This window comes from Camponotus vicinus, unplaced genomic scaffold, assembly GCF_025532165.1.
Source record: "Camponotus vicinus isolate PSW18456_S1 unplaced genomic scaffold, iyCamVici1.0 SCAF_1, whole genome shotgun sequence".
Classification (NCBI taxonomy): domain Eukaryota; kingdom Metazoa; phylum Arthropoda; class Insecta; order Hymenoptera; family Formicidae; genus Camponotus; species Camponotus vicinus.
Genome location: NW_028141945.1, coordinates 14,032,748 through 14,161,603, shown reverse-complemented (window position 1 = coordinate 14,161,603; position 128,856 = coordinate 14,032,748). Strand labels below are relative to the sequence as shown.

Here is a 128,856-nt window from a genome sequence, read left to right as displayed (position 1 = left end):
CCGAGCGACATTGCGAAAGTCGTGTGACTCTCGGTATCGCACATGGAAATTTGTCGCCCCAAAACTTACCCTCGCTCCTGTCGAAGGCGGCGTCGATGGTGTACGCTAAACATATATCACTTAGGTGCTCATGGGGCAAGTGAGAGAGAGAGAGAGAGAGAGAGAGAGAGAGGGAGAGAGAGAGAGAGAGAGGTTCTCTCGGTCCGGGGCACGCAGACCACGGACGATTCTCCTCTCGTTGCCGACTATCGCCGGCATACAACATCGAGGAGCGCACACCGACACTCTCCTCCGACGATCTCGGTTCCGTAACGCTCTCCCCTTCCCCTCTCCTCGCCGTCCAGAGATCTCGGCGAGAGCGCGAATGTGTTGGTCGGGCGTGGTCGCGCGATGGCCATGGAATGCGCTCACTTTCACCGAGGCTCTGACGAGGAACGGAGACGGTCAGGATAGAAACTCGCGGGTGAGGGAGAGCGAAACGGAAGGGGATAGAAAGATGCAGCGCGAGGCAGAAGGAAAGAGAGAGAGAGAGAGAGAGAGAGAGAGAGAGAGAGAAAGAGCATCCAAGGTGCACACACACGTTGCGGCATCGCATGCAATACACTGTGCATAAATTCCTCTCTACAACTGGTCCACCCGAATATCTCTTGAAAAATTCCCGAGAAGATCCACGGGATCTTCTCTTTCAATTAAATTGCACGAGATTCCGAAATTAATGAGTCTTCTGCTCTCAATACAAAGACGAATTCTATACAAGTTTTCAAACGCGAGAAAGCTCGGCGACTCGAAATCATCCTAACAAATAATGACGAAGATGAAACGTTCGGTAATTTGTCTTAATTACAATGTCACGGAATTGACGAGTAAGTAGAGAATAAAATCTATCACGGGTATCCGTCAATCGGCATGTATTAATCCTTCATGCAGGTGACGCATCTCTTTACGTAGCGACGTGCGTCATCTAGTTATCCTATGAATGATGACTACAACAATTGGGAATAATTGATAGGCGTCTTCTTAAGCTTCCGTTACGTAAGAGGCTGCCATTTGCCGACGCCTCTTCCTCGGTTGTGTGTCCTGACTATGCAGCCGCGACTAATCTCGCGAAACCGCAGAGCCTGCAATTCAGAGATGAATACGAGTTATTTGGCGAAAAGTTATACGAGCCGCTCATAAAGGCTCGTGATCTTTATTTAATCTTGTCCAACAAATCGAATTACGATTAATTTTCGGAGGATGTGAATCTCTTCAAATTCCTCTCTTTCTGAGGAACTTGAAAAAATGAATCTTACGTTCCCTGAAGTCAAATTTTACGAATAAATTAATTTCGTGAATTAATTAATTTCTCGAATTAATTAATTCCTATCAATTTCGTTGATCTTTTTAAAAATGTCTTTCTAAGAAAGAATATTATTATATTATTATGTGCATAATATTATTAATTAAGAACGAATCATTTCTTGTGATAAGAATGCGAATTATATGTGCAAAGAAAATTAACTCTCTCGATATAATCATTTTTTTTAAGCTATATCTCTGAGTTTTGTCATATTGAATGGAGAATTTATTTTCTTTTCGCAATTTGTTGTAATCGAACAATACTGGATTGTTATTACTGTCAAAATGTAAAGTGGAAAGTGTCAAGTATGCGGAAAGCGATACGCGCTTATAAAAGCAAACAGATGCATGACGTATGTTTGTTAAATTAAAGAACACCATTTAATTACATTTAAATTCAAAATTCCCTTGCAAAGGAAAAAAAGTTGGTGATTTTAATTAAAAATTAATGAGCAATGCTTTCATAGATTTTACTGTGCTCGAGAATTTCGCGAATTAAATCATTGAAGGTTTATTAAATAATTTTCGATTATGTGTTTGTTCAAACGTAAGAATTTTTCAAATTATTGAATACGAATTTAATATTAAAATTGATAAATTCGGAATCATTGAATCGATGTGACAAAATTTAAAAAATTTTAAAAAATTTTAAAAAATGTTGGAATTCTACATAAATTTATACATGTACAAATTTATGTATGTGTTTTGAACTTATCTATATGACATAGAATTTATACTCGCACAGCTACCTAAAAAATCTTTAACTTCTTATAATCATAATTCAAAATTATAATTCAAAATTATCTGGTATTTTTAATGATTTAATTTGCAATATATTTAATCTTAAAGATTTTATTAGTCATAATTGCTACAATAAAGTCTTTTTAAGAACTGAAAGCCTTAATAACATATTTAACATTAAATGCAATAAAAAATTGTTAATTTCTCTGTTGTCTTTAAAATGCGTCAAATGAATGTGTATTCTGGCAAAAGATCAAATATAAATATATATAATTATATATATTTTTTTTTAAATATATGTTTATATAATTATTAAATATATATAAAATATGTATTACAATATATAAAATATATATTAATATATACATATAAAATATTTTCTTTTTCTTGTATAATTTTTGTATATGTATATAGGAAAGTTAGTGAGAATACATAATAATTGAGAAATAATTAGAAAAATAAAATTTTTGCGCAGTTTTTTTATTATTAAAAAGTGCAACTTGCAAAAAGACAAAAAATCGCCCGCATATAATCGCATATTTTATTTATATATTAGTAGAGATCTTTACTATAGCTCCATACTATATGTACACGTATATATTCCATCGAGAGTGCCAGAAGTTGCGAGGGACTTGATACTACATGCGACGAACGCGCATTCGCCAGGAGACTTTGCGTTTCGCCGATATACCTATAGATCAGCGCGCGATATCTGATGCACGACTAACCAATTGGCATTTTCCTGAAATAATTGCATATTATATGGGAGTAATTTTCACTCGCAGCCATTCAACCGTGAATACACGAGGTGGTCGCTCTCTTAAAATGCGATCGGGAAATAAGACGAAGGGAGAGGAGGAAGGGAGGGGGAGAGGGGGGAAAGAAGAGAGGAAAAAAAGGGGAGACAAGTTGCAACGATACAAGTTGCATCATATCGACTGATAATTATATCGACGCGCCAGCTAGGCCACGTGAATATCAATCTCTCTCTGGACCAGGACGAAGCAGCGTGACGCTTTACGTCACTCTGTCTGCGATAATCGACTTTTTCCGTGCCAACAGGTTATACAACAAACATCTCGTCTTTTCTCTGTTTTTTCTTTTTCTTTTGTTTTTTTATATAGCATGTTAGCGAGCGAACTTTCGTACCTTCTCGTCAGATTGATTGAGTCATTAGCGATAAAATGTGCGCGCGATAATGATTCTGGCACATTGCCGAAATTCCATCCGTTACAGACTAAATTTGCCTCTTTGCGGCGCAAACACAACGATGAATTTAATTCGAGACCTTAAATCGTGAAAGTCGGAGAATCTTGGGAATAATTTATCGTGCATACTTTCGCGTGGGATGGGGATATATACATTCAAATTTTTCGCATAATTTAATACACATATGCGACAATAATAAAGATAACACACTGATTATTATTATTATTATTTTATTAATTATTATTTTATTAATTATTTTATTTTATTATATTTTATTAATTTATATTTTATTAATTATTATTATTATTTTTTAATTATTATTTTATTATATGTTATATTATTATTATATATTTATTATTATATATAATTCATAATTATATATTTATCCTTCGATTATATATACGTTATTATGAAAGATTAAATGATTCAAGTCCTTGTGTAAGATGTAAGTTATATATGTAAGATATAAGCTAAAAGTGTATCATAATAAAAAAACTTTTTCCAAAAAGAGAAGACAATTTTTTGTTAATAATGAAAATTAGAAGAAATAAATCCACCACGAAAGATCGCCTTATCCTTTCCGGAGCGCGGCAATTGCGGCTGCAACCAACCGTGGCCTTCCTCAACGTCATCGGCCGCGGATACTTGCACTTTCCTTGCGGTGCCCCAGTCGGAAAGGCTAATTAAACCGCAACAAAGAGGGAAGGAGCGCCGCGAGCGAGCCTGGCGACCAGCCGGGATTATTTATACGACCCGCTCCCGCGAAACCAGTTTCGTATACATAATTCGGCTTAGTCGTCATGCGGCCCGTTGCACACCCGTTTAATGAGCGGAACGCATACGTATGTATATGCGAACTTGCAGATTCATTCATTTCTTTTTTATCTAAAACGTGTATATATACATATAATTACAATAGTAAAAAAAAGAAATTTTTTCGAGGATGAATCTGTCATGGGACTGTAAGAGGACCGAAGGTATTTCGTATAATTTTCGCACAGCGAAATAATTTATTCCCCATGTAATATTTTATTTATTCGTCGATATGCTCTCGAGTCGCCGAGCGAAATCTCCGAAGCGATATTCTCGAAGGTCATCGCGAAGGCGATGATTCGCGTTTAAAAATTCGCCGGCGCACCGCAAAACCTCTCTCGACGTCTTTCTTAAATTACACGTCCATTACGACGGCATTATTGAATTACTAGATGGACGCGCGGTGTTGTACCGTACACATCACACATACATACACATACACTAGTCGCGCTTCAATTTTGAAAGGCTCGCTCGTATATCGCGGTAACACGCCCGTATACATGGTTGCCGCAACGAAAAAGGGGGTTTGACCGCGATGACCCCCCCCGATTTCGCAAAGAGTGATAAGTTCCCTCTTAATTTTCGCGCGATCTCGCCGGAGGGACCTCCGACGCGATGGGCGTGAAACGTCTGGTAATTGCCGGTCGAATCGAGGCGGGTTTGCATTAATAATAACGGCGTCTCATTACGATTCGCGACGCGCCCGATTATTGGCGCGCGTTAACGATTATTAAGCTTCGAGAGGATGAGAACGCGCGAGCGATTAATTGCGAACCGAGCGAATCTATGCGATGGTAAGATAATTAATTAAGGGCACGATTGAGATACGCATTCCTCCTCGAGCGCGTGCTTGATTTATTTTCGATCGTTGACGAGCACGCTTTAAATATATGAGAGATGTAAAGAGATCTTGTCCGCAACATATATGTGCATGTAACACACATGTGCTTTCTTTTTACAACTTCGAATTGCCATCTAATTAAAATTCTATTCGAGCCAAGCCAGCTTGAAATTTAATTCGATACAGTGTAATAAGTTCTGTTTTGCTCTCTTGGATGCGTTCGAGCTTAATTTATAATAAAGATTCTTTAGATCGCGTATCTTCAATATGTCCGATGCTTTCGCATTTCTCTTGAGGAATAATTAATTTTTCATTAACAAAATTTATATATGAAAGAGATTAAAAATGTATTAATATAACATTATAATTGTTGTATAATGTTCAATAATGTATTATGAAGAATTCATATGTGTAAATACCTTTTTTATATCATTTTAATCTCTTTCACATATAAATTTTGTTCATCACGAATTGATGTTACTAATAATATATTATTGAGAATTTATATATTTACACAACACACACAATATTTATTTATATATATAAATTCTTAATAATATATCATTAAAGCAATATTAATTCTTGATTAACAAAATTTATAAAAAAAATGAAAAAGATTAAAATGTGTATTAAGAGATGACATACTTTATAAACATATTGTTAGCGATATGTATATATTTATTTATTTATTTATTTATTTAATTATTTGTTTAGTTATTTATTTACTTATTTATTTAGTTATTTATTTATGTACTTATTTATGTATTTATGTATTTATTTATTTATGTATTTATTTATGTATTTATTTATGTATTTATTTATTTATTTGTTTGTTTGTTTGTTTATTTATTTATTTATTCACATATACATATATTTCGTCGTGTTCGCAAATTTGTAATGCACTATTAGCAGTATTTATAAAATATATCTTTCATTAATGCATCAATCTCGCTATCTTACACGAATAGATTTTCTTAATTAAGGGTTGATCATATAAAAAAGATTGAGAGAGAGAGAGAAAGAAAGAGAGAGAGAGAGCATGAGAGCATTCTATTAAGGCGTACATTGTATATACCCCGTAATTCTCGAACAACCGATTTAACGAGATATCCGAGCGAACAGTACATTATCGCTCATGCTAAGCCGCCGCTCGTGCTTCGGCCCGTAGTTTAGCCTGAAGAATGGATGAGGTACCGTTATGATTGCGCAAGAAGCCGCGCAATATGCGCTCTCCGCCACAACTACTGTGTCCACTGTTGTAATAATCGCAATAAGAGAATGAGATAAGGATCGCATAGAGGAATTTTGCGCACAGCCCTTGCCCCCGCCCTTTCCCCATCGCGAAGACAAAAGGACATAACCATATCTTCATATCACTACTATGCATTCTCTTTGCTGGATTTACCGAGAGGTCCAATAACAGATATTGAATGATGCCAGAAACGAAGATACGGTTCTTTTGTGCGTTCTCGAGGAACGCTGTGTTCGTCTTGCGAGAATTTATATTTTTATTTAAAGAAAAAATTCTAATTGTAATATATGTTTTTCATATTATATAATTATACAAAAAAATAACTTTTTTTTTCAAACAAGGAAGAAATCATTTCTAGTTTTCTTAATTCTGTCGATACGGTTCCTGGGGCTTCAAATTATTCCGTCATTTCAATTTTATTTATTATTATTATTTATTATTAAACTTGAAAATTTAGATTATTAAATTTTCAATGTTAAAGTTGATAAATTTATACATAAATCGTTGCATGTACAAATATAGTATATATAAATTTTTACAAAAATTCGAAACATTTTTCTTTTTAAATTTTAACATTCGCCACATTAATTCCGTCAATAATAAGCAGCAAAAATATGTATGCACTAGATTGAAATGATCTGTTAAACGATATATTTAAAAAATTATTGTTTTCAAATAAAGACTTATTACAAAAATGAAAGCATAAATATATTGTTTTTGTATTCTAATTTGTTTTTTAAAAGTTACTTATTTAAAAATGAAAGGTTTTATAATCTCATCTTTCGTTAAATCAATTTAAAGCAGGAGATAGTATTCATCTCATCTTCTTCTTTTTTAGATACATTCACACTTCTATTTTTGATACATTACATGTACTTTATTTTATTCTTATTTTACTTTATCTTATTTTCTATTTAATTTAATTTTTTATTTTATTTTGTCTTATTTTTATTTTATTTTATTTTATTTCATTTTTTTCGTTTTTACATAAATTTTATTTTATTTTATCTTTATTCACATGTGTGATTTCGAGATTATCGAAGTGGAACATTGGCTATTGGGAGCATCTGTCATGATGACATCAATTATTTTTCCGCACGTACACTTTTGCTTTTCTTTTTTGTAATTGCCAGATACAGCCTTCGCCCAAGATGATTGCACGGCAATCATGCCATCTCGATAATTATCATGCGAGAGACGAATCGAATATTTGCTGCTCGCATAAACGATATTGCACAATTTGATTCTCTCCGCGCGAAAGATTACAATACCGTACGCGAAAGATTACAATTTCCGACATAAGCTTGTAGCCCGGATCTTTATAGATCGAAACGACATACAATAGTACTCGACAAGCAAGAAAGTATTGAAAGAAAGACATACATATATCGGTTTTCTCATCTTATGTAAAATTGACTATGTAAATTAAAGAAAAATGACGAATATTTGTAAACAAATTATTTCGCATTTATAACAGTTGAATCGTAAAATTCGAGTCATTAAAATTCATTTGTGAACGTAAATTAAAATGATCATTGGTTGGACTGAAGTATCTTCTTCGATTTTCTTTTTATATTTCGAAGTGACATTTTTTGCGGTTAATGAGATAAGGCAGGCTCTCTTAATGAACCTGTTTACTAAAATAAAAAGTAAGACATACGAATGTAAATAACGATTGATTAACGTGTATTTTATTCCACGTAATTATAGCCACTAAATAGAGCGCAATCTCGAAGGAATCTATTCTATGTTGAAGTACTATATGTAAATTATAGCTCTTTAAAAGATTCATGATTGCGTTAGGTTCTTATCTCTAAAAAAAGGAATATTAAGAATGTAAAATAAAATATAAAGTAAAATAAAAAAAAAATAAAGTAAAATATATTGCTCTTAAACAATTATTATATTAATAAATTATATTATTAAATTTTATAAATATTATTATTATTAATAAATTATTATTTAATATAAATTGGGGAGAAAATATCTACATTTAATTGGAAAATGTATAAATTGTAAGTGATAAGGATACTTATTTTTTAATTGTTTCATTTGTTTATAATTTTAGTATTTAAAGAACATCGATTTAATTTAGTAAAAAAATTTATTTAAAAAATTTTAATACCATATGTAATTTTAATATATAAACCAAATATTCATAATAAACCGTTAATGTTCTAATACGGATGTGTAAAGTAAAAGTCAAGAATCTTAGCTACTTTAATCAATGCTTCTTACTCAGGAAATGTTCGCCAATTACTCTCGATCTTTCGTATGTAAGAACGTACTTAAAAGTGCATACGCCTAGACCGGTCGCGCGTCTAATATGAAAGTGCGCCTTGCATTGAAGACACACAAGCGAATCAGCATTCTGCTGATCGAAATGCCTCCTTCGAACGTCGAGACCTGTTTACAACAGGAGCAATACGGCTCAGATTAATGACTTGCATTAATACAGCTCTATTCCGCATAATTACTAGAATAAACTAGATTCATTTGAAAAATATGTACGATCCTTTCGATAAGCTCCCTGAAATTGAATCGCAATTTTTCTACACCTACTCTCTAAAAGTGAATCAGTGAAAATATCACTAATTTAAACAGTAAAATAAGATTTCACTGAGAATCAGTGAGTATTTTACTGATCTTCAGTGGAAACGCTTACTTTTTTGTTATTTTATCTTATATCTCACTGATTATGGTCAGTTAAAATAAAATTCACTGTAAAACCAGTAATCGCTAGTTCGTTCGTTTACCGCTACGATTGCTATCTCTCTCGTATTTAATTTTAGTCATAAGAATTATATAAAGTTTGCAAAGAGCGACATTTAAAATTAGAAGTATTATTTCGATTTAATTTCTGATACAATCTCAATAGAGAGGCTTCAGATATTAAATCGATCTTTATAAGTCGGACAAATAAATGTCTGGCGACTTAATGAAAATTATTCGTTCGTTATCTATTTAAAATAACAAGTTCAATATGCATGTAATATATATATAAATAAAATAAAATTTTTAATATAATAAATATTTAGTAAATATAAATAAAATTTTTAAATTTATATGAAACAGATAGAGAGATGAATTGTAGTTTAATGTTACTGACAATAACGAAAGAAATATTACTAATATTGAGAAATATTACTGATTGAAACAGTCAAAATTATTAACTGATTCTTTCAATAAAATATTACTGATTTACAGTGCTGTACTTATAACTGCTGTAATAAGCGACTATTTACTGTTTTTCAGTAATAATACACTGATTCACTTTTAGAGAGTACATGAGAGAATCAATGAATAAAGTATCACGCACACAATTGTATAGCGCTATATTAAATGTAATATGTAATAAAAATATCAAAAAATTAAAAAAGAAAATGGCATAAGAATCAACGCGCGGTAGTTGGAGCGCAGAGAAGCAACAACACTTCTTTCTTTTTTCAATATTATATTATTAATTTATTAAAAAACTCATATTACAACAACAAAAAGCGAACGTTTCGGATTATCTTTTAATCCTTCCTCAGCGCGATGTTAACAATATATGTATATTACAGATTATGACGCGCTACATTGTACGAATTTGTTTCTCTACGCGTAGGTGACGTTAAATTGCATCCCGCGGAGGTCTAGTAAGCGCCCTGCTTCCAACAATCAATCAAATATATTATAATTATGCTGTGCGAAATCGTAGCAAATCTAACAAATCTGGTAAAAATAATAAAATAAATACCGAAAGAAAAATATCTATTTAAAAGATCAAATTATTATGTTAAATAAAACTTATTTAATATACATATAATATTTAATATAAATATAAATATGCAAATAAATATCTATATAAATATCTAAATATATAGATATATAAATGTATGAATGTATAAATGTATAAATATATAAATATATATAAACATATAAATTAATGAAAATATATAAATATATAAATTAATATATAGCATTTTTAATATTATACATTAAAATAATATTATGTATTAAATAAAAAGATTAAGAGATAACTTGATTTAGATAACTTGTCTTTTTTTATATAGGGAAGTAACGATTAATTATCACTAGTTACTGTGAGAATGATTAGATTATTTATCACAATTTAAATTAATCGCAAGATCGTAAGATGATTGAAAGAATATGTTTATATTTTGTGATTTAATGACTTCTGTCAACGTTCGAGCCTCTTCTGCGTTGCTTTCGTTTCACCTACATTGAGCATAATTATTGAGCGGTACAGCTTTATTTTAGGGAAGCATTACTTATGTTAGTGCATTTTTTTTAATCGTTTTCTCGTCGACGATCGATATATTGCACATAATTGATTCGCCGTCAATGATATAAACTTGAGATAAAATGCCAGAAATGCAAATGAGAATGTATTTTATGTCAGCTTGATTTTAGCGTTCGGTACCGACGAATTACCGGTCATTAAAATATACGACCATGCGCCCCAAATCTTCCGCTTCCTTTCATTCGGTTGTTTATGAAGCGTTTTCAAATTGTCGCCTAAAGATTCGATCGTTTCGTCTCTTTTCAATTATAAGTTTCGAAAGATCGCTCGAGCTGCCGCGATAAAAAACGATGCGTAAATCAAATTATACATCCTTCACTATCAATTTAACTCTCTCGATTATCTTTGCACTCGCGGAATCGTTTTTATAACTTTTTCACTCATGGAAAAAAATATCTCGCATGAAAAAATTCAAATTAAAACAAAATTTACGTATAAAATAAATGAATAAACTATTGTTGCTATTAATATTTGCATGTTGGTAAAATGTTAACTTGAAATCAACATTTTCTCATACCTTCTAGTTAGACTAAACGCGAGAATTTTATTTTTGTGCATAATTATAGATGACACAAGAATAAAAAACGATCGAATTATAATATATAATATTTTTATAATTAAAAAGAAATTAAAATTTGTTTTCTAGGATTTTTCAATTTTTTCATACTTTCCGGAAGGATTGTTATGCAGAGAGTATGAGACATCAAGTAAAAGTATTTATTCGAAATTAATAATTAATTATAAAATAATTTATTCGAAATTAATAATTAATTAAAAATAATTTATTCGAAATTAGAAAAACTACTAAAATGATTAAAAATTTTCATCATTATTTATATATTTTTTAAATTTCACAGTTATTTATAATAATTAATCTTATAATTATTAATATAGTTTGTTTATAATTATAAGTAATTGAAATTTATTCTCTAAATATTCTTCAATTCTTTTATATTATCCTATGGAATATTTATTTGAAATTGAGATCTATGATAAGAGAACTATTATAAAGAGATGAAAAATTTCTTCAAGATTTTCACACCATTCACTATTGTTTTCCAATCTCGCGGCGGTTTCTTTTATCCGCAATTTCTTCCTAGAAACTCTTTTATGCATCCATCGGTTCGCAAGTTGCATCCTATCATGGGGCAAGGAAGATATCGCACGTCCAGTTTGCGTTCCTCTTCTTAGCGGGATTCCTTGTTCTCCCAGCGAAAGAAAGAAAGAGAGAGGAACATGATGATGCGATCATGTCTTGGAATGCGAGACCTCCGAGTATCGAGATGCTTCTGGAAACGTATCCTCTGCTGACCCCGGTCCATGCTATCTTCCATGCTATCTTCCAGGAAGAATCGCGAAGTTTTCTAGAAAGCGACCCGTCCAATAACACGAATACCCATACTCATCTCGCTGGCTAATTGTAACCGGCAATTCTGCACTTTCGACGATTCCAAAAGAATTAAGAGAGATTGTCGAAAAATAAGAAAAAAATAGCAAAACTATTAGTTCTCGATATATCTTAGTGCGAACGTGGGCGTGATGCAAATCGATCTTCAATTAGCCATGCGATTAGATTTGCCTGCCGGAAGCCGGCGGTAGCTCCAGTAGTTTCTCGCGAAGAAAAAGGAAAAAAAAAAAAGGAAAATCGAGCATCGTTGGAGAACCGTCGAAAGCGCAGAGGCGGCATCGTTCCGACTTCCGTGCGGCGCGTATCGCGCTCCGGAATCGGCCGCGAAGTAGCCCCGGAAGCGGACCTCGACTCACCATCACCACCATCGAGTTTGCTTAGCGGGAGGTAAGAGCTTGCCACGTCGGTGCGTGAGCCTTCTTCCTGGCGGCGGACGCGTTAATAATTCAGCGGCTATCTCGAGCGTCGGCGAAAAACGAGATAAAAACATATAACGAGAGAAAGACGAGAACGGGAAGAGAGAGAGAGAGAGAGAGAGAGAGAGAGAGAGAGAGAGAGAGACCAAAGAAATGCGTGACGATGAAGAGGACGGAAGGAGAGAAAGTTCCCTGATGATATATACAACAAAGTATATATCATCAGTATTTGATGATTATCCTAGTCCTTTAACCGTTTTAATAAAGTGATATATTTTTTCTAATATTATTTCCTATGTATAATTGTGTTTTCAATATGGAGGATGTCTTAATCTTAGATTAGATTCCGAAATTGAGGAAAATGACTGACTCGAGACTAATTAGAAACCTTTTTGACTATTTCCAATTGGTTTCGAGTCGACCAGGTGCTTTTCTCTCGGAGAGAAGATTTTTTTATTGTTAGTTTCGTTAGTTCACTTTCTAACCTTAAATGAGATAAAGAATAATATTCTAATTATGATAAAAATTCCCTAGTGTTCTTCTTTACAAAAAAATGATATAAATTATTGTAAAATTCGAATAATATAATAGAAATTATGAAAATAATTGCCTCATTGTGTCAGATTATTTTCTGTAAAATTTTTATCTCGCGTTAAAAAGAGATGACATTTTTTTGTCACTATTTTTGTTACTATGTGATATTTGAAAAATTTCTGCGCCTCTCTCTCTCTCTCTCTTTCTTTTCTTAGAAGCGAACACAATAAACATAAAAAACATTGCTCATGGAGACGAAGTGTAAAACTTCTTCAGAGACAAGAATGTTGACAAAGATCAACGGAATCAACGAGATTGCGAAAAGGGGGAAGGGGCGAAGGAGGAAGAGGAGAGGTGAACGTCGAAAAAACCGAGGTGTAGATGCATAGATAGATACAAATCGGCGCGATTCTATCTTATTCGATCACATATCGATTTCCTGACACGTCGGCCTGTACGTGTATGTACACATGCACACGTGACTGTCCAGCTCATGCGATTCCACCCCCACCGCTCTCTACGCGCGCAAAAATGCTCCTATTCCCCTTCGCCTTCCGATGTATGTCCACTCTCTCGTTCCCCCCATATTCCCGCTCCCCTGCTTCCTCTTGTGTGTGCACACATTATTTAGCTTAGGAGGAGAGAATGCGAGCGGACGGTCTTGGTTGTCTGACGGTGGACGGCGTCTTCAAAAATGTAGGGAGCGGACCAACGTCGACATGTGCTGCGCTCTGCGTCGATTCTAGAGGATCGCAATTTAACGGTCCACCTGCGAACGAAATCTTGAAGAAACATCCTGAAAAGATGAATTACATAATACCATGTGTGTGTTAAATTAAATTTTTTCATATCCAAATAAATTTGCCTTGTTAAATTACAATTCGACAAAAAAAAGGGAAAAATCATTTCTCATAGTCTTTTCAACGCTGTGAATATGATATATTTTTCAGTATATATTTTTTATGTATATATTTTTTATGTATTTTTTATGTATATATTTTTCAGCATATCCAGGATATTCTATTATATCACAATTTTTAAATGATTAAAGTTAGAAATGAGTTATTTTAATTTGAAATTAAATATATGTTATCAAGCTTTTTAAAAAGAATTTGTTACGTCGATAGCCAATTCGATCACTTAGGATTTATCAAACAATTTTGAATTTCTTCAAATTATTGATTTCGAATCTTAGAAATGAAAGTTAATAATAAGTTTGTTAATAAATTATGCTATATTCATCTTTAGATACCTTGAGAAGGAAAAAGTATTAAAGAAAGGCGGGGTCGCGATGAGAACCGCTGCTCGGGAAGCGGACTCTCGGAGCACTTTATCTCCGGAGTCCGGGATGTGGGTCGCGACTGCCGCCCGCCACGCGAGCCATTACTATCTTAAGCCCGGTCCACATCTGGTTCGCACTCGTGAGTCTCTCTTGCTCGAACACGTCCCACGTAATATTGCGATCTTACCGAACCACGAGCGATTGTCATCTCCGCTGTCAAGATTGATAGCAATTATTGTGTTATCAATGCCACCGAGTTGCGTATTCATATCTCGAAGTTTACAATCTTTGTAAGATTGAAAATTCGATACAAATTCTTCTCACTCATCTCATGCATATTCGATTTTTATAAGGTATCCCTATCGGCAATAATCGAATGGATTAGATCAGAATATTATTATAGGATCGTTTGCATCATTTCAAGGAGAAGATAGAAACGGAATGATACACAGTTATACCTAAGTCTTCAAAAGTTTATTTTTGTCCTCTCTCATTTGTAATACTATGCGAAATTAAATCAAATCCCCTGAAAGAATTAAAATATAAATCTCAGGATAATAAAAAAATCAGAATGGATTAATAAAGAATTGTATCTCTTGAAGAGTCAAAGAACGAAATATATTAAACTTTTTTTCGGAAATAGTTAAATCTATTAGAAAATAGTTAAATCTATTGAAGATTATAAAAATATTAGGAAGGGTGAATTGTCATTAATAATCATTAATAAAATCAATTAGGAAAAAAAAGAAAATTAGAGGATAGTAAAAGTAAAAATCTTATATTATTCATACATGGATATGTATCATATCAAGGGAATATCAAGTATTAAAGGAAGAAGAAAATTTTTCAATTCTTCCAATTATTATACAAAGGACGTAAAATTATTACTATTAAAAAATTATAATAAATGCATAACAGATACTAAATTACGCGCTGAAATTTACAAAAATACTTTTTTTATTCGATTTATTTATTTTCTCTTTATTTAATCATATTTTATTTCCACCTACATCCGATATTTATATCATAGTATGATCGTTGGCTGCTTTCGCGAAGATAATGGGTATGCGTGGCGCGTGTTACGCTTCTGATGGGAGAAATTCACGGCGTGGCCTCCATATATTTTCCATCCTCAAAACGAGACTGCAGAAAACTAATGATCGACGATTCATCGACCGCCGGGCTGGTGGTGCAATTCCCGCAGAAAATGCGCAACTTCCTTTAACGCAATTCACGATCGGCGGCTTTGCTGATTTATGGATGAAACGCCCCATCTTTCGAATTATGAGGTCCACTTTAGAAACGCCACGAGATTTCCAGGAATTTCCATCGGCCGTTTCTTGTTCTACAGTCTTTACCATGCAATTTGTTAATCATCGAAAACGAATAAAATAATTGTGATTAAATATTTATAAAAGTCAATTCGATTAATTTCTTTTTATATCAATTATAAATTGTAAGTTTATTATGTAGATTTTAAAATATTTAAATTATGTGAATTAGATGTATATGAAAATGATGATAGCGGATTATATTAATGTTTTTTTAAATTATTCAAATTGTAAAAAAGCGCGATTACAACGCAATTTCTAATCATTGAGGAATAATATAATAATCATGAATAAATATTTGTAAAACTTAATTCAATTCTAATATCAATTCAATTATAATATCAATTATAAATTAATTATACAAGTTTTCAATTATTTATTGTTGATATATATATTAAAATGAAGATAGTGAATTAAATTGATTAATTAAAACTAAATTATTCAAATTGTAATAAAAAAATATGAATATAAAAAATGTGAAAGTGTAGAAAAAAATTGACTGAAAAATGTGAAAATATAAAATAATCGAGTTATGTGGCTATAATTGATAAAATTCTTGCGTTCATATAACGTAAGTTATATACGATGTGTAAAAGCGGTACCGTACACAAAATTATCTAGAATCATGAATTTTTTTTCTTGGCATGCCATAAATTTTAAATTCGCGAATACACCTATAATAACTAGAGTTTAGTTGTTTAATGACTGGAACAGCTACAAATTGCCGGATAGTTTGTTAGATGATAGCCCAGTAATGATTATCTCCGATATCGCCCGATTTATATCGATTGAACTCTCGCTTATGTCTTAATGGACAATTATATTATAGGAAAGGTTCTTTTTAAAAATGAGAAAATTATCAGCAACAAGCGCGGAGAGTTGTATTTTTAAATAAAAAATAAAGGTTGTGTGTGTCAAAATAACTTGGAAATAAAATATCATCAACAAAAATATGACTCGTAAAATTTAACGCAATGTAACTATCATATATTCTCGTGTGCGAAAAGTCATTCCTGGACACGGCTATTCAGTACGATAGATCAGTATTAAAGTTTCATGATTAAATAGCAATTATTGCGCGCGGATTCAATCTCGATTTTATCGGAAACTGTCGAATCCGGTTAGTGAGTGCTGGCGATGACGCTTTCAAGAATACTGTCTGTAATAAAACGATCGCGAATAACGGACGGAGTACTTTTTGTTACGCGATCGTCGGCAACTTCACTTTCGATATTACTTTCGTGCCCAACGATGTATCTAATATCATTCGATCTTACCGCGAGAACCGAACACGATGAGAGAGTCTCTTCGCTTTCATCGCACGGATGTAAGAGTCGTGAAACTAGATCGAGCTACACTTTTCCGCACGCAAATGCGTATCTTTACGACACTATATCGCGAGATAAAATCTCTCTATGGGGAATTTTACAATATAATATTTTACTTTCTCTTTTTATCTTTTTTACAAAATCTTTATCTTGCAAAGAATATACAGATCAAATAAAATGGATGGAAAAGATTAAACGTGGTTCCTTGTACAAGTCATAATTCTTTCATCGAAAATATATAACGTTGTATATTGTTATAATAATAACAATATATTAATTAACAATATTAAAAAATTAATTAACAAATTAGCAATTTTAATTATAATAATAAAGTATATAATTTTATAATAATATAATATATAAATATAATTATGTAATATAATATAATATATATAATATAATATAAATATATAATATAATATAATATAAATATATAATTATAAAATAATAATATTATTTTTTAAAGATTATCTGCCGAAAATATATAATATATAAATATTTATTATTAATATTACTTATTTATTTGTAAGAGAATATTAATAAAGAAGACATACTTTTTTGTAAAATTTAATTTATTTGCTTCTTATTTATTTAATCTTTATTTGCTTTTATTTTATTTATTTATTATAAAAATATGTAGTTTCAATGCTGTTTTATTTGATTTGAACAACACCTTATGTACCTTCTGGAGTCGAATTTCTAAAAGAACAAAATTGCATAAATGCTTGGTAAATCAATATTGTGATTTTCTCGTATCGCCATTTTCGAGAGACATTCCTTTTGAAGTGATCTGCAGCAAAAGAGTATAATGACATTTAATTCTCTTGCAAACTGATGTCTCCCTAAGAAAAATAGAAAGATAGGGAAAAAGAAAAAGAAAAAAAAAGTTATTTTTTTATTCTGCTGGAAAAAAATGAAGAATCCGCATTTTAACCTTTGTTAATATACTCAATCAACTGGAGAATGATTGTCTTTTATTAATTCGTTTCACAAGATGTGTGAATATACAAATAATTAAGATATGATATTCAATAATCAAGGATCTTTAAACATTTATGCAAAAAATTAATATAAAAATATCTCCAATATTTTAAATCTTCTGTTTTGTATTTAAATAAAAAGTGTTCCGGAATTCTGGTATTTCTTCGGAAATCTTGTTGCGTTTTTTTTATATTTGAATCCCTAAAGTGAAATATTCAAGAGGGCCCTACTTTAGAGTGTCAAAAAATCGACTCTTTTCTTTTTTTAAATTCCTCTGAAGGTATATCAGTTTTAAAAAACTTAATATAAAAGAACATCTCAAAGATTTTAGATTTTCCACTTCGTAGACGTAAACGCTTCGATAAGTCAAAAGCCATGATAACTCAAGTAGAAACAATATTTCATCTATATACGTTTAGTTTTTATTAAAATAAAGGCGATTTATGACAACCGATTCTTAAATTTTAGGAACGATGCAAAAATGGTAGACGATAGACCACAGAATTCTCCAATCCTCATCGCGCCCAAGTTAATTCCTTCCTCAGCGGTATCAGCCGAGCAATTAATCTTGCCGTATTCCGACCGCGCGTTCACTCTTTGTACATTCCGTCCACGTGTTTATCTACATACATATACACGCATTTACACGAGAGAGTGACTTCTCTCTCGACATCCCCATCTACGACGTTAAGTGAGTGAAGCCGAGAGCGGCGATTCCTACGCTTAAAAATTAAAAAAAAAAAAAGAAAAAACGGCACACGCCTTGCGGTGGCATGGACGTGTACGTGTGTATGTGAGTGTGTGTGTATATTTATTTCCCGTGTCGAGAGTGCGGACCGCTTGCTCTGCGCGTGCGAGGCTTTCTCTGGATCACCCCGCCCACATGAGCGCGCGCTCTATCTCACGGTTACGCTTGTGTGATCGTGTGTGGATCTCGCTCTCGATTCTCGATATAGTCGATTCTTGAAGTCCCGCCAAACCAGCTCCCGGACGGCGGCTCTCGATAATTAAACGTGCCGGTATTGCGATCGCTTCGATTTGGATCGAACGGCGAATGATCTCTCGGACTCGTATTTGTGATCCTTGATCACTGATGGATTTGGATTAAAATTTTGCGAATTTCGAATTACGTAATTTTTAACAAAAAGAAAGAAAGAGAAATTTTCCCATTTTTCATGGCGTTAATTTCAGATTTTAAATTGTTATCATGCCACAATTTTGAGAAATATGAGATTGAAAAATTGCAAAATTGGGCTTTTAATATATTTTAATATATATTTAATATATTTTAATTAATATATTTTTTTAATTAATATATTTTAATATATTTTATTGTATTTTAATATTTATTTTAATATATTTTATTAATGTATGTTGTAGGTATGTAATATTAGAGAAATATTTTACATTTAAAGGATGTTATTAGGACTTTTTCAATTTTTCAAAGAAATTTGTTGCGTTAATTAAGACTAACAAAGTATTCATTATTAAATATAGAGCTCTTGCGGAAAAGTCCCGAATTAAGACATTGAATATCTACGAAATAATTTTTGGTATTGTGTATTCAAAGAAACTGAACAATCTTTTGAATTGTTGAATTGTATATGAATTTCATGTCAAAATTAATAAATTCAAATTTTTTTTTTTGGAAATGATATTTATCCTTTTATTATTTTACATTTATTTTTTCACATTTTAGATTTTCTGTATTAATTATACAGTTTCATACAGAAGAATTGCTCATCAATATTTATGCAAACAAAGGACATTCAGAGAAAACTGCAAAAATACTTTTCGAAAGGATATGGCTGACTCTTCGTGTCGCATCTACTACAGATTTGGCGATTGTTACCAATTTGACACTTTGGATAGCGAAATACTTACTAATTAGAGTCTCGCGTGATATCAAGGTATATTTCTTGAGGATGAAAATCTCGCGCGCGTGTTCTCGTTTTCCATATAAAGAAACTTCACGAGTGCGCTTACCTTCCGGCAAAACTAGCCATCTTTCTTTTCTTGCTTCGCTGAAGAATTCTAATCATCTGCCAAGACACCCGATCTCGCTAACGATTGAATTCCATCTCCGAATCGGATAGCATTCGCGTCAATCTTACGACATTGGATTTTCAAGGAGCGTCTTGAAGTCTATTTCTGTTGAGACTTTCCGCCTGATTTCTCAGCGATCTATAAAATTAAGATTTCTTTAAAAATAAAAATTAAAATAAGTGAAATTCTATAAAAAACATAAAAATTAAAAATTAAAATTAAAATAAGTGAAATTCTATAAAGATAAAAATTAAAATCATGAAAAATGGAAAGGAAAGATTATATTGGACGCATTTATTTTTACATGAGCTTTAATCATTAATTAATCATTACACAACTGCAATATTTAGACCAAGAATTTTCGTAAAATACATAAATAATTTAAAAAAAGATAATCTGATTAATTAAAGTAGATATCAGATTGAAAATGGAGATCAAAAAAGTAAAAAATTTTCGATTAGGGTAGTCACTTCTGATGAAATTATTTTATTGAGTATCACTAATGCCTTTCTATCTGAAAATATCTGTTTCTTCCCAATAATAGATAGATGCATTGCGTTTAATTATTTGCACATCATAATTGTTTAAGAAATATTTATATACATAATTAATATGTTTATACATGCTCATAAATGTACGTACGTAAATATATATTACACACACTTGACAAAAAGAGAGAGAGAGAGAAGAAACAAAGTAAAAAACTAGCGGATGAAAGGTAAACCAACTGCTACGTTTCCGCAGTGGCTGCAGCTGCGGTTCGCTCGAAAGGAAGAGTAAAATGGCAATTAAGATTAGATCACGGGACGAGGTAAGGGAGAATTCCACGCCGACGACGACGGCATGGGGGGGAGGAAGGGCGAGGGGGTGAGCAACGAGAACCCCGCGACCAGGGGAGCTGCCGAGAGATGAGAAGCGAGCAAGATCCGAGTGAAAGTATAAACGAGCCGGTCAGCTGGCCGGCCACGCGCCCTGCCCGCGCATAGACAGATACGCGCGCAACGCGGGTCTATGCCTGCCGCGCCCGCAACGTGCGTGCGCGCGTGGTGCGTCATTAGAAGTGTAACGGCGCGGACTCTTGGAGAGTAAAAAGATCCCCTGGACACTGGCGACTTTTTGCTGATTGATCAAAAGATTTAAAAAAAATTGCGAAAATGGTGACACCAATAAAAAAGTTATATTTATTTAATAAGTTATTTTTGTAACATTAATAATTAGTAAAGAGTTGCATTAGTAAAGAGTAAAAATATTTTGTATATTTAAGAAATTTTTACACATTTCTCTTCAAATTTTCGTAAGGTTAAATTTTTTTTTAAATAAAAATATTAATATAACAAAAAGAAAATCTGAACAATTTAATAATAAATCTTCAGAAATATTTAAATTTAAAATTTGTTAGGAAATTAAAAATCTTTTCTGTTCATTTTCTGCTTTTTTTTGTTTGATTAAATAAACTAAACAAATTTCTCAGAAATATGGAAAATTACCCAAATTTTCACAGATTTTTAATAATTGTATAAAGTAATTTTACAATTATATAAATTTATAAAGATTATAAAGAAATATTTCTACATATAAACTTTCAAAGTTATATGAATTAACAATTGAATTTAATAAATACAAAATTAATCTCATTTGAAAAATAATAGTGGTAGGAAATTTAACCGCCGTTTTCGATTTAGACTTTTATTACCAGATCTCTATTTGAGAAAAATGAAGAAATCAAAAGTGCAACAAGGAAAATTTAAAAAAATATCAATTTTATGATATAGATTGTAGAATAATGATATATTATGATATGATTTTAGAATTAATATTTGATTAATATTTGATGAGATTTAAAAATTTTTTAAAATATTTATAAAATTATTTGTCGAGAGAGCAATTTTAAAAATTCACAAAATCTGTACAAATTTCTTAAATTTTAAATTTATTGTTTGTAAAACTTTGTGTTTAACTAAAAATCAGAGACCCAATTATGAAAAATTGATAGCTTTTAGAAATTTTTTTGAGGAATTGATTCTTTGTATTTTATCTAGATTTGGAAAAGGACAAATGAGAAATATAACAATTGTGTTTCCAAAACGGTCAGTGACATGTGATGCGGATCGAACGAACTGTAAGGTTCGTAAAACAGGTAGAGGGTCGTTATTACTCTGTTTATTCAAATATTCGTTTGATGATCTTTTTTCGATAAAAGAATCTCTTTTGCGGAACGGAATCTTTTGACTGGGAATGAAAACGGGTTAATAAATATTAAATATTTATTGAAAAAACTTAAATTTATTCATTAAAAGAAATAATTTTAATTTTTATACATGATTTTGACAGCAATTCGATTATTAATGCATGTATGTGTATTTCATTTTGCGGATATTACAGATAATTCAGAGGTCATCAGTCAGAACGAGATGACAATAAGGCTAACGTTAATTTTATGTTTTTTAACTGATAGTTAATATTAAATTCTACTTGAATAGATTAATTTGAGCCAATTGCGATATATGCTTTGTGTGTGTTTTGAAGAGAAAATATTTTAAGAGATTGAAGTCATGTGAGAAATGTATCCTCCCTCTTATTAGAGAAGAAAATTATTCGTAGTTATCAATAGACAACGAATATTTAGATAATTATGTAGCGCGAAAGTTTCTATTTAATGAACGATTTTGTTTATTACCAGTCAAACGATCGTTGACGCAATTTCATGAAAGAAAAGGAATCGGCAGAACGTAATAGATGTTTTATATGTTTTCACTAATAATAATTTTTCTATTAAACAATACATTAATATTTTTAAATCTTGAATAATTAGATTTTTCTCTTATTTAATACGGCCCTCTGTGAAAAAACTCAATCTAACTTTATTCTAGATATTTATAAGATACTGAAATAGCTCTCTTTTTTCTTCTTTTTTCTATTTCTTTCGGACAGACAGCAGCGTGCGAGAGAACCCAATTAAATGTCATTATATTTTTTTGCTGTAGATCGCTTTAAAAAGAATGTCTCTCAAAGAGAGCGACATGAGAAAGTAATAAAATATTAATACCAATTTACGCAAATTCTTTTTATTAATATTTCGCTACAATTCTGTTTATTCAATTCGCGACGAACAGATGTTTTGCTGAGTTTTCTACTCTGTATAATTATGAAATTTTCGAAGAGTACACGTGCTTCTCGAGAAACTGTTCGTGTCAAGGAAAATCAGATTGATCAGAGCCATCGGCATATCGAGATATCTTGTAACTCGTCACACTCGTCGATCGGACATGATACCAACTCTCGATTGGTGTAACACTCTTGCCCTCGTCGATTCGCAACGCCACACCGGAACGAATGGACGGTGATCTAGTTTCTACTGATCCGAATCGGGCAATCCGCGCAAACGAGTTCGTCGACTTTCCGTGATACGAGCGACGCTTTGACACACTCGGACAATAGCGCGAAAGAAGCGTTTCCGCCGTTGCACAATGGCGTAATCAAGACAATTGCACAGTTGATGGTCGATTTCTTCTTATTTCCGTGAATTTTTTTACGCGAGCGATGTCTCCTTGTAGATCTATTTTCGAATTCTGCGCGGCGCGCTTCAGGGAGATTCAAATTATGATACCATTGAATTATACTAATATCGATAATTATAATAAAATCGCGTGTTGAAATCTTAAGTCTTATCCGGGTTGAGAAATCTGGCTCTATAAATTTTTAATACTACATTATAGTGTATAGAACAGCAATAGAATGTATAAAATAGCAAAATAGCAAGATAGGTTAAATTGTGCAACGATATGATTTAGTTCTATATTGATTCTAACATCTTTTTTAAATTTCCATCTCGTTGTTTACCGTTAAACCAGATTATTTCACAATAGCAATTAAGATAGCAATGTAGAGATCTAGTTGCAAGATTCTTATTGAAGCTGTACCTTTTATCCAGAACATATTTCATTTATAAAGTTATTGATAAAAATATAATGATGAAGAAAAAGATATGTCAAATCATACAAAATGTAAATTTTATTTAATAGAAACTTGCTATAACTTACTATAAATAATTGTGAAGAATAATACCGTATAATTATAATTAAAATATTAATTACATATATAATTAATATTTATTATATATTATATATTATATATATTTTTTTAATATTTATTATTATATATAAATAAAATATTAAAAGCATGTGATTGCAAGGCATAATTTATTGAAATACATTTTATTGATGATAAATATCTTGAAAAATCTCTTGATAAATCTCTTGAATTTATACATACATATATACATACATACATATAACATATATATTAATAATATACAGGGTGTATCAGACCACTCATGCCAGCCAAATATCTCGAAAACCGAGAACAGCAGACAAAAATATTTCAGACAAAAGTTGTAGGGTTTCAAGTAACGCATTACATAGTAATATTGGTACGACCTCGAATAGCGTTGTCAAAGTCACGTGAAGGTCATCTTAAGTTTCTTAAGTGAAACCCCCTATTTTTCATTACATATTCTTGTAGCTCATCTCGAGGGCTTTTCAAAACATTATAATAAAATGTTTTTTCGTTAAGTATTTTTCGAGTTATGAGGCTTGAAATAATTTCTTAATTTTACATAAACCATAAAATATCTAATAAAATATTCATTTTTTGATTATCTTACCTTAATACTTTTATGTACAAAATAATGAGACGAATCAATTGGTGTAAAGAAAATACTTAGCTGTTTCTAAGAAAAAATATGTAATTTGCAATTAACAATTACATATTTTTTTTTAAAAACGCTACTTGAAACCCTACAACTTTTGTCTGAAATATTTTTGTCTGCCGTTCTCGGTTTCCGAGATATTTGGCTGGCACAGGTAATCTGATACACCCTGTATATAAATATATGTAGGGAAGGACTTGCCACGATCGCGTTAAATCGTTATTTTCGAATTATGTTTGCGCTGTGACCTTATTATTGTAATGCCTCGCTTTTGTGTTTTGATCTCGAATGTTCGCGACGGTTGATCGTTCTTTGGATATAGCCGAGCGTGTCGTGAGTTGATTGGGCCACGTATGAGACCCAAAAGACGGGGTAGGAATTGCGAACCGAGAAGACTCAGTCGTGGCCGAGGAATCATACCTCTGTAATAGAAGCCATAATAAAAGTTTCTTTTTTCTATAATATCCCGCATATTTCCTACATATATAATATTTAATATATAATTATTCATACATAATCTATAAATTATAATCACGAAAACAATAATGTTCGAAAGGAATTTGTTATATGTAAAGTTAATACACTCGTCGACAAAATTATCGCATAGATAATGTTACGTGTCCGGTAGACATCGCGATTCTTTTCTTTCTTCGAAACTGTACAAAACTATACTATACTGTATAAACACATGCGGGTAACCCTTGCAGATATTTGTACCAAGGAAATGAAGAATAATAAATAAGTCTACACTACGCGGATAGTTAGTCGCTATAAACTATAAATTTCTACTAAAATAAAAGCTGTCATAAAATCGAACTGCCGCATATGTTTATAATTGGCACGTCCGGTAGAATAGAAGACCGTTCAAAACTCTAGAAAAAAAACGGATAATTATTTACTTATACGGATCACCTCCCGATTTCAATAATTCTCACATATGTTATCAAGATCATCATTCTGAGTAATGTTGTGAAGGATGTTTTAGTCGGCGGTCATTGTTTATTAAAAAGATATAAGCAAAAGAAGTTTATAAGTTTTATAAGTTCATTAATACATTTATCGAAAGAAAGGTCAATTGTTGCATAATTTCACATAGATTTGTAACTTTCTATGCAAAGTGAAGTGTATCCCGCATCACAAACACGGGTTGGGTTAGGTTATATCTTCCGAAAGTGGAGCCCCCCACAGGGGGGCGGAACATACTGTACCTACTTCCTAAGATGAAGCAAAATTTACTCTTAATGGAGGTCACGATTAAGTGAATTTTGCTTCATCTTGTAAAGTACATGCCTGGACAGTGTGTTCCGCCCCCCTGCGGGAGGCCCCACTTTCAGAAGATATAACCTAACCCAATCCGTGTTTGTGATGCGGGATACACTTCACTTTGCATAGAAAGTTACAAATGTAACATTTTTCGCGCACAAATAGTTTAATAACTCATCATATTTTGTTGTTAAAGCAAGAAACTCGTAGAACTTCACGTTAACTGTACAACAATCTGTCTTGTACTAACTCACCTTTTCTTAAATATTTTCAAAGTCATAAGAAATATCAAAAACATAGAAGCCTATCATTGTTCCACTACCTGATTTCAATATAAGAAAGGTAAACAATGTCAAACGACAACATATTTATATACGGTGTCATAAAATTACATATTATTCATTAGACATTTTTTGTTTATAACTTTTTAATAAACAATGACCGCCGACTAAAATATTCACAATTACTCAGAGTGATGATCTTGATAACATATGTGAGAATTATTGAAATCGGAAGATGGTCCGTATAAGTAAATAATTACCAAAAAGCGATCCTTCTTAGGAATCGCGCCAACGATAAACATATGTACATCTAATCCTTGTAGCAGATATCTGAAACCAAGAGATAGGAAGCAATAAGTAAATAAGAAAAACTAGAGCTAAGGATGGCCAGTCGTCATAACTCAGAATCTCTAAACAAAGATCGCAATCGGAGCCGTCATAAAAAATCTTACGGGTTGATGTTATAGTGCTATATGTGAAGCTACGAAATCGGAAACCCTTCTATTGAAACAAAGGGCCCTAGGCAGACTATCAAAAAAAAAGGGGAAACTAAACAATTTCTCAGACTTTGATAGGCCACCCTTAAGTGCTATCTGAAGCGCGAGAAAACTTTGGCGAGTCATAAATTTGTCAACTAGCTCCCACTCTCTGCTGGATAGAGCTAAGTCTCGAGTCGAAGGGCTCAACCAATTAAAAATCTTAAGAAACGCCTTTCCTCCCAAAAGGCAGCCTCCTTATCCTTAAGAAGGGAGTAATGAAAAACTGTCTTATTCGTCAAAATAGAATCCTACTATCCAGCCAGGAGAAGGAGTTATACACTAGAAACTCGTGAGCTGAAGTCGCGCACATACAGTTTTTTCTCAAACCATTTCGTAGTTAACACGAAAAGTTCGTCAGTTGCCAGTCAAATTTTCTTAAGTGTTAATTAATTCGCCAAATCCGCGAAGTGTAAGTGAGTGAAGTGCTACACTCCGGATCAACCGAGCCATCACTTCTCCAGCTGCGGAACCAGCCATCTGTGCAACTACCGAAGTGCAAGCCCTGTTCCGGTCGATCTCGTTCAACTTTACATTTCAACGTACCCCATAAGTAGTAAGTCTAATCTCGCTATTATTTCTATCGTCCGTTGATTGTCATTTGCGAGACGATCCTTAGATGATTGAAAATCATTAATTCATAGATCTCTAACGTAGTAAGAATGTGCAGAATAATAATAATAATATCGAAGTATTAAGATCTCACAACAATTCAAAATTATCAATAATACATAATATTCCGACATCCTCCTTATAATTCATTCCTCCCTATAATCTTCTTCATTTGCTCTGGATTGTTGTACCTCAATCCGTGAATACTTTATTCACTTTGGATTATCGTACTGAAATCCGCGAATATTCTTCTTCATTTGCTCTGGATTATTGTACTTCAATTCGTGAGTACTTTATTCACTTTGGATTATCATACTGGAATCCGCGAATATTCTTCTTCATTTGCTCTGGATTATTGTACCTCAATTCGTGAGTACTTTATTCACTTTGGATTATCATACTGAAATCCGCAAATACTCTTCTCCGATCACTCGGAGAAATCTAAAGAGCAATCTATTCCCTTAACTTCCCCTCCTTCTATATCTAAATGTCTATTAATGCTTCAATAAGATATGTTTGTAAATGAAAAATCAAATAATACAATAAGGAAAATTCTAAGGATTGTTTCTCAATAGAACTCAATTGATCATCCATCCTCATATTTAAACCGCGAATATTTATTTTTATTAGTGCCGCGTTATAAGTCGAGAGCAACCATTAAAAGTAGGCGGAATCGTCGAAACAGACGGTTAAGGAAGCAGTTGGTTCGGTCTATTTATTTTAGCGAATTTTAGCGATAACCATAGATAATACTGTCTTATCAATACCGATTTAAGCGTTGATAATTCAAAAACGAACAACGTCACACATCCTTTTACCCACTCTCCCCCCAGTCCATATACCTAACTACTCCCCTATCTCCTCCCCAGGGCATTTTTCTTCTTCTCCACTTACATCTGCTCTTAGCTCCGTCCCGTCGCCTCCTCCAACCCCCCCCCCGATTTCCTATCGCGATTTCCTTGGAACAACTTCCTCCCTCTGCTTCCCCATCTATCTTGCCTTTCGAACCCTCTCTTTCATCTCCCCTTGCATCCTCGTGGAAATCTCCCTCTCCTTCCCCATACCTGTTATTATCCTTGACTCAGATCCTTCCTCCCCTTCAGACCACGGTGATTTCTCAGATTCTTCCGAGTTTGGCGAGGCTCTCGAAGATTTCGCAAGAGACCTCCCCGATCTTGAAGGAGATTCGCGCGACTTCGAGTCTCCCGTTGATTCTGCGGAACAGCTTAACAATAATGAAACTCCTGAACCCTCCAATCCCGATCCATTAAACTATTTCCTATCCCAATTTCCTCTGCTCGACTTCCCAATACCGGAGGGAGCATTTTCGTGGGCCCAGGTCCCGTGGACCACGAAGAATTATTTAACTTCCTGACTACCCCTTCCGATGCCATCATTCTGTGGTACCTGCCGGATTCTCGACTTCCATTAGGAGTTCCTATTCAAGCCTTTTGCGTAAAAAGGATAAGATTTCCTTACCGAAAAGGAATCATCGAGCGAATTGACCTAGAAACGCAGCGTTAAAGAAACCCCGTCAGTCACTGACCTATGTCAGGCCCTTCACAGTTCGTTCGACCCGATCCATATACACGCCCGTATAAAGTATAAAGTCACGGGGTAAGTAAGTTACGTTCTTCCATACGCCTCATCCATTCCAGGGTCTGGACGTAACAGTAATTTCATGTCAAATTTTCGCATAACTTCAAATAAGTATAACTCCGTAAAAAATAGTCGTATTTGAATTTTTTTTTCATTTTCAAGTTTATAGCCTCTATTTTAAAAATCATTTGTCAGATTTAGAATTTATCCTCTCTCCCTCTCGTTATCACCTTAAACGTAAGGACGTGTTACGTCTCCAAAAATTGCATAATTTGACACATTCCACGGGATGGAATAAATTTTTTTCGCAAATTTCGTGATAATCATCGTAAAATATGGACTTTTATGTGTGAATTAAAAAAAAATGAAGTTTGTACGATTTTTTTCGCGAAGTTATGACATATCAAAGTTATACATTTTTGTTCACTTACTGTCAGTATTATCCGAAATTTGCAAAAAAAAAATTTATTCCACCCCATGGAATGCGTCAAATTATGCAATTTTTTGGAGATACAACACGTCCTTTTAAGGAGATGGGGGGGGGGGCAGGATAAATTCTAAATCTGACAAATGATTTTTAAAATGGAGGCTTTAAACTTGAGAATGAAAAAAAAATTTTCAAATCGACCATTTTTGACGGAGTTATACTTATTTGAAGTTATGCGAAAATTTGACATGAAATTACCTATGCGATAATTTTGTTGATGAGTGTAATATATCACAACAACGTGTTTGTGTAAAAAATTTTTGAAATAAATTATGTAATATAAACGTTTCGATTAGTAGATTCGACATCATGACAATCTGCCATTATCTTGCTGTATCATCATTTTTAATTTTATTGTTTGATAAAACGTTTTTATTCTTGATATCACTATATTTGTGTAAAACGTCTATATTATATAATTTATTATAATTCAAAAGTTCTTGATATGACATCTTGTTGCCTTGACGTTCTTTTGCAGTGATTGCAATTATATTGATATTATTTGTGGCATATATAGTTTTGTACATATATCATTAAAAACGTATAATGAAAAGGAATAAATGGCGCGCATGAAGCGCCCGCTTTGTATTGTTCTAGTATTTTAATTAACAATTAATTTTGATTGGTAATCTGCACAGAGATTTATAAGAATTTTATACATTATATTAGACTGCTAAGAGCTGAAGCCAGGATAATCATTTACAATTGGGCAGGATATTGTACATATATAGATTAGATAAATGTACATTGCGTCGTTTTTCAATCTGTATGTGCCGCCACTTATTAAAATAAATAGAAACTGCTACATGATAATGATTAAAATAAATATAAGCAATATCAGCAATTATTAAAATAAATATATAAACAATAATCATATAAATTACAATTGCATCTTATCGAGTAACAGTGTTACATTAAATAAAAGTTTGGCATGCCCATAAAGATCTAACAGTTCATGGCCGATAAATCATTAAACATCAGAGATGATTCCCGTTCACTCCTATTAATTATCGCTTTGTGAAGTAATGATCCGACGCCTCAAATTAATTCTCCCCATTAGACTGCTAATAGACTTAATTGTCCCAAGCATAGAGATACTGAATCATTAGACAAAGCGGTGAAACGTGTAATTAATAGATATTACCCTCACTCACAATATATATCTATGGATATTATATTCTACTGCACACGAACTCGTCAAATGGACCCTTCGATTGTATTTCTTCATCATTCATCATCAACGATATTTCTTAATTTATGTCATTCTTAATCGAATCGAAGCTACGTCAAGTTCCTTAATGAAAGTTGTAAATTATGGAATTACCATTTCGTTGAATTATTTTTATAGCTTCACATTTGCATTTTATGAATTAGATATCGATCTATAACTTATAAATTAAGCATTCGTTAATTCGTACGCGAGTACGAAGAGATCGCGCTTCAACGTTGCAAGTATTTAATTTCTCCAACGATTAATTAAGAACTAATCGTGATATCGCAATTTCGTCTAGTGTGCAACAGCAGAATCATAGGTCAACTCGGAGCTATTCTAAATAGCACATAGCTACTTTGAGCTACGGAATATAAATAGAAGAAACTATGGCATTTTCTTGCAATAGGGAGCAATTACTCCGGATAATTTCGCGTGCTTTTACTCTAATACAAACAAGGTAGAGATTGGATTAGCATGTGTATATTACGCATTTTTTGTATAATAATATATAACTGCACTTACAAGGGTAATATCAATTTTCCTTCGATTGTGTATGTATAATTACAATACAGGTAGTAATTTTGAGAAAAGAACATATAATAAGCAGTTTTTTTTACATTCTTTCTTTCATCTTAATATATCTTCCACATTCCTAAAGTAAACAATATTAACTTTGTGAATTCGTTGCTTGTTTCATGTTATTAATCTATATTAGAAATTATTACTATAACCCAATTATATATAAATATAAAATGTCTTAATATCGCTAGTCAATTAATCAAAGGATCAATTAAAATAAAGTATTCGACCAAACTTCTTGACGAAGTCTCACATGGACACATCAATTTGTCTCTAAAGTTCAAAATCTAGTTAACGTTTTTTTTTCGCAAATGTGACTTGTGTAGTTCACAAAATTATCGTCTATGCCTGTCTCCTTATCGTATATACTTGATAAGGACCACAACCATATGGTCGAAACGTCGTATCAATAAAACAAAAATTTCTGGCTAGTTTGGTCGAATACTTTATTTTAATTGATCCTCCAATTATATATATATATATATATATATATATATATATATATATATATATATACATAATGTAATATTTATAATATATAATGTATATGATGCATATAACAATTGTAAATATATATGCATATATGTATATGTGCTATAAAATGCCACCAGTGCGTGATATTCAAGATCTTCATGACCGTATCACTGCAGGTTGCGAGACAATCCGCTGTACGCCAGACATTTTTGAACGTGTCCGTGAATCGATGCGTCGACGTGTCACTGCTTGTATTCAGGAAAATGGTGAACATTTTCAACATTTATTGTAACATACTCAAGGTCACATTAAAACCAAATGTAAATAAGCCTAATTAAACGATTGTCGTCTACAATAATTAATCCTAAATTTTTCCTTGTGTAAGTAATACAGCTAACAGTATTTTCAACATAACTCCTGAAATAAGCATTTCCACACCTATGTACATATAACATTTTTTCATCCTTCAGGAGTGAGGAATATCTCCTTAAATTTTTGACATACCTTTTTAGAACATCCTGTATATTTATACAATTATTCTATACAACATTAAATGTGAAATACTTAATGTAGGGGAAAGATACGAGACATGAATTTACGACATTATTAGTAAAATTTTGTGACAAAAAATGTACTAAGAATTATTTAATAAATAAATTATTTTCGATTAGTTCATTAATTTTAATTTTAATTAGAAAGATTTAAATAATTAAATATCTGAATAAAAGAATATTTTATTAAATCATCAAATATTTGAATAATTCAACTTCTTTTAAGACTTTCTTTGACTTTGGTGGTGAAAAAAAGTTAAAGCGACAAAAGTACCAAAAGCTGGTTTCGTTTATAGAGCGAGTTGCAAAATAATGTGATTTCTCGATTGTTGATCGTAGCCTTAAATTCTCGACCTTATGTACTAGAAGTACAGCATACCAGCGTTCATTCCTCAAATTCTTCTAAAATACCGAAGCCGTGCCGAGAATGCGAAGCTAGGCAATCGGAGACATGGTGTGTAAATCTCGTAATGTCAGGCGAGAAACATTTCTCACAAACGATCTCATTAGAATACACGCGAATATTTTTATATCAGTAGGAGAGATATCCATTAGAAACAGAAATGATTTTTAATCCGCGCAATTATTTGCCTCTGAATCGATTAACGGGATTGATTCGCGCGAGATTTGTACGATTGTACGATAAAATACTGCGTGTTATGTTATTTCCGGCAGACGATACGGCAAGTGATAAATTTAATAATTCACGACGCGAATCAGATTATCATGATATTTGAAAACCAAACTGAATGCCGAGTACGAAAGTAAAAGTGAAATATTAACACGTTATCCGCTTCATCGAACGATTAGAATCGAACAATAGAATCGAACGTTACGTTACATTTGATGTTATAATCTTGAGGAAAAAGAAAATTCTCAGGAAGGCAATACGAGTATGAGCGAATCTCTATTACATGATTTGAATCTTCCTTTAATTTTCCAAGTCAAAATTTTTGCTTTATTTTTTATGTCAATTTTCAATCTCATATCTATTTTGACGTTTTAATCAGATCACTCTCTTTTGAAACTATTTAATCTATTTCTTTACTATCTTAGTTTTGCTCTTTTTTAAATTTCTATGAGATATAAATTGTTTATGTAAATTAAACCTGTTGAAATTTTATAAAATCTATAAACTAGAGAAAATTAAAGAGAAGAATTTTGCTTTAAATTAGATCATCAAAATTCGAATTTTTAGTCTGATCCTTTTTGGTAATCAATCTCCAAGATAGTATGTAGATATGTAGAGCGCTCCGTAATTATGCAAAAACGTCTGAATATTGTGTGGAATTATTTTATGAGAAATCGGAAGATGTGTTTCGTCACGCCGGCTACATTTAATTAATTTACGACGAGTAAATTACGAAACTTGGTTCCGCGTCGAGAAAAAAGATCCGACATCGTGATCGGTTATGAAGCGTCTTTATGTCTCCCGGGAATCACGATATGAAGCGGCGTATAATATAATATTTTGAGCATGACGCAAAGCGAAGTCACGATAAAACGTACGGATAATGATTGGTACGCTAATGTCTGTCCGGAGTTAAAACCAATTAAGGATCCAGAAGAAGAAATCCAGACTGCCGCTATTTTCGTTTCCACCAACGGAGAGATATAATCGAGTTTTGCAACATCCGAAGAGATATTCGCGAATGCACACAATATAGTACGAGCGTGTATTATTATCTTTAGGACCGCGAGGACCTTACCTCGAGAGAGTATCCAATCATTTCCTTTTTGCTCACACGACATACTAAATTAAACGTTTTATTAAAAGTCGACGTGAGAATAATGAATTGTACTTGAATTGTTCTCTTTGGCTCGGAAAAGATACGTACTATTGGATAATGATGTATGTATTTTAACGCATAATATACAGAGTGTATGAATCAATCTCGAGCTATCAAGAAATTGGATTCGCGATAAAGATTGGGAGAAGCTCGTGCGAGTGCCATACTTTTACGAAGACGTCACAAGCAGGGCAAGAAAGAGAGGACGAAAGGGTGGAAATTGGCTGATTTATTCGTCGATTTATCCCTCACACAGAGAGAATCGACGTCGTGTACATGGTGCTATGTTAGTTGCGACGGAAGCCCGTAAGTCGATCCTTACCTAGAGAGATCCTATCGTCTTTTCTCCCACGCGATGCGCTTTCCAAGAGCGTAGCAGAGAGATTTCCGCTCCCTCTTTCGTTCTTCCCTGGGACACATTACGACTCTGCGATACCGATAGCCGAGGTCTTCTGCCTACACAATGCGACACTTAGATTGGTCGAGACGGGCCTTTTTTTCTTCTTTCTTAACTGTATTCGAGATTATCGCCCTGGCGTGTCATCCGACAGTTTCTGTCGCAGTTTCTCGATTAAAATATAAAATATCTCGTAAATCGTTCAGTTTTTAACTATTTCGCTCTAATTTTTCATGCAGAGAATGTTACAAGGAATTTATTTACATAAAATGATTACGATAGTTTTATTTAAAAAAATCAAATTGCCCTTCAAATTCACGTGTTTATCTAGAAAAATTTTGTTTGGCCCATTTTATGTTTCCTTTGAAATTTTATAACTTTAGTCTAAAACATTTTTTTTAAATCAAAAATCAAAACTTAAAGGAATGATCGATTGAAATATATATATTTCTGATGCTGTTATTCGTTTTACGAGTTTACTTGCGTATACTTCTCGAACAATGATTTTATCTCACAATGAAATAATAAATATTCAAGCGACGCGGTAGCGTCGCGATGCCAAGTACATAAAAAACAGGATCCGAGCATTGAGAGTCACTGTTCTCGACGCAGCGCTACCAAGTAGCTTATCCGGAATTTTGGGTCTAGTAAACTTTCGATTAAGATATTTAATAAACTAAAGCTGTAATCAAAAATCTAACGACATTTTATTATATAATGTGAATATAAGCTTTCGATTGCGATCAGTTTGAATAAAATCGGTGCAGTCAATCCTGAGAAATGATGATCGAATATCAGAATTGTGACATTTTTCGTTCTTCTCCTTCAGGTTCAAACTCACGTACATATGCTCGCACGCACACACGCAAAGCGATTTTGTCCCTCAAGCGGCGTTCACACAGTGCATATACGATTATTGCTTCGATGAACAAATTTACTTGGTAAAATTAAATTTATTTGATTAAGTTTACTTGATACTTAAATTTACTTGATCAACTTTTGTCGTTTAATAGAGTACATCTCCGAAACCTACTAGTCAAAAAATAAAATTGAAGTTATTATGTTGTTATTTTATTAATCTGTGTCTGTTGTTTCATTGCAATTTGAAACTGCTTCTGATGTTACAATTTAATAGATTTTAATAAAAAATTAAAATTGAAAACAATCTACAAAAAAGGTCCTGATGATCAAATCACAAATTTAAATACGTTTAAAAGGCTTAAGACCTACGCCAGTTATTAATGCGTGAAAATATTACAAAAACATAATAAATTATATAATAAAATATCAGAAAGATACAAAATACATTAAAACGAACATGACAAACGCTCGCGTTTCGACTCAATTCGAGTCCTTTTCAATGTCAAAATTAAATATAAATTAAAACCGTTGAAGAATAGACTCTGTGAATATAAAACCGTAACGCATAAAGGTCGGTAAATATAAGCGCACGGAAATATGGAAAAACGCATGATAAATCGCTCGAAGATCGCCAATACATATGAAAATCGCAAATCATGATCGACTAATTACAAACATTCGGCAAATGCAACGCAAATCCGCGAATTATTCGAAAATATATTATTATTTGTCCGCCTCCGGGGCATTCCATGAAAGAGCCGTTCACCTGTTATCACAGCCATCCAAAAAAGCCAGGAATAAAGCAATCCACAGCTAATACCATCCTTCTGTAGTCATCCCAAAAATTAATAATTAGATCCAAAATTAAAAAGCTCCTGCAGTGCAAAAAATTCCATGATAGAGGATAAAATACTGCGATCAAGCGGTTTATTACATAGTTTGCATCTCTTAATTATGTTGTTCTCTTGGTTTGTTCCTTGAAAGAAATACTCTGTGCTTTTTTATAAAACTTTCAGGCCTCCTTGGTACGTCATACCGCTTGATCGCAGTATTTTATCCTCTATCATGGAATTTTTTGCACTGCAGGAGCTTTTTAATTTTGGATCTAATTATTAATTTTTGAGTCGAAACGCGAGCGTTTGTCATGTTCGTTTTAATGTATTTTGTATCTTTCTGATATTTTATTATATAATTTATTATGTTTTTGTAATATTTTCACGCATTAATAACTGGCGTAGGTCTTAAGCTTTTTAAACGTATTTAAATTTGTGAATTAAAATTGAGTAATGTCGATACCTTCATTTGCCTGAAAGCTCGAACGAATCATAATAACCATCGTCAATAAATTCCAAATTGTGCACCATTTGATAAAGATAGTTTAGTATTAATCATAGATATAGTGTATTGTTTTCATAAATTATAATTTCAACCTTTCTTTACTTAGGTTTCGTTACTAAATTATGAGTATAAAAATTATTCTGTTTCTTATTATTATCTTTGGTTATTGCTTCCTTAAAAATATGGTAAACCTTCATAAAAGGGGACCCCGCTCATATAACTTTGACCTTGACATATGTTGTCAAGATCATCCTCTTGAGTGACATTCAAAAAGTTTTATAGCCATCGATCGTTATTTATTAATAGAATAAATTAAAAAAATAAAATCTTTTAAAATCTATAAATGAATAAAATATTTGTTGTATTTGTACGTAAAAAAATAAAGTTGCTTTCTCTTATCAATATTGAAAAGAAAAACGATAAAAGATAATCGAAAATAGAGTTCAGTGTTTGAATATATTCCTGAATTAAAGTTGAACATTTTTCTTGTAGGATTTACTGCAAAGCTGCAATACTTACATTCGTCTACTTCTACGGTTTCTCCTAGTTCCTTGTGTATTTCATATGATTATATTGATTCATTTATTAATTTTATAATTTTCCTCAAATAACTAATTATACAATGAAATATATATTAATACTAAAATTAAGCGATAGAAGTTTTTATTAAGGTCAAAATTCGAATAAAATAAAGATTTATGAGAAATCTAAGATTTGCTTATATTTAAAAAAAATATTAAAAAATAAAAAAATTATTCAATTGAACTTACTTCAATTTGACGAAACTATATATGCGAACAACAGTAAAACAGCTGTGGCGAATGCCACTTTTTGCAATCATGTGAAAAACATACACATAAATACGTGCAAAAAGTTTAAATAGTTATCAACCTACAATAAATAATTAAATTTTCGAAATATTTTCATAAATAACATAAATTATAGATTAACAGCGTGATCATATGAGACAAATAAGTATCTTTACGTCCGAGTATGTATTAAATAAGTCTAATAGACACTCAGCGTGAAAATATATGTGAATATATCGGTATAATTTCAGACGGAATTCTCTTTTTTCAATAAGGATTCTTACTTATATCCCCTTTTTTAACTTGTGTCTTCCGTTGATAATAATAGGCTAATTAGAGAAATATAATGCGAAACAAAAATTTACTAAACATTTCCTATGACTCAGAAGGAGCCCTTTAAAAAAATGAGAGATTTTGGAATTTATTATGTCTAAGAAGACGTTTATTTGATACTGATTATGATTTATGGAAAATTCGAAGCGCTAATGTAATTGATTTGGTAATTATTTACTTATACGGACCACCTCCCGATTTCAATAATTCTCACATATGTTATCAAGATCATCATTCTGAGTAATGTTGTGAAGATTTTAGTCGGCGGTCATTGTTTATTAAAAAGATATAAACAAAAGAAGTTTCATAAGTTCAGTAATACATTTATCGAAAGAAAAGTCAATTATTGCATAATTTTATATAGATTTGTAACTTTTTATGCAAAGTGAAATGTATCCCGCATCACAAACACGGGTTGGGTTAGGTTATATCTTCCGAAAGTGGAGCCCCCACAGGGGGGGCGGAACATACTGTACCTACTTCCTAAGATGAAGCAAAATTTACTTTTAATGGAGAATTAAGTGAATTTTGCTTCATCTTGGCTGCGGTCAAGGGGACGCTGAAGATGCTTTGAAGCGTTTGATTGACCAATCAGGGTAAAAGGAGTAAAGATTTCTTTAACCTGATTGGTCAATCAAACGCTTCAAAGTATCCTCAGCGTCACTTTGACCGCAGTCCTTGTAAAGTACATGCCTGGACAGTGCAACAAATCTATAATATCAAGTGTTAAGAACTTGGTTAAGAACAGTTAAAAAGGATAGGCTAGAAATTTTTTTCTAAGAATTGTAATATTTGTCTCTAGTCTCTAGTCTAGTTACTGATTTTACTGACCAATCAAAACAGAGATATCTATGTTCATTTTATCCCCATTCTAGATATTTCGAAACATTTCTAGTATTAAGAAAAGTGCATTTCTAGTCTTATTCACATCGAAGAAAGTGCATGTTACAGATGCATCCGATGCTAAAAGACCTAACCTTTGTACGGTCGCATTTATGATTTGTTACACATATAAGTACATAAACGAAATTAGTGGTGCAAAAATAAATAACATCCATTGCGAGGTTTTCGTGAATTAAACTTTTTAAGATGACTAGAATAATACATTTGCCAGACGAAATACTTGCTATCATTCTGGAAAGCAAAAGCATCAGCATAAAGGATATTGTGAGTTTTGAATCCACGTGTAAAAGATTACAGCGGGTAATGCTGAGCAACAAGTTTTGGGAAAAGAAATTTTATCAGAGGTATTTTTCATTTATGTTTCTTATATTAATTTTTTATATTTATTTCACACTTAATCAATATTCATCGCTTAATTCCTTTTAAAAAAATGATCGAAATATCGATTGTTTTATTGCATATTGAACTCGTTTCCTATTACAATTGAATAGTGAAATCAAAATCTAGTAAAGCTGTAATTTTAATACCATACTCTAAATCAGGCCTGGCCGCGTAAAGCACGTGGAGAGCAGAACGTATCATCTCTCCGCACGGCTGTCTCTTCGCGTTTTTCCTCTCTGGTCCCTCGAACCCGTTATCGAAATCTTATTATTAATTTATGAATATAAAAATTGTGTTTTTTATTCGTATCTTTCGTTAAAACTGTTAAGAATTTGTTCTTCTTATATAAATTATTTTAAATTATTTAAAATATTCTAAAAAATTTTTTCTTGCTGTTGCATTACTATCCACACAGCACATTATACTAAAAGATACCGAAAAGATGTCTTTTTTAAGTTATCTTTTTGACAAAACGAAAAGATATCTATAAAGACATTTTTTCGCTTTGTCGAAAAAGATATAATAGTATGTGACACGTGTTTCTTCGATTGCCGCTACGCAGCGAGCCACTCTTAATTATCTCGTATTTAATATTTATCACGAAATGTATATAAAGAACTAGTAATTAACATAAGATCTGAAGCATATTTTTTCCTTTACGAGCAGTAATGCCAGAAAGAGGATACTGCTCACACGCATCAATCAGAGAGAGTTACATACATATGCTACGCAGAGGGATTGCATGCGTGCACTGAAAAAAAGGCTTGGTTATAATAATCCAAACTTGATAAATGTTACCCACCGCTGTGGTGAAATAGTTTCAATTAAACGTATAGGTGATTAAGATGAAATTATTTAATTATTTTTAATATTTAGTGAACTTAATTAAACGTAAAATATTTATAACTATTTTTGGAAAATGTTTATAACTATTACTAAATATTTTGTTATTATTATCATACTTGATGATAAAAACTAAATATTTCAAAAAATGCATTACTAAATGCATCTCATAGATTTACCCAGAATTTTTTTTTCAGTGTGTGAGCCGTATGCTTTTCCTGACATCACTGTTTATCAGTTTAATTTCTGACAAATTGAATTTAAAATAATTTACTTGATAATCTTCTCGTTGGATTTCTTGTTAGAATTCAGAATATTAAACAACAGATCATTAGAAATTTATTAGAAGATCATTAGAAGATGGGTAAATGGGGGAAATAGGAATAGATTTATTGTGTATTAAAGTATTCCTATTGCCGATTGTCTATAATCTATATAGAATGAATCAAGTCATCTTTTAGTCATCATATGAACAAGACTAAAAAGTTACTCAATTCGAGTCATGAAACGGCTTTTAGTCATCTTTCCGTCGACTTAACGATATTAGTAAAAGATGTCTGTGATAAAAATATGTCTAGTTTTAGTAGTACTTTTAGATGACTTGATGCTGTGTGGGTAGCTTTTCATTTTTATCATTTCGATTTTGTGACTGAAAAGAAGTATATTTTATAGTGTAAAACTTATAATGATATAAATGTTTTGTTTTCAATATTTCAACTTCCAAATATGCAATAATATATGATTATGTATAAATATTTATTTATAAAATAATATTTAAATAAGAACATTTATATATATATATATATATATATATATATATATATTTCAATATTTACTTACATAATATTCTTGTTATTTTTCATAAATAATTATATCTTCCGGGGGAATATAAGATATAATTCTATTATATTTTCTTAAAATTTTTTATTCATATTTGATAATTTTTAAAAATTTATAAAGTGTTATGTGCAATCAAATTTATCTCTATTTGAAGATAGTAAAGATAAAAGATCGTAATTAGATAAAAGATTGTAAAATTAGAAGATCGTAAAAATAAAAAAATTTCTTTAATCAATATCAAAATCTTTTAGTTTTTATTTTAACAGCATGTATAAGTTCAAAATAACCATACATATTTAATTTTCTCATATGATTTTTTATTTAAATACGATTTGGAATAATAAACTCAAATACATGTAATTATATTGCAGCAGATTTGGTATTACAATGTGTATATGTGTACAAATTGCGATGCATTATTATATATTAATTTGTATGTAATTAAAAAATTTATATATATTTAGAAGAAAATATATTATTTAAGCTTTATTACTGATATTATGACGTTGTTTATAATATAATTCTTAAGAATTTTCTATCTGAATTTTAGATGTTCTATCGCTACGAAAAGATATACAACGAAGCCGAAGAAAACTTTTGATGATTTAAATTTCAAAGAAATAATAGAAAAAGGAATACAGTCTATCAAAAAGCTACAATATTATGTATCATTGATGTCTGACAATAACTTTTCAGAAACTAACAAAACAGAATTAGAACATCTTCTATATTCCATAGTTGAAAATTGTATGACTTATTATTTTGTTTGGGATGAGCTAAATGAAATTATTTCTGCAGAATCATTATCTTGGTAAAATTCAACAAAATTGTTATTAACGTTATAAATTAATATAATTATTGTATAGTTAATATGTAAATTTTTTCAGTCTACTCGGCTCCAATTTGGCAATTAAATATAACTTTGACCAAATTTTCCTGTGTCTAAAACAATTTCGATTTCTATACAAGTATATAAAATTTCTAAGTAAGCCGAAGAAAAAGCAGCTTTTCGAACGACAACTTGTCATTGTAGTTCAATATTTTCTACCACATGTATCTTATTCGGTTATAAATACATTGTTAGATTATATTGTACAAGAAGTACAATACCGCATTAAGAGTAAATATCCTAAGCATTCAATATTCTCGACCCTGGAACATTTTTCTTTTTGGAGAGATAACAATATCTATGACAATTTCTGGGATCCAACAGAAGAAAAACAAATTATGCTTGTACTTGAAGAATATGTATTTTCTCATTTTCATAAATTATATCAATCATTAATGATATCATATCCTGAAGTGAAATATTTAAATTCTGTAAGCAACTTTATATTATGTTGAATTACAATAATAATTTATCGTTTTATGCACAAGAACTACTATAACTTTTATATTTTATAAATATTTAATATATAATTTTTTAACATAATTTATTACATAGATTTCAGAATTATTTCAAAAATATTTCTTAACTATTGTATATCACATCGTGGCCAGAAGACTCGGCATACGCTGCATCCTGATGGAAGTAGAGTCTAATGAAAGAGATGCAGGCACGTATAATTTTAACAATATTAAAATCGTATGGAAACCAAAATAGTAAGTATAATTTTAGTTTACAGCTCTTTCAAATTTTCTGTATTTTGTTTATATATACAGTTTCATATATATTGTTACGCCCCCGCGTCCCGTCCCTGCGGATGTATTCGCCACTCGTTATCCTGTCGGCGGGAAGTTCGTCGACGGAAGAAAATCGTCTCCGTGCGCGTTGTCAAGACATTGGCTGCGTTCAGCAGGAAAAGCTGCTTTGCAACTGTTGTAAAATTCGTGAATCTGATTGGTGTATACTCTTAAATTCAGCCAAAATTAAGAGCATACACCAATCAGCCATTGTTTTTAACAAACGACTGTCAGAGAGTCTGAGCCCAGCTGTCAAGCTGAGCGGTCGCGCGTTAACCTGTGTTTCGTTAATTCTGTGTTATTCTAGTTCTTGTATGTTTCTCGTGTTTCGCATTAAAACTCTTGTTTTTCAAAGAACTGTGTTATTCCTGCGCGAGTGCGGGAGTGTGAGCGTGTAGCCGATAGTTGTGCCGCGCGCGTTTCGATATGCAGGGTGATTCAGAACTCATGGTACAAACTTTAAGGGGTGGTAGAGCACACTCTAACAATAATTTTTTTGTATAAGAATGTATGGGCGCAAGTGACGCGTTGAGGCACAAACACAGGAAATAGACATGAAAGAAAAGAATAAATTGTTTACTTACAGCGTCGGTGACAAGTGCTTTTTTTATAGCAATGTTTACAATAATTGCTCAAAATTGCGTCCATCAACAGTAATACATGCTTGGCAGCGTCAATGGAGTGATTGGCGTACAATTTCAAAGATGCCAGGTATTTCTCGCACACGCATTCAAAATAACCCATTGTCCTTAAAATGATAATGGGTTATTTTGAATCACCCTCCTTATTCCTGACTCATTCCGAGACGATTTTTTCTTTTTCACAATTTTGTCCGAAGCTTAATTTTTGAATTATAAAAAGAAATAATTAACTTATTACGAGCATAAGAGGCAGGCAAGAGCAGCACGATTCACTGCCAGACACGGGGGCGTGCGTTTATTAATTATAATAAATATATTCTTTTATATTGTTGCATCCTCGCCATTACACGGTATTGCGCTCGATGTCAGCTAACAAGCATATCGATCAGCCGCTTAAACAGAAGAACGTGGTGGAGATTTAAAAAAGAAAGAATAGTTGTTGAGATTGAGATTTGAATTCGAATTGATCGTGCACGTTTATTAATGTACTGTGTATTCTTATATATTGTCATTGTGTTGTGCATAAAGTTATTTCTGTTCTTAAAAAAGTGTCTGTTTATCGCGTGTGCGCGAGTGTAAGAGAATTACGGGTGCGAGGGTAGATTGCGACGCGAGAATGCAACAATTTATATCTCAATATAAGCGAAGCGTGGCACAGTAGACAGCGCACTAGTCTACAAAGGCCCCAGGTTCGATTCCCAGTAGAACCGAAAAATTATAGACGCCCGCTCCTCTTTCAGAAGGCAATGACAAATCACCGAGAAATCTTGTCAAGAACATCTCTCTAATGTAATTAAACTGTAGATCCCATATATGTGTGAATCTGGTGCGCAACACAGATATATGAAAGAGACAGAAATAGATCACCATGTTCGAAATCGAACAATGGATTAAGAAGATATTTCAATGTACAGTAGGCGCCAATAATGCCTTAACATATGAAATTGATCGCATTCGAGACTAATAATAACTTAGTAATAACTAGTCATTATTAATCCCGAATGCGACCAATTTCATATGTTAAGGCATTATTGGCGCCTACTGTACATACATGTATATATACATAGATAAATTATTTTATTATATTTAGTAATACAAGAGATTGGGATAATGCAGAATATTTTTATATCCAATTGAATTCACTTCAGTATGAGATATGCAATTTAATTTATCCGTCAAATATTATCAGAGGAACATACTACAATGAAAATTCAACGCATATATATAATGACGATCAATGGCAAAAACTGGTAACATTTTATATTAATTTTAACGATAGTTAATAAAATAACATTCAATTTTATAAATTTGGATAATACGTTAAGTCAATAAGTCAATACATTTTATAATCCACGAATAAAAGTAATAAACGTTATTTTTATTTTCTTGTCTGCAACTTTGTTTACAATAATTGTTCTTTTTAGATAACAAACCGGATAATGAAATATCTTTTGTGTGAACTAAGAGATAATCATAATATAAATTACTTTTGGAAGTGCTATATGTTATCTAATATCCTACTTCACACTTTAACATATGATGATTTTGAATATAATGCTTACTACAAAGAAATTACACAGATAATAGAAGTATGTTATTACACATTGTATAATGTTCATATATCAATGTATGAAAAAATTATATTAATTATAATTATTTACATGTAAAATTATATCATTATATTATTTTAGAAATCACTTGAGATAATGTAGAATATTTTTATACAAGATTATTTTTGAATGCTGCTATTATATTTTTACAGATTAAATCTGATGTAATAGAAAAACAATTGAGAGAAAAGGAGGACAAAGTAAAATTTGCAATCGGAATGATCGTATCGCATTTACAAAAAGAATATTCCTTTCAAAATGAAGAAAAGAAATATCACTATGGTGTGATAATTGGTTGGCATTATAAATTCAATCTGATCTTTCTAAAAGAATTAATGAAATCTCTTAAGTTTCCATATCATTTCCGATGCGTAGATATTTATTTGAGCTCAGATGATATAAATATAGATAATGATATAGATATTGATCAACCGCATTACATAATTCTCTCCGAAAATAATAGAATATGTTATTGGCAACAAGGTACGAAAATTTATAGCATTAATTTCACATATACTACGAGTATGATCTTTCATCTTTACAATATGTATATTTTTTATTTTAGATCTTGTATCGATATGTTCACCAATATGGATCGATAATATTGAAATAGGACGATATTTTTCTAAATTTGAAGGCACGCATTATGTACCAAAAAAAAACCTGGCAGAAAAGTATCCAACCGATGTCGATCGTATTCTCGAAATATTTTCTCGAAAAAATAGCTGTTTACATCATAAAATTTACAATTAATTAACTTTTGATAAACGACATGAAATTGTATCGCAACAATGGTACATAAAAGGGATAAAAGAATTAATTTTGTTATGATCTTTTGATTATTGATGCTTATTATAATAATTTCCCTAACGATACTTATTAGAATTAAATTTCGACACTTCTTTAAATTTAATTCGTAATATAAATACAGAATGGTAAATCTTTACTTTAACTTACCCACCTCTAATGACTTTGACCTTGACCTATGTTGTCAAGGTCCCTGAGTGACCTCCAAAAAGTTTTAGCCGTCGGTCATTGTTTATTAAAAAGTTATAAACAAATAAAGTTTGACGAATTATATGGATACAATGGATACATCGCTTAGCATAGAAAATTACAAACCCATGAGAGGTCCATCAGAAATGTATATGTACACATACACACACGCACGCACACGCACACACGCGCGCGCGCGCGCGCGGGGTACGAATTACTTAAACGAGAATTTTTCCGGACGCTGGATGGGTCGGTACGACCCGATACGTTGGCCTGCAAGATCTCCGGATCTCAATCCTCTAGATTTTTTCTTATGGGGATACTGCAAGGAAGTAATTTATAAAACGCTTCCCGAAGATATTGAAGATCTGGAGACAAGATTACGATTCGCTATTTGGAATATTGACAAAGAAATAATGGAAAACGTCGAAAGAAACTTATTAAAACGCATGAGAGCTTGCATTAGGATGGATGGCGGGCATTTTGAGCATCTGCTTTAAAATTTTTTTTAGTCAATCCGCTCTTTTCAGAGCGACCAATACATTTTCACGTTGGAACATTTCATTGTGAGCAGAATAAAAATAAATTTTTCCAAATGTAATTTTAATTACATTATTCTTGCGATTGACTTAAATCTTCGCATCGTGAATGCAATAATTTCGAAAACGTAATAACGTATAACACATGCTTCTTAAAATAATAATTATTTATTATAATTAGAAATAGTTATTATTTATAATAAATAATTAATTTTTTAAGTATGTCATTAGGTGCTTTCCATTTACATCAAAACTCAGATAAATCTCACTTCTGTCTTTCTTTAACATGAATGTTGATCACCCGTCGGGCGATCAGCTGCGCCCGCGCTCGCAGCACGCCGCGCCGCTCCTGCCTGCCTTCCGTACCCGACGCGTGATTTACTAACTATTTTTGCTCATAATTCAAAAACTACGCTTCAAATCAAATTTTGGTAAAGGAAAAATTGTCTTAGAATGATGTCAGGAATACGTCATTTTACAGACGGAAGGTTTTTCGCCCTGTATATGTATGTTATTTGTATGTTATTATATATATATGTTATTTGTATGTTATTTTATTAAAAATCAGAAATGTATATTTATTTATGTCATATAACTTGCAATTATTTGATAGAATGCTACCTAGACACTGCTAAGCAATATACGTAATTTCCCGCACTTTATGAGAATTCAAATAACGTTTCAGCCGTACTACCTCTCTGGCTGGAGCATTGGAAATGGAGGGCGATATCGTTTCAATGACGTTATTTATACTGTTGAAATATTTCCAAATGTTAAATCGATCGTATTCGAAATACTTCGAAGCATCTCTAACATCTCTCCGATCGCACCCTATGAATGTATATGTGTGCGTGTGTTTCTTTGTTTCATGGGTGTTATATTAATATATAGGTCATCAATCAGAGGAGACAGAATTTAATATTAGAATCTTTAAGTTCTGAGAGAGATTGGTAATTATAATTTTCCTTTTGCTCTTTAATTAAAAGATTAATGCCCGTTTGATCACAGTTTAATCTTTGGTCAACTTGTTTTGCTTTCTTTTAACTGCACTTTCCTTTCGAGCAACTAAACATACGTTTTAGGGCTCCTGCACACAGGATGTGGCAACGCGTTAAGCCTCTTGCACAATGCTAGGCAACAGGCAATAAGAACAGAAATAGTATCTATTCTCTGCTCCTATTGGCGAATATTTTCTGTTCTGCGTATTTATTGGTGAATAGTTTCTATTCCTTATTTCTATTGCCTGTTGCCTAGCATTGTGCAAAGGACTTTATTCGCGGTGGAAGACGACGCGGTAAGCCAATACAAAAGTTGGATTGAGTTCAACTTTGACGCGTGGTGGATGTTATGTATCTGCTGATTGGCTATTGCGTCGCCTTCCGCCGCGCGTAACATGTTGCCGCGTCCTGTGTGTAGAAGTCCTTATGCTTGGTCTACAACCTTGCTTTAAGTGACGGAGTCGTAAGAAATTAACCAACCATAGTTGAATGTGAGAAGAATGATTAAATACGATTGGTTAGTTTCTTACGACTCCGTCACTTAAAGCAAGGTTGTAGACCAAGCATTATGCGTGCTAACTCCAACTATATTTGTAACGTATGATGCGATTGGTACATAGTTAAGCTGCGTTCCGAAATTTACTGCCAGTGCTCTTCAGTGAATTTCGAAACGCAGCTTCACATTTTATCTAGCATATGTATTTACAACTGTTTTGGATATCACTCTGTGTTCTATCTATAATAATCATAATAAAAAATAATAATATAACATAATGCGAGAGAATCTTATGTAGCCACATAATTATAATTATATAGTATTTCTGCAATCATAAAAGTTTATATATTTGCTGTGAAGCAAAGAATGATTGCAGAAATACCATATAATCATAATTATACACAGAAGGTTATTTTCTCTTACATTATGTTATTGTTGTATTATTCATTATGACTATGTTGCAAATATAAATTTGTACATAGATAATGTATATATTATTGTATTTTGGCTATTATTGTATATATATAAAATAAATAATATATAACATTTATAATATTATATATTATTGTATATATTATTAAATAAATGTAATTAGGCAAATAAATGTAAAATATGACTACATATATATAATTAATAATAATAATAATAAATAAAACAGAAAAAAGCTTTTTGTAAAACTTTTTGAAAAACTTCTTCACAATATATTATTAACATATAATAATTTGACATATAAGGTTATATCTATTATTATTCTCACTACCACTTCGAGATGTCTTAACTCCAATTCAAGTTATTATAATTATATATACGGATGCTTATATAGAACGAATCTTAGGCTGCGTTCGAAAATGTCACTCGGATGTACTCTCTCTCCCGTTTTACGTTCGAAAACGTTTGAGAAGCACCAATCGGGTGAAATTTCCTTACTTTTTCGTAGGGTGAACTGGGTGATGATGATCATATGGCGCTAAAGATAAAAATGACAAAGATGAAAAAGTTCAATACAATTTATGAACTACCACAGAAAACGAAATAATAAAAAAAAGATAAGGAACAATTAGCTATTTGGGACACAAAAAATAAATAAACAAAATTCCTTTATATGTAGAAAGAACGAATAAAAATAAATTAGTGACAACATATATAATAAACATATCAAGCGATGCGGTAGCGTCGCGACGCCAAGTACATAAAAAACTGATAAAAAATTGGATTCGAGCATTGAGAGTCACTGTTCTCGACGCGGCGCTACCAAGGCTGTGTTCCAAAATTCACTGCCAGTACTGAAAATCTATAGTGTACGTCACGTAAACTATAGATTTTCAGTACTGGCAGTGAATTTTGGAACGCAGCCCAAGTAGCTCATCCGGAATTTTACGTTAAATGACGTCACATAAACTTTCGATTGAAATATTTCAGAAACTAAAGCCGTAATTAAAAATCTAACGGCATTTTTCTTATATAATGTGAATATAAGCTTTCGATTGTGACCAGTTTGAATAAAATCGGTGCAGTCAATCCCGAGAAATGATAATCGCATGTCAGAATTGTGACATTTTTCATTTTCCGTCATAAGATTCAGACTCATGAATGTATCTTCGCACGCACATATTCAAAGCGATTTTGTCCCTCAAGCTGCGTTCATACCGCGTATATATGATTATTCGCTTTAGTGTGCAAAAATGTTTTAAAAAACAAAACCATTTATGTACATGTGTGTGCATACGTGTGATATGTGTATATGTGTGTGTATACGTGTGAGAGATTAATTTATCGCATAACAATTTTCAAAAACCTCTTGGGGGTAAAATTTAATCTATCTCGAAAATCACAAAAATTAAAACTGTGCCGTTAGATAAGACTTCTAAGGAGACTAATTTATCGTATTATAACAATATTCAAATACCACCCCTTGGAAGTAAAAAATATCTAGAAAAATATCTATAATAATATCTAGAAAGTGAAACCTTGTAAAAATACGCGACTTACCCTTAGTAAAGATTTTTAAAAATGCGTATATATTTTTTGCAGAAATAATATAAATTTTTACAAAAAGGTGGTGATATCCCTCTAGAAACAACCTTATAACGGTAAAATAAAATACTTCAAGTATATAAAAAAATATCTTTAAAAAATCTAACATATTATATATTTTCTGTAGAAATAATATTTTTTACAAAAAGCAGTGAGATGCCCTAAAAAAACCTTATAAAGGTAAAAAAATACGCCAAGTACATAAAAAAAATAAAAAAATCTAAAAGAGTGATAAAAATAAAATATTTAAAAACCGATATGAGATCAATACTATTAGCCAAGTACAATAAATTATGTGATATTAATTCGTAATCGATATTAAATGAGTTAAGATTACTTTAATTCCTAAAACATTTTTTATATGATGTATATAATTTAAAAAAATTTTACACAAATTCTAAATCGCATAAATGACCTTCAGGTTGAAGTAAGATATGAAAACTTGGCGTGCCCCCTATCCCGCTCCGTCATTTACATATCTTGAATAAAATAAAAAATTTGATTATACAATATACATATATACAATATATATTTGTTAATCCTTTCATTTAGTAAGTACAATTTACATTTTTATAAAATAAGCTTTAGACTACGAATGTGCAACAGGCAACCTGTGGGTCAGAAACGACCTGCGAAGCTTTTCAATCTGACTTACAACAATTAAACTTTACTTGCAGAGAAAATAAAAAAACTCATAAAAAAAGAGATTTCACTTTGCCTAATCTCTATATGATGATTTCCAGGTAATACAGAGGAGACAAGATATACACACTTTTGGTAAACCCTGTATAAGTTCGAAATTTAGCTACGCGCGTGCGCGGCCCGTAGTGTAATTTTAAATTTTACATTGGGCCCATCAAAAATCTAGCTTTTTTCTGTTTTAAACTATATGATTTAAATACGGGGCACACCAAGTTTTCATATCTTACTTCAACCTGAAGGTCATTTATGCGATTTAGAATTTGTGTAAAACTTTTTTAAATTATATACATCATATAAAAAATGCTTTAGGAATTAAAGTAATCTTAACTCATTTAGTATCGATTACAAATTAATATCACATAATTTATTGTACTTGGCTAATAGTATTGATCTCATATCGGTTTTTAAATATTTTATTTTTAACACTCTTTTAGATTTTTTGATTTTCTTTATATACTTGGCGTATTTTTTTACCTTTATAAGGTTTTTTTAGGGGATAAAATATAAAATATAATCATATAAAATATTTGTAAAAAATTTGAAAAAAAATTTGATGTGAAAATAAGTAAAAAACTAGAAATATAAATTAATAATTAATATGAAAAATATATATAAAATATATATAAAAATAAAATATATATAAAAAGAATATATAAATGAACATTAAATAACATCTTCTCCATTTTTTCATCTCGATAAAAATAATATTTTAACTTAATTTAATAAATAACGTACATTAGAGAGCGTTTTTTTTAAATACATAATCTTATTTCAATTACGTTGCTCTCATTAGTCGTTCGGAAATGTAGCATACAGAGAGTCACTCTACTATCTCTTCCCTAGTTTTTTCCATCACCCACCCGGGAATGTTTTCGAACGTAGTCTTATTGATGAATTATTTTGCTTCTTATGGCGTTTTCGAGTGGTCGGTTTAGTCGCTACGGAGTAGTTTACTAGACATTATTGACCAATCACAGCTATTTTTCTGAAGAATATATGGTTACATTCTTCTGAAGAATGGCTATGATTAGTCAATGACGTCTAGTAAACTACCTCGGAGCGATTAAACCCGACCACTTGGAAACGCCATTAGATTCACTCGCAGCCAATGAGAAAACGAATAGACGAAATAATATTACTTTTCTGCTTTTTATTAATAGAATAAATAATGATAATTATATTGTTCCGTCCGCGAACCAGTTTCCCGATATCTCGAAGAACGCGTCGCGTCACGCAGCACTCACACACGTGCCGAGAAATAATTAAACAAAGGTTCAGAAAGAACACGAATAGAACTTTAATAAATAACGGAACAAGAACAGACAAAATGTAACGATAATATTCGGAATCGGCAGCTATACGTCCGCACCCGATGACAGCAGAACCCAGACTCATGACGGCCACTGTCAACAACAACAACTCCTTGACGAGATCCTCCTCAATTTCCAAAACAGACTCGACCGCGAATTAAACCAGGGACGTAACAATATACTAGAAACCTTCCTTAGTTAAAAAGAAACTAATGTGCAAAAGATGATATCGAAGTACGTTATAGTTATCGAAAATACCCGGCAATCAATTCAAGCTCGGTAAAACGCATACTCCCTCCGTCTTTTGCCAACGTAGATTGGCAGCAGTCGGGAATAATAAAATTAATAATATATTATAAATTTAACAAATATTTAATAATAAAAATAAAGTTTAGAAAAGTTTGAAATAATATCTATTTGTAAATATTAATAAAGTAACATCAAATTATTATAAAATATTATATTTAAAAAATTATACATATATATATGAGAAATTATTATTATTATATCGATTTATTCTTATTTGAATTTACTTTCTTCACATATTTAGCACTATGTGATTTACAAATATTTAAGATTTTAGAATTAAATAGTACTAATAAATTACTTTGTAATTACATTACATTATTAATTCCACGTTTTACAAGAGCAGTCGTGAGACATTGCATTCATTATTTACATGTTAGAATAAACAGCAAAAATGCTATTTATATACAAGATGTCTTAAAACTATTGTATTCCTTCTTAATAGCAGATTCCTTAAGACTTAGGATATTTCAAGAAGAAATTTCAATAATATCTTCATAATTATAGTGAGAATAAAAACAGAAAGTTGTCTAACGTTAAAAATTTAAATCCTAATTGATTATTATAATATATAATATATAATACAATAAAATCATTTATAATCTATATACAAGGTGTCCGATAATTTTTTGCACATTCGAAGTGTGAAGGTTTTTGATTGGCTCAAATTAAGAAGGAAAGTCCTCTATTGTTTTGTGATCTTCGCAATAATTAGTGAGAAATTAATTAAAGAAGATCGGCCAGTCTGTGTGAGTAGAAGCGCGCGACGAGAAAAGCAAATACAATCTAATCCATCATGATAGCTACATGTTGACGTTCGATATGAATTACAAGCGATCCGACTATCTCGCTCACTGACTAGCCCTAAGCGGAGAGATAGATAGATAGATAGGTAAATAGATAGATAGATAGAGAGGGGGGGGAGAGAGGAGAGAGAGAGATAGAGAGAGAGTCGGCTTAAAACAAAGTTGAACTTTCGGTAAAGCGTGATTTTCCCTGACGTGCGCCGAGAATGCAGATTAGCATACAGACGGACCACCCATGATATGACCCTGTCCGTTCTTCAAGGCGCATAATAAGCGGCCGCTCATGTTGGATCCATCGGCGTACAAGCACCGTCCATGTAGCCGATCCGTACATTTCGATTTATATCGTTATCGATCCTTTATTGGCGTCGATATACGCCGCCTCGCGAGTTCGTAACACATCGAGAGTCCTTTCCACTCTCTATCTAAGGCGTTGACACGCCAATGCTATCACATCGGCGCGAATTCATTGTCCGAGAGAGATTCTTTCTTTCGTCAGCCCTCGTAGTACACGACTCGGTAATCCGGCTGTGATAACGGACTGCGTATATCCTCGTATACGCAGGCGGATCAGCTGATTGACGATGGATTCTTCGATGTACTTTGAACACTCGATATCGGCGTCGAAATTTTTTCTCCTTTTAATCTCGATTTTCAATCTACTTTGATAATTGTTAATTGCAAATTACATATTTCTTCTTAAAAACAACTATGTATTTTCTTTACACCAATTGATCTCTCACATTATTTTGTGCATAAAAATATTGAGGTAAGACAATCGAAAAATGAATATTTTACTAAATATATTTTATGGTTTATATAAAATTAAGAAATTATTTCAAACCTCATAACTCGACAAGTACTTAACAAAAAGATACTTTATTATGGTGTTTTGGAAAGCTCTCGAGATAAGTTACAAGAATGTAATGAAAAATAGGATGTTCCATTTAAGAAAACAAAGTTGAACTCCATATAACCTTGACATCTCAAGGTTAAACGGATATGACCATTCAATAGAATTTTTAAAATCTTACAACTTTTGTCTGAAACATTTCTTCCTAAAAAGCTTTCCTGAAGAGATATTCTAGTGGAAAATTGCAAATAAATCCCAGCATTGATATACGTGATTTATGCATAAATGCACGAAAATCATTCTTTGATAACGATGAAGGAGATATAAAAATGTATCCTTCGCTTCCTACTTCGTCAATCACCGTGACTAACGCGAGCCACTATTGTCAATGCTTCCTCCGCGTGACCGTATTTTTGTGCATCGAACGCTCGTGAATCGCTCTCGATTGTTGTATGTGTACCGCGCACGTATCTCTCCACTTGGTTTATTCAACCGAGTAAAACGGGGTCGATGTGATAGATGCATTTGAAGAAAAAGACATCCGCCAACGAGATGACGTAGATTTTGCTGCCTCGTAGTGTCGCAGTATTTGCGATAAAATTAGCGATATGCTTTTATTATAAAATTTTCAATGTCCTTCATCAGCATTTTGTTCGATGATTAGTAAAAAGATTTTCTCTTGATTCGCTTATCGTCGGATTAAAATCTTATTTTATGCCTATAAATAAACAATAAACAAACTATTTTATTTAAAAGCTTAGAGTGAAGATTAAATAATATCAAAAGAGAATAACTTAACTTTATATATATATACAATTGAAATAATTTTATTTTGGAGAATTTTAATTTTCTTTTAAAGAATTTTTATTTTATTTTAGAGAATTTATAATTATAGAATTTGGCAATTAATTGTTTAATTGTCTAATTATCAATAAATTATAAATTCTCTAAAATAAAATTAGAACTTTTTAAAATAAAAAATTAAAATTCTCTAAAATCAAATTATTATAATATGCATAAATAATATTAATTCGATCTTACTTTTAAGTATTGCGTGATTATTGTGCAATTATTAATTATCATATTATCAATTATCAATCATATTATCAGCAATCAGTTACTTATAATTATCAATTATAAATTCTTTAAAATAAAATTAAATTAAATCCCATTATGTAAAATCACGTTACTCTCTTTTGAAATTATTTTCCACATGGCATGCATATCCAAAAGATGTTCAGAAGGTATCTTTGGGCGATTGGACATCTTCAAGATGTCCTGTGAATGTCTTTTGGGCATAGATGCTGTGTGGGTTAAACTCGATTTGCTTTTTAAATCTCTAAATAAAACTATTTATTATATATCTAATTATAAGGCACAAAATAGAAGCTTAATTTCTAAAAAGCACAATAGTAATTTTAATAATAATAATTTCTAAATAATAATTTATTTAAATTCAACTTGTCTAAATTTGGTAGAATTTATACATGTGAAAAAATCGAGATTAAAAACAGAAGCAAAATTGCGATTCGTGTCGATCGCTGCGGCTATGAATTATTGTTAATATTAAGAGACTATGACACTTTCTCGATGTTTCCATAATACTGATAAAAAAATAATGGGAATGTTTGCAAAAACGAGTTCAATTATCATTAGCGACGAAATCCGATCTGGCGAATGATCGGTCAAAATATTAGGTGACTGTTGTAAAATATTCATAATCCTGCGATAAAATCGTAATCGTGCGGAAACAGTATTTCGTGCGACAATATTAAACGGCATAATATTTAATATGAAATACAATAATTGAAATGAAGTTACACAGTTGCTTTTTTTGCATTCGATTCAATAACGTTATATTACAAATACGAGAATACTGCTGTTTTATACGCAATATCCAGAAATCAGTGAAGTTTACGATTCATAAAACGAGGAGAGAAACGTTTCGCTTTTTACTTTAGAGAATCAATATCATCGGCAATTTTAATTATGTACTTTGTATGTGTAACATAAGGAACATCTCGAAAGACAGAATTAAAAAATACTCATTTACTGTAAACCTTATAGCGGTCCTTTTTAAAGCGTTGTATTCATTAAAATAGTCGACTTTTTCTAGACAATACTTCGCTGCAATTTTCACAAAAGTTTAACAGCGAAAATACATATCTGAGTTCCATAAATACAAACAGTTTTCTCAATCGAGTGTCCTTAAGCTCGATTTCTAAAATTGCAAAAAGATATGCCATGTTCGATTATTGTTCGATCATTGTTTAAGATGATGCAACTAGCAGATATTTGCACATAGTAGAAAAAATATAATTGAAAACAATATTTTATATTAATACATTGCGTCTTTTTATAAAACTTTTAAAATGCTTTGCCACATATTTTTTAATTGTGTTAAAAAAATTTTACAAAAATATATTTATTAAAAACAGAAATATTCTTTCTTTAATTCGTCCGTTCAAAATTAAATTTTTAATCATATACCAAAAATATTAATTAATAATAAAAAATATAACTTTGAATAATACAATTATGAATAATAATAATATTACATATTAATACTAATAATAAAATAATATATAATAATATAGTATAATAATATAATATAATAATAATATTATAATTATAATTTACATCTTTCTCCTGCAATAACAATAATTTCGATAAATGTATTGTAGAACTTTTGCCGTTGATAAAATAATTATTGATCATTTACAGTAAGAGAATATCGAGGTTCTCTTCCCGGGAAAAATACCAAAGTATTGTTCCAATAAATACATAGTTATTGATATAAAATTTTAAATCTATTATACAGTGGAGTGAAAACACGACGTTGACAGGTGCTGCTACTAAAGATCGTTCAATGTTTCCGATTGCGTTCAGAGTAAGAACACCTTCTCTTTTTTTACACCGCTATCGAGCATGCTCAAGAATCATGAAACCGAGATCGCTCGTAAAGACGAAATTACCTGAAGTCATCGACTTTGTTGTATATTAAATGCAATGGCGCACGTAAGCGAAATTTTCATTAATCGAACAGATCGGAATGGAAATTGATGATAAAAATACGAGATTTTTCTGCGACTTGAAAATAGAAAGAAACTCCTTGCAGATATTACACTAATGTCAGGTGTTACTATTATTTTGTCATCGTCTGTTGCAATTCTTAAATCAGTATTATGTAATCGAAAATATATAATTATCCATTTATTTTATCTAATTTTTATGTCTTTTTGCTTCTGTTAGACACTTTAAATGTGTACGTTGAAAATATTACATCTTGTAACGTGGTTTTCAATGAATTTTCTAAAGAAACTCAGATTTTCTTCTAAAAAAGAAAATATGCAGCTACGCCACTGGTTTAAATACGCTTCAACGGAAAAACATGAAACGCCGTCGACCTCGTTGCATCAATAAGTTGTTTTTCAATATAGTAAGATACGAAAGATCGCGATTTAAATATATTATTAAATATAATATATAGCTTTTACGTGAAAAATAATAATGAACGCAATAAGTAGTACATTGATTTCCATGTTGCCGCGCCGATCTATCGATTATTCCTATTAAAAGCTCCTAATCGTTTAATTGTTAATTTACATTGTTTATATTACAACGAATAGTGCATTCTGCTCGTAATATAAATAATATAAATAGTATAAATAATATAAATAATTGTAATATAAATAATATAAATGTTTTTTAATTCACTTGACGATTAGATTGACTCAATGTTATTTTATTATCGAGATTTCCTAATATTTTTTTAAATCCTCGTCAGTGTTCATCGTATCATTGATGCGAAACGAAATTACATCAAAGTCGCTTTGTCTTTATTAGTATCATCGCTCACAGCTGAAGCGATAAAAAGCAAGAGAAAGAAAATTGCTCCGCTTCCAATGAATTATGAATTATTACAAAATTATGAAATTATTAAAAACTAATTAAATTATAAAATTACGAGATTATTAAAAATTACGGAAATTATGGATGCGGAGAGGTCGCAAGTAGGTATACAAGGCGGGTTCTAACGCAGGTCCTCTCAGGGGGGGTGAGGCGCGAGGGGATCTCAGCGGCGCGGGGGAATGACGTCACGCAGGATGGAGGGGGTTTTCGGCGGCGCGGGGGAATGACGTCACGCGGGACGGAGGGGATTTCGTAGGCGCGGGGGCTGCGGGGCAGGGCGGGGGACGCTTGTGTTGGATGTTTTATGACAAGTATAAACAATCATAAACCGATTGATAAACAGCGGTATTTGAAGAGGATTGGGTCTTCGGGCCGAGACTAACGTGTCGGGACATGTTTTTCGCAAACAAAATGGCTCTCGCGGTACCCTCCCCCTCTCCCCACAATATAAGTAATTCTAGATTTTTTTCGAATTAAACAATATAAGCGGTATTCCTTTGAAGAGGATTGGGTCTTAAGGCTGACTAACGCGTCGGGACATGTTTTCGCAAACAAAATAGTTTTGTGCTGTTGTGATACACCCCCTCTCCCACAATATAAGTAATTCTAGATTTTTTTTCGAATTAAACAATATAAGCGGTATTCCTTTGAAGAGGATTGGGTGGATGGAAATGCGTGCGAAGAAATTACGTCATGATTTAGACTTAAAACTTTATTTATGTTTTATGTATATATATATATATATATTTTTTTTTTTCTTACGTATTATGAACTAAAAACTAAAGCTGCCAGCTCACAATCGACGAGCTGATGCTTGTTGAAAGCGTCACTCGCGCGTATTACATTAGATATTTCTTTTGGATTTATTACAGTAGACGCGATATTGGAGAATTGCGTAAACTTGACATCAACTGTTTCGATAATTTTACCCAATCGATCAAAAGTTACATCTATGCATTGATCGAGATCGAACATACGATGTAATGTCGATTCGACCATCATCAAGCATACGTTTGAAGATTCGAGACTTATGAGTTTGACGTCGTTAATCGTACGAACTCTCACTGTTAGCGGTCCAACGCTTATGAAATTGTAGTCATCTTTAGAGTTGTTCCAAAGTAATTTTTGAATATTGCGACGTTGCTCGTAGAGTCCCTTCCACGTTTCGAGAGATAATATCAGTTCCTTTCCTCGATGATCTCCTATGGCAATCTCCACGTAACTCGGTGGACCCACGTTGATACCAATTTCGAGGAATTTGAATTCCGTAGCTGTCAATGCGTATCGTCTACCTAGTATACGAACCGCACGACGTTCCAACGAAATGCTACAGAAAAATTAAAATTAAAATAATAGTAATAATACAATTTGTAAAAAAAAAAAATATATAAAAAATAGAAAGAAGTTAAATGAAACTTACTCGTCACATTTGTTCTCAAACGATGGAGTTTTATCACGACTCGGTACGTAATTATTCACACGTCCTCCGATGCCGCTGTTTCCGTTTCTTTCGACGTAATACATTTCTCTGGGAGTTATGAAAAGTGAACCACGAGAGCGGTGTTAACGCGACACTGATCGTATAAGAAATAACCGAGTATACATGACGCTCATCTTCCAAAAGTATAATGTGGTGGGGGGATCAATGCTTTGAATTTTAGGAGAAGGGGGGATAACGCTCAGACAAAAAATTCTTAGAAACGCATGGAAAGGTCTAGGAAGGGGAAATAAGAGATAAAACATATTAATGTTTACATATTTTATTTTCTTGCAATTCTTTCTGGCGTTGCGACCACCAGTTAAATATTTTGAATACATTTTGTAATGCGCAATTCTTAACATGTTTTCCACATCGCATACTATTGGTAATATCTAATTTATTTAGAGAATCAATATCTTCATAGTCTGCATCCAAGGTTTCAATAATATAGCCGTTTCCCGCATCGTCTAGTATATCGGTCAGCCATTTTCGCTTTTCAAGTCCTTTAACGTACACGACAGACGATTCTTCTTCTTCTTCTTCGTGTATCGTACCATCGACAGCTGTTGTAATTACACGCTGAGCCAAGCCATACGGAACGTTTCCGTCTTCCCATTGTAATCCATGATGATTTCTAATCACCCATGAGACTTGACATCGCTCAGATTTTGTAAGCACGCTCCACGGTACGGGACTTGCGAAAAAGTAATGCGAGAGAACATATCCCTTTCTCAGAACCGCAGCTTCCTTCACGACAAAATTTCTCCCGACAATAAATCCTTGCAAATCCACAAACGTTGGTACGGACATGACGAGATCTCTCTCTCTCTCTCTCTCTCCCTCCCCGATGCATCAGTCAAGAGGAATGGGAAACTCTAAAATCATCTCGCAGCACTTTGATTTATATCCTGCTTCTCCTCCCCTCTCTCTCTTGTGTCGATGTTATCGCTTAGGTGATTTTGCGTACAACGTTGGTCAACGGATTGTACTGGATCACACGATCGTGTATGATGAGACAGTACGCAGTGGTATTCGCCGGCACGTTCTCCTTACATTCGAATTCCAATCTCACATCCACGGTTGCGCTCTTGACCGATTCGTTTTGTCGAGAACAATCGATAATCACGAACGGACCATGACGTTGAAACTGTAAGATGGAGAGACTCGGCTCGAGATACTCGTATCCGTAATAGATCTTGCAGAAGCGCGCGTACGTGTCGTAGAGAATGGCACATCTGCCTTTTTCGAAATCCAGATTCATATCGTCGTACGGATAACATTCCGAATTCAGATAGAGTTTCACGTTGATTAATTTGCAGTGGTCGAATCGACTCGTATCCTCAGACATGATATTTTTCCGGTTTGTCTGCAGAGCGAAGACAACGTATCGTGGTTTCTCCAGTTGAGTCGCGGTCTTAATGGCCCACGAATGCTTGGTTGTAAGCTGCAATAGCGGAAACTCGTATAGATCCCACGAGCGAAAACCCATGCTGAGATATCGTCCGCTTTCCAGAGCACGCAGCATCGACAGTTTTTCGATCTCGCTCAACAGCACGTGTGGCATTCGCCATTGTATCTTGAATATGTTGATCACAGGTTCCAGTGTCGAATCTCCAAACAGACAATTATTATTGTTGCGCGATCGTATTAAGATCAATTCGTGACGAGCGTTAATCACCACTCGTTTATAATCCTCGCAAAATCCCAATAACATGTGGAGCGGTACGCAAAAATTGAAATGTCCATTCTCATAGGTCCACGGATCCCAGCCAGCGTTTTTCATAATCACGTTTCTATCGGATGATACCGTTACATAGTTTTTGAGCGTAGTAGTTATTCCTACGTTTCTATTGCGATCAATCTCAACACCATCGAGTTCGTATCGAATCTCATCGAACATGAATGCGGCGCAATTATTTGCCAGTTCCACATCACTTCCTTCAGCTGGTTTGGTTTTCGTTAGTTGTCCCTCGATGTATAGGAAACTCTCATACGGCAATGTATACAGATCCTGTTGTTGTATGGGTATTCTTATTTCATCACTGTGTCCGAACGTTGTATTGGCGAACGGGTTGTACGTGTGAGTCTCGATCTTGATGATACGATTGTCAAAGATCGGTTCATCACCGATGTTGAGAATGTCGGTCATCGTTCAGCTGTTTCGCACCGCAAATCCCAAAGATTGTAAAAACGCAACGTTCGATGCGCTGAGTTTCTTTTTCTTGGATGATTTGATATTAGCGAACGTCGACGTTGTTGTTGTTGTTGTTGTCGGTGGTGTTGCTGGTCTCGTAAAGATTGCGTTATCTCTCACGTCTTTCGATCCGTTCAATACGAGCATCTCATACGTCGCATACGTACGTGCAATCTTACGGTGATCTCTTCTCCTCGAAAATCGAGCAATCGTCCGTTCTGGTCGACAACGCGTAACGTTAAATCCGTAATGCTCCGCGCGATGATCGGCAGGTAAATGATCTGTGCAGGCGTTTCCGATATCTTATATCCCGGTGGTACCCTCGGTGAAAATTCATGTATCGTATGAACGAGTATGCCGTTGTTGTACGCACCCGCGGTCACGTTACACTCTATACGGATAATATTCACGTTGAGAATGTTAATCGGCATGTTTGATTCGTACCATTTTCGCGGCTCGAGAATACGATTCGAAAATCCTAGCAGCGATCCAATGTTGTCGGGTTTGGTAAAGTTTATTCTGTAGGCACATTTGATCTCGCTCCTCATTGTATTGTAATTAGCACGGAGCACTATCGGATATTCATCATCTTCATAGTCAATGTGTTTCTTATCGCGATGTTTCCGTGAAATTGCTTGTTTCAAAAATTCATGTATATTTTGCAACTCATACGATCCCTCGGGAATCGTAATTTCCTCGTCGTCTTTGCCAAAGTAAAATTTATTATTCGAGGAATTCACATTCGGTATCGTGTGATAAGTCTCAAAATCCGTTAGACCGAGCTCGTATTCGCCGTCGCTCAAATCTATGGTGGGAAAGAAGTTTGCCGTGAGAACGCTACTCTTCCCAGTCAATGTGAACGTCATAGACATGTCGACGAAACTGTTTAACGAATACTGAGTTAAATAGCGCAATATCTGTCTTTAAATTCACATGCATCGACCGTTCGAAGAAACTGCAAGCACAATTGTCCGCAGATGCTCTGATCATAAGTTTGAACAGGTGTGTAATTGTACTGTATCTTCGTTACGTTTCGTCCGAGATATCGCACCAATTCATTCGGTGGTCGAAGATTGCCGAAACTGTCGAAATATATAGCGCGATTCCCCCTCTTTGCATACGCTACCCAATGAGTACCTGGTCCTTCGACGCTATCCAAATTTACAATGCCGCTCTCGTTTTGATATATACCACCGATCGGTAACGAGTTGCGCATGAAAACACCTCTAAAATATGGAATGTGCATACGTTTTGCCAGTTGTAGCAATTGTATGTTGGTAGTTGCGCCCTGCGGCATTTTTAGCGTCTCTTTGACGTTTTTTTTTTCTCGTTGAGGCTCCTCGTCCGTATTTGTAAGGAGCGAGATATAATCCGTGACCTTCCATAGCGCGATTGTGACGTAGCATCTCTTGCAACTGACGTTGCGCGGCTTTTCCGTCGTTCACCACCTTCGCTACACCAGCCGCTCCACCGATCAGGGATCCGAGCGCACCCAACATTGGTAGAATCGGCAATACACCGCCGCATTTCGCTACCGGAAGTATCCGTTTCTTCGCCGTTTTTTTCTTCGTCTTCGTCTTCAGACCCATACCGAGCTTCGTCTTGGCTTTCATCGCTGTCCAGACAGCTGTGGCGGCGGCTCTCTCACCGAGAGTCGAATCTCTCGCAACGATGCGATTCCGCGCTTTCTCAGCGAGTATCTTATCCGCCGCGTGTCTCTCGGTGAGATCGTTGCTCCGAGAGTATGCTATATCGTGTTCGCGACACGCCGCGTCCAATGGATTTATACCTCGATCGCCTCTGACTAATCGCTTCTCCAACCGTGTGCCTGGCCCGCAAAACTGATAGCCGGGAATATGGAATTCGATCGGAAGTGTGTTTATCGCGTGATTTAATAGGCCTCTACCTATTTTCGTTGACATTCGCTGCAATTCTTTATCAATGGTGCCGGACCGTCGATGTGTGTTTTCTGCCACGGCTGATTGTAGTGTTCGTAACAGCGACGATACGTCTGAACCTCCGGATCCGCTTTTATGTGTTCCGGAAGTTTGTCCCACACGTAGTGGACGTGATCACCGCACATTCGCAACAGAACAGCTTTTGACACAAATTGTAGTTGTTCGACGCTCAAATCGCGAATGTCGGAAGGACTTGATAGCAGAACGAACATTTTTTCTCTACTGAGCGACTCGTGATTTCGCGCACCTATAAATAGGCAGGCGTTCGATCCAATCGGTAGTGTTGAAAAAATGAGATTCGTGCGACAACCTTTGACGATACGCGTGACGAATTGCGACGACAGATTACGATCAATGGAGGACAACGCAGAGATGCGCAGACACGGTACGATGCTACCGACTACTATACGCGCGATCGTTTGCGGCCCCTCGAATTGTGGTAAAACCAACGTTCTGATAAGTCTACTGGAAAGCCCGCACGGTGTACGTTTCGAGAACGTGTACGTGTACTCGAAGTCGCTGCAACAGCCGAAATATCGATATCTGGAGAATTTGTTGACGCCGATTGACGAAATCGGCTATTTTACGTTCTCCAATAACAGTGACGTCATTCCACCGAGCGAGGCACGTCCAAACTCGATTTTCGTCTTCGATGACGTGGCGTGCGACAAGCAAAATACGATAAGAGAGTACTTCTCAATGGGTCGTCACTCGAACGTCGACTGCTTCTATCTTTGTCAGACGTACGCGAGAATACCAAAACATCTTATACGCGACAACGCGAACCTGCTGATCTTGTTTAAACAGGACGGTACCAACTTGAAACACGTGTACAACGATCACGTGAATACCGACATGTCGTACGGGGATTTCAGTGAATTATGTCGTACTTGTTGGCAACAAAAGTATGGATTTCTAGTGATAGATAAGGACAGCTCATTTACGAACGGGCGATACAGAAAAGGATTTAACGTGTTCGCGATACCGCAAAACGATTAGTCGCTGCCGACACTCTGTCGACATGGCTGAAAGCGATAATATTCGCGAGCGTGAAAAGATTGCGAGGGAGATTGAGAAAACGAGCGAATCGATCCGCAAGAAACATCGCGCTTTGAAGACCGGTAAGATCGACGACGATATCGCGGTCAAGACTCATTTTAGACCTATTATCGAGCCACTACAAAAAATCGTCGACCACTCTAGCTTAATCGCGGTGAAAAACGAGCCGGAGAGTAACGCTATAATTAAAACGTTACCCATCAAGCGGTACAAGGAAGAAGAGGAGAAGGAGGAGGAGGATGAGCATACGACACCGAAAAAAAGACAACGATTGAAGGCGAATCGTTTATCGACATCGGATGAACCGCTGATAACCTCCACACCGTCCGCGACAACGAGAATCGTACTCTCTAAATTTCTTAGAGTGAAAATGCACTCGAAAAATTGAGTGACTGGTCAAGTCACTCTAGTTAGAGTGATTTTTCACTCATAGGAGTGAATTCTTCTCACTTTTTGTTGTAGAGTAAAAAATTCACTCTGCAAAATAGAGTAAATATGTATACTCTATTTTGTAGAGTGAATATTTTCACTCTATGTAGCATTTTCACTCTATATAGAGTGAAAATTTTCACTCATGAAGAGTGAATAAAGCGCATGTGAAACGCGCATGAGTCCGCCATTAGCAACACTGTCGTATCGTTGTCTCGCGACGTTACCAACTCGTCGCACGTGTACTTGGTATACAAGACATATTAAAGTAACTTCTTAGGGATATATCTTTTTATTTTAACATATTTCGAAATGTAAACATATTTTTGTGTGTGTAACGTTAAATATATTTATATAGCTGTGACAAGAAAAAAGGAGGTTAATCGGCTTTTACACCGACAATGAGATAACATGCTGTGTGCGATGTTCAGCTTCGATTAATTCAAGTAAAAAGCAATGATTGCTTCTCATTTCAACTAATCAAAGCTTCACGTCATATACGTAACGTGTTATCTTATTATTAGTAAAAGACGGCTTAGAATCTCACTTCCTAAGAGTGAATCTGTTCACTTGTAATTGAGTGAAAAATAACTTGACGAAAGTGATGACTCCACTCTGATTGAGTGAATTATTCACTTCAAACCGAGTGACACATTCACTTTACGTTCAGAGTTAAACAGTTCACTTTTGTGAAAAGTGAATGTTCACTAATTACGAGTGGCAGTATTTTCACTATCACTTGGAGTGAATATTCACTCGTTTGGAGTTAGATTTCACTCTAAGAAATTTAGAGAGTACAACCCACGATACCCGAATCACTCGCAATCGAAAATGTTTTCGAAACCACGGGCAACCCGCTCGAATCACCATCTGTTCGAAACATGTTACAAACGTTGGAAGGTCAAAAAATGTTACGAGAGTACTTCGGGCCACTGCCACAAAAGTACATGAGCGCTTTCCTTAGTGGCGACGAAAAAAATCAGATCGATCACGTGTACGGTGTCTATTTCAACGAGAATGAAATGTGGCTCGGTAACAAACGATTCGACATCGACGCAGATGACTCTATAATCATAGACAAAGTGAGGTACATTGGTACACCTGGATTATACGAGTTGATCTTCAAGAGAATTCCCGATGATGACATATACACTGAGGAGGATATGCAAAAATATAAGAGCATATTAATGGCGACGAGTGCGCATAAACGCCAATATGATGCGCAAGGTCAATTAAAGAGCAACAGGGGATACAAGTATAAACACATAATTGCACCGTTGATGTCGATCGAATCGAAAAAGAAAAAATGCGGTACGGGAGTATCCATGCCTCGCGCGATGACGCTAACCGACAATAAGATCGATTACGTGCACTGGGACGATCCCAACGAGCTAGTGGATCGTCTACGATTGCTCGATGCTTCGCGCCGAGCTGGCCACAACGCTCACGACAACGAGATCCTGTCGATTATAGAGGAACTTCGCGAAGTCGGCCTTATTATAAATTAAACGGTGTCTCAACGAAACTGATCAGTCGATCGACGTCACTCGCATCGAGAAAAAAAAATGCCCATCAACAAATTTGGATTATTCGAACAGAGAAATGAAGCAATTAGAACAAGCGATCATTGGGATAAATCGGTGACAAGTTACTTGCGTCAAAACGCTCTGTGTCGCGTCGCTACGTACTATGACGCGAGGTCGCGCAAGATTCGCCGTGTAGCGCAACCTGAGGCTGATACCGATGCAGTCAACAAACTGTACGTGGAACAATGCGTTAAAACGTTGAAGAATCAGCAGAAAGAATCAGACGAGAAGCTGACTGCGTTCGAGAAGGATGTGCGAGCTTTGCAGACTGCGATAAACGAGCTTCAGCGTGCGATTAACACTAATTCAGAAACAGCTACGAGCGGCTAAACAGCGGCTATTGAACATCTACAAAGGCTTATCGAACTACAATGAGTGGCAGTGATCGAAGAGGAAACGGCTGTGAACGAGGCTACGAACAATTCAAGAACAGTTGCGAACGAGGTTATGAACACCTCAGGAACGGCTGCGAACAAGGCTATGAACACGTCAGGAACGGCTACATACGAGGCGGCATACAACTCTGGAACGGCTACGAACGAGTCAGAAACGATTGCCAACGAGGCTGCGAACGGGTCAGAAACGACTGTGAACGAGGCTACGGACTACTTAGAAGCGACTACCAACAGGGTCAATCACGGCAACAAACGGGTCAAGAACGGCAGTGAACGGCTCAGAAACGACTATCAAACGTGTAAGGAACGACTATCGAACGGGTCAGAAACGGCTAACGAACGGCTATCGAACGGATCAGAAACGGCTATCGAACGGGGCAGGAACGACAACTAACGGGGTAGGAACGGTAACGAATGGCTATTGAACGGGTCAGAAACGGCTATCGAACGGGTCAGAAACGGCTAACGAACGGCTATCGAACGGGTCAGAAACGGCTATCGAACGGGGCAGGAACGACAACTAACGGGATAGGAACGGTAACGAACGGCTATTGAACGGGTCAGAAACGGCTATCGAACGGGTCAGAAACGGCTAACGAATGGCTATCGAACGGGTCAGAAACGGCTATCGAACGGCTATCGAACGACAACTAACGGGGTAGGAACGGTAACGAACGGCTATTGAACGGGTCAGAAACGGCTATCGAACGGGGCAGGAACGGTTATCGAACAGTAACGAATGATAAAACGCACGGTGATACTCGGGGCACACATCGTTTGATCGACGAATCGAAACAACGATGGATCGGCGATCGGGAATAACTGAGGAAGCGAAGAAACAACATAGTTTAGAGAAACAGCAGTTGGTGAACGAATTGCACGCGCCGGCGAGAAAAAATTTTCCCCGAAGACATGTCATAGTGCGGGGATACGATGACTTGTGGCAAGCTGACATTGTCGAGATGCGTCCGTACTCTCGTTTCAACAGAGGTTACCACTACATACTCACAGTCATCGATGCGTTGAGCAAGCACGCGTGGGCCGCACCACTCAAGAGTAAAGGCGGAAGCGAGACAGCTGACGCTATCGCTGAGATAATTCGAAATAGCAAAAGATGTCCGAAAAACTTACAGACTGATATGGGGAAGGAATTTTATAACGCTGACGTGCAACGGCTCATGCGGAAACATGACATCAATCATTATTCTACATATTCAGTATTGAAGGCATCGATCGTTGAGCGATTCAATCGCACGCTGAAAAACGACATGTGGAAGATGTTTACGCTGAACGGATCTTACAAGTGGATCAGCGCGTTGCCGCGACTCGTATCGGATTACAACGCGCGCAAGCATCGAACGATCGGTATGCGACCCGTCGACGTTACCCCCGCGGTCGCTGAAAGACTCTTGGCTACTGTGTATAATCGTGTAAATATCGCGGGTCCGGCAAAATTCAAAGTAGGTGACTCGGTACGCGTTAGCAAGTACAAGACAATTTTTGAGAAAGGTTACACGCCAAATTGGACAACCGAAGTGTTTAAAATTGTAAAAGTGCAGCATACTAATCCCGTAAGCTATCTACTTGAGGATTATCGTAAAAAACCTATCGCTGGAGCGTTCTACGAGCACGAGTTGCATCGCGCGAATTATCCGGACGTGTATCTCGTGGAGAAAGTACTGCGTAGGAGGGGTGACGAGGTTTACGTGAAATGGTTGGGATTTGACAATTCGCACAATTCTTGGATACATAAAGACAATGTGATTTAATTCATACAGTGTTTATTTTTAATTTTCTGGAAAAAATATATGTGTATAACATATATAATATTTGAAAAATGAAAATATACATAAAAATCCTTATCAATATTCCTTGCGATAGTACATGTATTTTTTAATATAAGATGTATGAGATATGCATTACAAAAATATATGAAATATAAAAATACAAAAATCTTTATTAATATTTCTTTCACACACACACACACACACTTTACAATGGTATCTTATAATGCCCCCACGGTAGCGTATCGGTGGTTTCGGGTACGATATACCGCTTGTCGTCGTACGGACTCAGAGCAATTTTTGTCTCGCGGATTGTGTATACTTGGTGCAATTTCGATCGTATACACGACTGCTGGCGCGTCATTTCAATTTCTTCTTTCAAACACCGTGTGTAATCGTCAAACGTTATCGTTCTCGCGACAACGTTGCTCTTGACGCCTTTAACTTTCTTCGTATCCTTTTTCCCATCGACTCGTAATGCGTACATTTTTGCTCTGAGCCCGGCAAATTCGGTCATTATGGCACCGTTATTTTCATCCTTCATTAGACCCGGTACCTTTTTATTTACGAGCGGCATACCGTACGCATTGTTTGCAGCATAATCGCTAGTGTCGAATCTGCTGACGTCGCGCTTCATATTTTTGTACATGTCTTCGCACTCAATGTGATATATGAGACTATCGGTATCGGTGTACATGACCTTACATTTGTCGCGATACAGGGGAGACATATACTCATGATGAAACTCGTACAAACATGTCTTGGATATGTCGAGTATACACATACCCACGTAGATTGGTTTGTAGAATTTCACCTCGAGTTTGCGCAATTCCACAGCTATTAAATTTTCCGAAAAGACGCTTCTGCTGTGGAAATTTGGTTTAGCGATCATTGCCTCTGCGCCGTATCGTCCGTCCCACTTTGTTAATAATTTTACGTCGACACGATTACGCACATTTTCCATCGTCTTGCCAAATACCGCGTTATTCATAAGTTTATATAAATTTTTTTCAAAATCATTTTTCGCGAGTGTTCTAAACTGTGTATTTAATTCGATATAACTGCGAAGCCACGGAGATTGTGAAAACTGTAAAATTCGATGTATTTTTGTAACGCGAAGGCCGTGTCGCGTACATTGCTGTAGATTACGGTAGTGTATCACGTAACGCTTCTTATCGTATAATGTTGCGAGGAGTTTGTCTTGCCGCTTGCCGGGCGGCTTGTCGCGTGTCGGACAAAACGGAAGGTCAGTGTGCGTATCGTGAAGATGTTGCGGGTACTCGAGATCGACTTCGAGGATATAACCCGTAGGCGAATCTAACGCGATCGATGCTACGTCAAAATTCGACACGTCATCGACCCATCGAAAATCGGCATAGGGCAACGGTTGACACATTGCCCATCCGTATAAATTATTTACATCGAAATACATCAAATACGACGATGGTTTCGATGGATCGTACGATTGTTGCATGTACTTGTTATTAGCGCGCGCGTATCTGTTGGAACACTGACTCAGACCACCGCGTATACCGCGTTCGATAAACATGACCATGTCGATGTCGGTAAGCAATTCGAACGTAATCTTTGTATGCTTCAACATGGCGTCCCACGTGTATCCGGGAAGAGTATAATAATACGCAGGGTCGAGTCCGTAACTTTCGATACATTTCTCGCGAAAGTTTTCAAAAATATCGGCTAATAACAAGACATCGATTTTAAGATATAAATCGCTATACTCGCCTAGCGTTCGAATGGAGAATCGCGTCCAGATGTTCTCGGCGTGCGCGTAATCGCTCTCGGATATAGTTTCACCGGTTAAGGAACTGTAAAATGATTCGCGCGGTGGTAAACATGTATCTTGCAACTTGTCAACGGAATCGATGTATTCGTATGGAAACACACCTTTTCGTGTTAATAATTTGAAATTTTCACTCGATAAATTTTGAAATTCTGATTTTAAAATATCCAGTTTATCTTTATCTAGATAAGATGCTAATTTGTCGAGACTTGCCGTAAGAAATTTGAATGAATCGATGAAGCGTAATTTTACTTGATTTTTTGGTTTTTCTTCCTTAAGATCGACGTTTTTGGTAAACGATATATATTTCTCTTTCGTTATTGGAAGTAACTCGACTCTCCCTTCGAACGCTGTGGCTATTTCCTCGATAATGAAATGCGAATCATAACCGGATAAATTATGAAACACTATCGGAATACAGAAAGACTCTTTATAATTTAAATTACAATTTGAATGCGCGGGACCTCTGTACCGTCCAGTCAAATGGCAATGATCGCGTACGCGTGTATCGTCTTGCGCGAACGGTTTTTCGCATATATGACATTGAGTAGCGTTATTAAATTTTTCACACTCTTCAAATGTTAAATCTACCATAGGGACATTAGTAGTTAAAATATTTTTTACACGAAATGCTAACATTTTAAGTTGCTCGACGAACCATGCTATACAATCGGTACTGCGACGCGAATGATATGCGGATAATGAGTCGTTGTACGAGCAATGTATATAATATGCTATGCTAAATACTTGATGGTGCTGGCACATATTCTTCTCTTCCTCCATCTTGGTCAGAACGCATTCCAAGTCGGCGTACACGATGAATGGAAGCTGCTCTTTCCTGTTGTAATTGTTGAACGATAACCACTTGTCCTTATCGCTCGGTAACCGGATAGCGCAGTCATTTATTTTTCCGCAGTCTACCGTATGTAACTGCAACTTGTCGTCCGAACCAAAGTAATGCATGCATCTATAAAAGAAAATAAAAATTTTTAAAAAATTAAAGATTTATGCAATGCATTATATTTTATAATTACATAAATTATTCAAATTATACACACCGATCGCAGATATATTTTTGATTCTTGTGTTTGCTCAGTTGCGAGCTCACGAGCCGGGATAAGTTCTTGATCCATGCGAAATGTCCGACATTGTTGTCGTCTTCCACGTACAACAAGTTGACATGCTTGTCCCGCTTCTGCTGCGAAAGACGTATCGGAACAATGCTGTTCTTCTCTTCGATGCTGTAGACGTTGATCGAAATATCGTTGACAAGTTCAAACTTTTTTAGTTGGTTCAACGTCATCGGAAACTCAATATTTTGTACATTTAACACCGTCGTATAGTGGGGATATGAAGATTCCCGATTCGTGTCTCTTTCAGCGGGATATAGAGCGGCGACCACTGCCCACGCGAAACACGCATTGTCTTTTGATTGTACGTTAATCACTGCTCTCTTCATCATAATCTCCCGCGACAATTTTATATGGCATCCCGCGCGCATAGGATTATACTTATTTATATTTACAGTTAAATTCTGTATTCGTGACAATGCCCAGCCACTATCGCGTTCCTGAAATTCTTCCAGCGATGCTAGAGTGGGTTCGATAACGCGACGCTCGTACCACTCGTGTAAATCGGATGTGTGAAAGAGTTCACAGTTTCTCGTATTGGTACTTTTATTTGCGTGCTTATCACCCGACACAAATTCACCATTGAATATAGTGTTCACTTTTACACTGTTGTGTCTTCTTATAACGTCCTGCACATGTTCTATCACAATGTCTTTGGCGTCATCGAGAAATTGACGAGGTTCGATATGGTTTGCGTTAATCACAGCACCGGTCAGAATACGGTTATCGAACACGGTATCAATCTCGCGCCACACAAGTTCATTTTGATGCGCGCTACATCCGGCACCCGCGTTATTGTCGCCACTGTAATTACCACCACTGGGCATAAACTGTCTCTGCAATCGAGTCTTTGCACCTTCGAGTCGCGCGATCCGAGCAATCAATGATTGTTGATTCCCGATCGATAATCGTAGTCGTTTGATCCGACTTTGCTCTTCCAGCGACTCGATGTACTCGTTGCATCGTTGTAGCCATGCAAAATATTCGCCCAAGGTGGCAATTTGGTTGGATCGCTCCACCAGGTCGCGTTCAGTCTGTTCGATATTTTCCATTTTTTTTTCACTAAGTGCAAATTGGGCACATATTGCATGGAAATCTTATATACAACGGCTCGCTACACCTTGAACAAAATCGGCCATCCATCGCATTAAGTGTCTCAATTTTATGTTTTCTAATAGCATACATCATTTGGCTATCCACGCCTTGCAATGCAATCATACACGAAGGACATACAGCTAGAGCACCACCCGTGGAATAATAACTGTATATGATACAAAATTTTGTACTACGTGCGTTTAAAGCATTAATTTCCGCAACAGACACTATTTTCTCTCTGAATTCCGTGGAGTTCTCACTGCAGTCACTAATGCAGTCACTGTCAGATGACAACGCGTGATCTTCGTCTTCCATTTTTTTTTTATATATATATATATATATTATCACACAACACTGACAGAACACTATACTTTTTGACTATACTTTTACTATACCGACGCGACGTGTCGATGCGCGTTCAAATCATGTACTGTGACTTGATGCGCTTCAATCCTCCCTGTATTTCGTCTAAACCTTTTCATCTTTGTGTAAAATAAATAAGTGGTGTATCATAATAATCATTTATTTACATCTCAGAAAGAATTCGTTCTCTCTCACGCGCGACAAGGGCACAAAGCAGCCGAATATCGGCGCTGATACGTTGCAATTCTTCCTAGAAAAAATATGGAAAATAATTCTGGCCCTAATATTCAATCCTCTTCAAATACCGCTGTTTACCATCTGGACATCGGTTTATGATTGTTTATACTCGTCATAAAACATCCAACACATCCCCAAGCGTCCCCCGCCCCGCCCCGCAGCCCCCGCGCCTACGAAATCCCCTCCGCCCCGCGTGACGTCATTCCCCCGCGTTTATATTGTTTATGTTAAAAAATATATATAATGAAGAGGAGTCTGCTGCACTAGAGTGTCATTTCTTTCGTTGCTCTTCTGTGTTTCGGTGGTCTTGTGCAATGGCTGAAGAAAACGTAATTATCATCGACGACGATACGGATGATGATTACGATGATTGGATGGATCCAGCTGTGGCGGAGAGGATGGAGATAGAGAGAGAGGAGAGAGAGAGGAGAGAGATGGAAGATGATGAATCTGATATAGAACCCTTGGCGAAGGACAGTGATTATGATAGTGACAATAGTGTCGATATTCTTGATGAACGGTTACAAAAGAAACAGCGAGATTTAAGCATACCTGAAATAATGACATACAACGAAGCAACAAAGATATGTTGCATTTCCTATTACTACATGGAAAATGGATCGAAATATTGTATCGAATGCTTTCTAAGTGTACCGTATCAGTTTGAAGAAACTAGTGCTGTTCGAGAACATAGAACCATAGCTTATGTTCATTTGGAAAATTCGAGTATGTCATGCACAGGGTGCAGAAAATGTTTGAATCAAATATTGGCCTGCAACATGTGCCCTATTTGCACAAATTAAATAAATGGATCATGGATAACATTGTAAGTAACTTACAATTTATTATATATCAAAAGTATCTTAAAATAAATTTTTTTTTTTTTATTTTAATTAAGATAAAATTAATCTAGCGTTTTTCCTGTTTCAGGAGCTGCCTCTCCCTTACAGCCCGGCGCACCGTCCGCATTATTTTATATTCATCTTTTTTTTTCCTCCTATATTTTATTAATTTTTAAATTTTATATAATTTTAATATTAAGTACACACACACACACACACACATACACACACACACACACACACACAATTTGTAATACTCATACACACATTTAAATAAATTATATATATTTTTAATTGTAACAAAAAAAAATTGTAATTATTTACACGCCTTTCCCTTGCGCTCCAATCCTTTGCATGCTCTCGCATTAATTATAAGTCTCGCTATCGTTTTCTCTCGTACGCATTCTTTTCGCACGCGATATTATCGTTCTCTCTCACACGCGCGGCAAGGGTACAAAGCAGCCGAACATCAGTGCTGATACGTTACAATTCTTCATTAAAAAAATAAGATAAAATAAAATAAGATAAAATAAAATAAAAAAAAGGGGAAAATGATTTTGGGTTAGGCCCGAAGACCCAATCCTCTTCAAATACCGCTGTTTATCAATCGGTTTATGATTGTTTATACTTGTCATAAAACATCCAACACAAGCGTCCCCCGCCCCGCCCCGCAGCCCCCGCGCCTACGAAATCCCCTCCGTCCCGCGTGACGTCATTCCCCCGCGCCGCTGAGATCCCCTCGCGCCTCACCCCCCCTGAGAGGACATGCGTTAGAACCCGCCTTGTATACCTACTGTCGCATCTTGGAAAAACTGGATATGGTGATTGTACACATGCGAATAGAAAGCAAACCTTGCTCGCAAAAGGATGATTTCATTTAGTCGCTGTTAATAACGCGATAATGGCATTCAGATATCTGAATGATAATTCGCGTCGACCGGTATAATGATATTAAGAAATTTGATTTTGACGCATCGCATCTATTTACTTATCCATTATGACTGTTAGTTCAAGAAATATTTATATAATATATAATATATATAATTAATATATATAATATATATAATATAAAATATATAATATAATATAATGAATATGTCCGTATAAGTTCATATTAATATATATACAGGGTGTCCTAGACTTAACGAATCAGCCATTAATGGTAGATTCCTGAGATCATTTGGAGACGAAAATTCTAATACCAAAATATTGAGGAAGACTTTATAAAAATGTCCAAACTACTGACTACTGTCGCATGGAAAACATAATCGCGATCACTGCAGAATCCTATTTTTTATTTTTTATTCATCCCTCTATCAATATCGATATTATCGTATATTATATATATATTATGTGAATATTTCTTGAATCAACAGTCACGAAAAATAACTAGACGCGATGCATTATTATTGACCCCGGAAGCGGCCATCTTCAGGCGACAGAGCATTGAAGACGTCGAATGTATCTTGCATAAGGAGAGAAAACGTAACGAAGTATCTCTATTATGGTATCACGTGCAACCGCGAATAAGAAAAAATAATGTACCATGAGTGCGCGCGCGCGCGCGCGTCCTATAAATCGTCCTGTAAATGCATAATATCGTATTATTATTTGCGGATCGAGTAATCGCGAGTCAAAGCCGCAAGCGAGGTAACAAAAGGAGAGGAGGGAGGGGGGAAGAAATGGGAAGAAGAGCGTGGTTTTTCAGGTCAGGAACGTTTTTTACCCTCTCGGAACACGGAATCCGAAGGTCCTATCCTTCCCTCCAGCCCCACCCTCTCACCGTCTTCACGCATCTTCGATTCAAGTGGAGCTGTGACGACTGGTTTTTGTTATTGCGAGCCGACCAGATGTAACCTCGCGAGTGAGCGCGCGCGCGCGTGTGTGTATATACGTGTGTCCTCGCGGATGTCGGTTAGCAGTTTCCTGGGAGAGCCGGAGCGCGCGTCCTTGGAGCCGTTACACTCCCTTGCATTGCGGTTCTTGCCTGAGATCAGAGAGAGTTCACCTCGTATCGTCGACACGCCTTTACATCGACACGCAAGTCCACGATTGCGAATCTCGTCTCGTCGCACTTCTTGAGATATCTTGTGATGAAGAGCAGAGAATATATAAAATAATGAAATTATCTATTTTCCTTTTTTGCATAAATATACTATTTTAAAATGTGAAAAATTATGAAAATTATTGTTATTAATTCTAATTGATTCAATGATATAAAGCAACAATTTTTAAATTATTAATGTATTAATTAAATTTCTTACAAGTCTTGATATAAATGTTATAAAAATTGTAAAATTGTAAAATAATAATTTATCTGTTATATATTATGGATATAATAAATTAATTAAATAGGATTATTGTGTGTGTGAATCATCGTATCAATGAATGAATCTCTGCAATTATTAATGTAGCTGAATGGATAAAAGCAGAAACAAATATTCAAGCTAAGTAATTAAGTAAAAGAAGGAATTTGAGCTCTTTTAATAATTAAAATCAATTCATTATTATTATTAAATATGTATATAGCTCAACTCTGATATATAAATATTATCCCAATTCTTGTGCGATGCCTCAAGATGAATCGATTAATTAAGAGAAACAGTATCTTGTTTAGAAGGTTCGTAAAATTTACTTTTGAGAAATAAAAAAATAATTTCAATTATTTTGAAGAAGAATTATCTTATTTATCAAATATTTTAAATATACATCAATTACAGTTACACAAGACTCAATATTTGTAAAAATATTGTATTGGTACTGAAAATTTTCAAAAACTTAAATGTTGTTCCGATCTTGAATGAATTTTTGTGGCAGAATCTCTTTTTGTATTGTTTTGTTTCGATTTTATTGACAATTTTTATCTAATACTGAACAATTTTATCTAATACTGAACATTTTTATGTAATGCTGAACAATTATTTAAAATAATGTATAATATAATCTTTATAATATATCTTAATAATTTATAAAATAATTATTATTATTTATATCATGCGAATTTACCACCCAAGAAAGACATTATATTCATTATCTTTATGAAAAGACAGTTACATACTACTAATACTAGAATGCAGCTATGGTTTATATACAAAATCAGAGCATTGCGTACAAACATGCAAAGTTTTGCATAGTTAAATAATTGTGTAAAATTTTATATTGTTTATTTTGTTTATATGTTGTATTAATTGTTTCTAAATGTATTAATATTTGTAGATATTTTTACTTATTAAATAGAATTTTTTAAGTTTGTATAATATAGTGATTTTTTTTCTCATCTAACTTACTAATATACATATTTTAGCTTTTTTTAACAAATCAATAATCTTCATGTCCAAGGATTTTGATAATTGTAGTCTTAGTGTTGCCATGATAACTAATTAAAAATTTTGTCTTAACCTTGTTTATAACTTTGAGATAATATTAAGATAATATTAAGATCTCGTCTTGATCTCGTTATTATCTACTGCGCTGTTTATATACATATATCAGCTCATTTACTAAACTTCAAATATATACGAAACGAATTGAGATAGTAGATGAATAAAAAATTATTCAGCGATATTTTCTTTCAGACCTTCTAGACGTATATCGATATACATATACATATATAACAAATGTGATTTTTTAAAAATTACCTCTAGCCGCCTGCGCAACTTCTTCAGTGAAAGCACTAGAAAGCAAAAGAATAAAGTTAAGATTAACCATTAGTATCGGAGAATATAAAGAAAATGTACCATCCCCGAGGTTTCTAATGGCGAGCGAGCTCAACACAATACGCGACGAGAAAGAAGAACAGAAATGATTAGTATCGGATTTGTATCGGATTATTAGACGAGCCAAGATAAATAGATAATTGGGCAATCCAGAAACGACGATCACGAGTTCGACACTACATATGGGAGGATCACGATCCGTAACGAAGAAATGGAATTCTCGGGATAACTATATAATGGATCGTAGAAAAATAAAAGGAGAATTACACAAAGCAATCTCTATCATATATTATTCTATTATATATTACACTTTAACAGTGATATTATAGACATCGCAAATGAGATTAATGATATGTCAAATAAACGTCATATATAGAAATTCAATTATAATATCAATTACTTAACAATTTTTTTATTAATAAATGATACCTTTACAAATTCATAAATAACTATATAATCAAGTATGTAGAAACTAATATTTTTTTATACGAGATATTTATATGTAATGATATTATTAAATATATTGATAAATTTTTGCATTAGTTAATTAAACCCGTATAAGATATTTTTTATAATTCATAAAAAATAAAATAAAAAGATAAAATTTGAAACAGAATTCTATATATTTCATATCTAATTCGATGTCATTAATACTCATCTAAAATCAACCTCTTCCAAGTTGAAGAGCTATAAATACGTCGCGTTTAATTATTTATACATCATAACTGTTGGTTCAAGAAATATATTTATATAAATCGAACAAAAGGACAGAGAAGAAGGCATATATATATATATATATACAGGATGTCCGATTCGTGAGGGACCAAACGAAAAGTGATGATAGATTTGGTCAAACTAAGAAGAAAAGTCCTCTACCATTTTGCAAAATTCGCAATAATTATTAAGTAATAAGCAAAAATGTCACATGAAGGTTTAATTTTTTAAATGGAACCCCCTATTTTTTATTATGTATTCTTATAGCTTATCTCGAGAGCTTTCCAAAACACTATAATAAAGTATTTCTTCATTGTACTTTTCGAGTTATGAGGCTTGAAATAATTTCTTAATTTTACATAAACCATAAAATATCTAGTAAAATATTCATTTTTCGATTATCTTACCTTAATACTTTTATATGCAAAATAATGAGAGGAATCAATTGGTGTAAAGAAAAAACATAGTTGTTTTTAAAAAAAATATGTAATTTGTAATTAACAATTACATTTTTTTTTTTTAAACAACTATGTTTTTTCTTTACACCAAGAGGACTTTTCTTCTTAGTTTGACCCAATCTAACATCACTTTTCGTTTGGTCCCTCACGAGTCGGACACCCTGTATATATATATACAGGGTGATTCTAAATAACTTTATGTTTTTGCAAAAACATAATCTTGACCGAATTCTAAGACGATTTTTCCTTTGGCAAAATTTCGTGCAAAGCATAGTTTTTGAATTATTAAGAGAAATATTTCACTTATTACGGGTCGGATACAAGAGGCAGGCAAGGGCGGCGCAACTGACCGTCAGACGCGGGCGCTCACGCGGAGCGCCTTCGGCGATCAGCTGGTCGCTATATTATGCACGGACATACATGCGAATACATACATTCTCTCTCTCTCTCTCTCCCCCCCTCTCTCTCTCATTCGCTCACTTACCCGTGTTTTTTTTTTTTTACGAGGGGAAAATGCATTTTATGCATACTCACCGGTCGGTCCGGTGAGTTATGTGGGACTCGAGTACCAAGTCTAATTACCAACTCGGTACTCCCTACCCACTAAAAACCCCTCTCTTTTTACGAATTTCCTCTGGGACACTATCTGACTTCCCAAGATCTGTTTTGACACAACGCCAAAGAATAATTATTGTTACCTTGTTCGATGACTTCTGCTAATTATTGCTGTAGTTTCTTGAGAAATAAATATTCCGATAGATTGCACTTTCACTCAAATTTAACGTAGATATCACACGTTACAAAAGACAGAGACATCCACACTAAATAATTAATCGAAAGTTTTTCTTTTTATAAACTGTACTCTTTTGTAAACTTCAACGTAACCACATTTGTTCACTCACTCGATAAAACGAGAATTTACTAAACTATCACTATCTCTATCACTAATCACTATCAATCACTGCCGAATAATCACCGTTAGCAATTAAAAATCCCTCGATGAAAGAAATACATGCGGACACACACGTTATTACACGACGCGACGACGCAACAACGCGACAACGCGACGATATTTTAACGCACGGTCTTACATACAGGTCTGGAAACTCCGGTGGTGGGGGAGGTCTCACTTAGTGTGTCCGTTTTTCGGAAGTTCACGGCTTGCCTGCTAGGTTCGCTGCGATCTAGAAGTCATTTTAGACATATGTTAGAGAGAGAACGACTACTGCCGTCTATCTCTGTCTCTCTCGCTCGTATTGCGACTTCTAGTCGAAAAACGGACACACTAAGTGAGACCTCCCCCACCACTAAAAAAGGCCTGAGTTTCCAGACCTGTATGTAAGACCGTGGGTTACGGTAGGTAGTGTTCCGATTAGGGATTCCCTCTACGCGCATGTGCGGCAATACGCTGTTAGTGAAATACCTTATACTAATAAAAAAGGGCACCGTTACCCAGCTATATAAAAACGTATGAAAAAATTATAGATAAAAATATGTATGTGTGTATAAAGACACGTTATATATATATATATATATATGGGGAATTCTTTTTTAAATCAGCCACCCCCCCTGCCCATTTCAATTTTGGGGAAAAAAATTTTTTTAGCACACGAAAAAATTTGTCAAGAAGTCTAGTTTTTGATGCCGTTAGGTGTTTTAAAAAAAAAAAATTTTCTAACCTCAAAAAAACTGTCTAAAGTGAGGCATCTCGCAAAAAAATGCCATTTTTTAGTCAAAAATGATCGAAAAAATTATAATTCGTCAATAATTTTGACCAAATTACTCATTAAAAGTATTTTGGGGGTCGCTGAACAAGAATCCGATGTCAGATTTCAAATTCAAGATGGCGGACAGTATTTTTCTTACTGTTGACCGATTTCTACTAAATTCTGTATGTAGGGGTTTTTGGGATCGCTGATTACGATTCCGAATTCGAATTTCAAATTCAAGATGTCTGATCCAAGATGGCGGACCTTAATTTCAAATTCCAGATTGCGGATCCAAAATGGTGGACAGATATTTTCTTATTATTGGCTGATTTCTACAAAATTTTGTAAACGGAAGTTTTTGAGGTCTCTGATAACGAATTTGAGCTCAGGTTCCAAATTCAAGATGGCGGATCCAAGACGGCGGACATTACTTTTTTAAAAACAGACATTTATGTCCACCATCTTGGGTCCGCCATCTTGAATTTGGAACCTGAGCTCAAATTCGTTATCAGAGACCTCAAAAACTTCCGTTTACAAAATTTTGTAGAAATCAGCCAATAATAAGAAAATATCTGTCCACCATTTTGGATCCGCAATCTGGAATTTGAAATTAAGGTCCGCCATCTTGGATCAGACATCTTGAATTTGAAATTCGAATTCGGAATCGTAATCAGCGATCCCAAAAACCCCTACATACAGAATTTAGTAGAAATCGGTCAACAGTAAGAAAAATACTGTCCGCCATCTTGAATTTGAAATCTGACATCGGATTCTTGTTCAGCGACCCCCAAAATACTTTTAATGAGTAATTTGGTCAAAATTATTGACGAATTATAATTTTTTCGATCATTTTTGACTAAAAAATGGCATTTTTTGCGAGATGCCTCACTTTAGACAGTTTTTTTGAGGTTAGAAAATTTTTTTTTTTAAAAACACCTAACGGCATCAAAAACTAGACTTCTTGACAAATTTTTTCGTGTGCTAAAAAAATTTTTTTCCCCAAAATTGAAATGGGCAGGGGGGGTGGCTGATTTAAAAAAGAATTCCCCATATATATATATATATATATATATATATAACGTGTCTTTATACACACATACATATTTTTATCTATAATTTTTTCATACGTTTTTATATAGCTGGGTAACGGTGCCCTTTTTTATTAGTATAAGGTACTTCACTAACAGCGTATTGCCGCACATGCGCGTAGAGGGAATCCCTAATCGGAACACTACCTACCGTAACCCACGGTCTTACATACAGGTCTGGAAACTCAGGCCTTTTTTAGTGGTGGGGGAGGTCTCACTTAGTGTGTCCGTTTTTCGACTAGAAGTCGCAATACGAGCGAGAGAGACAGAGATAGACGGCAGTAGTCGTTCTCTCTCTAACATATGTCTAAAATGACTTCTAGATCGCAGCGAACCTAGCAGGCAAGCCGTGAACTTCCGAAAAACGGACACACTAAGTGAGACCTCCCCCACCACCGGAATTTCCAGACCTGTATGTAAGACCGTGCGTTAAAATATCGTCGCGTTGTCGCGTTGTTGCGTCGTCGCGTCGTGTAATAACGTGTGTGTCCGCATGTATTTCTTTCATCGAGGGATTTTTAATTGCTAACGGTGATTATTCGGCAGTGATTGATAGTGATTAGTGATAGAGATAGTGATAGTTTAGTAAATTCTCGTTTTATCGAGTGAGTGAACAAATGTGGTTACGTTGAAGTTTACAAAAGAGTACAGTTTATAAAAAGAAAAACTTTCGATTAATTATTTAGTGTGGATGTCTCTGTCTTTTGTAACGTGTGATATCTACGTTAAATTTGAGTGAAAGTGCGATCTATCGGAATATTTATTTCTCAAGAAACTACAGCAATAATTAGCAGAAGTCATCGAACAAGGTAACAATAATTATTCTTTGGCGTTGTGTCAAAACAGATCTTGGGAAGTCAGATAGTGTCCCAGAGGAAATTCGTAAAAAGAGAGGGGTTTTTAGTGGGTAGGGAGTACCGAGTTGGTAATTAGACTTGGTACTCGAGTCCCACATAACTCACCGGACCGACCGGTGAGTATGCATAAAATGCATTTTCCCCTCGTAAAAAAAAAAAACACGGGTAAGTGAGCGAATGAGAGAGAGAGGGGGGGAGAGAGAGAGAGAGAATGTATGTATTCGCATGTATGTCCGTGCATAATATAGCGACCAGCTGATCGCCGAAGGCGCTCCGCGTGAGCGCCCGCGTCTGACGGTCAGTTGCGCCGCCCTTGCCTGCCTCTTGTATCCGACCCGTAATAAGTGAAATATTTCTCTTAATAATTCAAAAACTATGCTTTGCACGAAATTTTGCCAAAGAAAAAATCGTCTTAGAATTCGGTCAAGATTATGTTTTTGCAAAAACATAAAGTTATTTAGAATCATCCTGTATATATATACACTCAATTCCAAAAAAAGCGGTACACTTGAAATTTGGAAAAAAATCACCAAATTTCAAATGACGATAACTTTGTAAATAATAAAGATAGAAAGATCTATAAAAAATGAAAATAAAGCTTGAAATCTCTACTTTAAAACTAGGTTCTCCGAAATGTTGCGAGATAACATTTTTAAAAATGACGAATGACGAAAAACGAGAACATGCAAAATTGAAAAATAATTGTTTGAGTTTGCTATGACACGTGGCGAGAATCAAATGTCGCAGGTCAATGGGGTCAAAAGCATATGATAGTACAGAGATTCCTGTTTAAAAAGCTTTTTTATTCATCTCGATACGATGATTTTTCACCGAGTTATACGCATTTGAAGGAAAAAGCGGCTTTTTGAGTTGCCACAGCCGCATAGCGTAAGCTCTTTCACGTAAGACGGACGAGTGAGAGATTTATGCCGCTGCGTGTACGCTAGCAAATTTGAGATTGTTTCTTTTGTATGTAATAAAAAGAGCATTGATACTAACATTGTTTCAATTGTAACTGAGCAGTCATCAATCTTTTATCATTGACATTCTTGATTAATTACAATGTAACCTTGTGGTATGCAAACACACACACATACACACACACACACACACACACAGACACCACAAGGAGAGTTTGGAGTCTTAAAATACTGTGGAGTTGACGAACCACGGGGTCCTTATCCTTGTGGTATACAAACACACACACACACACACACACCACAAGGAGGGTTTGGAGTCTTAAAATACTGTGGAGCAAGGTTACCAGATTGCATACGCTGCGTCCAGTGGCGGCACGATTTGTATCCTCACCACTTTCGGACACAAAGGCATCTAGCGCTCAACGAGCGCTTTTTGTTCATTCTCGATACGATGATTTTTCGCCGAGTTATACGCATTTGGAGTAAATAGCCGCTTTTTTTTTAAGCTAATTAAGTTAGTTGTCATTAAGTACTTTCCGAGTTATGAGGCTTGAAATAATTTCTTAATTTTACATAAACCGTAAAATATCTTGTAAAATATTCATTTTTCAATTATTTTTCCTTAATACTTTTATGTACAAAATAATGAGAGGAATCAATTGGTGTAAAGAAAACACATACTTATTTTTAAGAAAAAATATGTAATTGTTAATTGCAATTTACATATTTTTTTTCGAAATAATTATGTGTTTTCTTTACACCAATTGATTCCTCTCATTATTTTGTGCATAAAAGCATTAAGGTAAAATAATCGAAAAATGAATATTTTACAAGATATTTTACGGTTTATGTAAAATTAAGAAATTATTTCAAGCCTCATAACTCGAAAAGTACTTAATGACAAAACACTTCATTATAATGTTTTGGAAAGCTCTCGAGATGAGCTGCAAGATTATGTAATAAAAAGTAGGCAGTTCCGTTTAAAAAATTGAAGGTGACCTTCACGTGGCCCTTCAAGTAACTATTCAAGGTCAAATTAATGACACCATCTTATGTCACCCTTGAAACCATACAACTTTTGTCTGAGACATTTTTCTCTAAAATGTTTCGTTTCTGAGATATAAATCTGTAACACTTTATGTGGGCCACCCTGTATATGAACATATTAAATTTAAATATTTTTTGAACCAACCTCGTCATAATGTATAAATAACTAACCACGATAAGTGTAGCTATTAATTAACCCGAAAGAGGCTAATTTCAGGCATTAATGATGTTTTCTGTATTTATTATCTAACACATTTGAAAAAATAAAATATACAAAATATCTTACACGTAAAATTATAAATAGACTTTTGTTTTAAATTTTGAACAATAAATCATTTAAAATGGGCTTTGCTTTTGAAAAGAATTAAAAAGTATTATTTATTTAATATAAAAAATAGTTTTCATCTGCAACGTGTTTATATTGATGAGTAATGCGGATCAACGACCTGTGTAAAAGATGCAATATCCTTCCAATAAAATCTTGTATTCTTACATAATGGGACGCGATGTCGAATTTGCTGCTTATTCTTTCCTTCCTCATGTTCGAGATCTGATTTCCTCCATGCAAATGCACGGCGGGTATCGCGTTACAACAATGCCGTATTCATCGAGGCGCGTTTATTCGTCGCGGTTTACGTCCATTTGATGAGCGTCAAATGACTTGTTCGTGTAATATCGTGCAAACATTGGGAATTATACGGCATCCTTTAATGACTACACTTGACTACAAAGTCCAACGTAATCTCTCGCATATCTCTCCTATAAAGACGCGCAATTTCGTTGCCGTTGAGTATAACGTGCGATAAAATTAACTTGGGAAGATTATTCACGTATTGAGAGTTAAAGACTCTTTTAACTTTCAAAGGAAAATTGCGAGCATTGAAACTCGATCGTTATAATCTGGGTCGAGTATTTAATTTTTATTAATGTTATAACGTTGTATTAAAATTCTTTGAAAATAATTAAAACGCAAATGAAGAGAAAATATACGTACTTTTATAGAAATAAATATAATATAAGTGATCTGCCTGTAGAAATTAGATATATAAAATTAATATTGTTTTATTTGTTAAATTATTATTATATATAAATATAATGTTAAAATATTATAAAAACAAGCTAGAAAATAATAAAATTAAAATAGAAGGGTATTTTCATACAAGTAATGCAAATATGTTCGTAAGAGACATTTCAGATAAATATTAGGTATGAAACTTGAGTATATTTCTATGAAATTTTATTTATTTTAAGGTTAGGAACTAAAATATTATTCAATATAATTTTTTCTATACATTTTAAATTATTTTTAATTTTTATATAATTATTATTTTATAAAAAAAATTTAATACTACAATAAAATCTTTAAAATTATAATCATCTTAAATTTTTAAGAATTTTTACATCTTATATATTTAATTTTGTCTATATAAATAAAATGTAAATAAAGTATATATAAAATATATTGTCTTCAGTAAAAAAATAAATAGGAATTGAAGAGAATTTAAAGGGATTTATATAAGAAATAAAAGGAGGTGAGAATTTGGTGATATTTACAATAGATAAAAAATATTATTTAATCCGAAACTAGCATCTCTAATTCACATCTAATTTTCTTCATATATTTTACATTTCGTTCTGTGTGATAGTAAAAATGTATTTCCAATTTTTTCCTTCTGATTAGTAAGCTGGAGTGATATTAATAAGATCCGAAAAAATGAATGCGGAGTTTATCGCACCCGGGTCCGTGAAATCTTTCATGCAAGAAAAGAAAGTGCCGTAAAACGCGATGCGGAAAGCCTCTTTTTCCCCTTCCTCTCTCACTCCTTTCCCGAAGAGTGCGGAAAATGATCGTCATTCTCGCATGGCAATTAGCCATCGATGAAGAAACTAAACTTCCGATTCACGTTTGCGTGTAATTGCAACGTTATATCAAAGTAAAACTGCATCACGAAAAAAAAGAAAGAAAGAAACGCAAAATACATCGGCGAAATATGTGCGTTTTACGAGCAGGAGGATCGTTCTATCGCAAAGGAGATTTTCACTTCTACGACTGCAAGAAGCTGCGAGATCGGTCCTCTATCTATATACATGTACTTCCATTTCCTCCGATCGAGATCGATTATGTCGTCAATTACATTCCGTTTACGTTCTCAATTTTCAATTTGCAAAAATATATTCTCATTTCAATTTGTAAAAATATATTAATTATCGCAGAGATAAATATAACTATTACTCTTTCTAAATTAAATAATTAGATAATTCGAGAACTATTAAGATATATTCTTTATAAATCCATACATATCTAAAGTATGAAATAAATATAAATTAATCTGCACATTAATAATTTAATTTTCATAATTAAAGAGGTAATATCTTTGCTTTCTAAAAAAACAAATCTGTAAAATGTTATGTTAAATGTTAATTCATGCGTATAATATATAGGAGAAAAAAAGAAGAGAGTGCGCGGTTAAAAATATATAAATAATTTAATATAAAAATAATTAACTCTCTTCTGCAAAATATAAATATTTAAAAAATGCATTCTAAGAATATAATTTATTCTTCCTATTTTTCTATTCCTGCAAATTATATTTCGCTTAGATTTATCATTATCTTGCGACATGCGTTCAAACGTTTTCAGGAATATGTCTTCGTTAAAATGCGATAGATGATAGGAAAGAACTGGTAATTATAAATTCATTTGCTTCGTGAAATCTCAATTACAAAAGATCTTCGTGCCACGATTGCTAATTACAAATTATTGCTCGATCTCATCACCGACGCGTGTTATCTTCAACGTGTCTGTTTTTCTCTCTTTCTCTCTTTTACACACACATTCGATTATTACAGCGTTCACTTGAAAAATCTGGCAATAGTAATTATAAATACTTGATTGAATAGACGATAGATTTATCATATTAATATATTCATAAGAGAAGTCAGAATATTATAAATTAACAATGTCAGAAATTGTGAGATATCTGTGTTTGGATATATATTTTTATGAAAAAATCAAAGCTATTTTTTCTTTTAAAGATTCTTCTTTCAATTAACCTTATAAATTTTTTTTAACTAAATAAATTTTTTTTAAATACTGCTTCATGCGTTTCATCAAAATAAAGCCTTAGGATCTATTCTATGTTCTACCTACAATAAAATACAGAAAATTATTTTAAACTGTCTCATATATCAAACTTTGAAATTCGATTTAGGAGCAAACGTTGTGGAAATCACATTCATAAAAAATACAAACGGGAATATGATGCATATAAATTATCTTCAACGCTACTCAAATTCATATAGATTCATATGTGTGATAATATAAGAAAAAAATTATAACATATGCGGGCTAAAAAAACACATAAATTAAACGTTTACATTCATAATTTGTATTTTAATATAAAAAAATGTTAATAAATAATCTTAAAAATGTTAATAGATAATCTTATAAGAAAGATATACAAAGATTGAAATAAAAGAAATATATTCCCCTTTTAACAGAAAATGAATTGTAAGATAGATAATTTTAATAACAAAATTCATTAACTTATTTGATCTATTAATTGTCATCTGTCAATTGCGCGCAATATTATTTTGATCGTTATTATTGATCGAACATTATATGCTTGATTATTTCCTTTCTATGAAAAATAACTCTGGTCTACAATAAGACCGTCACTGCCAAATATCTCGTATATATCTTACAAATCAGCTTCATTTCTTTTATACGGAACTAGACTGACAGATGATGAATTTCCATCGGCAGATCATATCGAGCGTCTTTTGCTGCGCTTAAAGAAACCATTAATTAGCCACATTTAATTTGATGGACGTCGCCGCAGCAGCATCACGATTAAATGGACTAATCGTCGCGTGTTCTCATTTCGTTTCTTATTCCGATGGATCTTTTATTCCTACTCCATTTTTCCGTTTAATGGACTTTGATTAGAATACTACCGTATATCGCGGTGAACGTAGACTCGACATGCTGAAGAAATTGATGCGAATTGAGATATGTTAATGAACCCGGTGCGATAAACCATCTTATTGATCCCTCTCTCTCTCTCTCTTTCTCTCTCTCTCATCCTTGTTATAAAAGTCTTAAAATATCTCAAAGCTCGTCACGACGAAGAAAGAAGCATCGTAAACTCAATAGATTATTTGTTATTATATATTTTATTTTTTATTATTTTATTTCATATTATTAATAGATTATTATTATTTTTTATTGTTATATTCGAATAAGAAAACAAATCGTGTTTCTTTCTTTCTTTGCACTATCGGACGGTAATTAATATTATCAATTAATATATATTAATAATAATAATAATATTTATTATTAATATTAATATTTTAATGTAACAATAATAATAATAAAATATAATAATATTAATATGAATATATAATAATACTTATTATTAATATCATTGATATTAATATTATCAAAATGAAATTAGAAATATGTACGTTTTATTTCCACTCTGTAAATTAATCTGTATCAATTGATGCTTTTCTTTCAAAATATAAATATTATACTTGTTGAACGCACATAAAATTACTAAAGTTTAAGCATTTTTTACAAAAGAAATCGCATTTTTACTTTTCTTTCCTGCACATATGATAATCACGTGGAAATGTTAAACCTTAATAACATAGTAGAATTTCATGAATAAATCTTATACAAATCATGGCACAAATCTAGAGCTGAACTCTTCGAGCAAAAGGACGAGGATAAAAATGGACCTTTCTCTCCTCCTCTCTCCTCTCTCCTCTCTTTATCTCTTTTTCTCCCCCTCTTTCTCTCTCTGTCTCTCTTTCTCTTTTCTAGTGAGTTTTGGATTGAAAGCTAGAGGAAGACGACGATGAAAGGAGATCAATAGAGTCGGCGTGTTCACCTACTCGGAGGGTGCGTACCAAGGCGTGTGCGGAGTCCGCGGCAATGAAGAATTCGCTGTACACGGGACAGCAGGCCTATCTTGTGCAATAGTGAATGTATAGCGGATGTCAAACGATCGGTGCATGTATCTCACACCCCTGCACACTTTTGCGCCGAGCAACCGCCGAGCATCGCACATACATGCATATACAACTTTTGCCTGTGCGAGTTGACAACTCGCGTGCACAACTTGCGTCCACTCTCGCCACAAGTCGATCTGTGCATGTAGGAAGTAAAAACTAGGTATTGCCTCTCTCTCTCTTAATTCCAATTGTATCTCAATGTTGGCGCAGATCGACGGCGAATGACCGCTCGCAGATTGGAAGCTAGTCGAATTTTATGATATTATGCTCACTGACGTTTGAGAGGAAATGCAGACACTCAACACTTTGAGTATTGAACACATTATTTGAATAAATATTTATTTTTTCGACTATATTATTTTTTAAAACTTCATTTCTTATTTTGTATATACTCATTATTAAAATTATTCGCATTATTTATTATTCATATTATTTATTTTTGTAATATTAATATACTCGAGATTTGAAATTTTTTTTTATTAAAATAAATACATTGATAATGTAATTTGAGTCTACTTTTAATTCTGTGTTTGGTTAATTAAATTTTCTCTGCAATGTATCTTTTAAAAATAAAATATCTCTCTAATTAACATAGAAAAAATATAATAGAAGAAAATTGTTGTTAAGTGGTTAAATATAACCACTTAAAATGGTTGCTAAGTATATATATATATATATATATATATATATATATATAATAATTATAGCTAAATTATGAATTATTCCTTTTATTTGTCATTCTCATTATTTGAATATCTTCCATTCTGATAAAGAGTAATAACGTGTTAAAAATCATGAAAAATTGAACCGAGTATCTCATTAAATTGCTTAAATTATTCTATCATTTGTTGCACAGTCATTTCACGCCCTACAATGGATGGAACTTCAAAGCGTTCGTGCTAAATTGTGTCGTTTTTTATAATTACGCCTTTGCACAATCGATTTGCGATTTAATGATACTTGCTTCTCGCCTCTTATAATGCACATAAAATCATGTATACATATATGCGCGGGGAGAAGTCGAAGGATGTTCGGAAAGGAAAAAATAATCCGCACAATAGGATAATATATATTTCACTGATGCAGATCACGAGATCGACCTTGATCGGGCCGATCAAGCACGATCGACATACCGATCTCACAGTTATGCACGTGGTATTATCGCGAATGAACTATCAACACGCGGCGCCGTTGTATTTACAAATGTTATTACAAGTAAATCCCCTCCTTCCCCTTCCATCCTGGCAAACGGACTTATTGTCGGACTCATTATCGAAATGACTTGCGCTTTATCGAAATTTTTTATACGCCGCGAAGACTACATTCTCACGACCGGAATTTCATGAGAAATCTGATACGCAATAATCCGAGTAAAAATTTTGTTAGGCATATCTGCTGTCACATAAGATCCGAATTAGGTTTATCTTTAAATAGAGCTAAGTTAATAGGCCGTAAAATTATCTTATCAAGACTGCATAAGGCAAGTAAATATAGCACTTATATGAATAACTAACTTAACCGTAACTTTATCTGATTAGGTTCGTATCAGATCTAGATACGGACACCCATTATAAATATGCTAAAATTTTACCTGATTGGATTCATAAGGTTTGCGTACATGATTTTTTAGGGCCCTGGCACACAAAAATACGTACGCAGTGGAACGTAGTCAGTAAGGAAATCAACCAATCGGAATTCTTACGTTTTCTTACGTTTTAATATGGCTGGCCTTATTGGTCAATCGTGATTGGTCAATTTGCTTACTGACTACGTTTCACTACTTACGTATTTTTGTGTGCCCAGGTTTGTTATATGAATACTACCGTTATATGAATGCTCCCATATTGTTATAAGGGGATGAAACTATCAACCCGTATTCAATTTTTTATTAGAACTTTATAATGGGCCGGAATATGATCATTTAAATATATGCATTAAAAAGTTTGATTTATTTAGAAACTTTTTTATTTCTTTTATTTTTTTCAGAAAATCAGTAGTTTTCAAGAAAAAAAATACATTATCATGCACAGCACGATGCTAAATAGCATAGGTTTCGAATTGCGAGAAGTTAAATCTTAAAATAAAAATAAAATTAGAGTAAATGTTGAAAAAATTGAAACAAAAACAAAATAATAAAAACCTAAAAAATAAAAACCTAATTTTTACCTCGATTTTTGGAGGAGTGTAACTCCACAGGAAGGAATGTAGGAGTATGTTTATATATGTTTATATGAAAAACTCCCTTAATTTTCGACAAAGAATCATCTCCTAAAATTTTTCGCACTTATTAAGAAATTCATTGGAATCTACATACCTTAGACTATTTCTCCACATAGTTCTCACCCTTATTAAGGCACTTGTGATACGGGGCGTCAATTTCTGAATCCCTTTGTCAGGAAACGATGCTGTCTGTGATGAAAGCCATGTCTGTATTTCTTCTTTGAGATCATCTTCTTTATCAAAATGCTTGCTACTAAGGAACTTCTTCAAATGAAAATCACTTGGTGCCAAGCAACGAGATTGTGAACCGTCTGTCCTCGCGAATTTTCGACATTTTCGCCAAATCATTTGTGACCACAGGCCGCTCCGTGGCTCATCATGAATACAAATGGCGAGCCTATGAAAAAAAGAAGTCATTGCGCATGCGCAAATTTACCTAACCAAAGCGCTGCGGTGGACAACGGTACTAAAAAATACGCCTCGTATATAAAGTTCAATATGCATATAAACTTAAATAAAATTTTTAATTCTATATGAAATATATAGATAAATTATATTATTATTAGTTATGTTGGGTCAAATGTTTTATATATTATAAAGGATGTATAATGCGATCTGATTATATACATATTATATTTTTAACATATCATTTAATATTATATTTATATTATTAGATATTAAAATAACTAACATTCAAAGTGTATAAATATTTAGAGATAAAAAATACGCGCGTCATATGTAATGTGCAACAATTCAGAAAAGATTAACAAAGCAATCTCTGCATTATAATAATGAAATAATATACATTGTCATCCGAGTGATTAATAAATTCCGTGACATATTAATTAAGTTTAAAATCACTGTCATAGTCACAGTCTTCGAAAAGTTCTGTAACACTACTGTTATGCCGAAAATCGGCATATAAAATAAATATTTTAAACATTAAATTTCTTTTGATGTCGGCTCTCGAATATAAAATATGTGATATTAATATTCGGGTAATAAGAGCCTATCGCGGATGTAATTGCGTAATGGTCAAAACTTAACTTGGAATAATCTCTTGGTTTGAGATTTAATTCCAACAAATTCCCCTCTAACCCCCCTAGATGGAAGTAGGCGAGAAAAATATCGGTCCGAAAGTCGCTGAATCGGGAATCGAACCCGAGTCTTTCGCTTGCCGGGCGACTGCTCTTACCACTGAGCTATTCAGACCCTTTCAATCCGATACTTCTCTCATTGCCTAAAAACACTAAGTGTAAAGATGCTTCTTTTTCACCCTACAGCGTAAATAAACATTAAATTTCTTTTGATGTCGGCTCTCGAATATAAAATATGTGATATTAATATTCGGGTAATAAGAGCCTATCGCGGATGTAATTGCGTAATGGTCAAAACTTAACTTGGAATAATCTCTTGGTTTGAGATTTAATTCCAACAAATTCCCCTCTAACCCCCCTAGATGGAAGTAGGCGAGAAAAATATCGGTCCGAAAGTCGCTGAATCGGGAATCGAACCCGAGTCTTTCGCTTGCCGGGCGACTGCTCTTACCACTGAGCTATTCAGACCCTTTCAATCCGATACTTCTCTCATTGCCTAAAAACACTAAGTGTAAAGATGCTTCTTTTTCACCCTACAGCGTAAATAAACATTAAATTTCTTTTGATGTCGGCTCTCGAATATAAAATATGTGATATTAATATTCGGGTAATAATATCACATATTTTATATGTGATATTATTACCCGAATATTAATATCACATATTTTATATTCGAGAGCCGACATCAAAAGAAATTTAATGTTTATTTACGCTGTAGGGTGAAAAAGAAGCATCTTTACACTTAGTGTTTTTAGGCAATGAGAGAAGTATCGGATTGAAAGGGTCTGAATAGCTCAGTGGTAAGAGCAGTCGCCCGGCAAGCGAAAGACTCGGGTTCGATTCCCGATTCAGCGACTTTCGGACCGATATTTTTCTCGCCTACTTCCATCTAGGGGGGTTAGAGGGGAATTTGTTGGAATTAAATCTCAAACCAAGAGATTATTCCAAGTTAAGTTTTGACCATTACGCAATTACATCCGCGATAGGCTCTTATTACCCGAATATTAATATCACATATTTTATATTCGAGAGCCGACATCAAAAGAAATTTAATGTTTATTTACGCTGTAGGGTGAAAAAGAAGCATCTTTACACTTAGTGTTTTTAGGCAATGAGAGAAGTATCGGATTGAAAGGGTCTGAATAGCTCAGTGGTAAGAGCAGTCGCCCGGCAAGCGAAAGACTCGGGTTCGATTCCCGATTCAGCGACTTTCGGACCGATATTTTTCTCGCCTACTTCCATCTAGGGGGGTTAGAGGGGAATTTGTTGGAATTAAATCTCAAACCAAGAGATTATTCCAAGTTAAGTTTTGACCATTACGCAATTACATCCGCGATAGGCTCTTATTACCCGAATATTAATATCACATAAATATTTTAAATTTATATTCACTTATTCACTTATAGCCATTCTTTATTTTTCTTTCTCTCTAAATTTTTCGTTTGCATATAATTTCTTCCTTATATAAAACAATTTTCAAGACATCTTCTACATACCTTTCTGCAAGTATGAGAGGTCTTGAAAGTTAATATTTATATTCTTGAAATATTGTATTTTAATTTTACTTCCTTCAAATATTCTACAGAACGATATATTTTTTCTAAACGTAATTTTCAATTATTTGACAATTAAATTTTTTTATATTGTATATATATTTATATTGATATATTTCCTAATTTTAAGATAAAAATAGAATTATAAAACCTCTACGGTTATAATTACTTTTATTTATGAGAAAAAATTTTTCCAAGTTTTCATGTAAACAGATTATTTATTTACAACAGAAATCATTTATTTACAATAATCTTTTCAGAATCTTGCATTCTTTTAAATTTCAAGTTTTAAAAATTATACACAACTTCTTTTACTATAAGCCTCTATTTATTTAAACGTATTTGAAACGTATTTGAAACAAAAATATTTTATTTATTATTTATTTCACGACTATTCGAGTGAAAAAGTTATGAGATACATAAAATACGTATGTATAATTCTATATTTTAATGTATAATATTTTTTATATTAGTAACGTAATATTGACTTTGAAATTTTCAAATTAAATCATGTCACTCAATGTCTTTATAAAAAAATTAAAACATTTATTATGCAGAATTCTAATATATTTTTGTCACAAATTATACATTATATTTATATATATATGTATTTTTTTTTTCATTTACAAATTATATATTATTTATTAATATAAAAAAACTACCACTTGAAGCAATTTTTAATAATTAAAGCGGTGTCGCTTAAATTACTTTTTACTAAGCTTTTATTTGGCACATAATGCGTGCCTTCAAATTTGGAAAAATATCTTCCTATTTCAATATTATTGATCCTTTCTGGTGATGAACATATCGATATATGATCTGAAATTAAAAGGATATATATATATATATATATATATATATATATATATATATATATTAGAGATGAGAGATATCATAGAATATATGTAATTTATAATTATAAAAATGCTATTAATATTCGTACCTTCTTGCACATAACATATCCTATTACCATCAGTTAGAATTATGTAGTGCGGTTGATTAATAGTATCTGAAGACTTTTTACATTTGCAAATATGGTAATTGTTATAGCATTGTCGTAAATATGGGAATAAAGGAGTATCTCCTATTTCATCTGCAAATGTTCGGTCACATTTATCATGCCATGCAATTATTACGCCATGATGATTTGTATTTTCAGCATCTTGAGGTTGATATAATTCCCATAAATGTGTTACAATCATTCCAATGTTAAATTTAACTTTTGTTTCTCTCTTTTTTAACTGTTCTTTTATTATATTTTCACATTTAACCTTTAATAACAAATTTCAAACAAAATCTTGTCAAATAATTTTTAAAATAATAATAATAATGGTATAAGTTATAAATATAATTATAATTAATATACATATAATATATTCATATATTCATTGTATATGTGAATAAATTATATATTAATTATATATTAATAAATATATTAATAAAATGAATTTAATTAATTAATAATATTAATAATATATAAATAATAAAATAATATTAATAATAATATATTAATTGATATATTAAAATACGTTTATATACCTACCTCTATTGTCTGCATAATATATTTGTATTTTTTTATTATATGTATATCTGTATTTTCAATACTTATGCCTGCAATATTATCTATTATAAAAATGCAATCGTTTAGGAGATTAAAGAAGATGTTGAAAATCCATTTGTATCGTCTTTGATTGTCTGGATATCTTAATTTTCGGAAACAATATATCATTATCCCTCGTGTTGTCTAAAACAAAACAGACATGTAAATAAAATTTTAATTACAGATAAGAAAATAAGAGAAGAGATTTGTTACTTTCTTTCATTGAGTATAACATTAACTTATTGACCTAACGTAATATTTGCAAAATTTATAATGCATTGATTGTTATATATATATTCTTTTATTAACTACTAACTAAAATAATATGAAAAACTATTTACCCGAATATTATCAATTGGGTCCCATAATAATGTTCCTTCGTATGAACACCTAATATATCTTCCTCTGACCATATTGGATGGATAAGTTAGATTGGATTGCTCTCTCATGTAAAAATAGTCTACATTATACCAATCAGTATTTGAGTTACTGAAAATAATAAAAAAAGATACAATATATATATATATATATATATATATATATATATATATATGTAAACACTCCCCAGATAAATTAAAAGAATTTTAAGAATTTTCAAATTGTACTTACTATTTCGATTTCCATACGATTCTATAGTTGACCTTTCTGTCAATTTCATCATTTATATATCTCAGAATGCAATATATGCCAAGTCTTCTAGCGACGATGTAATATGTAAAAATTAATAGATCCGTTTGAAGAAATTCTGAAATCTATATTGTAAATTATATTAGAGAAATTATAATTGAATTTTTATAAGATATATAAAAATTGTAGTTTACTTTGCACGGTGCATATTATTATTAGAATTATTACTATAATTTAATATAATCTAAAATAACTTACATAATTTATATACTCGGCTGCGGAATCTGGTATTGCCAGTAATTCATATAATTTATAGAGATTTAAATCAGTATATATAAATTCCTCAAGTATACGCATAATTTGCTTTAGTTCTTGTTCATTCCAATAATTGTCATTAATATTGTTTTCTCTCCAAAAAGAAAATTGTTCCAACGAAATCGAAAATATTGAATGCGCAGGAAATTTATTTTTAAGGCGGAATAATACTTCCTGTGCAATACTATCTATCCATGTATTTATAACTGAATAGGAAACATGTGGTAGAAAATATTGGACGACAATTATAAATTGCCGTTCTAAAAGGTGCTTTTCCTTTGGCTGGCTTATGAATTTGATTTGTTTATATGTAAAGCGGTATTGTTTTAAGTAATTAAAAATTAATCCCAAATTATATTTATCTGTCAAATTATAATCGATTGAGCTGAAAGAAACTTAAAAATTAACTACATAATAATTAAATTAGTTTAAAACATTAATAATAATTTAGTTTATTGAATATTACCATGAAAATTGCGTAGAAATAATTTTATTTAAATCATCTAAAACGAAATAATATGTCATGGAGTTTTCAGCTACGAAACGCAAAAGACATTTTAATTGTTTTCTTTTAGTTTTTGATAACTTATTTTTAGACATCAAGGACACATAATACTGTAGGTTTCTGACACATTTTATTCCCTTTCCTATTTCTTCTCTATAATTTAAATGTTTAAAATTTTTCTCCCTTTCTTTTGTATTATATATTTTCTTCGCTGTAGGACTCCTAAAAGTAAAACATAATTTTTAAGAATTATGCATTAAACAATGTCACAATATCAGCAATATATTTTAAACGATATGTTTTATAAAATACATATAAATTTTGTAATTATATACACATTAATTAACCCTTACTAAGTAGTCAAGACGACAAAACGTAAATTTTACGAAATAACTATCGTCAATAAGCGATTTTAAGATATGCTGTGATGCGGAAGGTCGCTTATTGACAATTTCATTGGTTCTGATTACTTTCTCTTTTACACTTTATTTAATAGCGGTTACCGAAATATTTTTCTTGTGTTTAGAGAGCCATAATATCCTTTGGTAATTATTTACTTTAGGGTAGTCATCTCGGATAATCTTGACCTTGAGATATGTTGTCAAGGTGATGACCCTGAGTAACATTCAAAAGTCAGCGTTCATTGTTTATAAAAAGTTATAAACAAAAGAAATTTCATAAGTTCATTAATACATTTATCAAAAGAGAAAAGTCAATTGTTGCATAATTCCACATGGGTTTGTAATTTTCTATGGAAAACGGAATGTATTCTACATCATGGACATGGGTTGGGTTAGGTTATATTTTCTGGGGGGAGACGGGACACCCTGTAACCACGCATGGACTTCCCAACTCCACTTCCAGAAAATATAACCCAACCCAACAAATGTCCGTGATGTAGAATACATTCCGTTTTCCATAGAAAATTACAAACCCGTTATCGGGATTATCGGGAGATGGGACACCCTGTATCCACGCATGAACTTCCCAAATAAACGCATAGAATTCCACATGGGTTTATAACTTTCTATGCTAAGAGATATTTTCTAAGATAAAGCAAAATTCACTCTTAGAATTCAAGGGTCAAGATTAAACATAAATAAATTTTGCTTCATCTTGAAAAGTACTTCTTAGCATAGAAAGTTATATAAACCCATGTGGAATTCTATGCGTTTATTTTATATTATAGTACGTTTTTTGTTAATAACTTTTGAGTAAACAACGAGCGCCGATTAAAACCTTTAAATATTACTTAGTCATCATCTTGACCTTGACAACATAAGTCAAGGTCAAGGTTATCTGAACTGGCTCCTCTAAAATAAATAATTACCTAACTTTTTATACACATACACAAAATGTGTTAACGAGATGCATTTATTGTGATAATTTCGCGCTATTTAAATATATTTTAAATTTTAAATTATTTGAATTTAATTATTTTAATCAATCACAAAACGAACAAAGACTTCGTCCTTGTTCTTCTGTCAATATGAATAATATGGTTGTAGGCCTGATAAATTCTTGGAAAATACTTTCTAAATTATCGCTTTCATTGTTTTTGAAATTTATGTAAATGAAAAATCGAGTAAAAATTAAATAGAAAGTGTATTTTGATTCTGCACATTCCATTAAAAGTTGAAAGGAAATTTTAGAATAAATAAAATATTTAATTTTTACATTCTTTCTTCAAATAGATAAAATTGATTGCATTTAATATTTTGTAAAATTGTAGAAATCATAAAGATATAACAAAAAGTTTTAAAAAAGAAATACAATTACATCATTAATTATTATTTATAAAAGGTACAATATATTATTTATAAAAGATGAAAAAAATAATATATAGGGTGTATGAAAAGTTTGAAAACGGTCGAATATTTCATAAACTATTATTCATTTTAGAAAGAAATGTTTCAGACAAAACTTATAAGATTCTAAAATATCTATTTATTAGTTATAAGATTCTAAAATATCTATTTACTAGTCTTATCAACATGACCACAGGTAACGTTGCTAAGGTTACATAAAGGTCACCTTGAATTTTTTAAATGGATTATTATATTAGTATTATTATATTATATTTAGTTATACATCCTGTATAACTTAATCTTGAAACAAAATAAATATAAGAAAAGTGTTCTTATTTGAATATTATTATATGGATGAACATTTATATATAATTATATATTGTCAATTTTTTAAAATTAAAATATGAAAAATCGTAACTGTACATTAATTTAATATTCTCTTTTTTTATGTTTTATGTTATAAAATAAACCTTCTTCTAAAACAAATTCAAAATAATTTAAAAATGAAAAAGACTATCATAATAGAAATAATACATACAAAAATGAATTTTTTTGGACTTTACATTTTTTATTATTTAAAATAATTTACGTTTATTTATTTAAAAATCGACACATTCTTAAATATTCAATAACGAAAGAGAATATTTAAAACAAATACTTTTATTTTATATATATATATATATATATATATATATATATATATAAAATATATTCAGTCAATCTGAAGCCCAGTATATCAGATCAATTTTCGAATGTGCGAAAAGTTATCAGACATCTTGTATACATATACAGGATGTCCCAGCTATCATGTGCCAAAAAAAATAACCATAAGTAGATCTCATTAAACTGAACTAAAAAGTTTCATACCATTATGCAAACAATCACGTAAAATTTCGAGATATTAATTAAAGAAGATCGATCCAATTCGTAAGCGCAGCGACAAGATCCGGCTTACTGTAATCTGATTTTAGGCGAAGCTGTGAGTGAGGAGGAAACGATGAGTGTGTATAGGATTTTTTAATTCTTTTTATTTCGATTTAACGAGATCTATTTATGGTTTTTTTGACATACGATAGCTGAAATACTTTGTATACTCATGATTTAATAAAACCTAGATAAAGAAAAGTTAAAATTATAGTCTAAAACAATGAGTAACCAGCTACGAGAAATAGCGAATTATTTTTATCAAACAATGCATATAATTTGGAATTAATCGACATAGATTCTTTGTTCTTCAAATTTTTAGATGCATTTTGATCTTATTAAATCTTGATTTTTTTACTAAAATCATATTAAATTATATCATTAGAAGCAATTTCAATATACAATAAAGCAACAGATATAATTTAAATTAATAAAGTGTCTAATGACATAACAACTTTAACTTCACTTTTTGATCAGTATTCGCGAAAATTGAACGATGAAAATTAACCAAGTTCATATAAAATTAATATAAAATTTCTTTTTTTTATAATACCTCTGATAAAATTTCTTCTCACACAACTTGTTGTCTTGTATCAACTGTTTAAATCTTGTGCAAGTACATCCAAAATTCATTAAATCTTCGATACTGATGCTCTCACGTTCCAAAATACGAATAAATATTTCGTTAGGCAATGTTATTCCAGCCATTTTTTTGGAAGAAATTAAACGATGCACTAAGGGGATGCACTATAACGAATGTTATTTATTGATTTTTTATCACAAATTTTGTTTATATATTTATATATATGAATATGAGACGAAAGTTCACTCTAACTTCTACTGTGATGCGTCTAGGACGACCACTGCCTTCAAAGTGAGACTACAGTTGTTCAACGTAAACGTGGTAATTTCCGAATTCCAAAAGTTTAACTGACCAATCAGAGAACAACAAGAAGAGCCAACAAAAAGAAATGTCTTTCTCTTTGTTCCTCTGTCTATATGAAATAAAGATAAAAGAAAAGATAGAAGAAAGATAGAAGAAAGAATAAAGATAGAAGAAAATTCTTCGAAAAAGATATTCTAAACTATCGCTTTTCATTTTCTTTGATGATTTATGATTCACTTTCAATTTTGTTTCAATGATTTAAAACAGATTTGTCCGACAAAGCAATTAACTGTCATTGAAAAGAGCAGATGTTCTTCTATCTATCTGTAAAAGATTCCAGCAGATAATACTGAGCAACAAATTCTGGAAAAAGAAATTTTATCAAAAGTAAATTTTTATTAATAAGACTTTGTATTATTTTTTGTATAATTTTTTTTTATACACTAGATCGATAATCATCATTCTATAGAATACAAGCAAAAACAAAAGGCCAAGTAAAAATTATCACGTTAAAATTATGCTTGTTGCTTTATTGAGTTCTGCATGTCATAATTTAATACGTCATAGTAAAATATTAAAATCCAGCAAAGCCGAAATAATGAGTCTAAAGACTCGTTGAGTCATAATAAGTTTCACTGATCAATATCAAGTTATTTGATAAAGATAGCTTACTATTACTCGATGATGTCATCGGACATAATTTATTGTTATTATACAGGGTGACCCATTTTAACTTAGGCAGCCAAATAACTCGAAAAATAAGCAAGATAGAGAAAAATGTTTTAGACAAAAGTTGTATGGTTTCGAGGGGGCCATAAGATGGTATCATTGGTTTGACCTTGAAGAGTCATTTGAAGGTCACGTGAAGGTCACTTCAATTTTTTTAAATGGAACATCCTATATATTTTTGTACATTCTTGTAGCTCATCTCGAGAGCTTTCCAAAACACTATAATTAAGTACATTTTCGTTAAGTACTTTTTGAGTTATGAGGCTTGAAATAATTTCTTAATTTTACATAAACCGTAAAATATCTTGTAAAATATTCATTTTTCGATTACCTTACCTTAATAGTTTTATGTACAAAATAATGAGAGGAATCAATTGGTGTAAAGAAAACACATAGTTGTTTCGAAGAAAAAATATGTAATTTGCAATTAACAATTCCATATTTTTTCTTAAAAACAACTATGTGTTTTCTTTACACCAATTGATTCCTCTCATTATTTTGTACATAAAAGTATTAAAGTAAGATAATCGAAAAATGAATATTTTACAAGATATTTTACGGTTTATGTAAAATTAAGAAATTATTTCAAGCATCATAACTCAAAAAGTACTTAACGGAAAAGTACTTAATTATAGTGTTTTGGAAAGCTCTCGAAATAAGCTACAAGAATGTACAAAAATATATAGGGTATTCCATTTAAAAAAATTGAAGTGACCTTCACGTGACCTTCAAATGACTCTTCAAGGTCAAACCAATGATACCATCTTATGGCCCCCTCGAAACCATACAACTTTTGTCTAAAACATTTTTCTCTATCTTGCTTATTTTTCGAGTTATTTGGCTGCCTAAGTTAAAATGGGTCACCCTGTAGATTATAATTTCTTTTTTTGCCTAGGCTTTATTATTAAATTATAAATATAAAAATTATCCTGTTTTTTATCTGCTATTTTTAGTTATTGCATGTTTAGAAATGTGTTATTTTTTTTACATAAATTATTTTAAGTTATTAAAAATATAGAATTAAAAATAATTTTTGCTTTTTCATTTTTTTAAATTATCTTAATTTTGTAATTTATATTAAAGAACTCGGCACTAATTTAATGGGAAGTGGTTTTCCGTCGAATTGGCTGAAATTTTGATATGTTTTAGGTTAAGACATTCTGAAGACATTCTTTAGTTTAAGACATTCTGAAGACATTCTTAAGACATTCAAAAGTTTCAATGGGCATAGCTTTCAACAATGGACAATTTTGATGCTATTGTCCTTAGAACCTAATCCTCGGACATATATGCTGGCAAATCAGCCGCGTTGCAGTACGCTCCCCTTACCCATCTAGCGCTCAACGAGCGCTCGATCTACAAATCGTGCCGCCGCTAGACGCAGCGTATACAATTTGGTAGCCTTGCCCCGCCTAGGAAAAAATCGTTATCGCTTATTGTACACATGTGATAAAAATATTTGATCCAAGATAATTTTATAATTTTGTAAATAATTTTTATAAATAACAAAATAATTATATATATATATATATATATATATATATATATATATATATATATATATATATATACACTGAGCAACAAAATTAGCGCAACAAAAATTTTTATCAAAATTTCACTCAATTTTAAATAATCATAACTCCGCGAAAAATGGTCGTATCAGAAAAATTTTTTTTTTTATTTTAAAGTTTGAAGTCTCTACTTTAAAGAGAATTTGTCATATTTTGACTTCCTCCTTTCCTCCCTCCCGCCATCTCCTTAAAAGTGAGGTCATGTTTTATTTTAAAAAGTTTGCATATTTTGACGCGCTCCACGGGGTGCAATGAATTTTTCTCGCAAACGTTATAAAAATTACCGTAGAATATAAACTTTTCCGCACAAATTAAAAAAAAATTGAAGTCTGTACGATTTTTTTTGGCGGAGTTATGAATGTTGACATGTCAAAGTTACCCATGCATTTTAGTCTGTTTATGCCTGTTACCGCCAGCATTAGCGTTACCCGATGCACACCACGAGGAGGTTGCTGGTCGGATTTTGTGCATCGTGTGTGTGTGTGTGTGTGTTGGACGGAAGAAATGAGACATATTGCACGGAAGAAATGTGTATGTTATTGCATTTAATAATGTGTATTCCCGCCTCGTCTTTGAATAACTTCCTGAAGACGTTCGTGCATATTGATGCAGGATCTTATTGCATCTTGAGGAATTTCGTGCCATATGCATTGTAGTGTTAACTCCAGTTGTTGAAGAGTAGTTGGCGGTCTCTCGAAACACACACACACACACACACACACACACACACACACACGATGCACAAAATCCGACCAGCAACCTCCTCGTGGTGTGCATCGGGTAACGCTAATGCTGGCGGTAACAGGCATAAACAGACTAAAATGCATGGGTAACTTTGACATGTTAACATTCATAACTCCGCCAAAAAAAATTGTACAGACTTCAATTTTTTTTTAATTTGTGCGGAAAAGTTTATATTCTACGGTAATTTTTATAACGTTTGCGAGAAAAATTCATTGCACCCCGTGGAGCGCGTCAAAATATGCAAACTTTTTAAAATAAAACATGACCTCACTTTTAAGGAGATGGCGGGAGGGAGGAAAGGAGGAAGTCAAAATATGACAAATTCTCTTTAAAGTAGAGACTTCAAACTTTAAAATAAAAAAAAATTTTTCTGATACGACCATTTTTCGCGGAGTTATGATTATTTAAAATTGAGTGAAATTTTGATAAAAATTTTTGTTGCTCAGTGTATATATATATATATATATATATATATATATATATATATATATATTAATAAAGGAGAAATAAGATTAGTAGAATAGTTTAAAAAATTGGAATAGAATATTCTCTCTTTCTCTCTTACTCGCTGAGTGGACACATGAAGAAAGATGAAGAACTATACATGAAGAAATATACATATAGATGATAGAGAGAATATAATAATTAATTATATATTGAAAAATAAGAAGACACACACACACAAGGAAGAAGTGAAGAGATTGGAGCAAATTCGAATTATTATTCAATTCGATAAAAAAAATACAAAGAAAAGGGAGGAAAGAGAAAGCAAGTTGAAGCATGAGAAAATATTTTAAATCTGCTCTGCTTGTACATAAAACAAGATCGCTTGAATTATCAGAAAATTGTAACCAAAATAATATTCCACAAATTGCAACTAAATTTTTTGAAAAATTTCTATAAAAAATTTCTATCTCTCGTAACAAAACCTTAAATCATATACTTTACGATAGAATGCAAAAGTAAATGTAATTCTTTTATTAAGATCTTATCGTCCGATATCAGAAATACATCATATTGTAAATTTTTTATATATTTTACACTTGCTTCTATTTGTTCTTTAAAATTTAAATAGTGAAAAGATTTCCTTTACTCCTTCGTGTGTTATATATTTTTATGCACGACATATCTAAAATTAAGACGGAAAATACTTTAATTCTCGAAAGTCATATTTTAAATAATGTTATAGAATTCTTCTCAATATCATCATCATCTACTGGCTCTGCAGCTTAAATTTGTATAAAATACTAATTTAAAATACTTATATAAAATTTTTAATTATTTTTATTAATTTATGATTTTATATCTGTTCCAATTTTGTCTGAATGTCTTGATGGCTGCTATAGTTATCAGAAACCGGAAAATTTAAAAGAAATGATGTCATACGGTCGACAGCTCTGGAAAATTCCTTAAATCTTTTAATATACCTGAGCGTTAGAATCGCATAGGAACAATAATACATAACACATAAATTTAAATTTATTACCAACCATTATTTTATAACCTTTCTTTACTTTCTATTGTTCTCTAAACTTTTTGTTTAGCACATAATATATATTTCTCCTTCTTCTTTAGGTATATAAAAGAGTTTCCTACATGTACGAGATCCCACATAATTCAAAAGACGTCCAGAAGACTCCTTTAAGTGATTAGACACTTTCAGGATGTTTTTTTTCTGAATGTTTCTTGAACATGCTATGTCTTGAAAGTTAATGTATTAAATTTCTTGAAATATCATTTCAAGAACAAAAGTCACGCTATAATATCGCCGCCAAAGAAGCTACTGAAGAAACAATCTCACCGTCTTGATGTTACATTTATAAAGAAATGACATGAGAAATATTGAAAAAGAAAAAAAAAGAAATGTTTCACTAGTGTTTAGAGCGGAACAAGAAGGGAAGAAGGCGAACAGGGCAAGAGATTTGCAAGAAAAGAAACGTGGACTTAAACTCCGACAAGGGATTTTAGAGAAACGGTTGCAGAATCCGTCCCGATCCACGATGAGGCAACGGCTGTGTCATTCGTCTACGTCAATTGAATTGTGTGAGGCTCATATAACAGAGGATTGAGAAACGCCGTTTTTCACGCGCTCGCGCCTGATTACTCCGCGCTTAACAAGATCGCGAACGATGAAGAGATGTCCAGAGGAGGCGAGTTTCTCGCGTCGAAATTGCGCGCTCGTCCCAATTTGTGTCCATTCAGACGCGTCTTAATCTTCTCCTCGATCCTTTTCTTCCTGGACAAAGGAACCTTGAATGCGTCTTCATTGTATTAACCGTTTAAGGAGCCGCGCGTCATTGCTACACTAATGATGACTGCCGAATTGAATTAATGAAAGGCGATCAATCTCTTTTATTCGAGGATTTTTTTTACTCAAGGATATTTTTTATTCGATGCTAAAATGAAATAATATTCTTCCGAATTCTCTACCTATATTTTCTCTCGATATTAAATATAATATTATCTACTATAAAAAAAATCATAAAACGTATTTATTTAGATATTAATAAATGATATTTATTTATTATATTAATAAATTTATTTAAAGTAAATGATATATATTATGAATAATTTTATTATAAAATTTATTTATAATAAAATTATAAATATAAAAATAAATAAATATATAAAAATACAAATATATAATATGTACATATATATATATATATATATATATATATATATATATATATATATATATACATATATATATTGTCCGCGGAACGATATCTATCGAATCGCGCGACACAACGAACGGCACTCGCGCACACGCCCGCGCACACGGAAATAAACACTCGTGTTTGAACAAGAACACAAGAACTTTAATAACATTAGAGAACACAGAATGTAGATATAACGATAATATAAACTCGGGAAAATCAAGACACGTCCGTATAGCTTGACAGCTATTTTCCGACTCATTGTCAGCTGACTCTCATTGTTTATAAACAATTGACCATGGGATCCGGACAACGGCAGGGCCGCAACGACTCGGACGCGCGCGTAACAATATTAATATATAAATTATAGAATTAAGAATTTATTTATAATAAAATTATTTATAATAAGTTTATAATAAATTTGAGTAATAAAAATAGACATTAAATTAAAAAAGCTGCTTGTTCGGACTGGCATTCGGCTCAGAAAGCGAGATGCGCTCCGAGAGAATTAATTATATCTCCCAGAAGCTTCCGACGTTTCGCCAAGACTCGTTACATCCATCGCGACCCACCAGCTTTCGCGATTCGCATTAGCCCTGTAAAAAGCGGATAAGTATTATGATAACCGGCCTGATATATTGCGAATCATACATCGCGCGCGCAGCTACTCTTCGTCCTCCCTCTTTTTTCCTCCTCTCGCTGCCGCAAAAAATCTCGACTATGAAATATCGCAATTAATTTCACTCACCTCCGCGTGCGCGATTTCCTGTGATTTATCTCCCAAGGCTTCCCCGAGGCTCGACTCCGACTCTGATATGCGAAGTCTGTGAAAACAGTCGTAAAACATCGCGATAATGGAACTATATCTCGAATATTACTTATTATAAAAAGAAGATCCTTTTTTTCTCCTTTTGCCTCGTCAGAGGAAAATCATTAAATCAACGATGTATTATTTCGAGAGCTGGATAACATGTAGATAGTAATGTACTCGCAAGTATTCTTCCTGTCCTTTCTTTTTGAAAGAAGCTCTATTTTAAGGAGAATAGATAAAATGGATTTTTATGTAAATATGTACATGTAATTTTATATTCTTTTTAGCTATAACATTCTTATCGATAGAGGTTTTCTTAGTTCTCGATGAAAAGTGTTAAGAATAAACAGTGATATAAATAATTAATTTTAAATCATTGTTATTTATCATACACTCGCGTTCAAAAAATAGGGAACGCTTTTCAGAGGCCGAAAAAATGGTCATTTTCAACTGACTGTAACTCGGCGAAAAATAATCACAAAAAAAAAACTAAAAAAGCATTTTGAAGCTTAAACCTTCGTCTTTAAGATGCTTTAGGCGATTTTTCAGAAGATCAATTTTTTTAAATTCTGTACTTCAAAGTACGAGGCAAAAAATTTTATCAAAAAATTATACAAGTTTGACGCTTTCCAGCTCGATAAGAAATTTTTTTTCTAAAACGTTATTCAAATAGTAATAAACTACTACAACATATTCTCTATAGTTTGCTTTTTTAAAAATCGCCGTATGTTTTTTTTTCACCGAGTTATCGGACTTTGAAAAAAGAACGTGTTTTTCAGGAGAATTATCGTAGCTCGCTGAAAAATGCCGTTACGGAATAGTTTAAAAAAGCATTTTGTAGAAAAAAGTGTATACCTTAACGTCTTGTAGATTATTTTTTGCAATTTTCTTCATTCGCTGTTTTGCAGCTGTGTGAAAAAACCATTGTTTTGTTCCTGAAGCGCTGTTTTTTGACACTGCAGTTCCGTGGAAAATTTTTTTTCGAAACTTTTCGCTCCAGAACTACAAACTGCGTTATTTCCCCTGCAAAGTGCTTTTTTTAAAATTGTTCTACGATTTTTTTTGACCAAGTCACATTACTTTGAATAATCTATTGACACGATACATTTTTTAGACGAATAACGTTTACCGTCGGCATTAGCATTACCCAATGTGCACCACGTGGAGGTTGCCGATCGGATTTTGCACATCGTGTGTGTGTGTGTGTGTGTGTGTGTGTGTACGCGCGCGCGCGCGTGTGCCCGTGTGCATTCAAAATCGCGTATTGCCTCCTCTCTGCTCTATCACGGCTTGTAATCGCTCTCGCATGTTTATGCATCTCTCGATGCTGGGGAATTTCGCGCCAAATTTGCTGCAAATTTTCTTCCAACTCTTCCAAATTACGCGGCGGTACATCGCGATCTCTCAATCGACGCCCCATTTCATCCCACACGTGCTCGATAGGATTTAAATCCGGGCTGCAGGCGGGATGATGCAGCAGCGTGATGTTATGCCGCTCAAAGAACCGCTGAGCCAGATTCGAGACATGTGGACGGGCATTGTCTTGCATGAAAATAAAGTTTCTTCGTCTCTGACTTAGTGGCAAAACCTGTCGTTGGAGGATCGCGCTTATGTATCGCGCACTTGTCATAGGTGGGGGGTGGTACGATCACTAAATCACTACGATCTCTCGCGGAAATACAGCCCCAAACCATCACAGAATCACCGTTGTAGGCCTGCATCGGCATAACGCAACGATGATCGAATCGTTCGTTCCGTCTTCTCCACGTGCGTATGCGAGCATCGTTGCTAAATAAACAGAAACGAGATTCATCCGAAAAATAGACTGAACTCCACTGTCTTGCAGTCCAATTCACGTGTTCTCGTGCATACTCCAAGCGCCGTAAACGATGTCCGAATGTGAGCCGTGGTACTCGAGCGCACGCATGAGATCGTAGCCCAGCTTCCCTCAAACGTCTACGAATTGTTTGCTGGCTAACGTTGTTCAGATTTTGATTCTCACTTATAATCTGTCTCGCCGTTACTGTGCGCTTCTGCAAAGTATATCGAACAATTGCTCTATCATCCCGAGATGTTGTCAATCGATGACGGCCACTGCCCTCACGTCTCTCAAAATTTCCGCTTTCGAGATATCAGTTCCAAGCTCTGCTTACTACGAAAATCGAAACATCGAATCTTTGTGCTATAAATCATGTACTTATACCCGTTTCTAAAAGTGCAATTATTTGGGCGACTTGCGCAATGTCTTCGCAACATTTCGAAAAATTTTCACTCGATTACGCGAGAAAGATCGTCGAAATACTGAATGTTTGACTTTGTTGCTCAAAACGCGTACTTCAGAGGAGTTGGAAGAAAATTTGCAGCAAATTTGGCGCGAAATTCCCCAGCACTTCATCGAGAGATGAATAAACATGCGAGAGCGATTACAAGCCGTGATAGAGCAGAGAGGAGGCAATACGCGATTTTGAATGCACACGGGCACACACGCGCGCGCGCGTACACACACACACACACACGATGTGCAAAATCCGATCGGCAACCTCCACGTGGTGCACATTGGGTAATGCTGATGCCGACGGTAAACATTATTCGTCTGAAAAATGTATCGTGTCAATAGATTATTTCAAAGTAATGTGACTTGGTCAAAAAAAATCGTAGAACAATTTTAAAAAAAGCACTTTGCAGGGGAAATAACGCAGTTTGTAGTTCTGGAGCGAAAAGTTTCGAAAAAAAATTTTCCACGGAACTGCAGTGTCAAAAAGCAGCGCTTCAGGAACAAAACAATGGTTTTTTCACACAGCTGCAGAACAGCGAATGAAGAAAATTGCAAAAAATAATCTACAAGACGTTAAGGTATACACTTTTTTCTACAAAATGCTTTTTTAAACTATTCCGTAACGGCATTTTTCAGCGAGCTACGATAATTCTCCTGAAAAACACGTTTTTTTTTTCAAAGTCCGATAACTCGGTGAAAAAAAATCATACAGCAATTTTTAAAAAAGTAAACTATAGAGAATATGTTGTAGTTTATTACTATTTGAATAACGTTTTAGAAAAAAAATTTCTTATCGAGCTGGAAAGCGTCAAACTTGTATAATTTTTTGATAAAATTTTTTGCCTCGTACTTTGAAGTACAGAATTTAAAAAAATTGATCTTCTGAAAAATCGCCTAAAGCATCTTAAAGACGAAGGTTTAAGCTTCAAAATGCTTTTTTAGTTTTTTTCTGTGATTATTTTTCGCCGAGTTACAGTCAATTGAAAATGACCATTTTTTCGGCCTCTGAAAAGCGTTCCCTATTTTTTGGACGCGAGTGTATTATTATTAAAATTTATTTCAATTTTTCAAAATGAGTTTTAATTACTTTCTATCATAATTTTGAACAAAAATCAAAACAAAATATAACATTATTATCGGTAGATATTTTCTAATTCTCGATAAAAAATATTAAGAAGAAACTGTAATACAAATAATTAATTAAACAATTGTCATAATATTACTAAAACGAATTTATTTTGATCTCCTTAAAACGAAATTTTGATCTTTTTATCGCAATGTTAGACAAAAATCAAGACGAATTAGATAAATACATAATTTATATTATATCCTTTTTAAACAGAAATCAATCTTTCCATCAATTTTATTTATTTTATCTATTTTATTCATTCTTTAATTCTCAACTAAGGGTGCATTAATTTTACACGAATGCAAATTTATTTCCATATATATATATATATATATATATATATATATATATATATATATATATATACAGGGTGTCCGTCGTATCATCTGCCAAAGAAAAAATCAGAAATAGATCTCGATATTAGCCATATGACTGTAAATATCATCATATACTCATCTGAAACACAAATTCCTTGATTTATTATCCTCTGAGCTTTTACTTTATCGCGTGCTCTCCGGAAGCTGAACACTTTCTAGAGCTTTCCTCATCATGTTCGCGTGTTATGAACTACATTTATGAACATCATACTTCTGCACTTTTCAGCACGTATAGGTCACTTGAGTAAGGCATCCAGTAAACTCCCGCGAAGTAGAACTTACAATGAAGCAAAACCTACAACACGTCAGCGCTGCTAATCTCATCCTTTGGCTATCAACCACCGTTTATCCATAGAGATGTAAATTCCTCTTACAGCACACGCATCTTATTAATATTCATGATATTCAAACGCGCTCGCTGGCGACGATTTTCGTCCCCTCGTTGATTAACCCGTTAGCGCCGCGTGAATCCGTTAAGTCATCTCGACGATGCAGCAACGAGCGACTGGTTCTTCGCCGATCGATTCGTGAGATGCTTTCGTGATGCTCTCGCAATAAATCACTCGTCTAGCAATGGATTATAGAGCCTTGACTCTCCGATGGCGTTGATGTCTTCGATCGATAGCTAAAAGCAGAAATCATATATACGGGACATCGAATCGAGGCAGCAAATCAATTGCTTGGAACAATGATGCGTAGATAATTCTAAGCCAAAAATGTAAATTTCGCATGACATCGGATGCTCTTTCAAATAACTGAGAAATCGAGAATAATAATCGAGAAACTTGTATTGAAAAATTGAAAATATAAAATTAATTTCAAATAATATATTTAATTTGAACGACGCATTTTTTCAGTTAGTATAAAGTCAATAATATAAATAATAAGGCTCTGAATATAACAATATAAAAAGTTATAATATTAAAATGGTGCGTTTATTTTATAAATAAAAATATTTCTCATTTTATTGGAAATTTCTTTTTTTTTGCGCTCTCAATCTTGCGTTTATTAGAACATTTTAATTAATTTTTAATATTCATATAAAATTTGTAATCGCATAGATTGAAATTAATTTGAAAACTAGACTTTATAAAATGCTGAGGAGTGTTTTATTAATGGAATAATTTTCCCTTTATATTCCTGTAAAATATCGAAAAATCGAGATATATTTATGAAATGTTGAGAAGTTATTTATTGACGGAATAATTTTCTTTAAATCTCTCCAAAATATCGAATAATTGAGAGAAGCCTATTAAAATTCTGCCGACGTTACGTAAAACTATTGATTTCGTTGTGCAAATCTGTTTCGTCGATTTCGCGCCCACGTTTGACGAGCTGTCATTCGGGAATGTTTTTCCTTTTCTTATTACACATGAAAAATCATTAGAAATCGGACACGATCGATTACCATCCAGTATTTCAATCGTACCCCATCAATGCACGCTAATCGATCCCCGCGGCTTGCGTCGAATACGCTTTCGTGAATCTAATCCATCAAAGCCGAATACTTGACGGATCCTTTCGTCGCTGCGGTACATAATTATGGAGGATATGTATGTATCCGTGCCAACGCGCGGACGGACGCGCTCATAAATAGTTTTATTTATGATCATACGCGAAAAATCTTCGGACCCTCGGGCACGCATTTCGCTTCATAATTACGCCGTGCCTTCTTTGTTCTGTCTTTTTTTTAGCGTTTCTAATTCGATGGTTGATGTATCAATATGTCATGCTTGGTTCAAAGTCCTTCCGTTTTAAGGACTTTCTTTATATATATCTTGTAGTAGAAATTATGTATCAATCGAAAGTATTTTATATGAAATAAAATTTTATATAAAGTGTATTTATCATATCACATAAAATTTATTCTTTTTATTAAAATTTATATATATATATATATAAATTTCCTCCACCTGAACAAACATACTTATCGCCATTTATTTGTCTCCACCTGAACAAACATACTTATCGCCATATGGTAGCCAGCCCTTCATACCATACAATTTTGGTTTCAAACATTTTCCTCTACACCATATAGATTCGAAAATATTTAAAGTGGTAGTAGTTATTGCCCCACCCTGTATATATATACAGGGTGTCCCGGAAAAACTTTGGGAGCTTATTCTACAAGTTGAAATAAGAAAAAAATGTTATATGAAGATGGTTTGGAAACGCTTTATTACGAGGTTATTACAAATAACATGATACCAAACAACACTCTTGGTGTTTACTCAAGATTACCTACTTCATAAATGGATTTTTAAAGGATTTTCAATTATGGGGAACTTTAAAAGATAAGATTTACCGTACAGAGAAAGAGACTTCACTTGAAGAACTAGAATACAACGAATTACAAACTCAGTTGCAAAAATTCGACGAAACGCTCAGGAAATTTGTGATATAATAATTTCCATAAGATTTACATTGATGTGAAGCTTGTATCAACGTACAAGGACAACTCTTCGAAATGAGAGGATAAACACGTTGGACTCATTAATTTTGGTTTGTGAACATTTTTTTCATAACTTCGAATTCGTAATAAAGCGTTTCCAAACAAACTTCATATAACATTTTTTTCTTCTTTCAACTTGTAGAATAAGTTCCAAAAATTTGTCCGGAAAAACCCGGGACACCTTGTATATATATATACACACACACACACCCACACACCCACACACACACACACACACACACACACAAAAGGTGTCCCGGGTTTTTCCGGACAAATTTTTGGAATTTTTCTTTATATATATATATATATATAAAGAAAAAAATGAAAAAGAAGAAAAGAAAAGAAAAGAAAACAAGGCAATTTATTAAAAATATAACAAAAGAGAGAAAGCACAACCATATCAACGTTACAATGATTAATGAATTTTTTATGAACGCTCTCTCGTTTTTCAACATAATGTTCATCCTACAATGTTAAAATTATATTGGTGAAGACCAATGCCAACCGTAATCATTTCGGATCCTCGATGTGTTTTTTGTTCAGTTTGAAATGTTTAAAATTATGTAGAGTTGTACGAATGGTTGTACGTATATGATTATATATTATCATTTACTGAAGATGAAATGTTTAATTAATCCTTTTGGACCTTCGGCTTTTCCAAAAGAGATGGGTATCATATGAAGTTTTATAAGTGTTTTTGAGGGTACTGATTCCAAATTTACTATCAAAATTTAAATTCAAGATGGCGGTCATGAAAAGAATGTCTGCGACAGACAGGGAAAGGGAAATAGAAAGATAGACAGAAAAAGAGAGAGAGAGAGAATTACATAAAAGAAATCTTGGAAATATTTGCTGTGTTTATCAAACACGTTTGTGTAATAGAATAGTTTTAAAATTTTCGATTCGTTATAACAAGCGTTTACTGCTCTTGTTACTATAATACAATACTATGAAAAGAAACAATGGAGAAAGAGAAAGTGACATAAAAGAAATAGTGTATAAAAAACATGCAAACAACAACGTTTGACAAAAAGAATTGTCTTGAAGTCCTCGATTTATTGCAAGCGTTCATTGTTCTTGTTACTATTGTTATAATACAGTATAACAGTATTATGAAAAAAAAAACAATGACCTCTCTATCCTAGCGATTGTCCGTCATTAAAAGATTATGTAAAATTCTTAGGAATAGCGAAGAGCGTTTTCTAGAAACACAAATGTCATTTTTCCCTTCTCTCGGGTTTAACGCGAACGGGTGTTCTGCCTCTACCTGACAATAACGCATTATAAAACCGGATTACAAAACCGAGATGCGTAACTCTGACCCTCTACGTACGTACCGCCGTACAATCATCGCGATATAATGAGACCGGGGAATGAGTAAGTTTCCGGTCGTCTCTCTCCGCGCGCATATAATTCAAACTTCTTTCCTACGTTAAGTTTGAAAGACACACTACCCGAGTGGATGTGTATCACGCAATCTCGGAAAATTGATTTTCCAATTATATAGGTGCATAATGCGTGCGAACGATATTGTGGAAACGCGATCTCACTGCAATACACACAATTCCGCGAGGGGCAAAAAAATACACGCTACTCGTAAAATGCGATAGTCGTGCGGGATATATAAATTACATGTTGCATGCATTCTAATGCAACGATAGCAGTATCTTTCTGTGACGTGCAGTATCTTTAAGAAAAATAAATCTCGAAGGAAAAAAGATTTTATATAGTCTTGCCCTCCTCACGTCACAAAATTTAATTCTGTTCTTTGATATTTAATCACGAAATATAGACTTAACTCATAATTCAATAATTCGACAATTCGATAATTCTATAATTTAACAATTCAATAATTTAATTCGTTAATTCAATAATTCAATAATTTCAATAATTCAATTTAATAAATGAAAGTAATTTAATCGACCACACCGGCAATATTTATTGATGAAAAATTCACAACGTTTCGACCATGGGTTTTGGTCCTTATCAAGTGAACTGAAATTATTACATATAATATAAACAATAAATGAATTACAATAAAATGTGACCAAAAAAAAATGGAGAACGAAGAAAAAAAAATCATATACATACATTATCTTAGGTAACTAATACGTGGTGAGAAATAAAGAAATCACTGTGTCAAGTCATGTCGACCTCTCGATCCAACACAAAGAGAAAGACTAAACCACCTTTATTAGTCTATCATAAATATCGTTTAAACTTTCAGTGTCCTTTTGTAAGTTAACAGTGTTGTCAGACTTTTTGATGAAAAACATTTCAGCAATTTCTCTCTTTCTCACATGTCTCTCATTATGCAGAATAACCGGTGTTGACCAATCGAAGTCATGATTAAGTTCCAATTTATGTTTGCTAACCACAGAAAGATTGCTTTCGTGCAATTTAATGTTGTTGCAATGTTCTTTGATACGAGTGCCTAAATGTCTTTTTGTTTGGCCAATATATGACATATTACAATTTTTACAGTTTAACTTGTAAACAACCTCAGTCCTGTTATTAATAGGCAATCTATCTTTTCCACGTTTAATTAATGAATTCAGTTTATTAGGTACATTATAGACAACCTTCAGACCAACATTTTTAAAAAGGCGACTAGTCTCATCACTCAAGCTCTCTACAAACGGCAACGAGATGTAACATGATGTAGTCGCATTATCACATTCCGTATTCATATTTACTACCGTACTCATATTTATTGTCGCGGTGTTTCAAAAATTCTAGTCTTTTTTTAACGTAACGGTTAGTAATTTGAGTTGGAAAACAATTGTTGGAAAGAATCTGTTTAATAATATCGATGTTCTTAAAATGAAATCGAACGTCGGATAATAAAATTGCGCGGTCAACAAGGCTATAAATGGTGTTAATTTTATATTTAAACGGATGTTTGGAATAAAAATTAGTGTATCTATTAGAACAAGTAGGTTTTCTGTACCAATCCGTCAAAAGCCGACCATCCGAGCGAATAACAGTCGTGTCCAAAAAACCAATACGCGAATCATACTCAGTTTCATGTGTAAATGTCAAACGTTGATGATAGTCATTGAAAGTCGATATAATCTCGTCAATTTTTGAGCGTGGAACAATGGTAAAAATGTCATCAACATATCTATAATACAGCGGCACATCAAAGCTCAATAAACTTAAGCAATGCGTTTCTAGATCATCCATCACGATATTTGCCAAAATAGGTGACAAGGGAGACCCCATAGGGCTACCAAAAATCTGTTCGTAAAACTGTCCATTAAACGAAAAACTAGTGGAATCCAAAACCGTTTGTTGCTGCACTTTTTACTAATATTCCTAAAGATTTAGTTGTAAATGGTGTTACTAAACGTTGGAATTATATTGCGCCTAACACTAAATTTAACTTGTCTCAGTTTTTATACGCGATTGAAACGGTTTTGGATTCCACTAGTTTTTCGTTTAATGGACAGTTTTACGAACAGATTTTTGGTAGCCCTATGGGGTCTCCCTTGTCACCTATTTTGGCAAATATCGTGATGGATGATCTAGAAACGCATTGCTTAAGTTTATTGAGCTTTGATGTGCCACTGTATTATAGATATGTTGATGACATTTTTACCATTGTTCCACGCTCAAAAATTGACGAGATTATATCGACTTTCAATGACTATCATCAACGTTTGACATTTACACATGAAACTGAGTATGATTCGCGTATTGGTTTTTTGGACACGACTGTTATTCGCTCGGATGGTCGGCTTTTGACGGATTGGTACAGAAAACCTACTTGTTCTAATAGATACACTAATTTTTATTCCAAACATCCGTTTAAATATAAAATTAACACCATTTATAGCCTTGTTGACCGCGCAATTTTATTATCCGACGTTCGATTTCATTTTAAGAACATCGATATTATTAAACAGATTCTTTCCAACAATTGTTTTCCAACTCAAATTACTAACCGTTACGTTAAAAAAAGACTAGAATTTTTGAAACACCGCGACAATAAATATGAGTACGGTAGTAAATATGAATACGGAATGTGATAATGCGACTACATCATGTTACATCTCGTTGCCGTTTGTAGAGAGCTTGAGTGATGAGATTAGTCGCCTTTTTAAAAATGTTGGTCTGAAGGTTGTCTATAATGTACCTAATAAACTGAATTCATTAATTAAACGTGGAAAAGATAGATTGCCTATTAATAACAGGACTGAGGTTGTTTACAAGTTAAACTGTAAAAATTGTAATATGTCATATATTGGCCAAACAAAAAGACATTTAGGCACTCGTATCAAAGAACATTGCAACAACATTAAATTGCACGAAAGCAATCTTTCTGTGGTTAGCAAACATAAATTGGAACTTAATCATGACTTCGATTGGTCAACACCGGTTATTCTGCATAATGAGAGACATGTGAGAAAGAGAGAAATTGCTGAAATGTTTTTCATCAAAAAGTCTGACAACACTGTTAACTTACAAAAGGACACTGAAAGTTTAAACGATATTTATGATAGACTAATAAAGGTGGTTTAGTCTTTCTCTTTGTGTTGGATCGAGAGGTCGACATGACTTGACACAGTGATTTCTTTATTTCTCACCACGTATTAGTTACCTAAGATAATGTATGTATATGATTTTTTTTTTCTTCGTTCTCCATTTTTTTTTGGTCACATTTTATTGTAATTCATTTATTGTTTATATTATATGTAATAATTTCAGTTCACTTGATAAGGACCAAAACCCATGGTCGAAACGTTGTGAATTTTTCATCAATAAATATTGCCGGTGTGGTCGATTAAATTACTTTCATTCAATTTAATAATTTAATTCAATAATTCAACTCAATAATTCAATTTAATAATTCAACTCAATAAATCAATTCAATAATTCAAAGAAATAAATTTTTAAATAAATAGCAGAAATTTCTTCAATACATGAATCGTTATTCGAGAAAATCACAATAACAAAAATTGCAATAATTAAAGTGAAAAAAAAAATGGAAAGGGTACATAGAACCAGAAGAATACGTATACATAACGCGCATATTCTCCTTAGCTAACCGTTGCTGACGAACTAATTCCATGTGAGGGAAGTAAAGGATCGATAAGTCGAGTGATTATGATCGTTGCAAAAACCATCGACGCGCGGTATCGGTAATTGCATCGCGGCTTGTCGACGCTTATCGCGTTTCTCTCCTTGGCATAAACGCACGTACGCGGGCGTTGCAGATTTTCTCGAAAGGAGCAATCGATAGGTTACTGGTGTCCCGGTTGCGGGACCCCAGTTGCGCGGCAACGACTATTATAGAAAAAGGACTTCAACTGTAGATCAAGTCGGAGACGGTTGTAAAAATTACATCGAATCGAGCGATCAATAGCCGGATACAGAGCGTTGTACTCTCTTGCGCGTGTTAAAACGCGCGTAACTTGTATGAATCACGCGCGCATGATGCATGCCAATTATTTAGTTACAATGTAAAACGGCATTTACTTTTTTTCTCTCCTTCCTCCCCTCTCTCCCTCTCTCTCGTAAATTTATAGCGCGTATGAGATGTTGAAAAGTAGAGTGACTGCTACATTTTATGTTTTAATGGTCTTGCTTTGAGATTAAATAGTCACGCGAAAGATGTAATCAGAATTTAAGAGCTTAGCTTAGCATTATAAAAATAAATATAAAGTTTAAAATTTAAAATACTGTTCTTCTTTCGAAAAAAATTTTTTTTAAGAATATTAGAAACTGATCTCTCGAGCGGTTTGTATATGTTTTTGTTGATGTTTAAACAATACATCATTACAGTATTTTTAAATCTTGGATCTCTCTTATGTTATTTATCTTTTTCGTGACTTACTGGTCCTCGTATAATTGTCTAAACTTAATCTAGTTTTATTCTGTAGAATATTTATGGTATACTAAGCATAACTTTATAAGAGAAAATTGATAAAAATAACAAAGTAATATCATTTTAAAATTAGATATTTCAATTCTGCTGAAATTTATTCATTTCTTGAAGATCCAGAATATAAAAAATATTAATTATTAAATTTTAAAATTCTTTATACATAGATTCAATATTCCATACAAAAAGTGTTCTCTATTATTTAAAAAAATTGAAGTTATTCGATCTATTAATTTTTAAGATATCCGTCACATTAAAATGTGTTTATAGTTTTATATTTGATGATTCGTGCGCGCTATCCTATTTAAAATCTAATTCCCTCAATTTTGCGAATTTTTCTAAAATCTAGAAAGTATTTTCCAAATATCTTACTTTTAAAAAATGTAAATGAAAAATTAAATTTTTGTCTCTTTAAAATAGACTGAGGCTTTAAAAACGATCATATGAATGTACGTATTATTTAACTGATATATCGGAAAAATTATCTATATAAAAATATATCTATATAAAAATTATCTATATAAAAATGATCTATAATACTTAAATTATATTCTCACTTTTTTTCCGATGGAAAAGTCTTCGAAAATCTACAGTATATAAAGAAAACGAAAATATGTCGGAGAATTATACGTATGCGATTATGTTCTCTCCTTTATAAATCGTTCCACTCTTCATTTCGCTACTAATTATCCTTTGCCGATTTAACTTTCTCGAGCCGGCGAGAAGAAACTCCTCCGTGCACTTCCGGAAGAAATGGCGCCGAACAATTTCAGATCGCGGATAACCGGTCGATACAACACTATCGATAATCGTCATCGAATCACGTGGCGAGTTCAAACGCGCGAGCACGATTCAATACGGTCTGCGAAATCGATCGCGCACCACTTGTTTGTTTTTCTTACACCCGATATACATTTGCGTAACCGCTATCGATCTCCCTCAAATAAAATTCGTCGGCGAATTTTTATCGCGGGAAATCAATAATCAAACGAATCTCCATCTGACAGCCGAACGAATCGAGTTTAGTTCGCAACCAATTACAGATCATAGCGAAGTTCCACAAGAAGAAGTGGTGAGGTGAGGGGGAGGGGGAGAAACTCGATCGATGGATCCGGATGATTTACGAGTCTGTACTCGCTGTTGCCCTTGAGGCCCCTCCGAGAAGGGGCTCCGTTTCTCTTCCAAGAGCGTGTCACGGTTTCACGGATCGTCTGAAGCCGCCTTGAACCTCCTCCCCTTCCCCCAACACACCTGTCCGTTTTGATGGACGTGATAATTTTTATCGAATTTAAATGTTAATCGGCTGTCGTGGTTATGATGACAAAACGAAATCATCGGACAGCGCCGAGAATAAAAACATGTCTCGGTTATCGCTTCTCTCGGATGAAATTGAGATGGAAGTAAGACGGCAGCGAGAAGAAATTAATCAAAATTGATTTCAAAGTCGCCTCGGTCTGTCTCTTCTAAGTAACATTTGATCGCTAAGACAAAATTAATTATTGAGACTTGAAGCTAGATTGTACTCGTCGTATAAATTGTTTTTGTTGCGTTGCGTTGTGAAGAAATCATCGATTAGCATATTGTCATGTATCCTCATGCGTGTTTCTCAATCCGCATATAGGCAGACAATGAGTTTGGAAATTTACACACAATAAATCGAAACAACAGCATTTATATATCAAAGAAGAGAATACTCGTTATACATGCTCTAAAAAGGTTCTATTATTTATATTTTTTAAGAACTCTCATAAAATAATATTTATTTGTGTTTCAAAATCACTTAATCGCTTTATATTCATTACGCCATTTATTACTCCATTTTTTATTTTTAATATCAAGATCTAAATTAATTAACGAGAATTTGAGCAGAAAATTACATTAAGAGAAAAGCTTGAGTTTTTAAAATAATTAATTTTTATAATTTTAATAATTATAGAACAATCTTTTAGAATATTTTGCTTATTAAATTAAAAAGTATTGACAAATTCTGACAGTTATAATCATTATTTAAGGGTTCAGTCTATTTAGAGATTTAAAAAATTAATTTTTACATTTTCTGAAAAGAAAAGAAATATATAAAATTTTTCGTACTTTTTTCTGCACTTTCCAAAATTCATTATCATAATGTTTTACATTAAATATGATTTATGAAAAAGATGTTAATTTTTAAAAGATTTTTTGCTGTTATTGATTGACTATTCTATTAAAGGTCCATTAATAAATAAATGTGATTTTCATTGGAATAAAATATAAAAATCTCAAACATACTTTTTACGAGATTAAAAAGTTACAGATAGTTATGTAAATACAGCAATCTTTTATGATAAATATTGCAAATATTTAAATATATTAAGCAGTTTAAATATCGATTCAGATGAAAAAAAAACCATCATTGAGATATTTGAACAAGTTTTTTTCTTTTGTTTCGAAAGTTTGATGGATATATTATATAATTTATGATGGAAGAGAATATAGCTTATCATATTTTGAATTTTTACGTATTATCGCGCCACATATAAGAAAAAGCATTTTTTTCATCATTCTATATTTTCTTATAAACAAACTTTTCGTAACTTTAAATATCTAATTTCAGTATATGTATAAATTATATTGAAAAATAATTTTTATACATGTTATGTTATAATTATATTATTTATTATATTATTTTATTTTATTATATTTTTATTTTATTATATTATTTATTATATTATTTTATTATATTATACATTATATTATATTATATTTTTATTTTATTATATTATTTATTATATTATTTATTGTATTAATTTATCATATTATTTTATTACATTCGTCGAATGATTTGTAGTGAGTACACGTATTTTTTTCGCGTTTAAAAATTAAGTTCTCGACTCTCCTTAAATTGCATCGTAAAAACAGATATTCATATGTCAAATAACATAATTGTATATCTCGAAGCCATTTATTTTACCATTACATCTATAATATTCACGCTTGTATTCAAAATAATCTCGAGTAATCTCCACAATGAGACGTTTCATCATGAAAGTCTGAGATTAAAGTGTATCAGCGCTTTCTCTGACTAATTGCATTTACCCCGATTACCGGAAAAGGTTAAATTATCGAACATTTCGGACAGCCATAATAAATTTGCTCTCATATGCCGCGCAAAAGAGTAAGAGCGTATATTATTTCGCGAGAAGATCCGATCTGATTGCGATCGGATTAAAGCGAAATTAATGAAGGGGAGCCTCGAATGAAGATTACAAAGGAGGTCAACGGTGTCTTGTTCGTGCTCGTCGTTTTAACCGTCGTAACGTGACGTCCACTTTTCAAGCACCTCCTTTAAATTGGTTAAGAGTAAAAATGAGAGGAGCTCAGAGTGTATATGTATGTGTATGCGTGTGTTTTGGGAGAGATTTCGGCAACTGTATTCACAGGCGGCAGTTTGTGCACAACAACAATGACGCAGGCGCAATCACCTGAACGCTGTGTATCCGAAAATATTTTCTTACAACGCCCATTTGCCGATGATAATTTCTGCGCAAACACGTGTCGAAGACACGACCTATAACGGCACGTTGCAAAACGGGGGTCATGCTTGATTCGCGGACGCCTTTTTCTCTTCCTCGTTGTAGGCACTCTTCGCGCGAAATCGCTCGCCAAATTTTTTTTAAATGCCCGAGCTACGCATTTATTAAGGTTCTTGGACCGAGCTGTCAGCGAGGAGCCACGCTCCGAGTGATGATTAAGATCGTCGATAAACGATATTGATCCATATCCGACAAGCACAATTAATAACTGGTCTTCCCCGATATGACGAGCCTCGAATGATCTCGCGATTATTTGTTAAAGTTTCATTTCAAGATCGAGAAATTAATTCAAGAACTGTCTTTGTCGTAGGGGTCTTTTTTTAGAGTCGTTGTTTTTTTATAGTCAAAAAAACGAATAAATTTTTGATGAAAAATTGACGTTAAATTTAGAAATCTGTCATTAAAACAAAATGGGAAATTTTTAATATCAGTTACGACAAAGATTAGATTTATTAATATATTTTAGAGAAGAATTTATCAGTTTTTTTTTCTATCAGATAAACTGCATGAAAGCTACGATGCACCGCAAGTCATTACAACGTACGAACAAGAGAGTTTGATGCCAATTATTATTATTATTATTATTATTATTATTACTATTATTATTATTATTATTATTATTATTATTATTATTATTATTATTATTATTATTATTATTATTATTATTATTATTATTATTATTATTGATGCCAGTTATTTATTGTATTTCTTAATATTTTCAATTAAATGTTTTATGTACACACTAATATAAGAAATGTAAGAAATTAATCAAAATCTTGCTGGAAAATTAACAATTTCTGCAGAGAAAAAATTTATTAAAATACACATCATTTCGACCCTTCTGAGTGTATATCTCCCCTCTCAATTCGAACCGTTGAGAATATCTGCTATAGACGATAATTGACATGATAAAAAAAAAGCTGGCGCAGAGAGAGAGGTCTTCAAGGATGTCCACTCTTCCAGGTGAAGGTGTTCGCAAGAACGCTTTACGAATCAATCGCAACTCTGACGTTCCGGATTCGTTCCGGTTCGCCGAATTGCTTCATAAATGCTTCCAATCGACTGCCTTTTCGTGTCACTATCTTGCGCTAAAGACGATTAGAGACGATAAGTTCAATAAGTAATGAATTTTAATACATAACGCAATTCAATAAAAAGCACAGGAAAAAAGGAATAACGATTTTTCATAGTTTTTTATGTGTATTTCATAGTTTTTTTTGTTATATGAATATTGAATACGATTCCGGCCTTTAAATTATTCCATCAACCAATTTTGAGAAATTTACGGTTAAATTTGCGGTTAATTTTTTTTATTTTGACATTCGCTATCACTTTGAATTTGCCAATTTTGAGAAATTACATAAATTCGTATTTAATGATCTAGAAATCCTTAAATTTGAATAAAGTTAAATATAACAGGTCGGAAAGATAACTATTAGACGTCTATGCATATATTATTATATACGTGTTTCTTCGCTTGTGGCGACACTAAATTTAATTAATTCGTATTCAATTTTTCCATGAAATATAAAATCTACAAAGAACTAATGTAAAATCTAAAGTATATATTTTTTTATCAGTTTAACTCACGTAAAATGTTAAGTATATATCTTTTTTTATCAGTTAATTTCTAATGAACAGATAATTTGAAATTGAGTAAGTAATATGTGAAATATTCCATTTACTATATTCGTTAAGAATATTCTTGTTGTACTAAGAGTCTTATATAAATTATCGCGACAAAAACTGATAAGCCACTAATGAACGTTTTATAAACAACTAATAGATTTTTAAATAAAGTCTTAAAGAGGTGTAATTTGGAAAACACTAAATTTTAGACGTTTATATCAACTGGTCTCTTTGCTTGAAAAGTTGTTTCTTTTCAACTGATAATTTCTCTAGGAACGTAAAAATCGAAATCCTATTCAGAGTCATGAAATAATTATTTACTCTCCCTTACGTCTTCGTATAAAAAAATTACTTCTCGTCGAACCGTGTAATCTCTATCACTTATGTCATACTTTTAAAATTCTCACGAATTTTCGCTAATCGTAGCAAACCATTTCTGCGAGCCGCAGAGAAGTTTATATCCACAATTTTAACAATTCGTTATTCAATTTTCGCAATTCGATCGCTATACATATAATCATCGCCGAGTCGTAAGCGACCGTAAGAGATGACCGTAGTTTGCGCGGGTTTTGCAAAAGGCACGAGACGAGATAAATTGCAGCATGCGTGCGCGGCAATTTGCTAAGCATAACACATCCTGCGAACATTGATTTTCTAACGGCGCTCCAATTCCTCCCCCTCTCTCGCCTCCGCGCGCGCGTTAATTGCCGAGTCGGCGAAAACGGTTTTGCGCATACAGGTTAAAAGTATGAATATGTAATATCGGGGATCGGCGCGGGTTGTTGTGCCAGGCGCGAGAGAAAAGTCCTCATGCACGCACGCGCGCACGCACACTTTTCCCACTCCTTCCACCCGAGAATTGGGTATCACTCCGGGGATCACATCCAGCACACTGGAATTAGCAACGCCTGGATGCGTTTCGCCTGGTAAAACTCGCTAGATTATTCAATCCCGTTCCACACACACACACACACACACACATACACCCATATACACGTACACGCGCGCACAGCGCACTTTGCAACCAATATTTCTCAGATTACTCCGCACGCCTATCCATTACTTATCCGAATACAGGTATACCCGTCAATAACTACATTGTACATCGAGCAACGGAGTAATTAAACGTTAAGATATCTCAGGAGCCCGTGGTTGCTGAGGATTCAAACATGTATCGAGAATGCAGTGCATAGATTCGAGATTCGATTATAAAGGTAGAAATTAATGACGAAAATCTGTAAGTTAATTGTGCGATAAAAAAATTTGGTTCTTTTAATTTTTAAAAAGATGATTAAAAAAAATTTTAGTTTTGATTAAAAACTATCCGGTTCAGTTTTCCGCCATGGATCATGTTGAACTTGTCAATGTTGAATATGTCACAAATATTTTCCATAAAATTTTGTTTAAACAATTATTAAACGTTAAATATATCTATCTTATCAGCGATATCAAGAATTCAAATATTTCCGAACATATTACGAAAATTCTAAACGAGTTATCTGTTTTATAATCGACATTTGTAGATATAAAATAATGATCAGAATTTAACAATCTTTAAAATTAATTATATGAAAAATTATATAAAAAAGTTTTTACTTTTAATTTAGAATTTTAATTCGATATTAAATAAATTAATTTTTTTTATTAGAGAATTAGATCTTATTAAATTTATGTCGAAAATATTTTCCATAAATTTCGTTTAAGCAATAAAATAATTCAACAATATTTTTCTTTCGTCCTTAACAGAAATTCCGAGATTCTCAAATATGGTGCTGAAAATTTTGAAGACGAATTTTCCATTTTCAGATGGACAGATGAAAATTAACATTAACAACAATAAAATCTCCGAGTTTTAATTATATAGTGAAAATATTTTTGTTTATTTCTGTTTTTAGAATTTACATGTTTATAATTTTAACTTAAAAAATTCAAATTTTTATCATGAATTAGATTTTGTCAGAAATATTTTCCACAAATTTTGTTTAATTAACTCGATCAAAATGTTCAATTTTTCGTCTCGAATCAGGCTTCGCGTTCGAATTTACGCTGAAAAGATTTTCCATAAATTACTGAAAAGATTTTCCATAAATTACTCGAAATGCACAGGCCGGCATCGCATTTTGATGGATATCTCTTTCGTAGCTCAATGTGTACAGCTGTGAGGAATCTTAAATTCGCACAAGTGTCGGCATTCAACGGCGGCAACCTCCTCGGTCGCGAATTAGCAACGGTTCGCTGCCGGGTAGACCTACCGTGCGCTTCGCTTCACACTTTCCGCGATTAATCCGTCGGGATCGTGCCGCCTAACACGGAGTCTCCTCGCTCAAGTAGCGATCTTCTTCGTCGTTTCTTCTTCGGAGACTCCTTCGTGTATCGTGAAACGCCAGCCGGGTCAGCGATGTCAAGTCGTGGACTCGGCAGCCTCGACTTTGCTAACCCGATACAAAGTAATCGCCTTGGCTCTATTCGCGCACTTCTCTCTTTCCTTTTTTTTTTCGCTTCGTCGAAGATGCCGAACCGACGCCTTGATGGCTCTTTGATACCTCGCGAAGAGTATCGCAAGGTTGCGCCATACTTGTTGAAAAAATTTCTCAGAGTATTACAAGAGAAGACTTAAGGCACGGATGTCTTTAAAGGAAGGTTGAAATGCTTGTAAATGCTGATAAATTAAGCTCGACGAGGTAGATTTATATATCATGAGATATCTATCTCTCTCGTACATACGAAAGAAGATGAATAATAATTTTTTTCAATGTAAGGATATGTTAATCGTTCTTGTCCAAAGATATGATGTCGGTCAAAATTGTCGCAGCACCGAGATACCTCGTGACAACTTCAAGATAAGCGGTAGCAGCTGGCGAAGTGAAATTCACCACTGAAGAGAGAAACCCATCTTCCTTCTTTCACGCTTGAATATCGCGTGACCATTGCAATACACGAGAGAGCAATTTCTCGCGAAGGATGAAACGCCTATCCGAATCCGACACCTTTTCCCGACTTATAGTGAAAAATCGCTTAAGGCCAGTCGCTAGAAACAGCTTTTTCAGTGATTAATCGTAAGATTCTGGAGTTGCAAAATTCGAATTTCTTCCTTACTAGCTACGAGAAGCTTGTATTTGGATAAATAGAGGTGAAAAGTGTACTACTAAGAAAATAAAAATATAATATTCACGCTATTTCTTTTATTAATTTTCAAAATTACCTCAACTACTCTAATCAATATTTCGTTTTGTTTCATCTCTCCTTCTCCTTGGTGCTCCCAATCATTCTTGAATCCTAGAGACATTCTCCTAAGATAAAGGAACGAAACACATTGGGGAAAAATGTCAAATTTTGTGTCCTTTTATCCTCCTCCCCCCTCGAGCTATTCGCGATGAGCGAACCGCATCCGCGAAATGCATTACGTAAGTATCCCTCGGCCGGATGCATTGTGCACGCGAAACCATAAGCGGGATTACGACAGTCGGCTGGTCGAGATTGCAGCCGAGCGTTCGTCTAGGCGTGGACCTGGGACGCGAGATATCGAGGCCGGCGTCTTCAAAAAACGGCTCTCGAGAAATCGACTCACGAGAGAGCGACGCGTAATATCGCCGACGATCGATCGATCGATCGTTTCTTGCCCACCATCGGAGAATACGTGATCCATTCCGAGGTAAAGACCGCGACGGAATGACTGCGCGATTTACTCGACCGGTCTTTATTCGCTGGAGCATTCTATTCAAAGTTGATTCACCTATTAAGTATTAGTTTCTAGTAACCTCTCGTCTGTACGATTTTTATTTTCAAACAATTGAAAAGATTTTTACTTATAGATTATACATAGGTTTATTAATATTTATAATACAGTAAACGTATGTATTTATATAATAATTATATAATATTTATATAATATTTATATAAAATATTATATGGATTTTTTGATGCAGTATTTATTATATAAATATATATTATACATTTATTTAGTATATACCAAATTATGTACTTATAAATTCCATATAAATATTTAACAAATACATTTAATCTATATATTTAATAAATATATAAATTTATGTAAATATTATATTATATAATATATAAAATAAATTCACTGTATA

At 33.2% G+C, this 128,856-nt stretch overlaps 6 protein-coding genes and 2 non-coding genes across 8 annotated transcripts; 4 read left to right on the top strand and 4 right to left on the bottom strand.

Annotated features, from left to right (window-relative positions):
* Positions 1–19,559: 19,559 nt before the first annotated feature.
* On the bottom strand, positions 19,560–107,706 carry LOC145959209 (uncharacterized). Its single transcript, XM_083077836.1, has 10 exons — positions 107,379–107,706; positions 97,270–97,530; positions 96,747–97,188; positions 96,471–96,613; positions 96,203–96,350; positions 95,805–96,005; positions 95,205–95,532; positions 94,924–95,080; positions 91,706–92,008; positions 19,560–19,964 (listed from the first exon to the last, which is right to left on the bottom strand). The coding sequence occupies exons 2-10, from the start codon at positions 97,401–97,403 to the stop codon at positions 19,907–19,909; spliced, it is 1,914 nt and encodes a 637-aa protein (XP_082933962.1). The 5' UTR covers positions 97,404–97,530; positions 107,379–107,706; the 3' UTR covers positions 19,560–19,906.
* LOC145976443 (uncharacterized) lies at positions 41,543–45,357 on the top strand. The gene is made up of 6 exons (XM_083107523.1): positions 41,543–41,944; positions 42,069–42,226; positions 44,039–44,198; positions 44,373–44,537; positions 44,711–45,041; positions 45,124–45,357. Exons 1-6 carry the CDS (start codon positions 41,852–41,854, stop codon positions 45,309–45,311), a joined length of 1,095 nt encoding a protein of 364 aa, XP_082963649.1. The 5' UTR covers positions 41,543–41,851; the 3' UTR covers positions 45,312–45,357.
* LOC145974018 (uncharacterized) lies at positions 58,276–59,806 on the bottom strand. The gene is made up of 2 exons (XM_083103753.1): positions 58,931–59,806; positions 58,276–58,837 (listed from the first exon to the last, which is right to left on the bottom strand). The coding sequence occupies exons 1-2, from the start codon at positions 59,032–59,034 to the stop codon at positions 58,276–58,278; spliced, it is 666 nt and encodes a 221-aa protein (XP_082959879.1). The 5' UTR covers positions 59,035–59,806.
* On the top strand, positions 63,885–66,150 carry LOC145974013 (uncharacterized). Its single transcript, XM_083103739.1, has 2 exons — positions 63,885–64,478; positions 65,422–66,150. Exons 1-2 carry the CDS (start codon positions 64,164–64,166, stop codon positions 66,136–66,138), a joined length of 1,032 nt encoding a protein of 343 aa, XP_082959865.1. The 5' UTR covers positions 63,885–64,163; the 3' UTR covers positions 66,139–66,150.
* LOC145976369 (uncharacterized) lies at positions 68,592–71,102 on the bottom strand. Its single transcript, XM_083107431.1, has one exon. The coding sequence runs from the start codon at positions 70,977–70,979 to the stop codon at positions 68,604–68,606; it is 2,376 nt and encodes a 791-aa protein (XP_082963557.1). The 5' UTR covers positions 70,980–71,102; the 3' UTR covers positions 68,592–68,603.
* On the bottom strand, positions 71,113–72,734 carry LOC145976435 (uncharacterized). The gene has a single exon (XM_083107513.1). The coding sequence runs from the start codon at positions 72,376–72,378 to the stop codon at positions 71,245–71,247; it is 1,134 nt and encodes a 377-aa protein (XP_082963639.1). The 5' UTR covers positions 72,379–72,734; the 3' UTR covers positions 71,113–71,244.
* On the top strand, positions 93,492–93,565 carry Trnaa-ggc (transfer RNA alanine (anticodon GGC)). The gene has a single exon. It is a non-coding gene; the product is annotated as a tRNA-Ala (tRNA).
* On the top strand, positions 93,845–93,918 carry Trnaa-ggc (transfer RNA alanine (anticodon GGC)). The gene has a single exon. It is a non-coding gene; the product is annotated as a tRNA-Ala (tRNA).
* Positions 107,707–128,856: the final 21,150 nt, after the last annotated feature.

Excerpts from the sequence above, each read along its gene's own strand:
- LOC145976443 (XM_083107523.1), top strand. The coding sequence starts at position 41,852 with ATGCTTGTACTTGAAGAATATGTATTTTCTCATTTTCATAAATTATAT. Across the intron at positions 44,199-44,372 it reads ACGATCAATGGCAAAAACTG|ATAACAAACCGGATAATGAA; the intron begins GTAACATTTTAT and ends TGTTCTTTTTAG. Across the intron at positions 44,538-44,710 it reads AAATTACACAGATAATAGAA|ATTAAATCTGATGTAATAGA; the intron begins GTATGTTATTAC and ends ATATTTTTACAG.
- LOC145974018 (XM_083103753.1), bottom strand. The coding sequence starts at position 59,034 with ATGTATTACGTCGAAAGAAACGGAAACAGCGGCATCGGAGGACGTGTG. Across the intron at positions 58,838-58,930 it reads TTTGAGAACAAATGTGACGA|CATTTCGTTGGAACGTCGTG; the intron begins GTAAGTTTCATT and ends ATTTTTCTGTAG.
- LOC145974013 (XM_083103739.1), top strand. The coding sequence starts at position 64,164 with ATGGCTGAAAGCGATAATATTCGCGAGCGTGAAAAGATTGCGAGGGAG. Across the intron at positions 64,479-65,421 it reads AAAAAAGACAACGATTGAAG|AGAGTACAACCCACGATACC; the intron begins GCGAATCGTTTA and ends TAAGAAATTTAG.
- LOC145976369 (XM_083107431.1), bottom strand. The coding sequence starts at position 70,979 with ATGGAGGAAGAGAAGAATATGTGCCAGCACCATCAAGTATTTAGCATA.
- LOC145976435 (XM_083107513.1), bottom strand. The coding sequence starts at position 72,378 with ATGGAAAATATCGAACAGACTGAACGCGACCTGGTGGAGCGATCCAAC.
- LOC145959209 (XM_083077836.1), bottom strand. The coding sequence starts at position 97,403 with ATGTCTAAAAATAAGTTATCAAAAACTAAAAGAAAACAATTAAAATGT. Across the intron at positions 97,189-97,269 it reads ATTTCTACGCAATTTTCATG|CTCAATCGATTATAATTTGA; the intron begins GTAATATTCAAT and ends AGTTTCTTTCAG. Across the intron at positions 95,533-95,804 it reads ATATTATGCAGACAATAGAG|GTTAAATGTGAAAATATAAT; the intron begins GTAGGTATATAA and ends TTGTTATTAAAG.